This window comes from Camarhynchus parvulus, chromosome 2, assembly GCF_901933205.1.
Source record: "Camarhynchus parvulus chromosome 2, STF_HiC, whole genome shotgun sequence".
Classification (NCBI taxonomy): Eukaryota; Metazoa; Chordata; class Aves; order Passeriformes; family Thraupidae; genus Camarhynchus; species Camarhynchus parvulus.
Window position 1 is genome coordinate 8,798,761 of NC_044572.1, and position 144,179 is coordinate 8,942,939.

Genomic DNA, 144,179 nt, shown 5'->3' on the forward strand with positions numbered 1-144,179 from the left:
CTCCATTGTACTGGAGCTAGATATATTTCCATTTAAATCCCATATCCATATCACCAATGCTGCACACAAGGAGCAGAAATTTGGCGTCACCAGTTCCCTTGCCAGGACCCAACATGCTCAAGAGTGAGAGCCCTTTAACAAAAATGGAGCCATGCTACCAGGAGTTTGGAACTAAATATAAAAAGATAATGATCTAAATAATGAAACTACAAGGGAGTTTTAGGAAGGCAGATTGTAATTAGCCAACTGGAATTTAGCCAGGACACCACAGCTAACACCTCTGTGACCTTCAATCAACACTCTTTTAATATGCATGAAGTTGAGTTTCTTTATCATTAATAAACTGAATGAAAATCCAATTGGAGCAAATACTCTGTTGGTTGATTTTCATCATTACAGAGCTGCTGGGATGATGAAATTCTTGGGGGGAATATTGGTAAATAGTCAGTTTTAAATGCATAGCAAGCAAGCATTCTGTCCCCTCTCCAATACTTCTGGTGCTTGACAGCTGTTGGATGTGCACAGAAAATATTTTCACACCCATATCTGGGGTGTATAAGCAGCATACTTCAGATGTCTTCCTGGCAGAAACCCAACCACCCAAATTCCCACTGAAGTCAGTGGGATGGAAGAAGAATCTGTAGCAGGATACCTTGAATTCCCTTTCACACTCCTGTGAGGCCACCTTAGCCCTTGGTATATTTTCTGCACCCTCTTTATTAAGGCAAAAAAGTGCCAGGTCAGAACAGCACAAAACCTTCCCATTTTGTTGTTCCCACACAGATCAACACCCCCAGCATTAAAGAAAAGCTAATCACAGAAAAGCCACGATTCACAGGCAGACATTTCAAATGAAGGAATCCCACCCCACACAAAGCAGCACTATGGAATAAAAACTTTGAACCAGCTACCCTGTTTAAGAGTGTTGATAGCAAGATTAATTATACTTCTGTTGAGAGGCAGAAGCTGCCACAATGATGTGTCACCAGCACTTACTCAGCAAGGATGTATTCATCACAAGTGACAAGACTGCAGAGAAGTGAAATTCTTGTTTAATATGTGTCTGTATGCTAATGCAGTTTGAAAACAAAGTTCTCAAAAGCTGGATGAGAAGAAAAAAAGAGAAGAAAAAGGAAAAGGAAGAAAAAAAGTGCTTTAGCCAAAGTAAATGACAGGAAGAAGTAAAGCAATTTAATTTTTTTACTCGTTTTACAGACCTTTAGAGATTTAATCTGCACAGCCATTAGGGATTTAAAGAGGACTGATGTTTAACTTGTTTGCCCATTTGACTTAAGACAAATCCATCTGACAACAACAAAGCACTTTCTTTGTCTTCACCATCGCTTAATTTAAAGGGGACATGTTTACTAACAGCTTAATCTGTTTAATACAAACAGTCTTTTACATTCTTTAATCTTGTCCAAAAAAAAAAAGGAAAAAACCAAAACAAACCCTCAGAAACCATTTGGTCCCTTCCAAAGCCCAAAGCCGGACATTGTGGAACGTGATATCAATAAAATATCTTAGCTGTGCAAACACACTGAACAATTTAAATCTTCTTTATAAAAGCAGGAAAAATATGTTATTTTAAAAGTGTCTGTTGAACACTATAAGGTTTTTTTTTTGTTAAAAAATGCTTTTGATCTGCAGGAATTCTATGGCAAATGCACATGTTTATTTCACAGAGCTGCATGCACAAAACTTGAGTTAGCATTCATGAGGATTAATGTCAAAGAGCATAATCACCACAATATCTCTCAATGTCACACTATTTCTAAAAACTACTCAGGACTGAGTTCAATGCTCTTTTTTCAATGCACATATAGCCTTGAACTGCATATGGAATGCCTCTTTTTCTAGCACATTCTCTTCCATCACCACTGGTGTCACTTGGTTGTTTAATGCTAATAAAGATGGAAAATATCTTATTCTGTAAAAGTGTTAACCACCTGCTGGTCAGGTTTATTCTTTTCTGATTGCATTTTCTCATCTTTGCTGTTGATGTTAATCACAATCCAGTGGGGGAAAAAAAAAAGAGTAATGAGAATCTACAGATTCCAATAGTCTCAATTCTGGAACTGCCTGCTGTACCAGCTCAAATAAACAATTCAGCCCCAAGCCAGCATAACATGTGGGCATATATTTAAGAAAAATCATTCATCATAAAGATGCACTTGATTGTCTCATTGCTTTGAAGCCTTGCCTTTCCTCTGCATTTCAATTTCTCCATCTGCAAAATGCACTAAGAACAATTCCAGCAAAAAGGAATTGCAAATACAAAGTAATATTCTTGTCATTTTGCCTGAGAACTTTGTTCAGGCAATGTCAAACTATCCTGTAAGGTGCCAAAGATTAAATTTTGTAGTTTGGATTTAAAATTATTAGACCACAGGGTTCAGAGCCTTGCAGAACACTGTAGATGTACCATGTTACCACCAGCTCTCTTTGTATTTCAAAATTTCTAGCAGCTTCCATCTTTCCTCTTCTATAAATATGAAGGAAAAATATATATTTGTAAAATGCATTCAGGGCTTAGCATTTTTTTAAAAGGCAGTATAAAAATTGTGTACTGTTTTACTTAATACATCAGTGCTGCTTCAGGAATCAGACAGTTATTAAAATAAAGCCTTTTATCTGCAGATTCAAAAAGGAATGTAACATAAAGACACCTCTGTCAAAATACTCATGGTGACTACACTCATGAGTAAATGCAGGCACACAAAAGCTAAGTGATTATTAGCCCTGGTTAAACAAGGAGCTCATGGAAGAAATGGGAACAAGCCAATAGTAAGCATTTACATAGGCCTTTTCACACAAGAATTTAAAACATTTTCAAAAGAAAACAACAACAAAAAAAAGCAGCACTTGATTCCTGAATCTCAGTCTTCTGCTGTATCTACCACACATCAATCTTCTCCAGAAAATGTTGGGCTTAACATTTGCTTTGTTACACTTTGAATTTTCACTCTGCCTCTGTATCAGGTTGCTGAGTAAACTGCAATTTTATACCAACATGCATGCTTTTGAAATCAGACAAATATTTGAATTTCACTGTGGAGGCTTCTATAAAACCCAATTACACCCTGTTCTGTAAAAACAATCTCTGATAGCAATGATAAAAACCATATGAAAATAATGGTATTTTCATGTTAATGGCAAAACAAAGAGCTGCTAGAAGGTATCTTTATCAGCCTAACAATTATGCTATATTTAAAAAAGACCATGGCCATAAAATTGGTTAGATTTTCAGAGGTTTACCTGAAAATTTCCCCTTAAATTATTATTTAAGATTTTACGTGGTTTTGGAGGAAGGTTGACTTTTTATTTCATGTTCTTATAGCACTGTATCCTATCTGTCAAAATCCTAGAAATAATGAAAAAAATAATTCTGGCAATATTTTCATTAATATTGCGCTCATTGATTGATGGACAACCCTAGCTTAGTCTCAGAAGTCTTACCATTTTAATCAGAGGCACAACATCTTTAAAAAACAAACCAAAACCTGCTGCCTCAAGGCATTTGTGAGAGCAGGACTGAGGGATCCTCTTGGCTGTAGGTGTAAAATGTGCATCGCAGCTTTGCAGACCTCTTTTGAAAGCCTCACTGGGCTGTTTTTGAAAGCATGAAGACACTAACAGAGAGGTTGTCTTTCTCTTTAGCTGCAAAAGTATACACAGGGGGCAATTAAATTGCAATTAACTTCTAATCACCTTGTCTCTCAACAAAGTGATTCTCTCCTGTGGGAAAGGAGAAAGTAAACGGGATTTGGAGGTGTGGTGTACTTCCCTCCCTGCTTTCCCAGTGCTGATGAATGCCTACTCCAGCTGGAAAAATAGAAACAGCTCCAGTGAATCACAGCAGTTTGGACATCTTGCTTGTTACTTGATGCCAGATATCTGATAATGCAGACACTCACTAATCCCCCAGGTACGTGGCATTTTTGGAGTAAGGCAGAGTATGAATAGTCTGTTGGTGAGGACAGGGACTTTAATTAACCTTACTTTGTGGGGATTTACAGTTTTAGACTCTGCAAGTGGTGGCATTTAAATTTTCTGCCTTATCTCTCTTCACACTTTCTTGCATATAAACAGTAAGAAAAGCCCTGGGTGTCCTCCTTTTTTCAGAAGAAGGCCAAAAAAAGTTCCTTGGATGCAAACTCAGTTAAGGAAAACAGACATAATAAAGAAAAAAAAAATGAGGCTAAACATGAAGAATTCTACAGTATGGAACTATCCCAAAGGCACAGGAGCAACCGGGCATTTTCCAAACATGACCTCTCCCAAAGCCGGGGAAATACTGGATGTCACACTGAGAAATGGGACATGTTTTATTGGGTTTCAATTAAGAATAATCACTTCAGCTGTGCAGGCAAAAGAATATGCCAGAAGCAAGTGAAGGTGAAAGAAAACATGTTTTTGCTACAAATTTTTAGTGCAAGAATCTTCTATGCCTGCACTCTCACTGTAATGTCTCACCATTACCCAAAATCAGTTGAAATTGGACAGGTTTCTGCATGGCAGGAATAAGGATGGAATAATGGATGAGGTATAAGAAGGAAGAAATAATGTCATCATAAAGAAACCCCCCTTACAGCCAGGGGCCCCAAATCTGTGATGCATTTTGCTGTGTGCTCCATCAGTTTCATTTGAAACTGATAGAACCTCCAAGACAACCAGTAAATCCATTGTGAGAATGAAAAATTCTGCTTCATTGAGAACACCCCATCTTCTTCAACCTTTTTATTGGTGGAAGTTTTATGGATGCATTTTTTGTTGCCTTTGGACTTTATATTATTTCTTTATTTAGCATTGAGAGTGAATATGGACAATTTAAGGATCAAAGACTCTCAATTTCTCTGTAATGTGTCCATGTAAAAAAAAATTAACCAACCCAACCCTGTGACATGTAAAAAGGATTAGGCATTTGGTGGAATTGCCTGGGTTGGAATTTGAAAATTTCCACTTTCAGTGCATACCTTTTTGTGTCTAAATCCATTTCACATTCAAAATACCCTTACAAAATGTGCCTCACACATTCTTCTTATTTTTAAGAAGCTTTTCATTATTTTCAAAATCATTGTCAGTGTAGTCAGAAATTATCAGCATCAAGAGTTAGGATAAAGATTATTCATTTATTCATGTCCTTTGCATCAAGAACCAGGTATCCCCTATGAGACAAATGCTGTATGCTTCATTTACAGCATGGCCTGAGCACCACAGTAGAACCAGGCAATGTAAGAACAAAGTTTTTTTCACTGAAAAACAAAGGAAAGTCAAAAATGCAGCTTGTTATTACAGCAAATAAAAGACAAATTGCTTAAGACATTTTCTTGTACACTTCTCTTTTTGCTAAAGGAGTCTGTCAGGACATAGGACAGTATTTACAAGTGCACTGAACAAAGACCATAAAATGGATGCCAAAGAAAATAAACTTGGCTCACAGTCAGACATTCACAGTGAACCTGGGTGTACAAGCCCAAAACAGTCCCAAGGATACTGAAACCTTTCAGCTCCTGATTCTGTCTCTGAGGGAATGGTTGGTTGAAAGTGTTGTGTGCAGGAGAACATTTTAGTTAGTTGTGCTCACTGTAACTATCTGTTGTTGCCAGAGAGAACTCCACTTTCACAAGCCTATCAAAGAATGTGATGCCAAGGCATCCAGAATAAGGTATGGAATCCCTTTACAATTTTATAAGTGATTAAACATTGATTTATGGTAAGTTTTGTTCAATTGCAGTAAGAGCTGAGAAGGTTTTGCAGAAAAGGGAAATTATTCACGTGAGTTCCAGGTTTTATTATAAAAATGCAGAAGAGGACCTGTAGAATGTAGACATGCAGAATTTTATTTCATTATCTCATGATCTTTTATTCATGTGAGGAGCTAATCTTATTTTGATGCAACTCTGTAAATCTGGCACAGGAAAAAATCCATTCAGCTGTTTTGGTTGCCATTTGTACCCTTCCTACTCTGCTTCACAGCTCAGTTTTTCCAACCAGCCTTCACCTCTCATGATGCACCAGCATGGTTACATCTTACCTCACCCTGGACCATTCAGGGCTCAGGGAAGATTAACTGGGGAGTTTTTCTCATGGAGGAAACTGGGAGGAAGAAATGCAAAGATTGCAATCACTAAAGCCTGCATAAGCGTCTATTTACTTTTTAAAATCACAGTTCCTTTTAGCAGAGGAGATAATTTTAATAGGTTATATTAGTGACAAAATATGAGTATTTGATAAAATGCTAAAGTGAAATGCAAACACCTATAATCCAAAGGGCATTTCTTTTATCAAATGTGTACAGGATAACAACTGTCAGCAGATAACATTAGTAGCTAATGTTCAATTAATGTCTGATTAAGCCAGGTCATGGCACTCAAATTTTAAGGTCAAATAATGTTATAAATTATCAGAGGTGATGAAGACATAGATACAGAGTAAAAGACAAAAATGGTAGGATGTGAGGTACAAGAAGAATGCTGAAAAGAGGCACAGATATTAGGAATATGAAAATACACCGCTGGCCTGATTCTCATTTGTATTATGGAGTGTTTCTGCCTCTCTGTTTGTTTAATGTGGCTTTGAATGAAAGAAAATTAAAAATCTATAACCTCACTGGACTTACTAGCATGACTTCATCTGCTTAGTGCTGATAAGAATTTAAATCTTATTCTTCAATAAAATTAAATTATTTAACACTAAAACGGGTTAAATACAGAAAATGAAAAAAAAAGTAATATTCATATTCCAAAATCTATTCAGACTAACTAGATATCTAATTTTTTGTTCTTCATTCATGCATGTTTACCTGAACTCATTCTCAGTTGCACGAATAGAGAATCTTTCAAAGAGTCATTCTTGATGTGAACACCCTGGGATGTGCATCAGCAATTCAATGTAGTCTATTCAGAGAGCAAAACCATCGTCAGGTAACCAATCCCAAAGTACCAATATATGCTACAAGTATAACCAGCTCCTTGTTGGACAAGTTCAGGTCAGGTTTTAGTTTGAGCTGCTTCAAATTGGAGTGATTTCAAATTTCTCACAGAGAATTGCACTGGTTCTGCCACAGGAATGGGTGTGTTTCAAAACAGCTTTTAAAAACCTAAACCCAAGTGAAAGAATAACCCAATCACTTAATTGGAAATATCAGGTGCAGACAAACCAGACTCATATCTTGCAGCAATAAATCTGAATACCAGATGTGTTAATATCCAAGTCAGAGAGCAGAAATTCCTTACACACACTACCCTCACCAAACCTCTCTCAGAAAGGAGGGAAATGGAAAACTGTTTTCATCCCAGCTTCCTCATATGAATCTCACTGTCAGCAGAGTATCAACTGCTCATGAAAGGTTCCTTCAGACTGCCTTGTACTTTACTCTGAATCAAAGTATCCTGGCTGCTTTCACCTGCTGCTGCCAGGACAATCATCTGAAAGTTGATCAAACATATCTGAGCCTGCACAAGAGCAGTAGGGGATGCAGACGGATGCTGTCAGGTAGGAAGGTGTCTTCACGGGCTGTTTGCTCAGCACTTGTCACCTGTGGATCACAGAACCTCTGTGTGCACCTTTCTTTTTTATTATGACAACACTGCAGTCCAGCAGCTTTCATTCCTGAAAGCTTGATGAAAATACGTGATGATTTTTTGAAATATGAGAAGAAGCTGCCTATCTTTGGAAAGATGTTTTCTTTGATGCTGGTGTAAAAATGCATGGAATGCATCTAAATTCAATTAAGGAATATTTGTAGTATCACTTAACCTCTTGCAAATGCTTCCTGGCCAATTGTAAAGAGAGCTGACATTTTCTTTGAACAGAAGAAAAAAAGGATCAGGGAGCTACATATTAAAACTTACTTCTTGTGGGAATATGGTCTGGGAAGTTTCTTCCCAGAACAGAAAATTTTAGGGCTGCCAATAAAATGTTATATTATGTAATATCATGTCATTGCTTAAAGGTTGGATATAGAAAATATTCATTACCCAAAAAAAAATCCATCTAAAAGGTGCTAGGCAGGTTGCAAAGACATCAATTTTTTATTGGTTTTTTTTTTGTGTTTCATTAAAGAATGTAATTACCATGAAACACTCTACCCTAGTTCTTCTACTGCACAGGTTTTTACCACTTCCTAGTGACAACATAAAAAAGCATTTTCCCACCCACGGAGTCTTAGATTTGGATACTTAAGAAAAACTGGTATGTTATTCAGAGGTGGCTTCCAGTTCATTCAATTCACTTAGGAGTTTCATTACAGCAGATAAACAGGAGCATAGTGGCAACGTCTGCTCTTTCTCAGATCTTTGCCAATGTGTTAGTAGGATATACCTGTAACATCCCCAAGTCTGAAGAAATACAGAGCTTTTCTTATAAGGGAAAGTGAGCATAAAAACACTCCAAACTTTTGAACATCAAATCTCAGCTGTGTTCTTTCACTTACATGGATGATACCACCATGACATCAATGATACCACCATGATATTCTTTTTAAATAATTATATTGGGAAAAAAAATGGGAAATAAGAAAATTCTTTAACTGCTCCAAAAATGCTTCCTAAGGGAGGGTGTGTATTTGTATTTATTCTGCCAGCAGTAGAATAAGGCTGAAGGTGACAGATGAGGAATTAAGCAGCAACCTGATAACATCAGCATTATGAAATTCTATTCACAGAGACAAGGTGTCAGCTGTCCTTGGTTGCCATTCAAGAACTGTGATGGAATTGCTAATGGAAATTCCATCTTTCCATGGAAAATCTTCTCCACCACAGTTCTGCACACTAGAGAAACACGGTCAGTAAACAAAATGAGTGGAGTTTATGCTGGCAAACTGATGGAGTTTGCTGCTCAAAATAATGTGCATTGCCACAGTCACTGCCATGCACAAAGCCATCCACAACCTGTCCTGAATGAAGTTTGCTCAGATACTCTTCATGCCAAATACCCAAGTATTATCCAGACTTCTTGGAAGGGATTTACAGCCCATACTCCCAGGACAATTTCATCAGTACTGGCCGTTATCTGCTTTTTGCACAAAGGGTACAAGCTGTTGACCAAAGGCTGTTGTACCATGAGATAAATGACTTCCTGGAATTCCCTGGGTAAAGGCACTGAGAGATAATGCAACACAGAATGACCTCAGGTGGTCTTTAGGCCAGGACTAAGCTCCCATAAGCAGGAGGAACTGGAATTTCCTATACTGTATACTGAATGGGGCATATTTTAGTAGTTCCCAATCAGTCTGTCTTTAGCATCAAAGAAACAGCAGATCAGTGAAATCTGGAATTTTAAGTCCTGGGGCTTTATTGCTAATAAGGACCAATCTCACTTGCATATGTCGCCTGGGTCCTCCTGACTGAACATGGCAAGGTAACCAATGAGCACACTAAACCACATGAAAAACACAAGTTTTTCCAATTTGTTTTCTCCACAATATTTTTCCAATTTGTTTTGTTTCATTTGCAAAATGTTTCTTCGTGAAGATTTATGAGAAGGGGAACGCTCACTTTTGTACTGTTCCAATTCACCCTGTAGGTGCTCTGCCCTCTGAACACCCAAGGCTTTTGAGTTCCTTGTGCTATCTAAGTGACTCAGACTGGGAAGATTTGCCCTCCTTCAGGTTTTGGATCATCGTGAACAAAATATTCTAGGTCTCTTTGGTGATTAAGCCTGAATCCAAATGCGTTGATACCTGATAAATAAATACTTCACAGGCATACTTCAGATATTGTACCCTTCCCTGGAAAAAGGATATTACATTGCATTTATATGGTCCTTTATACTATGTGATGAAGGACCAAATGCTCACATGGAGCTCTTACTTCTAGTTATAAATCATATTTCTATGGGAGATCAATCGAATTCTCTGCTTTCTCTTTTCTTCTTTCATTCTTCAGGTTCCTTCTCCCATGTAAGTCTTTCCTTCTGTAATGTCCCCTTTTTCATCCTTCTTGGAAAGAGTGCTCAAATGCTTTCAACACAAGAATAACATAAAAATAATGAAAATTCTTGAAAATAGGGAAGCTTCTTTACTGGTGGGTTGAAGAAGAAACAAAAGCAGTGGGATGCAATCAGAAATAATTGAGACAGAGAATGGGAAAAAAGTGTGGATTTGATAAACATCTATACTAAACATACTTGCATGTAATTTGCCTGAGATTTAAAGCCTTTTGATAGCCTTATCTAAAAGTTAAGCATCCCAGGAACCGGGAAGAGCTGTTGATTGAGGATATCAAAGAAAGGAGGCCCTTGTATATGGAGAAGTATAGGAAAAGTGAAGTGATTGGAAGATCACCACAAGAATCAATACAAGGACAGTTTCACTCAAACTGGATGTAACATAAAATAAGAGCACACAGCATGGCAGAACAGCTCAGCAGTAGTTACAATAAAGAAAAATTGGAGCCATATTAAGCTTGGCACCAATAATTTTACAAGTGATCTGAACAAACTAGGAAAGCATTTAGCTTCCTTATTGTAATCAGCATAAAAGCAGGTTAAAGAGAGTTTTACAACAGTAAAAACTAATAAAACAAAACACATTATGTGCTGGAAAACTTGGCAAGAAAGCTCCTCCTGATGAAGAAGCACATTTCATCTGTTTAGTCTCTCCTGGCTGCTTAGGTCTCAGTGCTCAGCAGCATTCTCTTTAAGAGAGTCAGAGCAGTAGAAAAAACACATACACATCCTAATCTTCCTAATATTTACATGCAAAGAAAAATCTCCAGCTACACTTAACCTTTTCAGTGGACATAAGAAAAACTTTTTCTAAATCTGTTTTGTTCTAGTACGGACCACTACTTAAAATATTCTTTCAATGACAGAATTAAATTAACAGCAAGTCTAATATTTTCCTCTAGCACTAGGTTTAAGAAGAGGCTTATATCACTTCTTAAATAGCCACCTAAATACAAGAATTTTTCATTTTTTTTACTTAAGGGACATGCCACAGTAAAAATATCCTTAACAATAACATACTTATTCCTTAGCAGTTAGAGAGCAAGACCACCTTCTAGAGGTCAGTAAGGAGGAATAACATCAATTTTACCTGCAAGAAAATTCTACCACTGGAAGACCTAAGAGCACAAATGTGAATATGAGCAATAAGCAAAATTTGGAAGTGAAGCATCCTGGTTAGTTACAGTGTCAAACAAACAAAAGAAAAATGGGCAGTCATCAATTTAGGAATTCAACCTTTGTTTCTATTATTACAATCATTTTCAGAGAACTCATCATCTTACACCTGTTCTAGCTACAGCCTCAAACAATACAGGTATCACCTTTGGATTTCAAATCACTGTTTAAAACCAAAAAACAAACATAAAAATTATTTTGACTATGCCAGAGGAAACAGAATTAATCTGTGCAAGGATTGGCGTTAACCAAAATAGGTGTTTCTAAGGTGGTTAGGAGGCACTACAAAAACAATGAACAAAACTTCCTCACCAGCAGAAGACCATGGTTTATGGCAGAGGAGATGCTGTCTACAGTGGGCAGTTCTCTCAGACAGGGCTGTCTCAGACTTCCCACTAAAATACCATCTTTACAGGAGTTCACATCTTCCCCAAACTGGAATGATTTGGGCTGAGACACTTGAAAACTGCTAAGGCTGAAATTTTTGGGAAGTGTTGACCTAGAAGTATTCTGCCCTTTCTCAGGGCTGGGAGGATGAATACATTTCTTTCCCTGTTCCCTCCTCCCCCCACCTTTTACATTTTAAGTAAAAAATACCTTTTAAAGCTGCTTGGTGGAGATGCTACTGCTCCCTCCATGACTCAGATCAGGATTTGGAAACATGGCACAGCAGTTGCCATAGCATCAATATTCTGTTGTTCTTGTGAAAATGTCCACAAATTCAGCCAAGTGATGAGTTTCTGCGCATCTGCCCACACAGACTGAGTGGAAAATTTGACTGTAGAGAAAATAAGAAGCACAGCTGGACCCACTGAAACCTGTTGGGGCAGAGTGTGTGTGTGTGTGTGTGTGTGTGTGTGAAGGACCTCGTCCTTCTGAATCACAGGTCCATCCCCTTGCAGGGCTTGGTGAGCCTTTCTGTCTGTGTGCACCCACCTGGCCCACCAGCAATGAAAGCTGAACATTTTCTCCTTCTTTTCTCTTTTACTGCCTCTGTCCTATCCCCCCTCTCCTTGGTCATGGTTAGAAAGGAACGTTGCAAATTTTCACAGTAGAATGAGCATCAGGTAGAAATGTTTAAGCATGATTGGATAAAGAAGTTCAATTACAAAGTTCAGGGTGGAAACTGGACCACATAATGAAAAGCAATGAATGGCAGCAGATTGTCCAGTGCATCCAAGGATTTTGTCTTTGCCAGTGTCTCAAGCAATCAACATGTGCAGATTTACAATCACCTTCCCAACCAATTTGAAGTCTCACTTCCTTCCACAGAATGGCATTCTGAAAAATAAGGCTGAAAAAAACCCAGCACTCTGGAATCCTTCCATGACTTCGGTCCAGCACCTCGGTAGTTTTGGGCCTTCAATCTACATTAAGCCATTTCATTCTGTGTGCCAAGAGCCCAACAGGCTGGGGGCCCATCACAGCTGGAAATAAGAATGCCATCTTTAAGACCCACTCTCACTTACAGCAGGAGTTGAAAGATGAGCAGTGCATGAGGAAAGTTAAAAATGAGGTGATTAAATAAAAGAGTATAATCCTCAATATTGCAGTCAGGTCAGTTTTGGCCACAACCAATATGACACCAAAAAGATCGCCCCAACCTTTGCACTGCTGAACTCTGGCCTAACTTTCTGAAAATCCAGATTGTCTGAAATCACAGGTCTGACTTATGAAAGAGCTGGGAATCCAGAACTGCAGAAGTTGGCCACAGACCTGTTTTCCCTACAATAAGTGTATTCTGAAATGTCAGAGGTTTAAGGCATCTCAAATTCATAAAATTGATCACTTTTACCACATATTTCACCATTCTTTCTGTCCCCATGCATTAAATAGCAAAAAGCCATTTAATCAGTGATTAACCAAAGGATTAATAAACTAGCCTCCTATGGTAGCACTATATAGAAAGATACTTGAGGAAGTTGATAATCATGCATTCAATGCTGGACAGAATGGTGTGCAGCAAATAACTCAGTGGCATACACTGAGCAATTCAGATAAGAAGAAACATTTCATAAAGCTCCTATTCAGCCATGTCTTTTGTATATGTTAAAGGCACAGACATCTCATAGAAAAAAGTAACTATGCAATCATGTAATTTAATATCCCTGTCAGGATGATGGTGAATGATTGAAAAAATAACCAGAATAAAGATTGTCTAAGTATTTTCTGTTTTCTCTACACTTGACTTTACAACCTTAACACTCTTGTAACAAAGCATATGATAAACTGACTTAGCAAAAACCATTTTCCCACTTTTGGGCACTTCCATATCAGGGATATGTAAACACTGTTTTTTTGTATTCAAGTCCTACTAACATTTAGAAAAATCAAGAACTTTAAAAAGTCACAAAATCTTCTATTCAAAAATATTAGTTTATTATACATGTCTAGTAATTTGAAATACTGAACCTGCCTTTCAAAAACACATGCAAATGCTATCATTTATCAAGCAAAGGTGTAAGACCATGTTCAGTGACCCATTTAGGAGGATATGGGGGTAGAGGCCAGGAATCTGAAAATATCCACTTTAAAATGTCTCCCTTCTTTAACTTGGATCAATTAGGGAAATGGTTTGCCATTAAACTATGGCTCTCCCACACACCATTTAAATACACACTTGACTCCCATTGAAATGGTCAGTTCAACTTAAATTAGATTGAACTGTGCATAAACAAAAGGCTACTGGAGAGCACAAAACTCCCATAGCACCCTCTGCTGATAAAGAGGGAATGGGATTAACATTCATACAGAGCAATTCCACAGAACAGGCAAAGTAACAGAGGAAAGTGAAAATGGGTTTTCATTGCAGTTCAGAATTTAAGCTGCTGTTTTATAAAGGGACCCTTTCAAGACATTACACTCAAAGGTCCAATCCTGCAGTCCTTGCTCTGGCAAAATTCCAGCTGAAGTCAATGGGAATATTGCCTGTGTAAGGACTATTCAAAATTAGTCAAACTGTCTGAATATCATTCAATCAGCTCTAATCACTGCATTGAGAATAAAGGCCGTAATTTTAGCAGTTTTTGTCACTTTAAATTCTTCAACAAATACTTGCATTATTCTCTGTAAATCATCTTGCCAAGCAGTATTTGTCAAATAATTGGACAATTTTTTTCCATCAACCATTGAATAAATTATGACTAACAAGCACTGATTTAACCATGTGACTCCCATCAGTCAATTCTTAAGTTTCCTGTGAAGGGCTTAACTGGAGGTTTTATTGGTGGCTTAAACATTAGAGAAAATCTCATTCAACAAGAACTACTCAGCAACCTTTCCATCAGTATTGACAACACTAAACCTGAATGGCAATTTACTTTTTTAATTGTATGGACTGCCATAAAACTTAGCATATTTTTGACAGAATGTCTGATTTTATTTATTCTTCCAAATCCAAAGTATAATTTTAGAAAAAAATATGCAAAGCTCTATTTAGGAGAGATGATGTATGTAAAAAGATTTAATAATATTTGTCAAATTAACAGATATACTTGGAATAAATATTTATTTTCTCTCCTGCACATAAGCCTCACACAGGCACAATAGCTACATCACATTTGCAACAGCATTTGTGTCTCCTATTCAACAAATATTAAGCTGGTTCTTTCACCTCTGAGATGAATTCTAATTAGAAATATGAGGGTTATTAGGAAATTTTACTCTCTGTTAATGAAAAATTAAACTAGAAAATACATACACATTTAAACAGGCATTTAAAATAAAAAAATAGGAAGACAAATTAATTTAAAATGAAAAATACTGGGGCATCAACATGCATAAGTAGCCCAGTGAACAGTATCTAAAATATTGAGTGACTTCTGGTTTAGAAGAAGAAATAGTCCCTTTAAAGATCTGTGGTTGTGCAATCCAGTGTTAGGAGAAAACCTTGGGTTTATGAAGTTGGATGGAATTGTAGTCACTATGACTTGGAACAAATAATTTTGGATATTAATGTTGTCATCTGAAATTGGTTTTTTTAACACCTATCCCAAAATTCTAGAAGGTATTACTGTTCCATGCAGTGGCTTGCCCTACAGAACCAACAGGGATTGGTTCTCTCTCTCCCCCATGTGGATGGAACTTTTTGCATGGGGTTTTTGCCTCATTAACTCTCATTAGCTTTGTGTTTCCCTCTCATTAATTCACCTTTTATTTCTGGTAGTATCAGGAAGTGCAATTAGCTGCATCAAGCACATCTTCACTACACAAATTATTTAGCTGGTAACTGTGTTTATAGTTAAGTGGTTTAACACCACTTTATTACATATTTTCGGTTGCTCACAACCTTGCCAAACTTGAGTTGTTTTCCATGCCAGGTTTCTGTCTCGGGAAGAAACTTTTCTGGAAAATTTCTGTGAAAACCTTCCATGTGAGTGGAAAAACTGTTTTGTCTACATTCAAGACAGTTACTCCTTTCTCAGATATTGCTGGTGTGGTAATTGCAGAAAAAGAGATAAAACTGGGGCATGTCCTTCTACATGTGCTCAAGGGAGTCTTGGTGGAGTTGGCAGATTTAAGGCCTCTGTCTTTGGCTAATATGTTCCATCTTCCCAGAGCTCTGAAAGTGGAACCACTCTGACCATATTTTACCGACAGAAGTTGACCAGCCTCTATCCTAGTAGTCTATACAGAATATTTTCCGCACCAGTGTAGGAAAAAATAAGAAACTAGGTCAGAAAAGCTGTGGCTTTTACACAGCCTGAGATCTGTGCATCCACAGCTTGGTGGCACAACCTGGGCTGTTTATCCACATCACCAAACCTGCCTTGAGCTCAGTGTGGGCCACCCACAGAAGTGTTAACTTGGTTTTCCAGAAAGATTTTCCAGCTCCCACTACATCTGTGTGATGCAGAGTTAGAGGCAGAAGGCAATTCCCCCACCTTGAAGGTAATTTGGGCAGATGGCAGAGGAGCAGAAACTCCCTGACAGCTGGATGGACTTTTGAACTGCCTACTGCACTCTCAGTTCTCGCTTTTGCTCTGTGGTGCCTACAGAGCAGAGTTAAAAAAGCCTCCCTGATGCCAGAACTGGAACTGGGAAAAGGCAGGAGAAAGGACAAGGCTGGAGCAGACTGGGATATGACAGAAGAAATCTGCATCCTACAGCAAAAATTAGAAAGCAACTTTGCATTGACTGCAAAAACTGATCCTTACCAGCACTCAAAAAACCCCACACCTCTAAATACACACTCTGTAGCCTTTACATAGCCTTCCTTTCATAATTATGTCAGTCTTTTGCTCTAGGTCTCTGCTATAATCACCCTGGTTTTCATATTAAAAACATATTGGTGTAGGTTCTCTGCTGGTGTAAACTGGCAACGTGCCCTGATTCTCGTGGAACTGTGCCAATTTTCATCAGCTGCAAATCTGGACCATTCTTGTTAATTTACTTGTAAAGAAGCTCCCCACATGCCTCTAATCATTTCCATTTTCCCCCTTGACCCTTCCTGTGTTTGAGGTTGGGTTTTTATCCTAGAAACATGGTGAGAAAATGCTTTATTTTGTTTCATCAGCAAACTGGGATCTCGTTAGTCACCACTTCTAGCCTCTCCTCCAGAACCAGATTCACAATAGGGTGCAGCACAGAAAGGTCTGTGACACCTCCATGGTTTGGGAAGGTGCAGGAATGGACACACACAGTGCAGCTCAGGAGTTAGACCTGCTGTGTCAGAAAAAGAGAAGGCACTTTGTCCCTGTGGCAGTTTAAACACATCCACAATGATCCTCGGATATCCCACTGATGTATTTTTCTAAGGAAATCTTTTGTTTTCTATCATCAACCTAGTTTTCTCCCTCATTGGCTTTATTTGTCTCCCCTTAACTATTAAGTTTTTATTTTTATGCTGAGCTGTGCTGCTAGCTTCTCTAGAAAAACTGTCTGGTATTTTTTGTGGAACTCATCTTTTTGATAAAGCTATATATGTACTTGTAAACTTCTCCATTAAATTGTTCATTTTTGAAGTTTACTATAAGGCTGGAGCAGCAAGATACACTGTTGCAACAATCAGGGTTATTTTTCCTTAGAATTATACTCCATCCAGGCTCTTTGTAGATTTGGGTCTTTTATCTTTAATGGCTTTATCAATTAAGTTTCCTGACACCAAAAAAGTTCACCATTGTAATTCCTGGAAGCATTCTCAGAACCACTTATCCCAACAGGGTTTTGTATGAAGCTGGCTACCTCCAGTGTTCCCCTATTGTATCACATTTTCCTGATTAATTACCTAAGTTTTAATAGGAATTCAGTTAGCAATTCTTTAGCTCCTTCAGATTCCTTGGACGAATGCCACAAGTTCTGACTTTCACTGTCATTTAATTCCATAGGTTGTTGCAAACCCTGTGTATACATCACTGCTTTTGGCAACACTTGCTCTTTGTAAATAGCAAATTCTAAGGCAAGTGGTTCCTTATGATCTGCTCTGCTGAAGTTCTAAGCCACCAAAACATTTTGTTTTTGCATAAACTCTGTCTTTTCAGTTTGTTCCCTCTGTGCCTTGGTGACTCCTCGTGTATTTTCAGCACGTTATCACTGCAAACATTCTTCAAATTTCCTCTAAAGCATTTGAGTTTAATTACACTTGTATTACAAGCAAATGGCTCTGAAATAATAATAAACCCCTACTTTTTAACAATGCACACCAATGTTTTTATCTATCTTTACTCATATTTGCCTTAAAAACCCGCCAGAGAAGAAAAGAGTTTTTGCTTTGTGCTCTTTACTGTCACTCATAACCTATTCAAGGTAGGATTTAGCCCATGTATTTTCTCCTGGTCCTATTAACTCTTCACTTTTCTTGTCTGAAGAAAACCTATGGGATTTATAGAGCAGCCTCCCACCTCCACATCCCAATCTCTTTCCTACCCAGTATGGAGAAATGAATTATTGCACCTCATTGATTTTTTAACTTAGCACCATATTTCACAAGTGATAAATTATACCTACATTATCCTGATGCCAGACATTAAGCCCTACTCAGAGTTTCCTTTAAGGTGCTTATATCAGTATTTGCAAGTTTTATTATTTTACTGAAATGTTCCTCTTTAGAGGTGTTTTTTCCCCCTTGCTGCACCACAGATGCAGTTGTTTATGTTGTCTTCTGTTTTTGGGTGTATTTTGCAAAGATGAGAGGTCTGAGAAGCCTTTAAGAAATGGAACATTTTAATTGCCAAATACAAGAGAAGAAAAGCAAAATTATAGGAAAATACCCTTTCTTGTAAAGTTTGATTTTTTCTGCATACACTTTTGCTCTATGAGGAAACGTGTAACACTAATCAAGAAAAAGGAATATTTTTCCTTTGTACAGATTGATGAAACAAAGAGCAGAATACTATGTTTTTCAAGTATCTTAATTTTTTTAAGTTGAAAATTTGTGTAATGCACAGGGTGCAAAAAAGGCAGGAAAATATTCTGGGCCTAGGCAAATGTCTCGAGTGGTCTGACAAACCCAATCTATTCAGATTAACAACAGAAATTGAGGGATGACTTGATGACATCGTTAATGTATCTTTTCAAGGAGAAAATAATACCAGTTAATAAAGAGCTCTTCAGCCTAGATGAGAGAGGCATAAAAAGAGCAAATGGTGAGAAGCTGATGCCAGACAAATTCAAATGAGATATAATAAAGAGTAACAGTCATGATGATTAATCACTTGAACAAACAACCTCCTCCACATTATGAAATTTTTAGATGAAAAGTGGATGTCTTTCTGAAATACATGATTTAAACAAACGGTTTAAGTTCTAAACAACTGCATAAAATTCCTTGCACAATCTTAGAAGGCCAAAGTGTATGATCAAACAGTGCCTTGAACCTGAAAGTTTTAATATGTGGCAGTTTCCAGAACCACACAACCATTCATAACTACTGCTGGCTTTTTATCATTTTCTCTTTTTTGTATTTTCTTAGAATGCTAAGTTTGTGAAACAGTTTTCTAGCCTTCAGTCTTGTTACACAAAAGGTTAATTTCCCTTCAGACATATCAAGTAAAAAGTAGGTGAAAGTTATATTTAAAAAAACACCCCTGTTTCAAATAGCATTTAACATAAAGAGAGAGAGGGGGAAGAGGGAGAAAAAGACACAAGCAGCAGCTCTGGAAGTATTAAAAGCATGCTCTGAAAACCTCTGTGATGACAGTTTGAAGAAAGCAGCTTTTATGTGCTACTGAGCCCATCTCCACAATGTCTTTTAAATGCAACTGTTTACCTAGAAAATATCAGCAAGGGCCAGAATCTGGACTAGATGAGGCACCTTTTGATTGCAGACACTGAACTGAATCCTTAACTAATAAATTGTTCCACACCTTTGAAACAAGAAAAGCAAAGGTCTTCATTTTCTCACAAGAATGCACAAGCCCCCTCAAAAGCAGTATGGTTTTCTACATCTAAGTCTCAGTATTTGTTGACTTAAAGAGTTTGTATGAATGACAATGCACATCACTGGTTTGTTACTTCTGTCATCTGTGCTACTGAGTGTACCTTGGCTCAGATCAAAGTTGAAAGCTTCTTAAAAGATACACAAACCACAATGTGACAAATAGCATGCTTTGTTTGACACAGCAAACAAGAAATTACTTTCATCAATCCAGGGAAAGAATCCTGTGTTTTCAGTGCTAATTCTGAAGGCTGCAGTGATGGAACCAGAGCTTTACTTCATCCCCAAGGAATGAGGACCTCTCCAAAGACAAACAGAAAGGAAGAAACAATTTCAGTGCATTAAATGCTGACAATGGTATGAATTTGAGGCTTGCACTCTATGGGACACATTTGCAGAAAATTCCCCCTTTATACAATTAAACAGATATCCCACAAAGTGAAAAAAGTCTCCATTAAGCAAATATTAATGTGACTGGAAATTAGAGATTAGAACATTCTCAGCACTTCATAAACAGGTCCAAAACTAAACATTCCTACATCTATCACATTACACAGCCTCCTACCACACATGGTTAATGCACAGGCATCAGAAATACTGCAAACAAGATGTTTTGTTCTTTTAATAGCAACATTACCTAAGCAACTGCCAATGCATTCTTATCAAATATTTTAACGTTTTCAAAAATATAAAGGACATGAGACCTACAAATACTTATTAAATGTGCACTATTGGTGTAAAAAATATTTTCAATAAGGCATATGCTCAATAAAAATAAATGGTCATATGTGAAATCACATTTTGGTTGGAATCTAATTAGATCAAATAATGTATATGTACAAATTTACCCTTAAATTAAACTTTTTCTCCCTGAGGAGGAAGTAATATTTACTTAACAGAGCAGATTTTTAATTCAGCCACGAACAAGCGACAACATTTTCACTGGCTTGTAAGGGCTTTAAATGAAACCTAATAACATCTCCACTACCCTTACAAACTAAAATTGCTCAGCTTTCCTACTGAGTTGGAAGCACATTCCTGAAGGTTAATAGAAATTCACAGAAAATGCAAACACTAAGAAAATAACAATGACAAATATAGAGTATGCCCGTGTGCAAACAAATATGTATTTAAAATATGTGAACAAAGAGCAAATGAAATAAAACATTTTCTAACTCCTGAGAAGAAAGGGCAGACACTGCATTTTGGTAATTAAGGATGTCTGACTCAGATCTCTTAAAACAACCTTTAACAGGGCAACTACAAAGGTCTGTGACACAGTGTTCCTTGCTGAGTCAAAGGCAGGGCTCACATGTGCAGATTTGCCAAAACCTGCCCTCCTCAGCCGGCAGAAGTATTTCAAGCTGGAATTCCTCTTTAATGCGTTCAGCCTCCGCTCTCATTGTTTATGGCAGCAGTGCACTTGGTTCTCAGAAGAAATCCTGGCTTGTAGGCTTCCAGGAACATAAATGTCCTGATTTCCAGTGGGAGGAAAAATCTGTGTGTTCACACAGGCAAAGGTTTACCCATCCTACGCAATATTTACACCCTGGGGCCTGGTTGGGAGGGAGGGACTCAGCCCAGCATCCCTGGGACCATCCCTGGGACCATCCTGCCTAACAAAACCTTTAAGGGATAAGCCCAGGGCAGGTAGAGCCCTCACCATGCTCACTGCTCTCCACACAGGCTTTATTTATTGTGTCAATACACCCTTTTGTAGCACATCCTTTTAGAAGGCACCATTCAGTTTGAACCAACCTGCACAATACTACTGCTTTCCTTTCACTTACATTCATATTTTTATCACACTTTTCTAACACAACAAAGTGTAAAAACACATTACAGGCAGCAAGTTTCATGATGTAAAGACACAATATCAGTGAAGCCTGTTACAGAGGCTACACTAAAAAGTTTGCTTCAGACCTTTGCCCCAGCATTGCTGTTTCTGTATCAGATTTATTCAGCCCACACAATTTAATAGCTCTTCCTGAAAAGTTGCTCTGCTGCCATTGATGACAGCAGGCCACCTGCCTCTGCTAATTAGCAGTACCATGCCCAGTTGCAGCTCTACAAGAAGAAAATAGATTGCCTCTTTGGCTGATGCATTTCATTCTAGAAGACCAGAAGCTGTTGAATCTGTGTCTTACTCCTCCAAAAAGGTTTGAAAATTTACTGCAATGTACAGTACCTCAGCTGAATGCAGCTAACCTGTGGCTAAAAATCCTCATTTTTCCTAAGTCTCCTTAAAAAGAGTTCTGTAAAAGTCAGTCATTCGAGACAGATCTGAGATTTCAGCACTATTTAAACATACAATTAACATTTAAAAATTATACAGATGGATAAAACCAGGTATCATTAGTCACTTATTAGTCACCTTCAAAACAGGCAGCGTGTTCATTATGTTAATGTCCTTGGAGTGTTTCAAGCAACCTTTTGCATTTGAAGTGGAGGCTCTTGGTAAAAGGTGGCACTTAATAAGAAATGGCAATTACTAAGGCATGTTGCTCTCCAGAAGACTGCAGTATGAATTTTAATTTCTTCCTGGCCACGTATCAGCTGAGGCTAACACAGGCATTTTAGTCTAGAAGCAGTAGGAAGTACAGTAAAAGTGAAAACCAAAATGAGAGAGGACACTAATCTTCTCTGAGTTTCAATTAAGGCCCAGCACCTCTGGATTAAAGGCTTATTTTAATGAAAAGCTTTAATTAAGCATACATGTGTATAGGATCACCTTAATGAGGTATGACAGAAATAGAAGAGATGGCAAGCATTATTTGAAAAGAAGCTTATTAGCAACTTTAGGAAAGTCAGTCATAGATTCTAAAAAAAATTGAATGCAATACTGAAAAGACACAAGAATGTTGAATCATGTTCAAGCATAAAACTGAAACTGAAATAGGCACCAGAGAGGTAATTGTCAGTATCTTTATATCCATAATGATACATGCCAGTGATTTTTCTACACATCAGTGTGTTGAGTTTTGAAAATATTTCAGCATTTACCCTTTCATTTAAATTTTAGACAGCAGAAAATTGAGTTTTCTACTTTATTCCCTAATTAAAATTTATTACTGAAAATCTTTAAAAGTTTATACTGTGAAATATCCCTTCATCATATTTGGTGTCAGGATAATGTGCAAGTTTCCTTTAAAAACTGCTATTTTATCATTTAATTCCTGCCTTTGGAAACAATCAGTGATTTAATGTCATTTTAAAGATAGCCACTTCAGCTGCTTTTTCCAGCTTCCCCTACCGTACAGAGAGGTATTCTCATTTGCAGATTTGACTTTAAAGTAATTACTTGTAATTACAGAGAAGTGCATCCAGTGGATTAATCACTCCATTTATATGCTGCTCAAAGGATTACTCTCAGGACAGCCTAACTGCTTTTGCTCAGAAAATGTCACTTCCACAGGAAAACAAATCTCTCAAGTCAGCAGCAGCTGAGAAGGACTCTGACAAGTATTTAAACCCAAAAAATCAAAGAAATTGCACACCTGGATTTGAGGCACCATCTGTGCCTGTCCTCCTGGTGAAAAATAAAGGGCCAGCAAGTGAGAATAACAAGGAAAATGGCCAGAGGAAGCCCACACTCCTTCTAGAAGGACTTCCACACAATTCTGCATCTGAAAGAAACACATCAGTGCTAACCAAAGACATGGGCAGTGCTTTGGCTCAGAAAGCCACACTTTAAAATGGGAAGGACCTGAAGGAGCTGATGCTGTACTAAACATATTCTTGCCATGTCTCTGAGCCGTTTTCTTTCTTGCCTTGCACAAAAATAGGATACTAGAGGACAAAGGTCTTTGTTTGATCCATATGGATACTGTTCATCTGTCCTCTTCATACAGATTTCTTCTTTTTTTTAGTGGTGATTCTACAATAGAGTTGCCAAAGACACAGGTCACCCAAAATGGCAGTGAGGAAGCTGCTGAAGGCTCTGGAGCACCAGTCCTGTGAGGAGCAGCTGAGAGAGCTGGGGCTGGAGAGCCTGGAGAAGGCACAGGGGGGACCTTGCTGCTCTCCACAAGTACCTGAGAGGAGGCTGTAGCCAGGTGAGGGTCAGTCCCCTCCTCCAGGTAACAAGCAGTATGGATGAGAGAAAACGGCCCCAAGTTGGGTCAAGGGAGGTTTAGATTGGAAATTAAGAGAAATGTCTTCACTGGAAGGGTTGTCTAGCACTGGACCAGGCTGCCCAGGGAAGTGGTGGAATCACCATCCCTGGAAGTGTTTTAAAAGATGTGTAGACGTGGCAGCTAGAGGCACAGCTCAGTGGTGGATTGGCAGTGCTGGGTTACTGGCTGGACTTTTCAGGTTGTTTCAAACCTAAACCATTCTATAAATCTGTGATAATCACAGGGCCTGCCTTCCATCTTACTACCTGCCAGCTTAAAAATGCACATTAAAAATTTAAAAGTAGAGCAAAAATACCTTCAAATCCAAATGCACAAGGAGGGACACAACTAATGCTCACTAACCCCCACATTACCCCACATACATAGAGCTAAAGGGGAAAACACTGCCTAGGGACAGTGGGATACAGTGAGTGGTAGGGAAAACCAGAAAGGATCATTCCCAGGGACTTCCCTATGGACAGTGACTGGTATCAAGCCAGAAGAGGCTCCACTCCTCCCTCTGAGCTGAAGGGAGCAACACCTCCCACTGCCACCCTTCCCTCAGAGCCTGTGTGGGGCTGTGGGGCTGGGGGAAAAGGGACAAGAGGTTAAAAAGAATCATCATGGCTGGAAAAGACCTCTAAGACCAATGAGTCCAACCAGTAACCCACCAACCACTGCTGGGTCCACCACAAAACCATGTCCGCAAGTGCCACACCCACAGCTTCTCTGCAGCACAGACAGAGACCCTCTGGTCATCCCATCCTGAGCTGTGAGTGGAGAAGAGCAGGGCTGGCTGTGGAACAACCTCACACTGAAACATCCACATCTGGGCTCCCAAGTGTAGGAGGGACGTGGACCTGGAGGAGGGAGTCCAGAGGATGCCACAGAGATGGTCAGGAGGCTGGAGCAGCTCTGCTATGGAGACAGGCTGGGAGCTGGAGCTGTTCAGCCTAGGAGAACTTAGAGCAGCTTCAAGTGCCTTAAAAGGGAAAGCAGGAGAGGGAACAGAGTGATAGGACAAGGAGGAATTTAGGCTTTAAAAGGGTAGATTTAGCTTAGATATTAGGAAGAAATGCTTCCCTGGGAAGGTGGTGAGGCTCTGGCACAGGTTGCCCAGAGAAGCTGTGGATGCCCCATCCCTGGCAGTGCTCAAGGCCAGGTTGGATGGGGCTCTGAGCACCCGGGGATAGTGGAAAGTGTCCCCAGCCATGGCAGGGGGGGTAGAACAAGGTGACCTTTAAGGCCCTTTCCAAACTAAACCTTGCTGTGGGTGTGAACCAGCCCTGTAGGCAGTGGCTCCTGTTTGTCACAGCTGAGGGGTCCCACTCATCCCTGCAGCCTCCACCCTGGCCACATCCCCCTGCTGTCCCAGGGGGGATTTGGGACCTCAGAGGAGCAGCTCCAGCCCAGAGGGGCTGCCAACATCCTCCCTGCCCTGTGTATCACAGGCTTCCCTCTCTACAACAAGCCAATCTTGCAGAACAGCTCTGGGGTTTATTTCTGCAGCCACATTTTTGTCAGCTGGGCCTGAAATTTGTGATTGCTGCCATTTGTTCTGAGTGCATTCCCCGTACACTGCAGGCAGCCCACTGAGGGTGAAATGAGGCTGACAGGAGGGAAACAGGCTCGGTGATTTATGGATCCAAAGTTAACTTCTGTGCCTGGAACAGATGTTAAGCTCTTTCCCATGGGACCCTGAGGAGAAAACAACAGAAATTGTAGCTTTCTTATCTGCTATTGAGGAGGCTGCTTCTCCTGAGAAATATTATTGAAGTCCTTGTACATGTCTGCATGTAAAGGAACACTATTCTTGTCAAACCAGCTAAAGATTACCAATAAAACATCATGATTTTACAGGGTTCTAGTCTACATCTCCTAAAATAAAGCATAAGCATGGGGAGAAATGGAGGAACAGGTAGATAAGCCCATTCCCTGTATAAAAATAATACATTCTTGTTTATATTCAGGGCTCTGGAAGGCAAAATTAGCCTTTGGGATTGTTTTTAATTATATGAAATTAAAATGTGTTTGGGCATGCCAAACTTTTATAGTTCGTAATGAGTTTATTGAATATAATAATTATGAGCTCAGTAATTAAAACTTTAAAATTACTGTTATTTTATTTAATATAAATGATAAATCAAAGATTTCATTTGACTTTTTATAAGTTAGAACTAGGATGTGTCAGAAACATCAATCTTAAATTTCATATTACAGTAATTGCATGTTAGGCTTCAACTACTGGAGTTGTATGTGTATAAAAGCTTTTAACAATTCAAAAATATTGGCTAAGTGCAGAGTTTCATTTAATTTACTATAATATGTATGGTTTTAAATAATTTATAACAATAATTATTCAAGATTGGTTGGGGTTTTTTGCTTTTTAGGGCTGCTCCTTCAAACAAGAGACAAGAGCAGTTTCTGCAGTTGCTCTGCAGGATGATATAATACAAAATCATCAGCTGCAGGATCTTTTAACTGATTCTTCTAAGTCAAGAACAAGGAATACCAAGAACTTTTACAAATCCCATGAATAAAAGAAATAGTCAGAGTAATAGTAGATACTGGACTAAGAAAAAAGAGCACAAAAGCAAGGAAGATGCAAAAAAGGAAAATCTTCTTGACCCCAGTGCTCCACAGCTGACATTAGGTAAACCATTCTGATTTGTAATTCTTGTTTTTATTTAAATTAAACTAAAATGTGGAGGCTAAGCTTTCTGTTCAGAAGATAATTTAATGCTAAACAGCATGGTATCTTGGTTTAAAATTTATCAAAATTCAGCTGTTTAAGCCATTAGGTTAAAAATGGGATTGCCATCAGTGCCTTAAATGTGTCTTTTCATATCTGAAATGCATTTAAAACATTATTTTTGTGACAATGAATGTAAAAAGGTGAAACTAGGGCATCTTGATGAAGACATATTCTTCATTAGAAGCAATAAGTACTTTTAATGTCTATTGAATGTCATAACTTTCTTTATATTTTATTTTTAAGAAAGCATCCGTGATTTTCTTACTGTATTTAGCTGGGGACAGGTTCTAGCATTAAGCTTTTTTTAAAGTCTATTTGAAATGGTCTGGTTTACTCCTTATTCTGTAAAAAGACATTTAATAAAGCTGCATGAAATGTATTCTTTGTTAATATATACCCAGCTTTGCTCAAAGTTAAAAAGGTTTGTTTATACAATGGTCCTGGGGCTAAACCAGGGAAGAATTAACACCTGTAGCTAAATACCTTTTTCAAATTTAGAAGCAAACATGCAGCAAGATAAAAGTCACAGATGTGAGGGTTTGGAATGATGCCTGGTGAGAAAATTCACTTTTAAATCGTGTTATAATAATACAGTTGTGCGGCAGCGACAGATGATATTGCTTAGAAAAACAAAGCCAGGGAGCATCTTAAGAGACCAGGAGATCAAATGTGCTTCTTGCCTCTCTGTATTTCCCTTTTCTAAAGATTTCAACACTATTTTTGCCATGAACATCTTCTTGTGTCCATCCTTTCTGTTGCCTTGATTAGGCACTACGCAAAGAACCTTCTGGCTCCAAAATTTGCAGTTTTGAGTACAATAAACTTTCATCATCATTAATTAATGTTTTATTTATTCTTTTTCATGCAAACACCCTTTGGCCTCCCTGAAGATCAGGTTGGCTTTGCCACTGGAACTGTCACAGTAGTCCAGGCTCCAGAGGGAACCCATTAAACCAGGGATGCTCCATCCAAGCACATCTGCCTTTGGAATCAGCTGAAAATTCAGAGGGAGACTTCAGGTAGTGCACAACAAGGGAGTGTAACCAGTGACAGGACAAAGGTAATACGATGAGCTAATTAGCACTATATTTACATGGTTATAGTTCTAAAGGGGGCAGGGTTCTTTTCTTTGGTTCATTCTGAAGAGAAGATGGCAGAGGAAAAACCAGAGAAGAGGTATTGGGGTTAAAATAAACATCAGTAATGAGTGATTATGGAAGCTAAAGGCTGAGGTGAAAAAATGCAGCCCAGGTGTGAGCATGTTTTCTGCTGTTATTAGAAAGACTAAGTGTTTTCTCTTTAAATCGCAGCACTGATTGAATTTTCCCAGAGAAATATTGGTGAAAGGGATTCAAAAGACTGTGATGAAATACTTTTTGAAATTTCAGTTGTTCCTGAGTTTTGTTTTGTAGCATTTTCACCAATATTCTCATATTATTTCACCAATATTCTCATATAACATCTCATATTATTATAATAATAATATAGTAATATTATTATTATATTATTATCTCAAAATGCATATGTCAAACTTTCTCTTCCTTAATAAGGATTGTGCGGTTTAAACATTAAAACTGCAAAACAACTTTGAAAATGTAATTTAATGGAACATTTTCTTCGTGAGTTTATGGGTAATAAAACAAAGTTTCAGAGGTCTGTGTCATTCATTTTTTTCAATAGGGGTTTGATTCCTAAAATCCAGCAGTAATAGTTTAAAGGTTAATCAATGTAAACACTTCTATAAGGTTTATTTTAGGATAAATAATTTGGTTGTAAATGGGTGTGTCAGTAAATGGGTTGGGCTTTTAAACTTGGTGCATAAGGATGAAAATTCTTGGATGTCCTGAGCTGTAATAAATGTAAGTTTTCATTGCTTGCATTTTTTCAAAGTGCTGCTTTGAGAATATCTCCACAGAGCCTTTTGCTTTGACCACACGTCCCTCCTTGTGTGTCCTGCTGCCAGTTTTCCCTCAGAAACTCTGCTGTATAAAATTTTCCTTCTAAACACCTGTACAAGCTGTCTCTCCCAAGTGTCCCATCTGGTTTGTTTTATTTAGAAGTTCAGCTTTGCTGGCAACCTCTTCTTGTTTGGCAGTTTAAATAATCCATTTGTGAAGGCTTTAAATGAGAGCTTTCTCTTACCCTGGGGGTATACAGAAGGCTTTCCACAAAGCCATCTCATCTTCTTCCTTAAAACAGTCTCTGACCACAGTGCTTGGAAAGAAATCAAGATCAGGCATTTCTTAGGTTGTGATAGTGTCTTTCATGCTGTCACTGCTTTGCTTTCTTGTTCACTCCCCCTGTATCCAGATTTTCTCATCACAGAGGCCATCACTCCATAGATTGGGCCACCAAAATGGGATAACAAAAGTAACCAGGCAGGGTCTAGATGAACCAAACCACATGCAGGGAAATCTCCCCTCACATTGTTCCAAAAGCATAAACTGACCCAGCTGAAACCTCAAAGCTGTTGCTCTAAAACACAGATTCAAATTGATTTATGTTTGAAGGATGTCATGACCTCACAAGGAAGTGGGTTAGGCAGATAGTTCAACTAAAGGGAAGGCAGTATTCCTGATAGATCCTTTAGTGCCTCTCAAAAGTTCTTTTAAAAGATCAAAGGCAGTTTGTGCAAATTTCAGATGATTAACGATATACATCTGTAGATGGATGAGCTCAGAAGGAGAATTTTAGCCTCAAAAATTAGCAAATCCTGCCCTAGAATAATGAGACACTTGAGCAAGGGGATCACCAAAACCCCATGATTTGCTAGGATTCCTTTTTTCTTCATGAGAAATGGGTTTGGATGCACAAGCTGCCTGATGGGGGTTTTGAAAGCTTACACAGAACAAATATGAGCTGCATAGTACTGTCAGATTTATGCAAAGATTCTGGTATGAATGAAAGTTTACTCTCTCCTTCCTATCTAGGACTGAGCTCTCATCTAGGTGTCATCAGCCTGCATTGTAATTATTGCAATTATTGTATGTCACTCTTCCTTTCTCGTTTTGTCAAACACCATCAAGACAAAGGACTCCATGGACTCAAGTTACTGGCTTGTTACACAAACCATGGACATTTCTCCATGGATTCTGGTCAACCAACACAAGCAGCTTCTGGTCTTCAAAGATGATAAATTTCTATATTGTCCTAGCACGTGGTTTTTATTGATGAGGTACCGACACTGGACTTTATCTGGCACTTGTAGGGGCAGGAAGGAATATTGTAAATATTTCACATGTAAGGAATCTCACTGATTCCTTCTTTAAGAAAGCAGAGATTTCACATCTACATGCAGCAGGCACTTCACATTCGTTGCTGGAGATGGAAAGCAATCCATCTGTAACAGTGACAGTATCACTGGCCTCTTGTGACCATCTCTTTGTCTCTTCATGCTCTTTATTTCTCTTTCTTATGCCACAGCCTCATTAAACTTCACAGTTTTTCAGCAGCAGCCACAGTTCTTTATTATACTACTTGATTAATTTTTATTTTTAAGAATGCCTAAATGCAATGCTGAGGAAAACCTCACAATTCTGAGATTTTATTATTACTGATTATTTGAAATTACGTTGTTGTTACATTCCTTAGGTAATCCATTTTAAAAGCTCTGAAAAGTATCAATACAAATTCAAATTACTCAGCAAATAAAAATGTACGTTTAAAAAATCCTGTATAAATCCTGCATGTAAAAGAGGTTCTGATAATTACTGAGTAGCTAATCCATTAATGATTGCGTTTGGAAGGGGCCTTAAAGATCATCCAGTTCCAACTCCCTGAAAAAGACAGGGACACCTTCCACTAGGAAGCCCAGAGCCCCATCCAGCCTGGCTTTAAACACTTCCAGGGATGGGGCAGCCACAGCTTCTCTGGGCAACCTGTGCCAGGGCCTCACCACCCTCCCAGGGAAGAATTTCTTCCAATATCTAATCCAAACCAACCCTCTTAGAGTCTGAAGCCATTTCCCCCTTATCCTATCTCTCCATGCCCCTGTCAGAATTCTTACTTAATAGTAAGACATGTGTTGCCTGATGGTGCTTTGTCTGATGACAGATTTATATGAAGTATCTGTATAAAGTATTTCTAAGCAAATGCAGTATGAATGAATTTCATGTGAAGAAAATCCATTGCCTGTAAAGGCCAATGGGGTTTATTCAGTGATTTGTTGCTATTGTTGCTCAGAAATCAGTTGTTGAGCACCCTTCCTTGTTATTTCCTGCTGAAGAATGGGTAAAAAGAAAGAGATCCACACAGCATGGAAAATCCATACAGTGCTGTCCAAAATTCAGGAAAGAATTTGCAATTCAATCCAGGGTATAAATATAACTGAATAATTGTGTGGACTCACAGTTGTATTTATTTATTTTATTTACTGAGGTACTGCTGAAAGTCATCAGCTGGAGGAAGAAATGAAGGAAAGATTCTACTTTTAATTTTTTATAATATTTTATAATACTTTAATTTTAATTCTACTTTTAATAAGTGGAGACCGACTCAGTGGCCAACTCTGACATTATTTTGAACATGACGTGGTAGAGGAGGTATTTGTGCACTTCTGATGTTATGACAGTGGAGAAACCTGTTTATCTGTTCTTGCAAAGCAGGTATAGGCTATTTTCTGCTTCACACAAACTCCTCTTAGATATGATTCTGGTCTTCATTCATCAGGGAAATATTTGCTGTTCGTACAATTCAAGATATTTTTGCCTTCTCAAAAGCATTGTTAATTTCAGATGAGTACAACAGTTATTTCTACTTGGGAAACAAAGCAGGTGTACACCCAATGCCAGACAGTCACTTCCTCAAGTTATTTGATGAAATGCCTGCATTTGACCTTGATGGCCTGCTCAGTGCCCGTGTGCAGCATGGGCATAATCACATCCTGCTTTATTACATTCTCTAATCCATCATCTTGAAAATATTAAGCAAAAGAGACAAGTGACTGATGGAACAGAGAGCTGCTTCAGAGAGGTGATGATGGTAATTAGAAGAATTATCCCAATTGCTTAAAAATTCCTTTCCACAGTGCATCTTAGGGTAGTTTTTCTGCCTGTTCCCCTTTTAAATTTTTTTAGACGTGTGTGTTGTGAATCAAGTCTTTGAATGACCTTTGATACAGGCCTGTTGCTTCTTTTTACATCAACATTAGCTGGAGGTGAACAACTGTCCACAGACAGGTGGGAGAGGACTGGAAAGATCTGCCAAATTTGGCTACCCTGAAAGTCTGAAACTTCACAAGAAGGAGCAAAAGACAGCATTCATTAAAAAGGTTACTTTAGATTTGGCACAAAAAGGCAAATGCCTCTGGAAGTGTTTTTGTCCTTGGTGTTTCCTTGGCTTTCCTCCCTCAAGGGAAAAGCCGCTCTATGTGGAAGCTCTGAGAGCTCTCCCTCCAGCTGGTGCTGGCCATTAATCCTCTGCTGCTTCTGGGCTTCACTCCTTCCCCAGTTTCCCCTTTCTCTAAGAGCCAACTGCTTTTTTTGTCCAACTCTGTATCTTTTGTCAGGACAGAGATCATCAGCATGGTGGGAATGTAGGTCAGATAAAGGTGAAGTTTTCTTGTAGCCTGTCAACTTTCTTTCTCTTTTGTTTTGTTGTATGTGAGAAACGCTGCATTTGATGTGCATCACCTCTTGAAATGTAATGTCTCTGTTGGGAAAGGGGAGGAAAATTAATCAAATTTCATTTTAAATGTTTGGTTTATAATTTTTTCCTCCAGCCAGCAGCAGTTGCCATTTCTTGCTTTCTGCCACTCCATGTGCTGTTAACACAAAATTCACAATTTCACAAACTAATTTTGTTTTCACTCGAAAGAGTGCAGTAATCACAGAAGCAAACTGATGACCTTTCAGAATTTTTCTTGTCAGCATTTTTTTCCTTTTCAGCTGTTAGAATGCTTTAAAGTCAGGTTTGGTTCTGGGGTTGTTTTCTTTCCTTTGAAAAAACAGGTGCTGCATTCATGTTCCCATGTAGTCCATTAAGGGAGTACATTTTTATATAACTATTCAAGCACATAATACATGAGTCTTTTAATTAAACTACCTAAGTGAATATCTTAATGAATTAAATGTAATCATCTTGAAAAGGAATTTTGATTCCAGATTTTTATGGTAAGAAATATAATTTAAAGCTATTTTATGATGAAGCACTTTATTATTTTTTATAACCTTTTTTAAAAGCATATGGGAAAACTTACTTTGTAACTGAGCTATAGAGGAATATACTAACCTGGAATAATTTAATCCATGAAATTTCATGTGAGTATCTGGAGACTTACAAAATTCTCTTAACACTTTAATTTTAAAAACATGCATGTTGTAGAGTGTTCATGGATTGATTAATTAACTGTTTTTACATTCTGTAATCTAGTCTGTTTCATCTGTACCAACAAGATGAAATATACAGTAAGTAATTGTAATTATAATGATTTTTTCAGTGATGCCTGAAAACCTTTGAAAAATTTACAGGTAAAAAGTTGTCCTGTGTGTAGAAAAGAGCAGTATCAGACCAGAGTAATACATGATGGGGCATGCTTAGTTAAATTGAACTAATTAGGTAAGCCTTACTTCTGCTACAGGTGTGTCGCTAGACAATATTTATTTCTTAATAATGTTCCAAATGCATTATATTTTTAGTAAGAAACTAGACAGAATGCATGCACTAGAAAAGTTAAAGTTCAAAAAACAATGTAATAAATCATTGTTTCATATAAGTAATTAAATTATAAAAATTCTAGTTTCTTCTTTTTGAGCAGAATTGTCTTAGAGAATTTAAGCTTCCTGGAGGGGATATACTGTTAGAAAAGAGTCTAAAGACTTTAGGGAAGCAGTGCCTCCTAAGGATACAAAATTAAGAAAGCAACTATTTGAAAAAATGTTTTGCTGTATTTGCTTCCTTGGTCTTTTTCCTTGGGGCAATTCAGCTTCCTTAAACCAGAACTCCTGAATATCAGGAGTTCCCTCCCTCCCTTTTCACTCATTCCTTCTCATTCACACTGAACAGGCAGCACTGGAGCCACCCAGTTGTTCTGTCAGTCTGTTCATTCCATCCTCTTTAGAACCAATGCAAAATCCTTCCCTGGAGCAGAGAAAAAGAATATGAAGGTGACTGTAGAACGCTGATGTTCCACTCAAAAGTGCTCAAGCCCTTAAATTTGGAATAAATTAACCTGCCGGTGGATTGTGACTGTCCTCAAAAAGCATGACTGGAACAGACAACAGCAACCCCTGGATTTTCCTGCTGTTTGAAAGTCTGGAGAAGCAAACAGGCATTTTTCCCAAGAAGGCTGCCAGTTTCCCATGGGTCCAAGACACCCCAGAAAGCCATGAAACAAGGTCTCAGCAACAGGAGGTTGGAGAAGGCTCCTAAATGTGCTGAAAGCTGCAGCTGAGTGTCATTGGTCACAATTTCTCTCATTGGACTTCAGATGGTTACAGCAGCAACCCTCCAAGCCACCTGCCCTGGGCTTTAGGGTCCCTGCCTTTGGCACCTGGCTGCCCACATTTCAAAATGCCACAGGCAGATCTTCATCCAACAGGGAACAAAATGGGGACTGCTTTTCTACCTTCTATTAAGAACAAATTTATAAAGTCTTCTCATAATGATTAGGTTTGAATAAATTCAGTGCAAGTAATGATTAAAGGATCTGCACTTATTTTTCTTAGTGGTTTTCAAGTGGGAACTGCAGATGAGTTTTCCTGCTGTTCACTCTTATACTTTAAAATGTTGGTTAATTAAAACATTAAAGAAAGTTTTCACAAGGAGCTATCCATTTCCAGGCACTAAAAAGCTCTTCTAAAATAGAATTTGCTTCTCAAAATCGAACTGTGCTTTTAAAATGTCACTCCCTAAACATTAGCATAATCAAATGGCATCACAATAGCAAAAAAAAAAAAAAGTTTTTTTAATAACCCTGCTGCCTTTGGAAGGATCACAAAGGTTAAATGTCAAGTTTCATATGCTTAAATAAATATCACAAAATAAAAAACAAGGTCTGACGTATTAGTACCAGGAAGGACACATATTGCTTGTTTCAGGGTTCTACAGTAGCCCTTATTACACCTGGCATTAAAATTTTTAATAATCTAGATCAAAGGAGATAAGAAAGGTCACTGAAACCAAAGTAGGCTACTTTTTAGCACTCCCATACACAGAGAGCAGGGTGTTGCTTCAGCATGTTAGGTAGTGAATTTCTTTGATCCTCCCTATAAATGTCACTCTGTATGTCATTTAATTGTGGTATAGCCTTTTATTGGTGCAATTAAATCTTTTCTAATGCATTACATTATCTCCAGCTCCGCTAAAAATCCTGCCATTGTTTAGGAAGCAGGAGGTAAGCCATTGGGAAATGATGCAGTTGACTTTAGTTTCTTCCTCCCCCCTCCACATGATTTCTCCCAACGATTTTAATTTAAATCTCACCAAACAGTATAATGGTCCTGGAATTTGTTTAGTCATTTGACTTCCTTTATCACACAGAGATGGTAAACATTCTGTTGCTAACCTGAAGTGGCTCCAAGCAGCAAAACTAGGAGGATATTAAACCAGTAAAAGCTTATCAACTGATTCATTGATATGCTGTAAATTCCAGCCTTTTCATTTTACTTTTGAGGATTGCCATAAGTCAACACATTAGTAAGCAATTTGCTGACATTGGATCACTTAAAAAGGCTTCCCCATGGACAAAGTTCACCTCAGTGCTTTGTTTCATGGTTTCATTTTATCATAGTCCTGGGCTGCTGTACAGATGACTGATGCAGCTCTGCATACCGATGGGGGATTGCACAGTCACTCTCTGCCACTCTGTCCAAGCTTTAGGGAGTCTCAGACATAAAATGGACAGGGTATGGTGTTTTCAGAAATAAATTCAATTGCTCTGTTTCAGTTATTCTAGGATAAAAAAAAAGTTATTCGAATTATGCATTAAAATTTCATTTTTACATCCTAGAACATGACAATAACAAATTATTCAAGATGCTGGGTTCCTTTCCATTCACATTGATAGTTCACACTGATTTATCAGTTAGCCAAAATCCTGGGTTAAATTTCAGTTACACTTCTTTTTCTTCCCAACTTTAGACTTTATTTACTGATTGATGGATGTGAGCTGGGTCATATCATACTACAGAAAATCCAGGAGTAGCACAAAGAAAGTATCTTGGCAGCAGAGGAACTTCATAGATCCCTGTCTCATGCAGGAAAAGAGTTTTCTTTTGTTTTTTACAGTTCCAGCTCAAGGATGCTCACTTGCTTACACCACCCGGTCAGGTCTGGTCAAGTCTGATACCACTGTAAATGAAGACCAAGCATAACTCAGGGCCAGAAGTGTTTTAAAGTGATCAACCTTTACTTGATGAGGAACAGAAACCCCAATTATGTAAGAGTTGGGTGTAATCTTCCCTTGTTTTCCCTGAAGCCAGATTTTAATATGAAATCAGTAAGAGCAGTTAAAATTGCAATGCAGAGATTCAGTTTTAGAACCCAGCTAACAACAGTCAGGTACAACTTACCAGGGCTGTTATTGATTAAATACATAGTGACATTAAAATATTAAAGATATAAGCAGTGTTTCATGAGTCATTCAGAGAGCACATGGTGTCACCAGTCGGAATTGTTTGGAGACCACAAAGTGTAAATATTGGAGGAGGCCTGTGGTGGGACTGTTGTTTGTTTGTTTGTTTGTTTGTTTTACACATACCACTGAAGGTCTGTGTGAATGAGAGCCTGGGATGTTTCTTTCTTGACACTGAGCAGTCCTGAGGGGAAGCACCAGGTTCCCCACCTGCTCTCTGCTACACAGAGTTCTCTCAGTACAGGAGAGGCTGCTGCTTTTCCCATCATTTTGGGATTTGAATACATCCACAATACAAAGGAACCTCTTTCTTTTATGGTACATTGCTAAATCAGCATTTACTAACAAGGAAACGAATCCTATTTCCACTGGCAAATGGATACATCCTTTCAATATCCTGTTCTGTTAGGGATCATTTGGGAACACATTGTCATAACAGTTCTCAGCAGTGAATCAGCACATAGAATAAAAAGAATATGAGATCATGTTAGCAGAAATTTAGGGAACTCAAAGTTTATATAAATTCTTAGTGAGCTTTCCACATTTCTGAGGGGGTTTTGTGAGATTTGGGCTCTTGATTTCTTTAGGTCTAGAAAAGCTCATTTTAAATACTCTGATATATGCTATGGAGGGTCACTTTCACAGCTGGAAGGGAGCAGGTTTGCTGGAAGAGAAAAGCTACCAAAAGAAAAAGAAGTGAAATGAAACAATAGGAAAGTGTTCAGGTGCCATGAGATTGTCTGACCTTGAGCTCAACCCTTCTGCCACCTCATCTCCCACTTCCCAACCAACACTCCCTGAAAAAACAGCTCCTTCTTTTCCTAGCAGGTTTTCTGTCACGGGGAATGCATGGAGAGAAAGGCTCACATTGCCTGGTCATGATACAGATGTCAAAATGTCCCCTAAAACTGCTGCACACATTTATGGGCAGCAGAACTCACACACAGACTTGTGTGAATCCCTGCAGAGCTTTCAGACACAGGGGTACATTAGGAGGAAGTGGCCACAGTGAGCTGGGATTGCACTCAAGATAATTAAATTCAAGAAAAGCAATCCTTTTATGTATTTATTTTGTTGAGTCCCTGGGGGAGCATCTTCAGATATGAAGATGAGATTGCCCAGTCCAATATGCAATATGCAGAAACATACTGAAGGCAGTAAAAAGGCATAAAAGTCTATACTGAGGACAACACCTGAGATGCCTCTTCTCCCACTGTCTGTCAAAAAAACCAAACCAACCAAGCCAAAAAAAAAAAAAAAAAAAAAAAGAAAGAAGTACTGAAGATATGAAGTAGTGCCAGAGCTCAAGCTTGGAGGTTTCTGTGTCCACTTGAGTTCTGTGTTTCCAAAAATACATAAGCATCCCCACAGACAGCAAAAAGGATGATAAGAGGCCTCCATAAAACTGTTAAGAGAATTGAGGTCACTTCTCATATAGAAAATGAAGGGAAATGTAACCTTTCAGGTGTGGAAAATAAAGAGAAATGTAACCTTTCAGGTGTGGAAAAAGCTAGTGCAAGCAGAAAGACTTCTTTTACTAGGGATGTTTGAGAACAAAATTAAAGCTTAAAGCATGGCAAGGGCCCTTCACATTTGACATTTATGAAATCTTGGACAATTAAACACGGGAATATACTGCCTAGAGACAGCACAGCAATCCCATCACATGTAGCCCCTGCCAGGCTGGTTAAATACCAGGAATAATGCAGCTATGTTTGATCCTGTGCAGCTGGATGGATCAAACATCTCCAGGTCCCTTCCAGCCACATGCTCCTTGAACTTTAAAAACAGCCTAAACTCTCCTGTGAAATGGAATTTAAAATCTGAAGCTGTTTAAGTTACAGACAGTTTAGGAAGCATGGTGGTCAGGGGTTTAACATGTAAAAATTGCCCTTCAGTCAAACTATTAGGGAATTGCAAATTACTTACAAATTACATAATGAGCATACTTTGCTATAAACAATCCCCACTGGCCTAAAGCAGAGAGTTCCAATTAATTGCACACCTGTCTTAAAACACAGGGCTGTGATGCCTCTGAATGTAGAGGAATCTCCATCACATTCCCTACCTCAGCTATTTTAGAAATGCAACCACTTGAGAATCTCAAAAGCAGGTTAAATTGGGAGAAGGAAGAAGAGAGAAGAACACAACTATTCCTACCAATTACAGACAGGATAACTTAGAATGACACAGATTCTTTTTTCATTGCTTATAATAAAAAAAAAAAAAGGACAAAACTCTGCTATAAATCACACTTTACCTTTATTGAAAACACAGTAAAAAAAAATTTCCTACAAAACATTCAGTGTAACATTTCAAAGGAAAAAAAAACATATTACCACTGTTTTCCACAAAACAAAACAAAAATATCAGCCTAGCTAAGGCAGCAGATTTTTTTTTTTTTTGTAACACAACAAAATATCCACAATAGAGAACATTATAAATCATAATTCTGGATGACTTAAAATGAACCAGGAAGGGTTTGATGGGGAGAAGGTATCTACACCAAAAACTATTGGGATTAAAGGAACACTCAAAGCACAATTTTTCAGCTGTGTTATACCTTGGTCAGATATAATGATGTGAAAGAAAATTCAGCTGCTCAAGACTGTGGAGTTTACAAAACCTGAAGCACAAATCAGACCAAGAGGGGACCACCAGCTCCATTCAGCACCTCCCAGCCTCATGCAGTTCAGAGATTGTGCGTAATTTAGAATTGTTTTTGTAAACTGTGATATTAACCAGGAACACTGCAGTGAAACCCTGAATGTGCACAGTGAAGGTACCTGCTGCCATCATCACAGCCCAGCCAGAAGCATCAACAGCAATGGACAGGCCAGCTCAGAATTGTGGTTTTAAGGTCACGCCACCTAAGCACACCTGAAGCCAATTCCATGTGACAGGGATCAGGGTGCCAGCAGCACCCTGAGAACATCTTCAGTCTCCTCACTGGGAATTTTAAATACAAAATTTAGTGGAGACAAGAGCAACACATGATCTCTATTTAGGTAATGTGGGGTTGGGTCCCAAACCCCACAGGAAAGGAAATACACCATTTTTTAGGCACGTGTGTTTCATACACACACACACACCAAGGTTTCAAATCCCATGACCTAAATGTATCTTCTTTTTCTATCCACTTCTCCTTAAAGCAACAGAAATCACACCAAATGAGGCAAAAATACTTGGAAGGCAACTTTTAAGAAAGTAAAAGTGACTGAAATTTTTTGTTATATAAAGCCAAGGAGGAGAAAGTACTCAGAGAGATATTGTGACTCTTAAGAATTTTGGTCCAGACTGGAAAAACTCACGGTTAGGGGCAAACAGGAAATCATGCACCAGCCAATTTTCTTCTTAAACATTTAAACACACCCACTGAATCCACTGCACAGTTATCACCATCATGCCACTTCTCTGAATGATCAATTCACATGGGGAGAGAAGGCCCAAAACATGCTCGTACACATGAAATACAAAAATCAGAGAAAAGCCAAGAGCCTGACTTCAGCACCTCTCACTGCCTGACCCTGCTGAGAGCTGACACAAGGTGTGTCCACCTCCCACTGAGGAAGGTCTCTCTGCACATCCCACAGCAGATGAGCTGCAGAGCAGGAACACAGCAGGAGCCACCCTGCAGTGACACCACCCCAGGGGCTCCCAATGGCCAAACCAGCTCATTCCACTCACTGAGAAGTGGGGCTGTACCCTCATAGCCCTGGAAGCTAAAAACACAAATATATGCCATGACTAAACCCTCTCAACTCATGATCCAAACTGACTTGAGCTCTTGGTAATTTGTTAGAGGACCCTCTAGTGACAAGATTGCTTAAATGGAATCTAGTGGTAAAAAACAAATAAATGTGAACATTTTTGTAGTGGAAGAACAGCTCTAACTAAGGAATATCTCTCTATGTGGGAAAAGAAATAGATGAAAAATCAAAGCAGGTGCCCCAATACTTCAATAGCTGGTATCTATGGAAGTAGGGAATAGAGGAAGAATGCAAAATAAAGCCCTGTTCAGGAAAGGAGCTTCATCCAGTGATGCTGACTATAAAACTTAATGTTACGGGGGTAGGGAGAAAAGCAACAGCAGTGCTTGGGGTTAGTGATCAACAAACATCTAGAAGCAGCATTCCAAAGTGCTCAAGTAGGTACATATCAACATTCAGATACCTAATAGCCTTTAAGAATTAGGATTTCCCAATTTCAATTTGATGTAAGGTCTTCATACAGATACAGTTTCTAAATGGCTTGGAATTCAGTATGTCAAGAATATCAGCATTTACAGGATATTTCTCACACTATCTCTTTGACTGTTTGGAGTCACCTTTTGTATTTGTTATAACATTTAATGCTATGTATATTAAAAAAAATCATGAGCAATAAATGAAGCTAAAAAGTTACTGTTTAAATATGGTAGTTAACACAAAACTAGCAAGCATCCTAAGGTTTCTGTTGCCAAGACAAGAGATACCTTCAGAAGTTCACAGGCTTCTGTAAAAGTCCAAGAAGACTGTGAATCCAATACTGTTTCACTGTGAATCCAAAAGATTTTAAGAAGTGGTGAATTTTTTTCCAGGGTCAGTGAATTACTGGCTTATTTAGAGAACATACAATTGACATTTATATACTAATGATACACATTTCTCTTTCTTTGACAGAAGAGTTCTAGGTGCTTCAATTGTGAAATATTTCAAAAGCTTTCCATTAAAGTTGCCTTCTGGTGTGGTTTTTTACACTGCATAAATCAAATCTATGTGGATTCTTCTGCTGTTTCATGTTTTGTCTGTCTCAATGGGGCAAAGTAGTAAAGGAGGCAGAAGTTGTATCACTGTGTGGCTGGTGGCTGTGGCCTTAGTTTGCTCTTGCTGAATGGGATAAATTCAAAAGTAGCATTTTTGTAAAGTTCAAATCTGATAATGTGACTGAAATAATCTGCCAGCTTACCAATAGCAAATTCAGTGTTCATGGGTTGGGGAGGGAAGTCAGTGTAGGCAATATTGTCTCAACTCAGACTAAAATAACAACAAAAATCCTAATACTAGGAGGTAGGGAATCTTATTTCACTAAAGCAATTAAAACTTCACAGTTCACATCAACACTTTTTAAAACCAAAAACTAAGCATATTTCTTTTTGAAGAGGTTATTTATGTGGCCTTTATGTCCTGTCTCTGTTTAGATTATTTCACCCTGGCTTTAAAAAAATGCTGTTTTCAAGATCAGAGAATATGTTAAACAGGATTTACCTGTTTACCTGTATTTGTTTACCTGCATTTTACCTTTGTTTTCCTGTATTTGTTATTTCAAAATTTTAGATGCCAGTCCACTAAGGGTAAGGCTCATTTGTTGTACATACACCACCACCCCACTTCTGGGAGAGGAAGAAGAGATGGGAAATAACCTAGAGCATGCTTCAAGAACTCAAGGAAAACCACATGCAGGAAGAGGCCAACTGCTTTGTGTTTCTACCTTATTCCTTTCTAATTTAGACTGTAAATTCTTAAAGAAAACAGCCATCATGTCTTCACTACACAGCACTGGGCACATGTGAGCACCTCAAGTAGCATCAGCTGCTGCACAGCCTCAGGGGTGAGTGGCAGAGACACGGTGGGATGGACAGGGCACCCCTCACTCCTGGTGACACAGGGGAGGACATGTCCCCAGGATCTGCTCCCATGTCCCTCCTGCCAAGCACCTGCTGGTAGAAGCTCCTCCCTGCCTGTATGGGGAGCCCAGCCTTCCCTCCACTGGTGCTTCAGGTGGTACTTGGGAACCAGACAAGGAAAACCACTGCTCAAATCTTTTAAGTTCTATGACACTAAAACAGTCAACAGGGTCAAAGGGATCAGAGGAATAGGGCTAAAGATAAACAGCACATTACAGAGAGTAAACAAAGCTCCCTATGAATGCAAAACTGTTACTTGTACAGTAACCAATACTACTATTTTTCAGCTTAAAGTGATAAGCATGTGTGCTTTATGCTTAGAAATCCCACAAATATTACAGTTCTGCAATTGCATTTAATATTGTGCTACCAACACAGAAAAAAGCCAAAAAACAGCTAACTTAAAACACTCCGTTTACACCTATTTTTTGGTCTTGTGTGGTATCTAGTTGAAGATGGAAGCATTGATGTGCTTTTTGCCTCATAAGAAGTGAGGCAGATGTTAATGTTACTAAGATCAGCTGTATATACCTTGAAGGTATAGACCACCTGACTCTACATGAGTCAAATACTAGGAATGTATTGTCAATATCCATTAATGAATTACCAGTTGCTTGTACTTAAGTGACCATATGATTCCGTGAGAAGTATACAGTGACCTGTATCATGCATGCAGTGACAAAGCCTTGCATAAGCACGTCATTTTCAAGGCCAAAGGCATATTTTAACATAGACAGTGTCACAATATCAGCAGTTGATTTTAAAACACAACACTGTCAGTAGTTGCACAGGGTAGTTCTGAATTTCTCACCCATCTTGGAAACCACACTGCACCTCAACCACCCCACAGAGTCCAGTGTAAAGTCTTCCCTAACACAGCCTTAACCCACACATCTGCCTGCAGAATCCAGCAGAAAGGGTGGGCACAGTCAAGGCCCTAACATTTGTTTTGAAAAAGAGTTTTGAAGCTTGGGTGCTTCTTGGCAGGAATTGCCCCTGCTCAGTTGAAGTAATTGCCCAACTCACTTGCAGAAGCCACACACACATTATAATCCAGCTTTTTCTGTGTTCTTGGGTCACTGATGCCACGACAAGCATCTCTCCAAAGGCACAAAGAGCAAGAACTATGCTGGTTCATACTCCTAGGCTTATTCCTAATATTAATTTCTTCAGAGTGTATTAACTGTCTTAGCATTGTAACAGAAATATCTGTTATCTAAAAGCCAACTGGCCTCACACACCACAGTTCACCACCCCATTAAGACATGAGGACAATTTTGGTCACACAATGACTTGCATGGAAAAGTGGACATATTTCACTGGGTTTTAACTATGATGCCAATAAAATAAGGCTATAAGCTCTAAGAATACCTGACTGATGCCCCTAATAATATATCTCCCAATATTTTAAATACAAACTGGTTTAGAACAACTTTTAATTATAGCTCTCTGTTATTGGTTGCAGAACTTTGACTCAGATAAAGATTTCTCAGTGAAGTGTCAGCCCTAAACAAGAGAAAAGATGCTTGTAAATCTTAGTGAAATCAAGTAATTTTACTTTTTCTTCCAAGACTTGATACAACACATCAATAGTTCAATAAACCTTGAATTTATACTGATCACACACACACACAAAAGTAATTCTCTAGCATCATATTAACTACAGAAATATTTACATTATGCCCCAGTTCAAGTCAGAAAAGGCAGCTGAAAAAAAGATAAATCCTCATGTGTACTGGAGCATGATTTTTGAAGCACTTTAGGGAAAAAAAAACAAGCAGACATTCACACACACAGCAATAAGGTCTACAGCCCAGAGCAGTCATCTCAAGAGAACAGCCAGAGTTTCTGACACAAGGTTTACCTTATTTTGGAACCACACCAGAAACCAAGTTGTCACCAATTAATATAAGACCTCAAACTACATACAGGCAGACTTGTTTCACAGAAATAGGAAATGAACAGGAGAATTTTCTGGCTCCCTACATGAAGGGGCACTCACTGAAGGTGTCCCCATTCCAGTCTGTTTGGAGATTACTTGTGGCTGAGCAGGACAAAAGTGCAACCAGATTTTGAATACTTACTTGGTATTTTTCTTTACTATCAACTGCTTAAAGGATTCCTAAGGCTGCAAGGAAATGCTACAAGAAAGGACATTATCACCCACTGATGCCATCTTGAATCTAAGGCCTCTGAGCAGTTAAACACATCAGAAATTCAAACTACCAAGACTGCACACACGTGTTTTACTTACCAAACCACCTACTGTCATCTCTATAACCTTAGAATTTCATTTATGATATCTACACATATAGGCCTATATACATGAACATGTGTACATTAAAAAACAGGCTAGTGACAGATAACTGGGTTATGCCACTGAACAGAAATCCTGGTAACTGAAGTATAAATTCAGAGAAATTTACTTCAAATTAAAGATTGTAGAAAACTGCAACTACAGCCTCCTAGGCCTGTGCTCCTTGCATTGATTCCAGGTACTGCTTACACACAGTAGTTCATCAAGAATTTCACAGGGGGTCTTGGGTAGGGGAAGGGACCTCCAGGGCACAACAGCTCACAGAACTCAGAGCTGTGACAGAGGGTCTACACAGCTTTTTACAAAGCATACTAGGCTCAGATTTAACACTGAAGTTAATCTTCATCTTGGACTTCTGTAAGACATTGTCTGACCACCAGTAAAGCAAGCTGGCATTTGGAGCTAAGGACAGAGAGCTGAAAACACTGGCCTGCTGAGAAGGCACCATGACACAGCCTACTGCATCCAGCACTGGGATCTCTCCTGTCCTTTTTAACTCACTCTCAGTAGAGCTCTTTATCTCCTGTCATGGGTACCTACTCCAGCTACTTTACATTTCCAGTAAGGGTCATACTGGCCTTCAAGTGTATGATTTCTTCTTTTTCTTTTTTTTTTTTTTTAAATCAAGTCCCAAAGGTATTCTTTATAGCTGTGTTTGTATAACACAGGAGGTACTGTGCATTCAAATGATAGCAAGTCTAAAAATAAAGATGTGAGACTTTCAACAAATAAAAAGGAATGCATTTTTCTCTTCAGCTTCCAGTCTTCAAGGCACCTCCTGCATTAACTTCCTGGGAAATAAACAAGCAGACCAGAAGTTCACTGGAAAGAGAAGAATCTGACACACCTAACTTCCTCAGAAGCACACAGCATCAAAATGAGACAAGGCTCGACCCAAACTAACAACTAAAAGCAATATAAAAACGCTGACGAGATGACAGGAATGCCATGAGGTTGATGTTTTCAGCTCTGCTGACTGCAGGTGATTGTTATCACAGTGTTTTCTGATGGCCATTTGCAGAAGGCTTTGTCTCCGAGTCTCTTGGATTGTTTGATAGGTGAAGTTTATCTAATCCTGCAAAACATTAGAGAATAAGGAAAAACTTAGACTCCCCCTTGTTTCATGCACACAGGCATTCAAAACAACACAAATAACCCAAAATCCTACTGTGTGATTGCAGACTTCACATTTGCTGAAAACCAGAACTGATGTTCTACCTCCTGTAAGAATTGCTTCTGGGAAATTCCCTCAATGTTGTTTAAGTGAGAAAATTCATTACAGTGGACAAGCATGGAAGACAGAGAACCTTAACTTTCCATTGCTTAAATCACAGACTCAGATGTTAAGAACTAAGAAAGACTTGCAATAATTTACACTGTTGCCTAAAAATACTTAAATAATTACCTAAAATTAATTATTTTATTGATTTTTATTACTAAATATTTTATTAACAATTCTTATTTATTAATAATTAATTATTAATTTTTTTTTTTTAAACTCTAACATCTTTTTGTAAATCGCCCACTGCTGATCTTAATGTCACTGGTGATGACCAGATCACATCTCTAAACTATTTATATATCTAATTACATTTTTAATACTACACCATTACTGATTTATCTCTGTTTCCAGCCATTTGTTCTTATTGCACAATTCTCTGTTGTGAGTGCTAATTCAAGTCTCATATCCTGCCCCAGGCAAGCAGTTAAATTACTCTTTTTGAGGGGGAGGGAGATGAGGAAAGGTGGCAATTTTAGCCATATTTTATTCAAAAGAGGCATGATGTCAGTCCTTCCTTGCTTGCTACAGTTTCTCTCTGAAATCTCCTATCAAGTCTCTAAAGTTAAGGATCAAACCTGGGAAGAGTTTCTTATTCATTTTGTGTAGACTACACTGAAGTGCCATGATGTACAAAGTTAAATTTCTTATATTATTAGAATTGCAATTCCAAAATTGACTGCACTACTAAAAAATCATAATCTCCTAGATATTGTCTTATTTGTAGTCCAAATATGTGGGTTTTTTGGTCATAAGCCAATTTTGGTTCTCATTCTCTGGATTCCATGGGACAGTTTTTAACAGACACAGTTTGTGATGTACAGCACTGAAAACAAACCCAGTTTGTGCCAGGAACCTGCACATTTCAGGGTTTGTGACTCCCTACTTGTGCCAAACCCAGTGACCATTACCTACTATGCCTGCATTTTTATGTTTCTTAATCTGCCTTCAACACCTGTCATTTTTCTTAAAACATTTTATTCCTAATTATTTTACAACAATTTTAAACTAATCTTCCACCAGCACTCTGAGAAGTGCTTGGATTTTGTTTCAGCACCACAACTCAAAGCAGTGAAAAGTAACATGAGTAACTTCTAGATGATGCAAACTGAATCCTCAGCTACAAAGAAACACTAAAGTTTCACCTTAATCCTCTCAATTTAAGCAAATACTACTCTAGGGATCTAAAGAGAGAGGAGCTTTGTTAATTAGTAAAGATAAGATAAGGCAACAACAATAGAATAAAAAAATAGAATAAAAATAATTTTAGCTTCTTAGTATCAAATGTGTTTCAATCCTTTCATCTATGGTCAAGAAATATCAATGCAAAATGTGATCATATTTTTGATTATATCAGGTACAGGTTTTACTCAGCCAGTTACTAAGGTTCTGTACATTGTGTACAATGATTTTCTGAATGGATGTTCAAAAAATTAGTATGACAAAAAAGTTGAGATCTCTGCTAACTATTTATACCGAACTAATAAGTTGCTTTAGACAAAAAAAAAAAAAGACAACCCATACACAAGATGAAGTTTTAATGAGCAATGAGAATGCTTCTGTGCCCTCTAAAGACTGAAAATCCAACTGGAGACCGATAAGTACCACAGGCATATCATTAAAATCAACTTTGTACCTTAGCTCCGGACTCTTCAAAAAACAACACGTTATTCTCCTCACACTTTAACTTAGAGAAATTTCCACCAAAAAAAAGTATTCTGTGAGCTGTGGCAGAACTTTACCAGTAGCACATCAAGGTGGAGAAAGGGATGGTGAAGCACAGAGTGAATTTTCAGGGCTATGTTTACCTAATGCCTTCAGGAGCTCCTCTCGCACAGCAGACGTGAACTTTCTAACCAGACACAACGTTGTCATGATAGCAAAGAGCAAGTTGTAAGATAACACAATGTAGAAGTTCCCCAGCCAGTTGAACCTTCCAAAGTCTCCAAGGAGATCAAATCTGGTGATTCCTGTTAAATTGCATACAAGATTTAGATCAAAATATTAATAACATTTTTTTTTAGGAAACGCAAACATTTCCTTCTATTACATTTACATTTGGATGAAAAATTCTTACAGGTAACACTTGAAGACACATGGTTAAACACACAAGGTATCTTATAGTTTTTTAGTCACTAAAAAACTATAAGATACCTTTATCAAAATGTTTTTTAAATTTCATATTAAAATGCTTGAATAATGGGAGTTGCAATGAATTTTCTGTTCTAGGTAAGAACTCTTTTTATAATATCAGTAAATGTAACTAGGAAAAAATTAACTTTAGTATGAAAACTGCTTGAAACCTCAGTTTTGATAAAATTCTTAATGATTCCAGAAAAGAATGAAATGCACCTTGAGCTTTTTAAAAAAAAAATACAGGTAGCAAACAGCCTTTCTATGAGAGCCACAACATCTTATGGTAAACGCTAAGCCTCTAAAGTGTTCTTCCAGAGCACTGCTTTTGAAACCACAGTTTAAAGACATCTTTCCAACTGCAGTTTTTCTCCTGGATCCACCCACCACTACAGCCATGGAGCATTTGCACAGAAGGAAAAGAGGCTGAAAGATGGTGCAGACAGGTCTCCTTCACAGGGCACCTCCAACCCTGACACTTGGGCTTTGTGTTGATCAAAGGCCTGTCAATCTCTAATTAAGTGAACAACATTTTTCTGAAACATGGAAACATCCACAAGGTGTAGGGCCCACGGCAGAAGACAGAAGAGGAAGAACCACAGGCTGTTCCTTTATCAGGTGTCATGGAATATTGCACTGAACACATGGCAGAACATTGAGATGACAGCCACATGATCACTGCCTAGGATTCAAAAGCTGCTGTATTCCCAAAAAACCTCTGGCAGAGACGAGGTCAGAGGGAAGTGTGCCCTCACAACAGTGCAAAAGTAGGAAGCTGACCCTGCCCCAGAACTAAAATGGCAGCAGCAAATGAGGCAATCACAAAGTAGCCCTGGCTCTGAAATTCCTGAAAGCTCCTGATTTTCTATCATCTTATTTTGAAAGTGGTTTGGGGCTTTTAAAAACTGACTTCAAAAGTGATAATAAATGAAGAAATAGAATTAAGGGTCAGCTGCACTTCTTCCAAGGGCAAACCTGACACTTAAAAACCTCACAGTATCTGCATACCCAAGACTTGCAAGCCAGTCATCACAATGTTAAAAGATATACACACTTCTTATACTCAGTATCAGTCATTTAAATTAGAACATGGGAATTGAATTGGTATCTAATGAAAAAATACTGAAATGAAAAGGAGTTGTTTCAAAGGATGAAACAAAACAATCACTGATCTAAACAGCAAAAGAGGCAGGGAGAAATACTAAAAAAGCACAGAAGGTCTTAGCACAGAAAGAAAAAAACAACTGAATTAACTGATAAAGAGATGAAGGACAACAAACACAGAGCTGCTTTCCCACTTGAAGGCAAACAGTGTCCCTAGCATTTCCAAAGCAGGAGTGTTGTAGCCAGATTGTGAAGCCACATGAAAATTAAGAAAGTCAGGTTTGAATGTACAGGCTCCCAAAACTTTAAAGGAAAAGAAACACAACAGGCAGAGCACTGGAGTTCTCTGGAAAAGGAAAAACATTCCTTGACACACAGAAGTCCAGAAGAACAGTGAGCCACGGAGCAGTGTTACCAGGACAAACAGAAATGAACCCTGACACTTCTGTTAGAGTAGGTGGGAAAATTATTGTCCATAAATTACATTCAATTTCTTCTTACAAACAGAAAAAGTCACTGATCATCAGAAAAGTGACACAGTAACAGTCTGTAAACTCATGGGAGAAAAAGGTTAAAAAGATTTTGATGTCTTTCTTACAGAAGCAGTATCTACTCAGCCTACAGAGAAAAAACCAAGACTTTGAATAAGTAATTGAACAAAAACTTGCATATCTAGTGGCACAAATATATACACACAAAAGCTGGTGAAATTTTACCAAATAAACTATTAAACAAAAAACAAATAGTAGGTTTTAGACAGCACACACAAATAAATTTTAAATCCCCATTTACTTGTACATAATACTCAAGTGTAGAATTCTAGGAAAACTTCCATACACCAGAAAGTTCCATTTTCTCTGGAATTCTTTGCTTTTTGTATTCTTGACTTTAAGTGCCTTGTTCCTAATTTGTTTCTCTGTGATTAGCAATATGGGGTTGGTGGGAAACATTTCTAAAGGGCTACTAAAAGGCTGAAAAGTTCTGGGAAAATATGAGTTAACTTATTTTAGTTTAAAACTTTCCTGGAGTTCTAGAAGAATGACAGATTAGACATATCCACCACCTACATATCTAATTAGAATGCCATGAAACATGTAAGAAGAAACTATTTCCATTTTTAAAAGTTGAAAAAGGTCAGTGCATGTATTAGATAACTTTTGCTTTTTCACCTTTCCCATAAGGATAAAGTCTAGTCTTTTCTGTATAGCCTAGAATCTCGCTTTTTTAATAAAGTGAAAAGACTATGAATCTGCTTAACATATTTATTTCTTTTCATCTATTCAGTGCCACAGGGAGGTGGCATGTAGTGCAACACACATTGATATTTCTGCAAAAGCACCACATGACTCACTGTACTCTAACACACTCTATTAATCCTGTTTGGACAGCTGTGACTGTGCATTTGTTAGCTGTGTGTTAATTGTTCCATCTTTTTTCTTCTTTTATTTATCTCTATGGCAAACTATTCAGGAATTTCACTTGTTAGTCTGGTTTTTAAGTGAGTTTTACCATTAATCTGTTTCCTATGAGACAACAATGGACCCAGCGTGTACACTTACTCCCACAGAATCTGGTTATTATCAACTGGTAATCTCACGGATCATTAACAATTAATTTTATTTTCTTTTAAACAAGTCTTGAATGCAGTAATTTAGTGGACACAAACTTATGTTACAATTCTATTCTAAAACAGTGATTTTTCTATGTAACATCTGGCTCCACATGCTAGAACCATCTCACTTCTTAGACCTTTATTATAGTGGTTATATTTTAAAACTGCACTGCTTTAAGTACTTGAATTACCCTTTTGCATTTTTGTGGAGTTTTACTACAGATTTTTTTAAAGTAAGTTCTAGAATCTTATTTTAAGATTCAACACTCCAAAATGCATTGCAGAAGGTTTTTCATTTGCTATAAAAATGATTTATAACTTATTAGAATGTCCCCTCTGTAGATACACATGGCATGAGAATATCCAGTATAATACTGGAAAACCATGAACTACTCTTGATTCAAGAGTATTCTCCCCGAAAGGAAGAGCAGCTAGAGAACTACTGAGCACACACTGCTGGTCTGTGGGCCTGAGCTCAAACTTCTAAGCTTGTACTTAAGACTTGTACAGCCTGAGGTGAAGATTTTTGTTTTGTTCTATTTAATGTTCCAAATGAAATTCACATTAGTTACAAGGATTCTGCACTACTTAAAACATGTAATAGCCTTGCAATTTAACTTCAAGAATTCAAGCTGAAGATTACCTAATTAAAGTGAAGATACAACATGTTTTTCCAACTGGTTAAAACAGCTTAACTACTTCAAATGCTACTCCCAATCCTTAGCAATAAAATCAGGAGTTCTTCAGTTCTGCTATGGTAGACTCCAAATTGTTAAATTTGAAAAATGAAGTTAACAAAAAATACAAGCATATTATTGTAGGGGAAATGAACGTAGCCTGGTATCACTGCTGATTAAAAACTTAATAAATGAAGAGTCATTAACTCTTTTTTAAAAGTCATTTGCACTCAGTGTTACCTCGAATTTCAGACACCAAATCCGAAACGTATTTCTTGACAGGAACTAAGCACTAATTTCACAGTGAACATGAAACTATTTCAGACTTCTCTGGACAATCAGTTTTCCTATCTTTTCATCTCACAATCTCCTGTTTTAAGAAGTCTCAAATCTGACCTTCTTAAAGTAATATATTCTCTAAAAAATGCTTAGCATCTTTTTCTTTTTAGAAAGTATGTTCTGCAGTTCATGTACACAGATATACATTCAACAGTCCATGTTTGTGTAGAAGTGTAGAAATGAAGGCCACAGATACATGCTTTTTCATCTGAAAGTGATGGCAAATTACACACCTACTATGAAAAATACAGGTACAGGTTCTTCTTTTTTCTTGTATTTATTTTAATTAAACATCCTTTATTATGATGTTACTTCCATTTCACTTACCCAGTGTCCTTGACATCACTGGTAAAGCAGAGCTTAGCACCAAGATTGAGACACAGTTTCCAATTATCTGTTTGAAAATGACAAACAGTATTTAAATGATAAATGAGATTGCTGAAGGGAACACAAAGAAAAACAGCGGTCAAGATGAAAAAGAATCATTCTTAAAAGGCACATTCTTCAAATTGAACCTAAAGCAATTTACAGTAACATATTGTTAGTCTTGCTGACTTCTGTCACTCCTCTCCACATGGTGCTCCACAAGCCAAAGATGATCCAAGAAAAAAAATCAAATATGTATTCATGTGCTTTTAATCAAAGTGTTACGTATGCTCAGATCCAAAATTATTCAAAACAACTATGTTGCAAAGCATCAACTGTTTACTTACTTCCTGTGAATGTTCTATAAAAGAACAATTCCATGGGCTTAGAATGGATGACTGATACATCAGCTTAAGCCTTGGATGTAACTGCTTGCAGGATTAGCACTATTTAAAAATTACAACAAAGAGCTTCCTTTCAATTCAATGCCTGTTGTCTACTTTAAATAATACAAAAAAATTCACAGCTGTTAGATTTCTTCTTATTCTTGTAAAGCCTTTAAAAAGAGTAATTGAAACTTTCTTTCACAAGGGATCATTTTCTTCAGGTCTAGTTCTATCAGAAGCCAAAAGGAAAAAAAAAGTAAACTTGAAAGTATGTAGACATTTGTACATTCACTATTTATTTCCACACTATTCCTGGTGTACTGTAAACAATCAATAGGAAATATTAAGAACATTCCAACTCTCTACTACTTATTCCTCTAGTCATTCTGTGTGCATACCCACTTTCTCACTTCCAACAATTTGTAGTAAAAGTATCTTAATCCATTACTTAAATTAAAAAAAATATAGAAACAATGAAACATATTGAAAAAATAATTAAATTCAAAATCTGTTCCTTGGTTACTGATCACTTCCCCATGTCAGCTGGGGGAGTATTTTGCCAAAAACCTAGGCATGTTCCTCCCAATTAGGTAACAGCATTGGTTATGCTAAAGCCAGTGCTAAAATGTAGAAAGTCAAATTAGCTTCAGATTGCAAAATGTTGCTGAATAGCTGTCCTCAGTCTTCGTTTCATTATTCAAATTTGAATTACTTTGTCTGTATTACTTCTAGCAACCACGTTGTTCAGATCTCAAACAAGCTCCCTGAAGTACAGTTAACACAATCAAAGTTACTCATTAGCAGTAAGTTCCCTTTGAAGGAAGTTCTTTCACTTGCTTTTCTATAGCCAGTTAACAAGCTCTGCCATTCCTGGCTTTTTACAAGTGAATGGATGCCATCCAAACTAAACAGAGCACATCCTTTTTCCCACTCATTCAGCATTTTGACAATATTCCAGTTTGTGTTTACGCAGCTTACAAACAAATACTGATCACTGCAAATGAGCCATTCAGGGCAATCACTAAGAGAGTCAGTTTGTCTTGGGTGGCAAGAAAGACGGGAGGGGGCCATGCCCATCCCAGATTGTACCTTACCTTTGTCATAGTTGTGTCATCCTTCCTGGGAGTGAAATTCTCAAAAAAACGAAGACTGTAGAAGCCGACGACAGAAGATACCATAAGATAACTGTGAGAATCAAGGAAAAAAGGAACCTCCAAGGAATGCAAGCTTCACTCAAATTCTCAGCAGTCTCCTAAAAGTCTTAAGAACTAAAGAAAAAAGAAACAAAAACAAGTGCTTGAGAAGGACTGACCTATCTTTCTTCCTTCCAGGCTAGTGTCTTAGTGTATTATCAGTGTCCCAGAAAACTAGACAGAATACTTGTTAACAGACAGAATTCTTTCAGAAAGGATACAAAATCAAAATGATTTCAAGTGCTGCTCCCACGAAGCCAAAGGTGGATAAGGAGGCATTTCCTATTCCAGGTCCCTACAAAGAAAAAGATACTTTGCATAATTAAACAAAATACATTCAACAGTTCATAAAGTAAACTTCTACCAAGAACACAACATGTAACATCCTATATGCAATACGGCCTTTTCTTAATTCAGTGTTTCAGGGGGGTTCTGATGTCCCACATTCCAAGTCCCCCCACCCCATGTAATGGCACCAGCAGCTTTCAAACTGCAGTGAAATGCATTGCAAAGACAGAACTGCAAACTCCAGATTACTGATCTGCTTTAGTACATCACTGTATCTACATAAAGCTTTTGCACTATTTTAGTAAGAACTCACTACATGACATGTAATAAATGTTTGTGCGGACACAGGAATGAAACCTAGAAGCAAAGTCAAGGTCAAGGCTCATTGGTTTCCATGTTATTAAAGCAAAAGCTCTCACTTGCACTTCTGCAAGGCCTCCAAAGCTTTACTAAAATTATAAAAATTGTAAGAGAAGATTACTTTACCCCTGATCCCTTCGGCATTGCAGTCTCATCAACCAACAGGTAAAGAATGTTGAGAGCAACTAAAAGAACTGAAAAGGACTATAAAAAAGAGGAAACAGTCTTGTTATTGAAAAGTATTCCACATTTTTAAAGTCTTCACATTTATCCTCCTCACCAGACTCCATAATGTCAAGTTTTTGTTAAATGGTCAAGAAAAGAATATCAAGACTGTTGCTTAAACAATCTTCACTCAAAAAAATTAAAATTATTTTCTCAAATAACCAAAGAACACTTTATACGTTTTGCTGGGAAAAAAAAAAAAAGAAAATTCTTACTGTCTCAGTCAGGAGCAGTATCATGACAGCTGGATAAACTAAATTCCTTTCCCAAGCAGAAGCTTTTTTCCTCCGCTCTGTTCAGAAGAGAAAAAACATAAGCCTAATACCATAGATCACCTCAGCATAAAACAAGTAAGAATCATTCAGCTACCCATAAGCTCAGTATAAATATAAGTAACAACAGTATCCTGATCTGGAACAAACAACCAGTTCATAAGAACATCCACCAGGTACAGATCTAAAAAGCAGTGGCAAAAATATGAAACCTCTCTAGAGAAAGGCTGGGGAGACAGAGACAAGCAGATTTTTCTTACAGGCATGTTTCCCCTTAACCTTTTTCTTCCCCTAGTACACAGCAGTTCCACGAAGTTTAAAATCTGCTGAATTTACAAATACACTATCTACATGTATATTTTAGCATGACCTAAAGGTCAGAATTTCAGATATTTAAATAGTATTTTCCTCTTGTAAGGCAGGAAAGACAGAACTAACTTCACTGGACATCATTAGCATGTGCAAGAAAAGAAAAGAAAACACTGTTTGAATTTTACAGAAATAACTCAAACACAAAAAGCAAAGTAATGTCATTGATTAGCCCAAATATTCATAAGTACATTATACATGAAAAGTTCCATGCAAAGAAGTGATACAATTTCTCTAAAATGTTACAAATAAGATCCAAATCAGACTACTTACTTAATTTTTTTTTTTTTTGTTGGAGGGGTGCAATGTTTTCATCTAACATATTTGCAAATGCACAAATTTAGTTAAGAAAAAACTGGAATCAATCAAGCAACTGCTCCAAACTAAACACAGCACCTTAAGGTCATTTAGTAAACTACAATCTACATGAAACACTAGAAAGTTCATTACCCAGATTTGTTTTCTTGCTTCTCACTTTTTCAAGCTCACGTTCCAACTCTACCGTCTGGTATTCCACTGTGGAAGATACACCTTTTAAAACAAAAGACATGATTTTCTTTTGGATGTGACTGCAAGGCACACAGTGACAATCTGGATTTAGGAAGCATCACATTACTTGTGACTTTAAACTGCACGTGTTTCTCTGAGACTCTTCAAATACTTCAAAAACAGCAGAGTCTGCCCAGAAGAGTGCAGCACAGAGGTTTCAGCATCATCTCCTGTGATCACAGCCTGTTTGCTGATGCTGAACTTTCACACAAGTCCAATAACCATAGTGTGTCAGACAGGATGTCTCAAATGCCTCTTTCTTTAATCCCTGTAGGATTCTGGTACCAAGATAAAAAGAATCCCCGGATGCCCTTCAGGAGCATTATTATTTAGCGCAAGTGGAACTTTGCCTTTAAAGTGGTCAGAGCTCCAGATCCAGCTTCTGACCCTCCTTCCCTCCCTTCTCTCCCTTCTTCAGTAAGTTCCACACTCCTCAGTAAGTTTCCACACTGCTAACCTGGTTGCTGATGGATCTTCTGCTCATACCAGCTTGCCTGCTCTGTCCCTCCATGCTTTCCAATTCACAACATACATGTGTCATTGTTGTGCAACTCCTCATACTTTCTCCTGTATATCAGCTTAGCCCTGACAACCATAATATTAATTCCTTTCCTCCTACTAATTTTCTGCCTAAAAGTTGTACATCAACTTTTCTTCCTATCCTTATGCAGCTTTGGGGAAACCCAGCCCATCTTCTCTCTCCATCCCTTTCCTCTTCAATCTTCCATTCTCTTCCAACCACTCCTCTTTTCCAGCGCAAGCACACTGGGGTTTCCTTCCTTGATGCCAGTTCCTCTACAAACCCTGCACTGTGTTCAGGCACTGACAGCTCTGCAATGCTGACTAGAGATCTGCTGTTTCAGTTCCCATCCCATTATTTCTGCTTTAGCTTTCACTCTCTGCAATCACAACCTGGAAATATTCTGCCTGGGATAAGTTAGAAACACTCTCCATTCACCTTTGTTCAGAAGTAAAAGGGATGAAAGTGGGGCAATCTCACCTGAAAATAAGTTAAGGGCTCATAGTTTCCCTGTCTATTCCAGGCCAATTTCACTCTGCAATAACACGCCATGGCAGTGATAGTTCAAGGTCTTAAACCCAAAGTCCTCTCTGTTGTTGTTTTGCTGATTTACATTCACACCTTTCACCTGCTGGCCATTCCCTACCCTCAGCCCCACCTTTGGCCCTGGGCTAACCTGTAAGAGCACCATGCTCCATGGACTTTTTTTAAACAGTCTCTAATAAATTTATATAAGATCAATATTCTTGTCCAGGCTTTTATCTGATATCTCGATCACTTGCCTACAAAATCCAAACAGCACTCAGGCTGCTGGCACAGCAACACTACTTTGTAGTCCAGTCTCATTATTTCCTTATTTTCTGTTGTCTCCCCACCCATCCAGCAACCTCATACAAGAAAAAAGGTGACTCTTCTTATTGCAGACTATGAAACTCTGATCTGTTCAATGCAGTCAAATCACTAATGAAACATCCAAGTGTTTAAAATTTTAAACGTTTAATTGAATTAACTGAATGTTTCTTTCATACACATTTTTGCATATAACAAGTAACTTCTGTGCTTTGTCTAAACATTTATCTTGGATATCAGTGACATAATGAGTATGGGATAATATTTATAGGGCTTCACATATTTAAATATCTCTAATCTCAGGACCATTCAGTAAGACCTACAGACACTGTTCCATTACAACATCTTATCAGTTGAAGTGCCTGAAATACAAATGTCAGTTCCATCCCTCAGTGTTTTTTTAAAAATTAATCATAATACACAGGTTTCTGAAAAAAGTCTTTAAAAAACCCAAGCTAATCATCACTATAAAAATAAGCTTTTGTAATGATGCATTTCCCCCAGAAAAGTCTAAAACATCTGTTTTATGGAATGACTAATTACCATTAGGTGGGAAAAAGGATTGCAATAGAGCTCAGTGGGAAAAGCACTTTCATGGAAGTGGCTGAACAAGAAGGAAAACTCAAGTCAGCATCTGATGTTTTCTTCTTTTCTGTAACTGATTTAGGACTCTCTGAGGAAAAGCTCAGTTCAATATATATCTATGCTTTTGTTCTCCCCTCCACATAAAAATCCAGAGCTCAAAACACTGATTTCATAGGAGTCTATCCAACAAATCAGCATCATCACAGAAGGTCCCTAAGACACAGGTCAGTAGAAATTCTGAATCATATCTATCTAAGTGCTGTTGTAGTTCCTCCTTAAAAACAGTTGCAAACAACAGGTTGCTATACAAAAGGATATTTTATGAGAGAGGCAAGGTTTCAGATCAGTCAAAAGAGTATTTGGAAAGGATGCAGCTAAATTCTTAAAAGCTCTCTAACATTAGCTTTATTTCAAACACGCACAAAGTTCAATGTCAGCGCTGTCTAGCCAATAAATCAAATTGGTAGACGAGACTTGTTTGGACTAGCAATGAAAAGTTAGAAGGGATTCTCCAAGAAAGCCACAAAGCAGCTCATTTAAGGTCAATTTAACGGTATTATTCTGTTTTTCTTCCAGCCCCGACATAAGATTTCAGTACCTCAAAGGAAATTGTAAGAGTATCTATTTGCATTCCCCCAAGGTGATTGGCAGTTCACCACCAATTAGTTCAAAATTACACTGTTACTAGTGTGCAATAAAAACAACACCTTTCATCTTTCTTACATAGGTAAGGATACCTTCAGAGCCAATAACTTTGATCAAGTAAGTATTTTTGATCCTACCCCACCCGTCTCTTTGGATTCAGGAAAACTAATAGCTGAAGGCAACTTTTTTCTTTTAATATAAAAAAGTCCCAGCTTTATTTTTCAACTGTAGGAGTGATGTGGGTACTGAAATATAATACACTGGAAACAAACATTTTCCCAAAGCCCAGTATCTCTTCAACAGATAAAAATACTAGGGTAGATAACACAATCAAACTTTCCCCTCCCTCCTCCTCCGATTTTCAGTTAGACACTGCAGACACCTGAGGAGGAAGAAAATTAGTTCCCACAAAGAAGATCTACAGTTTCACAGATAGATTTATTTTCAAATATGAAAAGCTTTACAATCATCAGGTATCACTTAAGCCTCTGCTCTGGTCCTCTTCATTTTAATCAAAATTCAACTCTTTAGTTATACATATAAATAAAGTATATAATTTCAGAACACTTTACTGGAAACCTGCCCAGCAGGGTTACCTAAGCACCATGGATTCCACCATGAACACGGTGGAAGAGCTGCAACAGCCATGGCAGAGCAAGTGTGTAGCTGAATATATCCACTATGATAGAGCAACAAAGGGACAATCTGTGCTAAAACACAGATTATGGCCTCTAATGTCACACAGCACGACTTTTACTCATGTAATTAGCACCACCCCCGTTTATACACACTTTTTAAAATGCAATAAAAATGCTAAACATGACTCTTCATAGTTCAGGCAATAATAATGTCAATGCTTCCAGCATAGTTTGTATGTACTAGAAAAACTTCTGGAAGAGAAGACAAAGGTTTCCATGTTCACCATAATGAGAACTGTGCTTAAATTTACTAAAGTAACTACTACAAAAATCCTGCAAAGTATCTTCCTGCACATATAACATCTTGTCCCAACTACATGCTATATGCAAGTTTTGATTTTCATTTACTTTTCAGCTTAAGTCCATTAATTTTCTCTGTACACCAACCTAGGGATTTTCAAGCACTCCTTTTGGGGGTCTCAATGCCATTCCCTCAGCACTGAAACAGAGGGAATCCAGTTCCTCTCCTCTCTCATTTAAGCCCCATGTCTTTCACTGCTCAAGAGCAGGCTGGTGAGTGCTCCATGGAATATGGGTGGGCAGCAGCTCCACTTTTCACTGAATACCAAGGCATGTGCTGAAAGCAAATCCAGTCTCTTGGTTGGTGTTATGGGGAGCTCCCAGCACACATCCTAAATCCATACCCACTTAGTGGGCACCTACAAACACTTGTCCACTCCACAAGTGATATCAATCTGCATTATAAGCAAATCTTGAGAGACTTCTGCAAGAAAAAGAGCAGCCAAGCATCACCTAAATTATCACACTCCCCATTTGAACACTACTTCCAATAGATTCCTGAATAACTACTGGGTCATTGCTCTGTGTTGTACACAAGCAGAATCACCATGACAACATAAAATATTCAGTAACAAATATTTTACAGTTCCCAGCTAACATCAAACACACAGAATGATTATCATCACCCCATCACAGCTTCAAAGACACTCACTGCCTGCACCTTTTTGTGTGCCTGTGTGTAAATGCACACATAGTGTGTCACTATAAACACCTGAAAACGTGGATGTTACTTTTAAACTGAAGTTATGACTGATTTCAGCACAAAGAAGTCACTACTCCTCAAAAAATTGCAGGCCCTGGAATAGAGATGACCACCATGATCTCTGCTATCAAAGGTATTTCCCCTGATCAGGCAACTTTGGAAGGAGACTTAATGAGACCTCAGAGAAGGAAAGCTTAAGATACATGACAGAAGACTAAAAAGCAGGAGAGAAAAAATAGGAAATTTTACAAATTAGGGCTAAAATAAGTCATCGTGACACATACATTGTTGTGCTGTCTTACACGAAAATTCCCTGGTTTTCAAAACTGCAGTAATTGCATAAATTATGGATGGATGGCTTATCCATGCAGTTAAAAGCAAGTCAGAAGATTTGGACAACATGATTTCCAGGTTTATAGAACCAATAAGTTTTCCATAAGTGGTGCCTACCTGTTGCAACACTCCTTTCTATTCTAAGTCAAAACTTCATACTTTACTTCATGTTTTTTAAATACTTCATAAGAAAAACACCTTATCAAGAAATGCAAAATGTTAAGACTAAATACAGTAAGTCTAAAAACATTCTTGTAATTATTAATTTTCATTACTTATTAATAGAGTGTTTTTATTTATTAAATTCACCCAATAACTCCTAGAATATAATGGAGTGCTCTGATTTTTAATGGATTACTAACTAAGATTTTAAATAACAATCAAGTAAAAGACAAAAAATCCTCCAAATTAAAAACAAAAACTCATATTGCAGGAAGTCAAGCCTCTTGCTAATGTAAGTTCATTGTCCTTCAAACAAGGCTGAAATAGAGTCATTTACCAATCCAAGCTATTTTGTAGCAAGGGTGGTGGGTCTGGACAACAACTCAATTGCTCTCTCAGACTCAGAATATTCCCACATTAGAGAGCTGATGAACAATTCAAAAACAAAACCAAAGCAAACCACACATACACAAGAGCCAATCTTGGAAAACCTGGTGAGGAAATGTACACCTGTAACATTTGTTACAGGCTAAGATGTTGAAATTTTCTGTTTTGAGAGAAGAGGCCGACCAACAGCGAGACTCCTGACCAGAACCACTCTAAGTACTGTATCTGAAGCAGTACCACTACAGGTATAGCATACATACCATTAAGCTTCCTCTGAATTGCTTCTTCCTCTAAAGTGATGATATACATCTGCTCATCTAGGTCTTCCAGGATCTGTATTTGCAAATAGAAACATGAACTGAGTATCAGAGACACTTGTTTTCCTGACTGAACTTACATGATCAGATTCACTTTGCTCCTGTAACCTGTACTTTAAATATACAGCCTACAACTCTACAATAATGTCACAAATAAGAACTTCACAGATTATTCCATTCTGTTACACAATTGTATCTATACTGTAAGCAAAGTTGAAGTTTTTATTTCGAGTTACAGCTTTTATGTTCAGTTCCAATCTAAAGAGACAGAACAGTACGTCTGACTCACATTCAAATCATACCAAACTACACACCCAATTTAAATAACTAAAGATTTTGAAAAATTGTATTAAAAAGCAACTTTCCACATAAGCCAGTATTTCATGAAAATATAAATTGCTATTGGAAGCTAAAACCAAATAAATGAAGTCAGTCTATCTCAGCTACCAGGTGCTTTGAGACTAAAGATAAAAATAGTAGGTATTTTCTTTGTATTTCCAGGGTTGAACGAACTAATGAAAAGGAAAACAAGATCTAAGTGCACCCAAATTTTAGTAACTACAAACCAGGACATGTGACACCGAAGTCACTAGAGCACTTGTATGTGGTACAAACTTCTCCCTTCCCTCACAGCATTCAGAACATGAACCAAAGAGCATCTGTGTGTAACAAGCTCTTAAAGATGACACCTATCCACATTTCACCCATCTGTGGGTATCCCAGGTACCCTTCTTGTTATCCAGACTTTGTTTGCTCTTGTATTCTTTGCTACTGAACTCAGAATATGCCCACATTTTTCAGGCACTGGTAAAACACAACAGGAAATACTGGTAATAAATAATAATAGTAGCATTGACATAAATTGAAAAATCAGAGGAAGTCTGTATTATTTTAAGAAATACTTTGGGAAAAACCAGGCTTTTGTGCTATATGAGAAATGTGAAATGAGTACATAAATAGTGGTTCTAGAAACTGATGAACTGAAGAGTTCTGTAGAAGTGTGAGCATTCTAGAAGAAAGTACCAAAATACCATTCCACCTTCTCACAGGTAGCACGGGAGGACAGACTTGGGGAGCACAGGAGAACAGAACTGTGCAGCACAGGAGGACAGACTTGGGGAGCACTGCAAGACAGAACTGGGGAGCACTGCAAGACAGAACTGGGGAGCACTTACTGTCGGCTTCACGAGCAACTGACCCATTACTGTAAACATCCTCGAGAGCCCCACTGGTGTGCACACTGCAGGGGAAGGAAGAGCATTGCAAAACATCATTTGTAAGTCAAAGAGCAGGTGTTTTTATTTGGATGCTAAGTGTGCTGTTCCACATATCACCATTGTTCAGTTTTGAAAAGAACTGCAATAGCTTAAAGCTCCAACATGAACGTCCAAGCACATTGCACGCACACGAATTTTGATCAAGACAAGCATCTCTCCCTTCCAAGAGCTTAACTGTGACTTTTTTTTGTCAACAAGGAACACCACATGATCAGAGATCTTAAACTTGCTCAACTAATTAATTATTTATTCAAAGCATGTGGCACGAGATGCTATGTCTTCACTAGCAAATTCAGCAGTGCCAGGATGCATTCCTGGGCTTTAAGATTGGACTGCCTACACCAGTAAGTTGTTAGAACTATTCCTGGCATGACTTGTCCTGAGCCAGTTAACACTTTCCCAAATGATTCTCAGTGCAGTTCTGGAGTTCAGGCAGCCCAGGAACCTTTTTCACGAGCCAAAGCTGCACAGACACCTGCCAGCTGCAATATCCTGGATGGAATGACACTGGCTGGCCACAGCACTGGAGAACATCTCAGGCATGTTTCATCTTTTAGCACAGGTGTAGCTGCAAGGCCAAGAGATCCTGAAGCTCCTTTGCTCTCCTGAAAGTTATCCTTCAACTTCCATTGAGAGTAGGCTCAGCTACCAGATTTTAGACTATTTTCTGTGAAATAACAACGGGCCCTTTCTGATCCTAGCCTGTGATGGTTTTCAGGAATGATGCATGTCTGCTTCTTAGGAGAAAGGCTTAATCATGATAATAGAAAATTATAACAGTTTAGGGAAAACTGCCTTCAAATACTGAAATATGTCAGAGAGGAAAGAATTTATAACAATATGGATGAGCATGTACATACATCTATAGTTTCCATTATAATAAAATATTGTTGCCAAAAAAAGTAGACAAGATTTTATTGTGGGAATTGCATTTATTTTTATCAATACAGTGTTTCACTGTAGCTATTGCATATTAAAAAAAAATACAAGAGTATTCCAAAATCTAACTTAAGCTTGTCTGTCTTTACTGCAGAAGAATCCTCAGGAAAAGGACAAAAGACAAATGAAGTGATGCTCAAATCACTACTGCAATAGGCTTTACTCAAACACTGTTTCAGCAATTAAACCAGCTGAAGCTCTACCCCAGCAGCTGCCCCACTGCTGTATACTGCCTTTTCAGCTACACAGATCTAACAGCTTGGAGGGCAATCACCTCAGTGATTTGCTTAAGTTACACACTTCCAAAACCTGGCATTTAGTCACAAAAATTTCAGTGAACTGGTTTACAACAGCCCCAGAACTCAGCAGGCTGAGTTTTCAGCTCTGCTGAAGCAAATTGCAGGGCAGATTTGAAGTTTTGTAAACCAACTTCCCATTAAAGTGTTCAGCACCTCTGTGAATGCCACTCTGGAACAGCCTACACAAGATGTTGAGAATCCCACTGTTTAGAGAATCTAAGGAGACTCACTGAGGTGAGTCTCTTTAATAGATCTGTTTAAAGGATATCACAAATTATGATTCCCCGCCCTTTCTCCACAGTGACAGCCCCATGTAAGCTTTGCATCTGTCAAGCTTGGAGAAGAGATGAAGTCATAGTAATCTAAAAAGGGAGATCTTCTGTTCCTCTCAGCAATTTTCTAGAAATTATTGAAGGAGGGGGCTGAGATTATAAATGGGATTTGGAGCCTTCCATCATGTTTCTTATTCTCCTGAACATGGATAACTGAACTCTGGTTAGGAGCACTGAGTGTAAGGTTGGGTTTTTACTGCATTTGTTTCAGATGCAATTGTGTAACTGACCTGCAGACTGGCCAGAGCTCAGTGGTGTGATTATGAAAGCTGGCTGCAGTCTTCCAACTCCTGCCTATACAGCAACATTTTCAATTACAAAAGGAAGAATGGTAGTTTACTGAATATAGGACAAAATGTTCCAAAATCATTTTCTCACCATACTACTGGCCTCCTGCAGACATTTCATTTAAAAATTGTGCTTTTCTTTGCAGAATAGAGTCCCTATTTTTCAACTACCTGCTTTAACAAGTTATTAGTCAAAATTGGGTGAGTTGGAAAGTTTCTCAAAATTGAAAATCTAAGGTACCATTTATTTGAACTTCAGAACCCAAACCTAACAAATTCACACCTAAATTTAAATTTAATCAGAAAAAGAAAATCCCACTCAACTTTCGCAATCAAAAAGTTTCATTTAACCATTAAAAAAATTGACCACAATAGACAAAAAATCCTCCACCATAACACCATTCATCTTTAGGAACAATGAGGAAAACACTTACACAGAAGTAACAAGCATCCCATCAGCGATATACAGGAATATAAATATGGGAGGTAGAATTCCCAGAGGTCTGTAAAGAAAACATTGAGCACAGCTTTAGCTAATTAGCAAGAGGCTACTTATGTCACAGAATTTAACATCAAAATGGTGCTGACTGAATTAAGACACCTCCTTCACAACCTGTGCAATACTCACATAGCATGTACTAGAAATACATTTAACTGTAAACCTGCATTTCTGTATTTACAATGAAAGTGAGTGAGGGTTCTTTTGCATTCCATACCATATAAAGACTCCATACTGGCAGCATCATTGTCTATGAGTGCTGAAGCCACCCATACGATTCCAAGGATAAGCAGTGCAAGAAGAATGAGCATTACAAGGGTTTCCAAAATCCGTGCTCTGATGCCCTATGGGCAGAAGAGGGGAGAGGGAGGAAAAAAACACAGCCAAGAAGTTTGAATCAGGTATTTTCAAACCTTATTAAATTACAAGTAAATAGCAGATTCTTCTTCCTAAATACATACTCACATTTTATCATGTATACAAAAGCATAACATGTAATGCACATTTAAAAGGTAGTGCATAAAAAAGGAAGTACTTATGGCTTTATAGTGCCCAGATTGCATTTTTCCCTTAAACCCATAGAAAAACGTTTTAAATTGCATATGCCTTACAGTTCTCATTAATCTCATTATTCCACAAAGTACTCTTTATACCATATGATTTTGTTCGAGCATTTTTACAAGATGGATTACTTTTCTAATACTTTCAGCAAAGAAAGTGGATTAGCAAATTTTTATCTATGATTCCAATCAAGGGAATGGAAAGCCAATTATGGCAAATAGCCAAATGGCCCGGCAAGCATTAAACCCTGCGCAGGTACAATGCAGCAATTCCCCTGAAACCGCTGGGCAGCCGTCAGTCTGCGGAGCCCTCCAGCGCTCGGCTGCGGAACTGCCGCTCCCGCACGGCTCCCGCCCTGCCCCGGCCCCGCCGGGCGCACGCAGGGCTCACCTCTGAAAAACGGAACAACGCTCCCACAGCTGATGCTACATTCGCTAATATATATAGTGTTATATATATTATATTATATATAACATACCAAATAACCAAAAAATAACACCAAATAACACCAAAAAATCAGATTTACTTTTTATTGGTATCACTAATTTCACTAATTTGGAGTAATAGAGTGATTGGGATGCCTTTTCATGCATCCACGCCATTAAGGAACCATCAGACTGATATTTAAGTAACAATTTTACTTTTTTTTTTCTTTGTTTGCCAGTATACATCTCCACGAGTAAATCCAACCTGTTTTTCATATAGGTTCACCCCAGCTTGGGAATACTTCATTGCAAAGAAAGACTACTTGATAGTTAAAAGCAGAACATTTGTTTTATTTTATTGTTTTTTCTATTTTTATTACATCTTCCCTCGCTGCTTAACTAGGGGGTTACTTGAGGGTAATCTTTATATGATATTCACCCTAAAAATTATGCTCTCTACATAATCACTGCATCCAACCATGAATGAGGACCCCAGGCATCCTAACCATGAGCACTGATCTCTTGTAGCACACCAGTTCCTCTCCTCCACCAGTCCTCTGCATAACAGGAAGATTACCACTGACAACTCTCTCCATTCTGCTCAGGGCACAAGAATTTTTATATTGCACAGCACACACAGATTAGGATTCACATTCATTTGAATATAGTGAAATCATAATACTTTAAAGAACTTTGGTGAAGTGATAAATAGAAATATTCTGCCACAGACACTAATGAATACTTGGTAATGGTCCAGGATAAAAAAGAAATTAAGACACTTAAAGGACATAGGTAAATACTTAATCTCAATTAGGCACCCATAAGGCTGTGCCCTATGAAAACATTATTGTTCCAGGCACATTAGTTCATACTTACATACATTAGACTACCTGCCAAATAGCTGCTATTTGAAAGGAATGAAAGGTACAGAATTTTCCCCCTGTGCACATGGAGAAAACCTCTGGAGAACCACAGAATGACTGAGGTTGGCAAGGACCTTCAGAGGTCACCTGGTCCACCCCCAGCTCAAGCAGACACCTAAAGCTGGTTCCCCAGGAATCTTTTGAGTACCTCCAAGCTTGGAGACTCCAAAACCTCTCTGGACAACCTTGGCTTCATTTTCAGTAAGACAAGCTGCCCCCCTGGAGTACTTCTATTTTAAGGCAGTCAAATTTTCATTTGACATTTACTTTTCATTGGCCAAATAATGCTGGGATCCTGATTAAGTTAGAGGAGTTAAAAAAGAGAAGTCACAAAATACACAAAATGTAATTAAGCTCGACAATATAAAATTAAGTGGACAATGGAAATGCATCTTAAGGTGGTTGGCTTCCATACACCCCCTGCTGTACACTAAGAATACTGCTATGGCTTCAGGTTACATTTCTGTGCATGAGGGGAAAGGGTGGGAAAGAAATAAGAGAAGTAATAAGAGAAGTAATAAGGGAAGAAATAAGGGAAGTAAGAAGACCTGGAAAAATAGATTCCTTTTAAAAAAATCTTGTCTAAACAAAGTCTACTATTAGAAAGACTATTCACCACTCTAAGATCAGAAAATTTGAATCTGTAACCAGGACACATTTTCATGAATGGAAACAGATGAAGTAATATAAAACCTGGTTGGTTCTTCAAACACTCCCTGAAGGTATCAGAGGGAGAAAAAAACAAATAAAAAATGAAGAGTGACATGAACAGAGAGAAGAGGCTCAGAAAGCACCCTCACTTTTGTACACACTGGGGTTATTCCTACTCTCCAGGGACATGCAGAGAAGAGTGAAGGCTGTGTACACAAAGAGGGAGAAAGAGATGACATGGACCACAAAGAACAAAATGATAAAACTAATGCATGCTAAAAAGAAAGGTAGAAGTGTTGAAAAGAGTCTGATCTTTGGTCTTTAGTTCATACATCAGCTTCTCTGCATGTCAGTAAAGGAGAGGGACACGTTCCCAAAATGGACTCCGGATCAGAGTTTAGGAAGCATGAACACCTGCCAGTTTGAAGGAAGGTAGTGTTTCTCTCACTCAACAGTGATTTTGGTTTTAGTAGCTCTCCACTTTAATGTCTTTTTCCATGAATGTATCTAGAATAAAACATCAACTATCTGTTGTGGTGTGAAGCAATACAATAACTATCATTGCACTACAAGGCCGTAACAACATCTCTGGTAACAGCTGAACAGGAAAACAAAACACACTCAACACCTTACAAATTCTTCCAGCTGAGTTTCAGATTATCCACAAAGCAAAAGCCACTCCTGAAAGTCAATGCCCTGTGTGGTTCCCTACTGTCCCTAAGCAGAAGTCTGGCACCCTACAGGCTGACTGACACATTAAAGGAGTCTCTTGTGGAAGATGAAAAAAATATGATAAACAAAAACTTTTGGAAGCAAATTACTATAATCCAAGAGAAACTGTAATTTAGCTATTTATCAAGAAAATTGGGGAAAAGAATTGGCATATTATACCATCAACCCCCCAATTTCTTCTATTTTTTAAACTTCAAAGTTTCACAGCTTATCAGTCCACAGCTCACCTACACTTTCACTCACAGCATATTTTCAAAATCCACCTAGTTCTTTAACATGAGCACTTAACCAAGTGAAGTATTTTATTAAAGGAAAGATATTTAACACATCAATCCCAGCAGACTGCAACTTGCCAGGACTCAGTAATATCTGTCATCTTCTCTCTGCACTAATGGGGGGAGTGGAAAAGAAAGAGCATTTGAAGCTCTCAAGGCCTGCCTACAAATAAAAGCTGTCCTACAAACACATCCTTGTACAGCCTTAGAGATACCTGACTCTCAGGCTTCTAATTCTTTAAAATTCAATTGTCAAGACAATCAGAAGTTTTTATAGCTTAATCCCGAGCTACTTATGCTGCCCGGAGCACCAGGCCTAAGGGTTCATGTTTCCAGAAAAGCCTAATTTTAGCAGGAAAGGTTTTAATTATTTTAGAAGTGTCCTGACAAATTTTTAATTGCTACTCTGTATCATCAAAATCTTACCATGTTTCTTTTCTATTATGATTAACACAGATAACTCATCCCAGATGACAAATAGCCAAAAGACATTAAAAACAGCACATGGCCAAAAAAGGTAATTCATCTGAAAAACCCAATGAAGTACAAATGGCAACAACAGTCCTGAAGGAGTAACAGATGTATTACAAGCAACTCAGCATAATTACCAAGGAAACCACCTCTCCCTGCAGTACATTTGTGTTGAGGGATGACTATTATGCCACTTACAAAACATTAAGACTTCCTGCTATATGTGTCAACACATAACACCTAGAGACTGGTTTTACTTTACAAGATAACATGTGTGGTGATAGGTCCTTACAGCTTTTCAATAAGGAAAAGGACAATTTCTTGATAATGGAGGCAAAAGTGGTGGGTTTGGTTTTTTTCCTCCATTTAAAATTCTGTAACTACTTTGAATTATACAAATGTAACAACACAAAATGCTTTGCCATTAATCAGGCACCAGTAACAAGTGAAGACTTTGCCCTGCACACTGGCTGTGCACCAGGTTCAGGCCTCTCACACAACCAGCAGGGCACAGGGATCTCTCCTGACTCACAAGGACAAGGCAAGGAACCTCCTGCCTGCTCCTCTCTCCATTAAGAGCCACATGAAAACTCTAGAAAGTTTAAAAGGAAATATCTGACAACTGCCATTCTAGCAATGCTAAGCAAAGACATGCACCATATTCCAGGAGAGACACTGTGGAAGGCAATGTGGCACAACCTGGGCCAGAAAATCACAAGATGTTATTTTTCCTTAAAGAATTATTAAATAAATAAAAGCAATTGAGCCATTTGTTGCTGATTTTTTGCACTGCCAGTTGTGAGCAGAAACACAATTATTATCCTTCAGAAATTTAAGCATAGTTTTTAATGTTGTCTAATGCTATATGGATTTTAACACATACATTGATATATTTACCAGGAGTTCTTTCATTTTAACGTTGATGAATGATTAGAAAATCTTTCAGTATGTATCATCTCTTTTTGCAAGAGGCAAAATTCCTGGTAAAGTGAAAGAACTACAGCTCCATCCTTACTTTAAGAAAAAGCGTTTCTTTGTTGGAACATTACCTGACTATAGAGATTTTGATGAACATATCAGCTCCTTTAAAATGGACATTTTTGGATCTACATTGATAATGCAGGCCATAGAATGGCTTTTATTAATTCCACATTTTAACCTAGTTGCAAACTGCAGGAAAAAAAAAAACACCCTATCATCAATGAAATAAAAATTACACGTTACACACAAAACCAGAGAGTGCTAACTAAGTTTCTATGGTGCTGAATATGTGAACACAGTTCTGCTTGGACATCTTGACCTCTTGCAAGGTAGGTAAACATCACTTTTTACACCATGCCCTGACCCATGGGGAAAGCCTGGGAAACATTTCTGCAATCATGGCACATTTAGAGTACACACGACGCCCATTGTTCTCACGTGACAGAAAGGAGCCTTAGTAACCTCAAGATTTGTTCAGTGAGGGGCTGATGGCAACAAACACACATGATAGCATCTGCAGGAGAAGTGGAGGCACTAAAAAAGGGAGGATTACACTGGGTATGAGGTTGGGGATGTTATGTATTAACCCCAATTACAGTTTTAGCATGTGACACCCCCTCTTTCTCAATTTGTAAGCATTAGTGAAGAGATGAGTGTCAAGCATTTCACCCCTTTCTATGGTTTGACACCAGATCTGCTTGGAGCAATCCTTGCTGTGACCTATTCAAGGCAGTCCACAAACAGCTTTTTAATAAGTAAAGGAGAACAATTTTGCATCAGGCAACATGAAACAGCCTACACTTAGCACACTGGTATTTAGTGAAGGGGTCACTACCTCCTGAGCCTACACGAATTACTAAGTCAAAAACAGATGCTGTAGTTTTAGGAAAACTCAGTTAATTTTAAAAATGTAGCTGCTAATGACTCAGAACCTTCATGAAGCAGCTAAGAAATTTTAATCAAGTAGTAATATATTCAGGTATCAGATTCAAGTAGGGGAAAAAGAAAACCAACATTTCCTTGCCCATACAAGAATCAAATACTTCAGACTATAACTAGCACCAACTGCATCTTCCCCCACATCACCTCTTCCCTCACAGAACCTTCACAGTCTACAGGGATTTTAAGATTAAATGAGCACTTTTCATCACAAGTCTATTTTAAAGCTTGTATTTATTTTCTACACAATACAAACATGAAAATTCAGTCATAAAACATTCCCAGCAACTTTCAGCTGATTTTTCTGTTAGTATCCTTTCTCAAATGATTTCACAGTTGTTACCATGTTGTCAATGGAACAAGAGAAGGCAGCCAAAATACTGAACTGTGTCAAATTTAACAGCCACACAGGATAAGTAAAAAAATTCAGAAAATTCTGAAAATCCAGAAAAATTAAAGTTTCGTAGGAAATAAGACCCAAAATTATTTCTTTGGGTACTGGCTAAAGACATGTAACAATAAGCATTAGTTATGCCTGCCAAGTTGGAAGTGAAGGACCAAAAATCCCTCAAGTAGAGCTCAAGAAAAAGATATCTTTACTTAATAGCCTGGGGAGGAGGCCACCTATTCAGGATCCAGTACACTCTCTGCAGTGACTCCTCTGCCAAAGAAAACTGATGCTCCCTTCTTCGGTGTCCCAGAGAAGCATCCAAACCACAATGTTATAGCATAGTTTGGGGTCCATACCCATCAAATGTTCCTGTTGACACCACTGCACACAAATAACTCAGTGGAATAACCTAAGAACCAAGGACTCCTTGCAGACTTGAGTCCTCAGGACCAGAATAAAAAGGAGTTCTTTCTCACTTTTTTCCCCAGGATCTATTTAATTATCCAGTGCAAGATGGACTCCAGTGAGAATGATAAGGTGGGATTCATTTATTGCCTAGCAGTTAAGGCACTGTTTCAAATACATGGGTTGAAACAACACAAGCCAAGATGCTCTTCCACATTAGGCATCACTCTTGTAAATTTAACAGAGAAATAGTACATTTGAAGTATTATTGCTTACAAATTTTGTATCAGAATACATACTAGAGTACAGAATACATACCAATTTCTTAAAATGGGGAAAAGCTAGACAGAATAGCAGCCAAAATGCAAGCAGACACTAACTGGAATAAAATAATCACAACCTACAGCTGTCAGATACACACGACTACCCTGCTGCAGCTCGCCATAAAAGGGATGGATGCCGATCTGTGAACATCCAACCCAAACCTTCTGGAGAGAAGGGAAATGAGAAATGAAAGGATAATCACAGTAAAATGGTCACTGTCCCAGTGTTACCCCTTTCCCCCACAAGTTTGCTCTGTTGTTCCATTCACTAGCCCAGCTCTCACTAATTAGCTCTGAGATGATCCACTCCCTCCACCTACCAAGTTTCCCAGACTTTCCAGTGCCACCTGCAACAACACCATGGGAGCTGTGGGATTTCTGACACTGTGAGTCTCCCTCTAATCATTTACTTTTGGATCAGAAAGAATCTTTCCTGCTAGACTGGCCTGATAGGAAGATAAATAGATGCTTTCCAACTTCTTTGTAGCTTGGCAGAGCACTAAGATAAGTAACATTAAGACTTGGAATTTGTGATTGTGTTTTGGCAGAATGAAACCCTGAAGACAGTTACCAAAAGCAAATGACATGTACAAGCACAAAGGTCACTTTTAATGTTCTAAAATAAATAAAGAAAACAAAAGTAAATCCCCTGAAGTCATGTCTATTACTAATGCCCTGAGAGGGTGAATAAGCCCAAGAAGAAAGGAACTTCTAGGAACTGGCCAAAGCACCAGAATGCTGGAAGTTCCTATAAACAAGCTGGGAAACTCTTGAAAAAGGTACCAAAAAAAAAAGAAAAATGGACAGAGATGGGAGAAAGTCTTTGGTTCTCCCTCCTCCCCTCCTTTGTAAATAAAATTGTTTTGTTGTCTGCCTCACAAATTTTCACTACATATGTGTAAGCTCCTTCCTTGTCAGTGCAGAATAAGCAATTCCTAATATAGAGCAATCCATAATGTGAAGTAATTTTAGTAATACTAAATAAGTAATACAGACTACAGGTCTAAATATCAGGATAATATGGTTATCAGGATCAAAAACCCACTGCTTTCAGAGAAGGAATGAAAAGTGGTGTCTGCCTAGTAAAGTTTCATTTAATAAATGAAAACCCATTAGAAAAATATTTATTGCCTTTCAATGATTAAGACAATTATATTAAACCTTTCAACTATTAATATAAAATTCCCTGGAACTTTTTTGTGAATTAAAATTACAATTATAATAAATCTGTAGAGTATTTTTAAATTTTATAATAAAGCAACAAAAGTACATAAAGAGACTTAAAGTAGAGACAAAGTTTTGCTTGTTCTGAACAGTCACTATTTGATGTCAATGGAGACTCAAGTGGAGACCCTGACTAATGTGGAAATATTTAAATATTCAAATCTTAATAAGACAGTCCTCATGCATAAACCAGCCACTTTTATAAAACAAATTATATCCTCCAACTAAAACTAACAGCAAATCAATTGAATGTTTCTAACCATTTATTGAAATAAATCCAAACACTCTGAGATGGGAAGATGCTCACATTGCCTCTTGAAAGCAGTGTGCCTCTCAGATATGCCAAATTCTTTGCCTATTTCCATTGACTAAGAAAGGGGTCTGAATCACAGCTATTTCAGAGATCTTGCATGTGTGAATAATTCCTTCCCAAAGGATGGCAAATTTTCCATGAAACATTTCAGTTTTAAATTAAATTGTTACATGAACTATATTATAAACTGACAAGTAAAATAAAAAAAAAATTAAAATACATCTCTGGATTACAGCTATCATCAACCACAAACAGAAGGGTCTACAGAGGGTATTAAGAATGCACCAGTCAAACAAAATTTAAAACCTACTTATCTCTGCTCAAAAATAAGTGTCTTAGGAAGAATATTTTAGAAGCCAGTGCTTCAGTTTACATCAGTGATAAGAGATTCAAGCTTAGCATTGGTAGCTGTACCACTTTACAAGTAGTAGAAGTATTTAACATGTTTTAACATTTTGCTCGTGCAGAACTCTGTAAGCTATCCTAAAAACAAATAAAAACTGTAAAAAAAACCCTCAATTTATCCACTAAGAGAGCAACAAAGGAAAATATTCTCCTCTTATTCCACTTGCAGGCTTCCAGCTACGTGTTAAGGCTGTTAGCAGAAACTGTGGAAATTCTACAAAGCATAAACTTGCTACATACAGCACAAACGTGCAAGTTCAGGGCAATGTAGGCGTGGGGAAAGCACAAAAGTTCAGCAATGCAGCCCATTCCTGCCTGAGGTGAGGTGGAACAACTAATGCTCCAGTGCTAGCTTCCAAAACTGAGGCGTTCTACAGATGCCTCTACCTACTCATAATGTGTCACCTAATGCAGTTTTCACAGCATGCTAGAGAAGTCAGTCAGAAAATCACTTTTCAAGATAACACCATTTTCTTTGTGCAGTATTTTTGCCCCAATATTACTAACAACACTCAGTTCATCTTGTTGTTAGCAATACTGGGGTAAAAATACATCATCAGTTCAACTGTGAATTTCCATAGCTCAAACACATTAAAACACTGCCAGAACACAAACTAACCTGACACATTTTGATTTTCTATTGACATTACAGAATTGGTCACAAAAAGTAATTACAATCTCAACTCAATTCACAGAAAGGCTGAACCCCTGCCCAGATAACGAAGTGCCAGTGAGGCAGCCAGTGCAGAAAAGCTGTACCAAAAAAATTTTACCATCAGCTTATCTCTTGGTAGCCTACTTTTTGTACCTTCCACTGAGGCCTCTTTAAACGAAGTACCATCTAATTTATGGAAGCAACCAAGTGACATTTAACTACTTCAATGAAACTGAGCACAGATCACATCTCATCACATCTTGATCCAATGTGTGCAACGACCAACATTCGCTTATTTCCCCCTCAGCTGTCCCCAGATACAGAACTGTTACCTATATTCAACAAACCACAGATCTCCTACGCTAATATAAAAAAGGCAGATTTTTGCATATAATGTCCCAAACTGACTGAAGCAAGAAATCTTATAAAAACCTGACAACATATTTTATATATCTACAAAACCAAATTCACATTAAGCCATTATTCCTCATCTAGCAAGTTTCTCTCTCCTAGCCACTGATTCTTGAATTTCTTTTCATCTCACTCTCAGTGAAACATGGTATGGCCTTAAGCTGACAAATACATGGATGTTATTTACCTGTCCTGCCCAGCCTTTGATCCTAAATGTCTAAATACAGACATTTAGGCAAAAAAAAATTATGTTTTGAAGTCAAGATTTTGAAATACAAAAAATTAATAACACAACCAGGATTCCCAACCTCTTCTGACTTACCTGTAGTAATTTTCATGCTCTAACAGCCATTGTGAAAGGACAGCAGACATCACTGCAGACATCACTTTTACAAAGGTATTTTCATTTTCACACTAATCTACAGTAGAGTTACAGATCCCAGTCACAGATTCACAAAAGCAGGCCAAACACTAACCAAACTCTAACTTGCTAATATATAACTGTAAGGTAAGAATATTTTTTTCCCTCTGCAGAAGTGCAAGTGAAGGACTTGGTAAAGCTGTAATTTTACCATGTTTTCAGAGTTTAGTGTAACATTTGTCAATGTTACATACTAACAAGTTATACTAAACCTTCTCATTTTCCTTTCCCAGCTGCTCTGTAAGCTCTTCTCATAGTTAGTATTAGATGGGGTTACCCTCTACATGACAAATTACAAATATATTCTACATTTAGCCATGCACAAGCTGTTTCTGAGACTTTGGTGGAAGCAGCAACCACACAAAGGGTCAGGATAGGCACCATCCATAATGCAAGATTTACAGTTAAATACAGTCCTTAACTCTGCACCTTACATCCTACAGATTATGTTATGGGTTTGTACAACTGTCAGCTAAGTATACTTTTATTTTAATTAGAAGAAGGAAAAACTATGATCAAGCTACTTGGCAAATCAGAATTCCAGAATCATCAGGATCTGCTTCTAAACAACAACAAACTCTAATAAATTTTAGGTGGTGTCATTTTAAAGGACTCCAGTTTAAAAACTGGACTTCATATCTGAACTTAACATGTTAACTTATGTCAAAAATACAATCCTAAACAGCTGCCTTTGATGTGACTGATTAAACAACTTTTGTCTCTGGCATTACTAATGGAATGAGTAAATGGGTTGTAATATAATGTACAATAATTCAGTTGCATACCAGTAAACATTTCATAGAGATCAGAGCACTAAAGTCTCAGTTCATGCTAAATGATTTTATAGACAAATAAATATGAGCTTAAATGCCAAATAAACATCCACTGTCAAGACTATTTGGTGAGCCATACACACAGTGGCCTGTGGGTACTGCAGTCAGGGGGAGAAGTAAGCATAAAGCACAGTCAAATGCTGTTTGCAAGCAATGTTCAAGATTCTTAAACTCTCCAAATCCATTTTACAGAAAAATCAAGGCAAATTTTAAAAACTAATCTTGATTAGAGATAATTTCATATTGGAAAAAACTTCCAAGCCACTTATTTCCCAGTGTTTTGCAATATAGGAACAATTTCTTTCCACGGAAATCTGCTTGAGAAGTGAAAAATCTTCTAAATGTAAATACTTCAAAACTAACTTTGAACATACTTCCTACATTGCATTCACACACTGTAAAATGTCTTTTACAGTAGTCTACACCTATAATTGTACCAAAGTTCTACTGGTACAAACAGCAAAGCTGGCAGTACAGATTTTCTGTAAGGAAAAAAAAAAATTAGAATTGGCATACCCACCAAGAAACAAAAAAGCAGCATGTTCACTTTTCACTGTATTTATTACTGTGTTTATACTGTATTACTGTGTATAAACTGTGTTTAGTTACTTGTAATTTGCACATACAATGCACTGCAACACAATACATCAGAAACTTAAGCTTAGTTCAGTCCTATTTCATAGTGCAATGACTAGGAAAAGTAATTGCTATTAATAAAGTGGATCAAATAAAATACTGGGGCGATGGAAGACATATACACTATGGTTGTTCAGCAAGCCAACAACAGAGTACAGCAGAAAAAGCAGTTTGAAAATTGTTAATAATAGTATTTTTGCAAAGCTTCAACTGTCACCCTCTCTGCAAGCAAGTAATTTTACTTAAAGAACATATTTTTAGAAGAGATGAAGGGAAGGAATCTGCCTTTAAAAGCAGAAACCCCTGCATCTCACTATTTTGTGAGGAACCTGCACTCCCATGTTTTACTTGCTCAGGTTAAGCTGCAGCTGCTGACACAGGCAGCCACAACAGCCAAATCTTTATACAGTAGCAAGCACAACACAATAAATGTTCTGAGCACTGGTCCAGCTCACCTGCCTTCAGTATATCAACAAACTGCTACATTTTAAAGTGGTGTTTTTATTAAAATAAACTGAGAATTTGGGAAGAGTCATCAAGGAAAAGGCAAGCAAATGGAGAGGCTAGCTGACACATAACAATAGCTGGTGAAATATTACTCTTATTTTCTGTAATAAACACCAAGATCAAAACATTACGCAAGTTAAATTTCCTTGAAAGGTTCCCAGCAGGAGTTTTCCTTTTTGTTTGGGCAGTACACGATTTCCTCTCACCCACAAAAAACATACCAAGAATGTGCATGTGCCACTAACACTAAGCAGCACTTCCTTAATCACTCATTTCCAACAATTTATGGATGATCAGTGGCAAAAACGAGCAAAAATAATGAAAGCATGCAATGAAAGCTCATTGAGACAAACCGGCTTGGACTTCCTACTCATTTCTGTGTCTCTTTAAGATGGGGGTCTGATACAAATTAGCCACTGGGAAAAAAGTCATCTGGTCATAAAATACAGTACAGGGTCACTTTTATGTAAGTTTGCCAAAAGGGACATAAACCAGGACAATTTCAAACTGTGACACAGGATAGAAGTATATTAAAAAAATCTTTGTTCCTCCTCCATTGTGCTGTCATGTTGCTCAGCTTTATAGACGTTCCGAGCACCAGCTCTGGCCTCTTCGCTTCCACCTGGTCTACCTAATTAATTAAGCAAGGAAGTTACCTCAAATTTTTGTACTATTTGTTTTTATTATCATGCACTTCTTTTGATGTTCCAGGAGTTAACCTCTTAATCCACAGACTCTGTGTGTTGTGTTCTGAACATTTTGGGATGTCTGGATAATTTGGATAATTGGTCAGGATGTTGCTGTCGCTCATGTTAAACTTTATGCTATGACTACAAGTTCAAAGATCAGTATTAAGGTAATATACTTCATAAAGCCTTTTTAAAACTACACTTGTGATTATGCAATACCTAGTTTTTCCAGTTTCTCACAGTAGTAAATTGCACTATTTGTATTTTCTTAAAAGGAAATTACTCAAAACATCCTTCTCTTTGTCAACTTCAAATAAATACAAATTTCCATTGAAGTTACATCAAGAGAAAGGTCATATTTTAAAGGTCAAGAAAAGGTATGGCAATTATCTCCTCAAAAATGTTTGCCTCCTTCACACAGCAGCACACATGTAATTTTCTGTGCAGTCTGTTACCACACATGGAAACATCAGCACTGTGACCTACTCAACTGCAAATAGCACAATTTTTCTTTTTTGGAGGGAATGATAAAGAATGAGGTTAAATTCTGACATTAAGAAACACTGTTGACAACTTTGTTTCTTTCACAACTACAATCTGAGCACATCAGTGACAAAAAACTAAAAAATTATCTAAACAAGAAACATAATTTTATGCACAGTCTCTACAAAAGAAGACAAGAACAGAGAAAGATGTAAAACAGTTTTTAATACTGATGCAAGAGATTAAAGTGATATCAGGTACACTAACAGCTCAGTTAACAGCACTGGCTAAGCTGCAATGTATTATGATTCAAAGTCTTGAAAAATCCAATCCACACACAAAAATGTGTGTGCATACATACACACATGGCAGATACACAGAGACATACATATCTATACACATGTACATTATACACCTCCAGTACTGGCTGTATCATTATTATTATTATTATTGTTATTATTATTATTGTCCTGGCATCAGAATTGTTCAAGTGCCATTCAATGGAAAGGAACATGAGTAAAGAGCAGCATTTAAGCTCTTTGGAAGGGCATGGTCAGCCCCCTCAGGCCCAAAATGTCCCTTCTGAATTCACACACTGGATTTCATGAACAACTAGCAGAGAATCAGTCTGAACTCCAGTGCAGCACTGCATCCATCCACGGCCACTGACTCATTTCCCAATTTCTCTCTTCTGCACAATCTGCAAGCCTTTGGTTGTTTTAAACTGCTGCCCTGGGGAAGCCAAGTGAGCCTCTAAAAGGGGCCATGTGCCATCTAGCAAGTACACCAGCAGCCAGGGAAAATGGCCATGGGAAATTGGAAGATGGTTAATCAATCCCATTCTGATTCAGAACAGTTAAGGGAGCAATGCTACCACTCAGGAATGGAATGAAAAGTTATACAAAACTCACAACAGTAATTCATAAGATATCTGAAATATCAGAGCTTGCAAAAAAAAATCAGAGTACAGTCAATACACAAAATCAACTTTCATAGCACAGTCTGTGATAAACAGATGGCTAAAACCTTCAGGAGTCAGACCACATGTGATAATGACTAAAATTACTGTTGCTATTTAATCTGAACAAAGACAACCATTAAAAATTAAAAAATCATTTCAATTTCAGGAATGAACCTCTTAATTATGCACTTTCAAAACTTTTATGGAAATCCAACAAGCAATTGACATATTAAGACCTTCAAATAGACATCTTCAGTGCACACACCTATATCCCAAGTGACCTATTTAATCATTATGATGAAGGCAATTCAATGACAAAATGACCTGCATAAAAGCTTCCACTGGAACAGTCTTTTTATCCAAACTTTTATCTGAGCTGAGTATCTAGAACCAACTGCTTTCCCAACTCCCAGCTGAAAGATTAAATATCCATGCCAAACCTCTTTACTGAATGTCTTCACATTTACAGTAGATCATTCTTCTCTTAAATGCTCTAAGTTTTGCCAAATGTATGAAATGTTCTTTTAAACTGAGACCACTAAAATCTGATTTTTCCAGTGAACAGTAATAGCATTTGAACAATGTTTTATCTCTCTGGTCCATTACTTTGATGTGATGAATGACAAAATATGACTTTTTTAAAAAATGTACACAAAATAATTTGTTCAAATACCAAAATTCTACAAAGTAATCATGGTCTCAAAATCTTCTTGGAAAAGAGGTAACAAACATGACCAAAATCTACTGAAAGTAAAACTTGATGGGAAATACCCTTCCTTCACAGATGCTAGAACTGAAAACCTTACATGTAATCATGAGTCTGATTAATCATGAATTTTCCCAGATTCTAATCACCCAATTATGTGATGTAATTCTTTAAAACTACCTAGCAATTATTACAAATAGAATCCTTTATCTACATCAGCATCTGAAAAGAACAGCACATTTAATTTTAACTAATCACCTTAGTCCAGAAGTGCCATCTGCCACTTACTTTCCAAGAAAAGCAATCAAAGACAAGGTATGTTCATTGGTATATTACAACATCCAACAATGCCTGAATCTTGACCAGCAGCTTCAAGGCTCACTCCAAACCAGCAAAACAATTTCATCCATTTTGGATAACTTTAAACAGAGCAGTGAGATAGAACAAACATTGCATAAAGGCCTGGAATATTTGTACCAGGAATCACACTTGGCTTCTGGGATGTTCCAAAAACATCCAGAACTCAAAGTAAAAAAAAAAATTTCAAAATGGAACTTCCTCCCCTCCAATAGATGGGTTTTGATTCTAAAATCTGATCTCATCTACCCCTATGAAGAAGCAAACTTCAAAGCACCAAAAATCATCTTTGCCCTGGCATCTGCAGAAGATTATGGTTCTATCTTACCCATCTTATCTCACAAATGCTCTCAAGCATAAATGTGCAGTGGTGAGCTGACTGATCTTGAATGGGGTTTATTGACAGCCACTACCACAAGAAAGTAACACATTAACTATTAAAAGATTCATGTAAAGTGCAAGTTTCATGTAGCTGGGATACACAAAGCATCTGTTGGAGCCAAAAGAACTCTATCAGCAGAAGGACCTTACCCAGTATGCTAATGGAGAGAATCCTTGGTTTTGTTGGATGGCAGGAAACACAAACCCCACTGGAATCAGTTAACATATTTAACATAATTTTAAGAAGAAAAGATAAATATTAGCTGTGGCTAGATACTTAAGTGTCAAAAGGAAAATGGAGTGGCCTCCACATGAAAACTGGAAGGACAGAGCCAGAGCTGCTAAAACCTCTCAGCCCTGCAGATACCTGAAGTGAATGAAGAACAGAAAGTGTTTTCCAGCCAAGATGGATGAGTTAAACACAGTAGCCCACCACCAAACTCCTTGGAAGCTGAATGCATTAGTTTTGGTCACCCAAACTCATAAGTGAAGTGACCTGGCTACTTCTGCAGTTTGGTCAATGCACAGCAATGCTGCAGCAGCATCAGCTCAGCCCAGGTGACACCAGACAACATTTACACACCACCTGGGCCAGGCCCTGCAGGTGTTTTCTGACATAGCTACATTGCTGTAATCCACCAGTACCTTCTGCTGTGGAATAAAGTCTCTGTTTCTCCACATTATTCTCTCTGAGTTAAAATATTCCTTCACATAGTAGTTCATAAGTTGTTTTTTGTTTGTTTTGCTGTCCTCTGTTTTTTCTCAAGTGAACCCAAAAATCCCAACTTGAAAGCAGCACTTCAGTTGAGTTTTCCCTAATCCCACCAAGAACCAAAATGGTAACTTCACTGCCTTCATGCCAGTTCCTGTCACTGCAACCAGGAGTGATGTTTTCCTTCCAAACACAATTATCCCCTTGTGGCTTTACATGCCATGCTTCAGTGACTCAGTCTTTTGCATCCATCTTTAATTCATTTTATTCTCCAGATTTCAAGACCACTTTCCAAGATCCTTTGCTTTGTGACAATTGTCATCCAAAGGGAGCAGAATTTCCTCAAGTGTAGTATCATTAAAAACAAAAGTGTAATCATGTGGATGATAAAGATTAATGGAAAAGTGCTACAACTGGTCCCCAGACAATCATTCCAGTTTAATCTATTTGATATTTATGATTTGAAATTAATTTTGATGTGCCTCCCACTATAGCAATTTTTCCCTGTATTTCTTTAGTTCACGTATTACTACAATCATTATCATCTTATTGTTCAAAAATGGCTTTGCCAAGTTCCCTGCTTCACTGAAATACTCAGCACTATCAACCTGAATATATTCAACTAAGCCAAATATTTTAATATATTATTGTTAATATTGACCATATTTGAACCTTTTTTGGGATGTCTCTAACCTTTAAAATTCACAAATGAAGCTTGTATTCTCAGGGTCATCTGTTATTTAACCACCCTTCCCATTAGCAAGAAACATGTCCTCCTTTTCCTTATTATTTTATTTCTAGTGCATTTCTTGAACCTTCTCTCCTTTTAACATCCCAATAGAATCATCTTTCAAAAAATAAAACCTTGATTGAATCATTTAATTTAAAAAAAGAAAAAAAGTAATTTTCTTTATTTCAGTACACATGGCTTTTAAGGAGTCCTTTTTCCCCCTATGTACCTGGCCTGTGCCAAAATGTGCAGTTGTATTTAACCTTCACATAAGCACACACATGCCAGCACCACATCCTTCCCAATCTGTAATTTCAGTTTCATCAGAAACAAGGGCTGACAATTAAATGTACACTGCAATTACTCTGTATTTAATAGTGTTTTCCTACCTTTTTTAAGCCAGCAAATCCTTCTGATTCCAGGAAGAAAAATGCAAAGGGCATCAACACAAATAAACACAGATTTGAAAAAAGAGAGGCAAGATTCCACAAACCTGCAACAAACAAGAAGTTTACATTGTAAGTTTCACAGTTAAATATATAACACTTTCCTCCCTCACATATAACAATGTAATATAAGTACAAGTGCCAGGGGGTTATGGATATAATTATTTACAGGTCACTGCTGAAAAATATCCATTTCTCTGCATAATGATCTTCAAACAAAACCTGGGTACAACTTACCTTTCAATAGCAAAAAACCTTGGGTGACAGACTGCAAGCTCAGGTGAACCACTTCCACAATCTCACTGAAGGTTCTTTAGAGAACCACTGCAGAAGTTCTCAGGACAAAAGTATTTTACTACTCTCAGTGACTCTCACAAAATCCAGCTCTGTATACTCCCTTTCTCCCATATTTTGCCAAGCAAACCATGGATTTCAGCATGAGCAGTACACAAATGCCATCACCACCTCCAAATCAGAAGAAGGCATCATGGTAAGAGCAGCCTTCCACAATGGGATGACTGGCTCAGCAGGCAAAAGAAAAGCAGCAGATATTTTTATCTTAATTTTATAAGGCTTTCAACATCATCTCCCATGAACTCCTTCATAGCTTAATTAATGAGGTATGGGCAAGGTAAGTGGACTCTGAGGTGGACTGAACAATGGCTGAGCTTCTGGGCTCCCAGGGTTGTGTCAGAGTGGATGGACACCCTAGGGGGCTGCTGGTGGGTCAAATACCTTCATCAGAGACCTGGGTGATGGCACATCCCCAGCAAACCTGCTCAAGAGACAAAATGGGGAGCAGCAGTGTCCTGCAGCTCTGATGAACCTCAACCAGTGGGACAAATGGACAGGGAGCAGAGAAGAGAGGACTTAGGGAGATTTTATCCATGTACATAAATATCTGATGAAGGAGGAAGAAAGGAAAGCAGAGTCAGATCTTCACAGCGGTATCCACTGAACTGAGGAGAGGCAATCAGCATGAATTGAAAAACTGGCAAATCTACTTACTCATAAAAGGAAAGGAAAAAACCAACAAACTAAAAATCCCAAATATTCTCCACTACCACTGTAATCAAGCAGTGCAATAGGTTGCTCACAGGTTTTGTAATCTCCATCCTTCAACACATTCAAACCTAAAAGTGGTGGCCCTTGAGCAGCCTCTCTGACTGACCCTGCCTGGAGCAGGTAATTTCCAGAGGTCTTCCCAACCTCAACCATTCTGTGATCTATGTGAAAAATCAACAACTGACTACAACAAGGACATCTGTAACACACATGTGACATCTGCAGGAAGAGAAAGAGTTTAGAAAACAAGCTGAAGTGATAACTAATCTCTGTTAGGCTATCTGCTCCATTAAGACTTTCTAAGCTGAACACTTTCTGAACAGCCGGTTTCTGGTGCCTAAACAGGAATCCATCATCAACCATCCTATCAGAAGTTGTGCAGGATGCAGGGTTTCTTCTTTATAAAAGCAGAAGCTTATCTGCAATTTAGTAGCTAACAGGTCTAACTACTGTCACATGTTCTGCATCCTAAAAAAAAAAGTCAGTAGAGAAAAACAGGTTTTCTTCCCCAAACCACACACAGTTCCATAATTCTGCAGCACTGTGTTGTATAACATGAATATCACTAAAAAAAGAATATTCCCCCATGATAAAATTGAACTAACAGCCTTCTTTGTTTACTTCTTCCCATGTACAGGCATGTTCCTTTTCCTCTTTGAAACTGGCCATTTTGTAAAGACTAGAGAAGGAAAAAGGCATTTACTGGATGTCCAGGGTATCCATTATCAAGAGAAATTTCTTAATTAGATCCAAGTGTAAAAAACTTAGCAGTGACTTTTGCCTATACTCTCTCAAAAATGCTTCTACCATATACTTCATTTTTTCTTAAATGACAGCATTCAAATTTGAAGGAGAAATAAAAGATGGAGGGGAACAGGGGGCCAAGTGAACTTCAGCAATTGACAGCAGCAGGACACCAGCAACCAAACTCAGCCAAACAGGCTACAGAAAACAAAACAAGAAAATTCCAAAAGATGCGTGAAATATAACACTCATTTGCTAAAGAAAACAGAGCGCCTAAAGGTGGCTAAACTCCAGTTAACAAAGAGGGGGATTTTTCCTTTTCAATTTGCTTTGCCAGGAAGCTCCTGTTACCATTCAAGAAACATTCAGGCATAGCAACATCAGCAGGAATGTCATTAACAGCCCTTACAAGGGGACATTAACTCCAGCAGTCTGCACTTTTTTTTCTTTCCCCTCTAAAAAAGACACCAGAGGAAGAGCAGAAATACAACTTGATGGGGGTAGGAGTCTTATTTCAGCAGTTTTCTCTCACTGAAGACAGAGTGCATTCAGTTACCTAATGCAAAGCTGAATACCTGCTTGTCCTAATTTCAGCAGCTCTATTACATGAGTACCTTACAACAGAAAACAGTGCTTGGGAGCTGCAGAGAACACTGAGCATTTTAAGGGAGGGGAGGCTGGTGCACATCCAGGGTGATTTTAAAAAGTTAAAATTCAGAAATTTACACATTAGTAGTATATAGGAAACACATTTACAGAATATTAAACTGCAGAGTTACAATATGCACATAAAGTTAGGAAAGACAAGAGCAGTGCTGTTCTACTGCTGACAGACACATGCACTTTACTCAAAGTAAGGATCTTCACTATTTCTTACTGTAATTTGATAGGTCGGAAATCAAATTAAAATAGACAAAAATAATTATTTTCTACTATACTGACTGCATCATAAAATGTCATAAGACACTTGACATCAACATATTATAGAAAAGCTTTAAGCAATCAATTAGAATATTTTTCATTTGCATTTGTAGTGACCTAAGACTGTCCCCCATAAAACAAGTTCATAAAACATAAAAATTAAAAATTTCTCAGTCTTTGGCAAACAGATTAGACCCTAAGTAACTTCCCATTTTTCTTATTCATGGTAGTTTCATTACGTTTTACCCCCACCTGGTGGTTGTACTCAAAAGCAGCACAAGGGAACACCGCTGTCAGAACTAGTCCTGGATTAGTTCAGCATGTATTAATTAGCTAAATGTGTTTATACTGGATCCAGGTTTGGCCTTTCTGCCTAGCTTCACAAGTTTCAGGCATATATTTTCTGCTGGTTTATTTGCCAGATGTAATGTAACAATCTAGGGAATCAAATTCTTGGTGTCAGCTTCAAGTACATCAGATGATAGCTGTAAATCACAAATCTAGAAAAAATAAAATGTTTTAAAGCAACAAGTGCTCCGATTTGACAACATTTTCAAGGCAGTACACAAACCATAGGTGAAGGCTGTGTAAGCAGAGTTTGAGAGGGTTGTGAGCGTTTCTGAGCTCGGGTACCGGTGCTGGGAGCTCTCAGAGCCGCGCAGGTTTCTCACGGGCGGGGCGCGGGAATCCCGAGCGCGGCGATCCCGGCGAGGGCCACGCGGGGGAGCCCGAGCGCAGGGAACGGCCCCGGCCAACGGCCCCGACCAAAACCCATCCAAAGCTCATTGACCGCCACCGCACCTCGCCCTCCGCAACGCACACCTGAAACGCCAAAATCCTGAACTTCCCTCCTTGATTGCTAACAAGTGATAGAATTTCTATTTGGTAGAATTTCTATTTTACCAAATAGAATTATACTGTGTGTCCATAAAGCAGTATTTTCAAACATCATTGCACTAAAAGATGGTCGCTGGCAAATTCAAAGGCTTCCTATTTAACAACAACTATTCCAGATTTCTTACAAACCCTAATTTTCTGAAGTAACAAGTGACAGTAAAGATTTCTGAAATGGTTATTATATAATTTTCAGTCTCTGATGGATTTTTTTTTTGCCCTTTCTCCAAAGATGATTCAGACACAGAAGGAAAGATTATCTTCCAATAATTTTTTTCTCATGTTTGGGAATAAAGAATATATATGTCTGAGCAGGTAAATCCATGTAAAAACATTTATTTAGCTTGGGTTTTTTTCTCCCATGTAAGAGACATATGAAATTAGCAATTCTCTATGCCATGTCACAAAACACATCACAACTCAACTAGAAAGAGCCTGTAAAGTCACCTAGTCTGGCCTGCCCTTAAAGAGCCAGCTGCAGGTGCCATCAGGCTGCTCAGGGCTTTGGCCACCTGAGTTTTGGAAAACTTACAGGATCTTCCAGTGCCTTTTTCACTCTTCAACCATCCCTGCTGTGAAGAATTATTCCATTATGTCTTATAATCACTTCTCACCTCTCACTTCACAAAAAAAAAACAAACAAAACAAAAACCCAAGCTAAAAAAGAAAAAATCCTTGCAAATCAGGGATCCAGAAATTCATGAATTTGCTATGTGTGAATATTATTAGAGATTTAGCAAAAAGTATGCACTTTTCAGAGAAAAAGCCTCCAAAGCCAAATTGCTCTCTCTTCACACGACTAAAGAGAACACCACAGTTAACCTGTGAATTATTTGTACCAGATTAAATAGTTTTATATAGTGAACATACTTTCTGCAGACATAGAAAAGAATGTCCTGTTTTCACCAGTTATTTCATTGCACATCTTTATCACAATACTTATATTACACAATTTTCCCTGTTTGCACACAAATCACCAACAGCTGAATTTAACTACCTAGTCTGAGCTGCCTACAGCTAGAAAGTTTCTTAAAACATGTTTTTATTTTGAGAATAAAGTTATAGGTATCACCATAAAGAGAAAGGCATCTGAATCTTGTATTAACATAAAGAAGTAGTGTGAACAGCATGTTTCAAGTTAGCTTCTAGTAGCTCTTATTTACATTAATATTCAAAGCAGTGAATGTGGTTTAATTCCATCAAGCCTGCATAATTCTTTAAAAAAGGAACAGAACAGTTAGGACAGACTTTTGTGATATATCATACAGCAGCAAAACAAACTAGCCAACAGCACATTAACAATTAGCATATTAAATGAAAATGAGTTATCAGTTTGAAAATAGGGACATATCTGTGCACGTATAATGAAAACATTCATTTTAATTAAATTATGCTGAGTACTAACCATGAATTAGTGAGCCATTTAACCACTGAATATAGTAGTTTTGTGGAAAAGAAAGCAGGATCTCATTGCTGATTATTGAGAAAGGTAGAAGCAGGACTGCACCAGCTGAAACTGCTAGAGTGAAGGTGCTCAAGAACAGCCTGAAATTTAAAGAAATGTACCACTGTTACCACCAACAAGCTCTGAACAGCAGGGAAAAAAATAATTAAACTACCTGGCAATCAGTGTCTAAAGGCAATACATTCTTATATTGTAAATGGGCAGGAGAAACTGGGGTTTCCAAAACATCTGACTTTCAAAAAGCAAATTTAAAATAGTTTACAGAACCCAATGTAAATAATTTGTTTTTACCAACCACCGTGATAACTCTCTTGGCACATGCATGCATTCAATTCCATTGTAATACAAAGGTTTAAACTACTGGAGTTCATTAAATATCTTTTCACAAGTCTCCTCTGTCAGTTTTAACTTCCCGCATAGCACATAAACAATAAAAGAATATTCCGTTTCTACACTCTTAGCACAATTTTTAAAAGCAGAGCAACGTTCTAACAACTAAAGCGTGAGTACAATCATACATAAATATTTGAACACCCAACTAAAGAAAAAAGTTGGATTTTTTTCACAAAGGAGTTATTGAAGTTCTCATCTCAGATGTAAAGTCAATATATAGAAATTGTCAAAAATGTTTCAAATATTTAAGCTTAATCTTTTTAGATCCCAAATACAACTTACACCAAATGCCATCTTGTGGCATTAAAAAGAACTGTGTCCTTAAAAAAATAAGATCAACAAAACTTTCTTACAGAACTAATCTAATGCTATAATAAAACTAGAAATAATTCTCAATGCAAAATTGCATGACAAATAAATAGAACATTCCTACAATAGCAGCATCTGTAAGCTGCTTGCAGAAATCTTACTTTTCCTTAATAGTCTACAAATCCATTTTTCATTCATACAATACTTAGAAAAAAAAGTATGAGGAAGTAATTTTAACTTTTAAAATATTCTGTTGTTGGTGGTGGCTTCTGAGATTTTTTTCTTTTATTTAAGGATGTTAAAGCATTCTAAGCCAGAACTGGGAAACCTAACAAACTACAGCCCTTTGCCTTTGTTTTCTTATCCCTCGACACCTCAAGTCCTGACAATTATGCCACGTGAAGAAAAATCTATTTACATATATTTGAGAGTTATTGCTTTTAGGAAAATAACATGCACATTTAAAGAAGCTTAGGCTGAATGAAAAAAGAACATTTTTTATTTACAACAACACTTTTCTCCAAGCTCTCCTTCCAAGGGGATGCCAGCAGCACCAGGGAAGCTAAGAACACTGGAACACAGAAGGAGCCAATTCACACGGCTCAGCCAATTGAGAGGGCAGCAACAGCCAGAGCAGCTCTGCACATCGTGAGGCACACTCAAATAGGAGATATTCATATCTAACTCCACACAGCAAGAGGATAAGGAGAGAGCTGCTGGCAGACCAGTAGGTCTGGCAAGTGCTTGTCTTCCACTTGTAACCTTTCTGCAGCTTTTTTACACTGATCAAAGGTATCTTCTTCAGAGAGAGCTAACTTTCCTCACAGGATCCACTGCCTCCTTTCCATCGACTGCTGTGGCCACTTACAACACCTCCCATCCAAACACCCACATTTGGAGACCTAAATGCAGGTCTGGCACTCAATTCCACCTCTTGCACCAGGTCCTCATGTTCTGGCCAACTTCATGCCTACCAGCAGAACTACAGGTGAAAAAAGTCCTAGAACCAAACTTTCACAACACTTTTCATAACACAAGGTACCACTATGCCAAATATTTTTCCCTGACCCTCTAGCAATCTATTTAAGATACATTTAAATATTTCAAATAGATTCTTATTTATTTGAAGGCACAGAAGATTCCTATCATAACAATAGATTCAGGAAAAGCAGTTCTGCCAAGAAGAGCTGTACATACGATATTCTGTTAACGATGGCATCTTCGTCCTCTTGCTCATCTGAAAATTAAATGACATCAGGTTATATTCAATACTCACTTGTCTTTCTTCAGGCTAAAACGTATATAGATAGGAATAATTTTAATTTACAATTCAAATTCAGATGTACTGATACAATTCATGAGCATCAATATTTTAAGAAGGTTCCTTCCAAAAATGAATACTCTCACCCTGTTTTTTCATTAGTCAAACTCTTTTCAATCAATGTAGCAAAGTTATTTCACTTTACTTAAATATGCAGATCAAAATCTCTTTGAGACCTCTTCCAGAGGGCTCTATGGCAAACATGCTTTCAGACTACTACAGCCACAGCTTCTGCTAGAACTGCCCCTTTGGGCATCTCTGGAACCACAGAGAGCAGGCAGGCTGCAGGAAAGTCTAAGAGTCCATACTAACTACTGCTAGAAATCATTTGCAGCATAAATGTCTTTTAAAAACAAGAAAGCATACCCAGCACAATAGTGATGACAACTCAGTTGCTTCCCTTTACTTACCCCTCTTCCCTGCTCCTGGGGATTTGGGGATAGGGAGGAAGGAGAGGTAGTTATATTTTTGTTATTTGTTTTGGATTTAAGATACCACGACTTCCTTCTGATACTTCACATTTTAGACCATTGTTATTCACTTACTCCTCACATAATACTTCACTAAAACAATCTTTTTCAAACAATATCAACATTTAACTCAGATGAATCACTAAGACATTATTTATTCTTTACACCCTTCTCTAAGCACATCAGTACGCAAATGTAAGCATTTCTAAATTTGAAATAATGCAGGCATTTTGAAATAAAAATTTCTGATTTTGGAATAATTTTACACTCAGCATTCCAAAGTTCTTCCTATTTTGCATAGGAGATAGAACACCTGCCGTTATTTATTCTTAAATTTTAAAATAAATTTAAGTTCTCAAGAGTCATGCACACAGTTGAAATAAACACATAGCCAATAACCTCATGCTATTTTGAAATTCTTCTGTGAAAGAACCTGGAGGTGTTGGTTTTTTGATGGATACCTCATGGTGTTTTGAAAGACTAAGTAAAGGTCTCTTATGAATCATTTTGGCTAAAAAGCTTTTTGGAAAAGCAGCGAACAATTTGTCCTGAAAGAGCTGCAGCTGAGTTAACTCTTCAAACATTTTTCATCAGGAAGATCATAGCAGGCTACAAAGTGTGCCTAAGTACATGCTCACAAAGCTTTCATAAAGTCAGGGCAGCTGCAGAGCAGTTCCTCTTCCCAGCTGAGGAGATAACTGCCAACAAAAGGTAATAAAAATGTCTTTGTATCCAACAGTGTTTGCCAAACCAGTTTCCCCTTCCTGTTCTTTCCATCTCCAAATGGCAGCAGCTTTGTAATGTCCAAAATATATATCAGGATCAGAAGATAGTACCTGTCTTCCTGTGTTTACAGAGATGTACCTTTTTCCAAGGAATTAAATTTCATTAAAAGTTTACTTTTAAAAACATGAATGCATCCATGACAGCAGCTCAGTCATAACACAGGCCATTCAACAAACAGTTTCCAATGAAGTTCAAAGCACCAAGATCATCATACACAATGTTTCTAAAGCCTGACTATTATCAAGCACCAAGGTCCCAGATAAGCTGTCAAAAGTCAAAGATTCTGTGATTTTATACCAATTTTTATGCTATTTGTCTTTAGAACAAATATCAAAGAAAATGACAGGGCTTCCTACGGACTAGTTTTAGAATGGAAACTAGACAGTGCTCCCAAAGGGAAAAAAACCAGAGCACTATCTCAAGGTATTTTCTGAACTTCAGTGGTGAAGTCACACAGGTTAAGACAGCTGAAATAACAACTGTACCTGATCAGAGCAGGGCTTTTTGAAGAAATAATGCTACTTCCCTTATGTAACACTGGCAACCTTTCACTTTACTAGCAAAAGCTCAGAACCTGATTTTGCTGTTAAAAAACAGCTGAAGATACTTATCTGGAAAAGCTGATGTGAAAGGAGAACAACAGGATCTCAAGGCAAGGGGGGCAGTAGCATCTACTTTGACATTAACCCCTTTTCATTATCATGTAGGCTGCCATACACAACCAGGTCAATCCAGGCTCCCACAGACCAGGAGCCTAACAAACAGTTCTGTTTTTCCACTTTCCTTGTGGAGATGGAAGGAAAAAATCATCTATGTATTTGAAAAACAAAATTTTTTCTGACATGAAAAATTCTATGCTTACCTGCTTTCCTTTTGTATCTTGTGATAATAAAGTAGGAAACTATGTAGAGAACAGCAAACAGGAGAAAACAGATCTGGAAAAAAAATTGCATTTATTAGGTCATGAAGAAAGGCCTGGATTATAATAAGCAGTAAATCTAGTTTAAACAATTTTAAATGGAATTCAGATCAACATCAGCATATTTTATGTAAATTTCAAGACTGTTTTATCTTAGTAATAGAAAGTTAAACCCATTAAAATAGCTTGATTAGAGTAACAGGTATTGCATCAATTATATGGTCAGCAAGTTTTACTCTAAAATTAAGAGAAAAGACTTATTCACAGTGTGATTTTTTGTTTGAGGGAGGGTGAGTGGAGTGGGATGGGCTGATTTTTGAAGTTTGAATCCACATGGTTTGTAAAAGTTATCAGGCTTTGTATCCCCTTCAAAAGTACCCTAAGGGTAGTTGTATTTTATATAATGGGCTCTTGAGGATCTATTTTGGGCTATGCTGTCAGCACATGTGGAAAGAAACAAACATGTTTACTATTTGCATCCTGTCTTGAATCAAGCAAATTCCAGGTGACAACACAAACAGAAAACTCATGCCTACAGTGGATGTCCAAGCATGAGTTCATCAAACTGTGTTTCCTTCACAGTCAGAAGCCAAGGGCACAACTTCCCTTCTCAGAGGTTGGTGGTTTATTTAGGTCAGATGCACCTTCAGCCCACAGTGCCTTGGACCAAGCTGTTTATAAGATTTAGCACTACAATAACAATAAGACAAGACCAAAACACCTAAAAAAATGCTGGAAATACTATAGGAAGGGAATTGAACAGCAGCAGTGGCTCAACATTGCTGCCTTAATCCTGGATGCCAATGCCTATTAAACACATGAGTCAGTCAGAAATGCAACAAGAAGCAAGCATGCCATTCTGTTTTGGAAATGTACTCCACTGGACAATAGCTGACCTATTCCTTTAAGCTATCATTTGTAGATTTGTTGCCTTTAAGACTCACTGACTTAAAAAAATCAAGAGCAGAAAGGCTACCCTAAGAGAAAGGGAAAAGTGAATGTGAAGGTAGTGATCACAGCCCTGATAAATCTGCATCTAAATAACAATACTGCATCCAAAACAGTAAATCACAGTGGAGAATGATGTATTATTCATAAAAGACAGACCTTCTAAGAAATACTGATAAATATAAACAGAAAGGGTTATTTTTCTGGTGTAGTCAGACATTTCAGATTTTAAAAAACCAAGTATAGCCAAGTATCTGAGAATGGCATTGGGTGACTTCCAGGTCCCTCCCTGGGACAACAGTGCTGTAAGTCTGGAAGTGGCAACCCAGCTCATTCTCTGTGCAGGAAACACAGCAGCAACACCCAAAATACAGGCACTGAAAATGAGATTTCATAACTAGATCTCTGAATTCCAATCTTTAATCTGAATAGAGCTTACCACTCCAACTTTCTTAAGGATGGCTCAAAGAAGAAATGGTTTTGATAAAGAATTCAGTCCTTTAAATAAGTAATTCTAAAGAATGTTATTAAGATTTAATTTTTTAAAAGTTGGCATATTTTTGAAACAGGAAGAAAAAACAAGCTGAGAACAGCCTTGGTTTTTCAGAGTCCTCTGACACAGCTTGTCGTGTCAGTATTGGAAAATGCATTGCCAGTGCTGAAAGAGAATCCTTCTCTAAGCTTCCAGTTCCTCTGAAAACTAGACCAAGGCTACAGCTAGAGACATCTAATTTTAGGCATCCAATTTTGAAAATCAGGTATCACATATACAGGGTAAGTGAATTCTTTAAAAATCTGTCAGATGCAAATAACATGGTGTAACCTGCGTAAACCAAAAATATAGTTAAGCTCAATTTATTTTATTCAAAACAAGAATAAAAATTACTGCAATCTTGTTTACACCTTCAAATAGAGCAGTTGACCTTTATCCTATCTGTGATAGCAAGGTTCCAATGAAAATGTGGGTCTGTACTTACAAGGAACCACTGAGATAACTGAGGTATTTTGAGGGCAGAGCAGACAAAAGCTGCCCAGTACCACAAACTGCCAAATGCTGCATTTCTGGTTTCAGGTAACAGCTACTCTGCAACCCAGCAATAAGGGGTAACTCTACAGCCTGGTGTAATTCTCCCTTTACTTCTGTCAGATTTGAGAACAACTTTGTAAAACTTTGTTTGATAAAACTGTTTATTACTGAAAATTCACAAAATTTTGAAATTGTTGGCAAGAAAATAAATAAATTCTATTAAGTGAAAGCTTTATTATCTTAAAAAAGAACTCAGATTAAAGGTCCTTCATACTGACCAAAACAAGTTAAACAGCAAATTCAGAAACATCACTGCAGTCTCAATTTACACTCAGTGAAACCTCTGATCCTGAACTGTTTCTAACCATGCATTCTGAATAGCTTTCTAAAGGAAACAGCTCAAGTCAGCATCCCAACTATTTTTAGAGTAGAACTCAGTTAAGCTGGGGAAAAGGAATGTGTTGCCTATGATAGCTGAAGAATAGGCTCCACTGTCCTGTCAGCACTGCAACCCTGGGCTCCTATTCCTCATACTGCTGCTTGTTTCAGGATATTTTTGTATTAGGAAAAGAAACCATCCAGCCTTGTTTGTATTTGCTGTAGTTTCAGTTCATGTTTCTCAATTATGAGTGGCTGAGCTTGTATGCAGCACTCCAGGTAAGATTTTACAGCTGTAGGTAACAGCACTAAGTCCTTCTTGCTGCACTGAAAATGCTTCCCCACACTCACACTGATACCTCAGGTTTTAGCTTTTTATTTTTCTTTTTTTCTGATTTTGTGCTGTTTTGGTGTGTGGGTCTGGGTTTCATATTAGGGGATAGTAAGGTCTGGGTTTCATATTAGGGGACAGTAGGGTGGGGGTCTGGGTTTCACATTAGGGGATGGGAAGCTCTCTTCACAGAGTAGGCAGACACAACAAATCCTTCTCCAGCTGGGGACTCAAGGACAGCCAATCTAGATCTCAGGCCCAAGAGTATAAACAATGTGGACTGAGGAGAGAAAAACAAGAAGGATGGGACTTCATGGGCTGGGGCTGTAACTGGACAATTAGTCCAATATGCTAATGGACCAAAACTTATAAAAATGTGAGATCTTGTGACCAAGTCCTCTTTTGCTTCCAACTTGGAGCCATCCAGGCAGAGCCACAGCTGTGGCTCTGGTACTGCCAGGGTGTGGCCTTTGAAGGCTCTTCAGTAAATATCCTCTTTATTTCCCTTAACTCTGCCTAGCCTCTGTTCCAGCTGCTTAAGGCATCAACCTGAGAGCCTCACTGGTAACTCAGCATTAACCTCCTGCCACTGGATCCACCACCACTGTCCTCCCCAACTGCTTACAGCAGAGTAGCTCTCAAGTTTCAGCAGAAATTTGGTTTTAGGATTCAAGTTTGTCACCGTGTCTTTTTTTTTAAAACCATACCTTAATGTCACACTACATACAATCATCTATCAATTCCATTTCTAATCTCTTACTAAAAAGCACAGGTAGTCATACTGAAATAAGGCACTGGTCACAAAAGAACACCATACACAAAACTACACTGATATCCTCAGTAAAAACAAAAATTTAAAAGAGCCTATATTCTGTTAATTCCATCTTTCCTTCAGAAACTACCATATGTGTCAGTATTGGAGGCAACACTGGAATTCAATATTAAACCCAAACTATATTGCAAGTTGTTTCCGATCAGAAAGCAGTGATTAATGCCATCACCCATCTCTACAATAACAGCTGACAAAAGGAGGCTGCAAATACAGCAAATCTAGGACAAGCTGTATTCCCCAGATCCCCAAGTTCTCTGCAAGTTTTTCACTGGAGCTCACATGAAGCTTTTCCAGGTTTTACTTGGGGAGACAGTCAAGACACTGTGCAGAGAAAGTACCCAACTGTGAAGAATAAGGATTTCTGACATCCCCACTTCACAAAAAACAATACCATTCAGTCTTAAAGTTTATTTCCTTAAATTCATTCCACAGTTGAGGGACAAAGTAGTTGTGGATCTGTTGCCATAATTAGACTGGGAAGCTACTTTAAACACAACTAGGGTACATTCTGACCTTACAAGGGAAAGACACTGTCCATGTTTGAGCAGGTGGATCAAAATATAAAAGAAATTACAATGAGCCCAAGACTTGTCCATGGTTATAGTCAAACAGTCATCCAAAGCAATTCTTAATAATTTGTAATGTCTTTGTGTGCATGGCCCCTCCACAGCACTCAGTAACTGAAAACAAGACACATGGACTCTGTGCCACATCCCAGGGCTCCTTTTTAACAGATGCCACGTTAAGAAATCTTCAAACATCAAGTAAATAATTCATTTACATCTCTTCCCACAGACTAAACACAATTTCTGGTAGGACAAGCAAAAAGCAACCTGTCTTCCCCTGAAGCCCTTAATCTTTATTCAGGAAAGGAAGTGCCTTCTGCTCCTGCTTAGATTACACACCAGGAGAGGCTGCCTCTGGAGACTGCACTACATTCTTATGTCCCTTGTAATCAACTCTTCCACAGTGTCATACCCTTGGATCTCTCATCCAAAGGCATCCAAGTATGATCCATACCATACTTTTGGATCTGTACCACACATCTCCCAGCTCCTGCGAGAATTACCTGCATACCAGGCGCCTCTAAGGGGCCAGCACTGAAGGTTACACGAGCAGTAACAGTCTGAACCAGGTCAGATCACCTTGTAGTTATCCCAGTGGCAATTACTGAAGATCAGCTGACACTCATTTGTCTGTGTGGATGATCTTTAAAACTCCAGCACTGAAATTCATGCCTCAGATTGGGAAAGCATAATCTTCTGTTGCAAGTGTAAGAGCTACATTTTCATACTAAGAAAGACTATGCTCAAAATGTGTAAGGTTCTCTTTTTTCCCCCCTCTTACAAACAAGATTCAACCATCTTTTACAACTGCAATTTGTGTGTGTGCACATTAAAAGCTGCATTTCTATGTACAGGATTCCATTATATGTAATGGATCTATAATATCCATTATATAGTGTAGAATTATTCCCAACTGTTGTGAGGGAGCTGTATTTTACATCAGAAAAAAAGCATACAGGTGCCTTGTCCAGTAACTGTTCATCACCTCTCAGTCAGTGTGCCCTGGTAGCACACACCTTAAAGAGCATCCCTGGCTGTATTACCTGAAGTAAAGTAATTCTCTCTCTCCAAGCAGCATTCACCCTGTCTAGTTTTGGGCCCCCAGTACAGGAGTTGGCAATTACAGAAAGGATGATCACCAGTAGTCCAGTGGAGGCTGGAACACTGGCCTGGTGCAGACAGACTGAAGGACCTCAGCACGTTCAGCCTGAGGACAACAAGGCTTCAGGAGGACCTGACAGCAGCTTGCCAGTACCTATGAGGAGGTCAGTAAAAACACAGAGCTGAGCTCTTGACTGTGGTGATGAGACTGGAGGTAAGAAGAAATCCCCTCCATGAGCAGAGGCAAGCAGTGGAACAAGTTGCCCAGCAAGGCTTCAAATCTCCATTCCTGGAGGTTTTCAAGCCACAGGTAGCCTGATACCATAGCTGACCCACCCCTGAGCAGGAGCCTGGAGCCCATTCAGCCTTATTTTCTACTTTCCTGACTCAACAAGCATCATTATAAACTTAGTCACTTCATAATTTATACCCTTCTCCAGGTCATTTATGAATGTGTTTATTAAGTGTAAGCACGGGCCCCTGTAGGGCTGTGTCAGGGATGTCCTCCCACTGTGAAAGAGCCAGACATCCTGCAGAGCAACTTTTAGCAGCAAGAAATCACCACAGAACTCCTTCACAGAGAGCTATCCCACACTTAGTAATGTTCTTTAACCTAATAACACTTCCAAGCACAAAACACAGCTTCAACACAGGTTCATTTCCACTTGAAAAGCATCAAAGCCAATAAGTGAGTGTTTCCTCCAACTTGATTGCATACTAGCATGTAGAACAGGGAAACTCTGGAGGAGCAAAAGACAGGCAGCAAACAACATATTACTATGCCATGTATGAAATGAAGGATCAAGAAGCTCCAAAAAGTAGCTCCAAAATGTAAGGGAAGAAAGGAAATAACTTTAAAATGAAGTGGCTGTGTCAGTATTAAAATAAAGTCACTGCTATTACATCCACAAGCATTTCTATGCAAATGATACACAAAACAAGGCTACAGACATGACAACATCTCCACTTCTAGCTGTTACTTTACAGAATGTGTCCTTATCTCTAAACAGAATAAACAGCACAGAGAAAAGAGAAGGGAGAGATCACTCTGGGTAATATTACCATGTAGAATATGTCTATTTACATGTTTAAGTGTTGAAAATGAAACAGTATTTTGCCTGTGATTATTATCTACAGAAAATAATAGTGTTGCCCTTCTGAGTTTTAATTTCTGTAATAGAAAACAACAAACACACCATTATACATCCATCTCTTAATGCTGGTGAAGTATTTTAATGTGCATTACAATACCACAAGGCAACTAAAAAGCATCCTCCTACTGTCCTACTTGGCAACTGCTTTTATTTACTTATAGAAAAGATGGCAGGAATAAACAGCAAGAAAACACAGGTGGAGACAAGCAGCTCTGTTTGGTCTATTTCTAATAACTCGATTATCCCACTGACACCCAAAAAGCAAACAAGGCATTCCACCTGTTTTGGATGTATCAACAGTAAGTGACAAACCAACAAAACACACTAAAGAAAACTGAAATCTTTGTCTATGGTCTCAGTTTGACCTTGGCATTCATTGTATCATCTGCTCTGGAAATCTCATTTTTCTCAAATGAGACATTAACTCTGCTGTGGTTAGATTAAGTTCACTCTAAACCAGCCAGCCTTATACATTTGGCATGACACTAAATTTAATCTTTGGAGAAAATATTAAATATGTTCTATGATTGTCTATGGTCACAGATTAATTTTGCTCATTAACACTGCCCTCCATACCTATGATTCCCCTCCACGTATGGCCTCTTCTCAGGACTCCTCCCTGGCTTAAAACATTTGCAAGAGGTTGACCCACTTTTTTTGATTCCTAAGTCATGAAGAAATTATAAATGGTTCAGAGGCAGGTGCCTAGACTTGTTCATCTAAAATAAACACCCAGGGTCCAATAGAAAGTAAGAAATACTCAAAAATATATTCTATTTTATAAATATATATAAATATATTACAAACATAAATTATAAATATATTATAAATATACTTCTGTGTACTAGAAATTCTGCTGAAGATAACCAGCTTCTACAGCCCTTCAGTCAAAAATGTTTTTCAGCACAGGTGCAAGATTTAAAAACACTCTCTAGAATTAACACAATAGCACCAATCTAGATCATTCTAACATTCTGTCCCTGAATGAGGCATTATTCAACACTGGAAAGTCAGGCTGTAATAATCAGTTATATTAAAACTCCAGATTCCTACCATTAAAAATTCATTTCTGTAAAAATAACCCCAAAAGCTTCATTAATACAGACTTGGTAAACAATTTATTTAAGACAGCTTCTTTGATAATGTTAATTTTCAGGGCAAGATGCAGAAGGATGTTAGAAGACAGAGCTAATAAACTTTCTCATCCTAACACATAAAAATACTCTTCCTTGTCTTCTCACACATATGTCCTGGAGCATTTTCAAGTGCCCTCCCACACTGCCAAAACAGAAACATACTCAAACAGCAGTAGCTGTAGGTTTTCATAATTCTCACCAATTATGCAGACTCTTCACAAGCTACCACAGTCTGAAACTTAGCAAATATTTGAGACAAGTTCCTATTGTCAAATTCAACTACAACTCATCAGCACCAATTTTTCCCATAAACACATTAAAAACAGAAATGACAGTTAGACAACGGAAAATATTGGATAATCAAAGCCTAAACAGGCACTTAAAATCAACAGTAGAACTGAAGCACCATGCTTTGATGACAATTGTGAAGCCTATGCTGGAAACCACACAAGAAGGTAAAGGTGGGAAAATAACACACAATACACTGCTTCTATCCTCTGTCCTTTAATCCAGCCATGTGCAAACTTCAGTGCCATCAATACACACTACCTGCTGCAGGGCACACATGATTTGGAAATGGAGAAACTGAAACATAGTTCTGTATTTTCCAGTTAATCAAAATTTTCAAAATATATTCAAGTGTTCAAATATTAGAACAGTACAAAGGCCAGGGCTCTCTCTTGAAATCATGCTGATGGTAGTTAGAAACAACTTTTATATCCTGCTGATCAAAAAACTAGAAATCTCTGTATGGGGAGCAACACATACATGAATTTTCAACACACAGCTGATAAAACAGCAACGTGAGTTTTGAAACCATCTTTCTGAGAGTCAGTTGGGTCCCAAAGAGCACAGGTCAAAGCTGCTGAAAGCATGAAGCAATCTCACCTGTCACACCTAATCAGGGGGTTAGAGCAGCAGCTCCTTCCAGGTCACCTCTACCTGGCTGTCACCCTCCAGAGTGACACAACAACCAAGGCTGTTGTCACTGGAGGCATAAAAACAAACTCCAGTCATGACTTTCAAAGACTCTCCTCTTCGTGTGTTAGATGTTGTTTAAATTCTTGAGCAAGATTGTTCTTCAGAAGGCAGGGCCCCAAGTCATTTGACAGCACACATGAAAGAGTCAGTGGTTTTCAAGGGAAGGGGGAGAGTGTGGGAGTAGAGAGTGATGCAGAAGTTAAGACTTTCTCAACAAAAGTTATCACTGCCCTCCCTACATGAGGATAAATACCAAATTAAATAGGAAAGGCTGAAAGACAGGAAAGGAGAAAACACTTCAGTTCAGAAGAAAGAAAAGAAAACCACTTGCATAATTTTCAAATACAACCAGTAAACTTACACTGAATGGAATGTTTTCTTTAGTGTTCCTCAACCCAATATTCCATCTATGTCTACAGAACTGAGCCCTTAATTTATCATAATGTCACTGGCAAGGTGCTTCAGATTCTCTCTCCACTCTGACTCTACCACCACCTCCTCTGCTACTCTGGTCACCTGTTCACCCATCTCTCAACTCTCTTTAACCTCTCTGAAAACACTTATTTCCAGAGGGTCTTGTGCTAATAAACTCGGGAACACTCAGCAACCTCCTCACAGCAAAGACTGAGCTGTTATTACAGCCCTCCCATCTTACCCAGTCCCTCTACTCTGTGCCCAGCCACTCAAAACCCAAGATGGATATGCTTGGTTTAGGTCACATTATAAAAAGCTGGTTTTGTTTGCTGTCAGTTCTTCCTCTTTTCATTAGAGTTTCTCAAGTCTAACTACACCTTTAATACAAAATTTTCTTAAACATCTGCCTGTACTCTCCACGGAGTGTGTTGCCTTTTTGGTCAACTGCTCCTCCAAAGAAACACACCAGTAACTCAAAAGGAATTATTTTGAACCGTAACTATTTGCAAATTTTTACACTTCAGCTTTTCATGCTTATTTTACGTAAACAGAAATAGTGGAACTCTCCAAAAGCTGTTTCTGTTTTGGGAATAAGTATCTCTCTACACTTGTCTGTGCCAAGTATTTTGAGATGCCTATTGATTCCAGATGGATCCACAGTGCTGATCCCCAGGACCAACAGCCAGAAGAGGATTCATCACTTCTTAAAGTTCAGTACAGCACCCTTGTTTACAAGTAAAGGTAAACTTTTAAGACGACAAAATTATGCCAACATTTTATATATTTAATTATGTTAAATGTGCACCAATCTTTCAGCTTTAGGTCTCACATCACTGCTACAAATACTTCATTCGGTCACAAATCTTTCTCAAAATATTTAAGGGGAACAAAAAAGAAGCAATACTGAGAAATCTAGGCAAAGTTATTTTCTGAAATACAAGAAGCCATTTAAGATATAAAGTAGTCCTCAAGTTTTCACTGTACAGGTGAAAAAAATTACAAGGCATTTTTTTTAATAAAAGATAAACTTGCATATGCATTCAAACAAAAACATTTCATTATTTAATAAATTTGGTCTTACAAATCACCCATGCTTCTAATCAGAATATCATCACTGCTGGCCGAAAAAAAGTTTGTGAAAATCTCAGTTTGTTAAGGATGCACAACTGGTCACAGACAAGAGCCCACTACCAACAGAAGTGCTCAAAAGACAGATGCCAGCAGTAGCCACAATGAATTAAGAGAAGAAAGAAAGAACCTAAGTTTCTCAGATTATTTAGCATCTGAAGCCTGCACCCCTGAAAACATTTAGTCCTACAAATGGAAGCATATCACATTTAACATAAAACTCCATATTACACCAGTTTCAATATTTGCCTGAACTTGCATGGAACACTTAAAAGTTATAACAGCACTTTTGTATTTGAATTTATTCTACCAGGACTGATTTTTTTTAATTATATATTTAATATAATAAACTTATTTCCAAATATACTAGGTTTATTTCTAACTAACAGTTTTATGGTGCTAATAATAGAACCTAGTAGTTCTGTTATGCTCTTCCAGAGTTTTCCCCACATTAAAAATGCAAGCACAGTGTATTTATTTTGCCAAAGAATCCTCATAACCAGGTGTATGTGTATATTTTTACATACTCAAAATCCTACATTTTAAAGCTGAAAAAGAACAAAAAAATTAGCTTGTATTTTTAAAAATACGAGCTAATACTGCAGAATAGAAGACTCAAACTGGAAAAAAAGGAAGTTAATATTCAAAAAAGTAAACCCAGGGGACCACAGAGAGGCTCAAGCGTTGCACTTGTTCCATTTCCATTTGAATAAACAGTTCACAACAATACCAGCTGAACATGGAACACTTTATAAACAGGCATAATAACAGGACCCAAGGGAAAAGCAGTTCCCTCAAAGTTCAAATATTTTCCATGGATTTGCAAGATCTCAGCAAATTATAAATGAATCTAAAGGACCAAGAAGGTTAAACTAACAGAACAGTGTCTGGCCTTTTCAACCCTTTCATATAAATACTGACCAAGTGCAGAACACAAACCCTTTTCTGCACTCTGCAATCAGCTAAAGCTGCTCTTCAGAAAGATGCTCCCTTTAGCCAGAACTGAGGGTGACTCTGGCTTTGTTGAAGTCAAGGATCTCACTGACTCCAAGAAAACTCCTGGCTGTGCCACATCTCTTACACTGGGTCACCAGCACACAGCCTCCACATTCACCTCATTGCATCTGAATTTTAAAGGTCAGACTCAGACCAAGTCTGAGTCTTGGTGTTTTCAACAACTGTTCAAAACAACAGATCTTCTACAGAGCAGATTTGTGTTTGAAGAGCCATGCCTGACTAGGGAGTTAACCACTTTCTAGTAGCACAGATCATCCTCATGAAGCAACAAAATCCAAGGCAGATGATTTTGTTGCAAACAGGCACCCTCTTGAAAAACAGGTGCCATACAGACACTCCAAATGAGGTCAAGAGCAAACAGGCCTGAGTTAAATTAAGCATTAAACGACTGACTCACCTCAAAAGCAGATTAAGGATGTATTTTTTAAAAAATAATCTTTTACTACCCTTGCTCAATCTATAAACATCTGTCAGAAATATTTGGTTTTTGAAGGTGGAATTAGCAGAAGTTGGCACCTACAGAAAGAGACAGGCACCACCAGCAAAAGCATAACAAGTCTTGAATTTTTTTTATGTTACACAACTTTATGGAAAACTTTGCAGCTTGCCAGTTCAGAGAATACATGAAACAGAAATAAAGCATTACATTGGAGCTAAACTCAGTGTGCCCTCAGGACTCTGATTCCATCAGAGAGCACAATATAGAAATTCTGTATGTATTCAAAGAAAATTTGTAAGAGAAAAGTGAAAAGGATTTTCTTTTCAAGTACATCAGCTTACTTTGATTTCTCTTCTCTCATGAATGTATCATTTTAGCTTCCAGTAAAGGCTGTGCCACACAACTAGCTCTTCAAAGGTACTTCTAACAGACAACATAAATTTCTTTTGCTTCTGACAGGCATAGAGAGGTCTCTCTGCTGTAATATTCTAAAACAGGAATGGAATGGTTTGGGTCAGAAGGGACCTTAAATAACATCGGTTTCCAACCCCCAGCCACGGACAGGGACACCTTCCCCTAGAGCAGGCACCTCAGAGCCCCATTCACACTGGCCTGGAACACTGCCAGGGATGGGGCACCCACAACTTCTCTGGGCAACCTGTGCCAGGGCCTCACCACCCTCACAGCAGAGAATTTCTTCCTAATATCTAATCTAAACCTACCCTATCCCAATTTAAAGCCACTACATCTTTTAATATCAAATGCTTCTTTGAACTGCTCTGCTGCCCCCAGCCCACCTGCAGCTAAAATCAGGGTTTAATGCAGGTGTCAGAGTGGAACATGTTCCCTGCTCCAGCTGAGGGCTGATGATTACACCCACTGCCCACACAACAACCATGCATTTGCATATTTTAAGAAATTCTATTCACCATATAGCTCCATGAGCAGCAGGACTGGTAAGGAGAGGATGTTAACATAATTGCACATGTAATCAACATGCTCTGTGTGCTCCAGCATGCTCAGACTAACCACAAATGCACCCATACCTGCAATATTCTCCTGCAGCCACGTGAGAGCCACAGGAGGCTGCACACTCAGGTGGGGGTGGCAGCACTCCATGCACTCATAAAACCCTGTGGTGCTCCAACATAAATTAAAGATCACAACTGCACCAAGGTATGATTTAGAAGGCAACATTGTTATTATTATTCCTACTGATTAAACAATAACAAAGGTGGCCTGTGATCAATATTAACATCAAAGTGAAGTTTCAAGAGCAAGAATATTGAGTCCACTGCCCAAAGAAAACAACACTGCACCTCTAAAATATGAGTCACTGATGTCCTGTGTGATTTCTCACATGACTTCACCAGTCGGAAGATCTACCATTTGCTCTAGAGGGGCTGAAAAAGTCCCTCTAACTTTGGAGAAGTAGCTGCAGTACAGATGAACTAGTTCTTTAATAATTTAATAGACTTCATTATTTGTAATGGTACCCAGAGAGGCTGCACACAGCCATTCCTTCAGACTGAAAAAATCTGTTTCCTACTGAATGAAACCACAATATGTAGCATCCAATTTATCAGAACAAGACTCTGGTGAATGTAACTAGGAGATAATTAGCACACAATGGAATACAAATGGAAAAACAGACATGAGGGAAAAGAAAGATTTGTACATACATTCATGTTTTCATACCACAAAGGTGATTAAGATAATACTTAGAGCCTTCTTTACAAAGAAGTATTTTATTTTTAGTGCCCCTCCACTAGTCAGGACTTCCCAGACATACACTACATCCACGCCCAAAGAAGAGAATCCCAAAAAATCTCATAGAGTAGCTGTTCTCCTCATACAGGCTTGTTTTGCATTCTTCAGAAAAAAACATCTCAGAAATAGAATATTTCAGAAAAAAGGTCTTAACATGGATTTGTATACCATAGAAGAGTAATTAACACATTCCAAGCAAGTCTGCTAGCAAGTGACCTAAACATAGTGCTACATAAACCAGTTAATCATGGTATTTTAGAGTCTCCCAACAAGGCTGAAAAACACTTAATATGTATTTCTTGAATTAAAATAAGATTTCACAATTTAGCTTTTTCTCCCAGACAACAGGGATGGCAAGGAAAACGTGATTCCCTTGCTGAGCCAGGACAGCACATTCACAGGACACTGTGCTGCATGTCTCCCTTGTGCAGCATGGGTTTCCTTCCTGGAATTGAAGCAGGAGAGACACGAGCCCCATCAAAACACCTCTATCAGATTTGAATAGTCCTGAGAACAATTACAAGGCTGTCAGAGAGGAAACTGTAACTGCTCTGTCTGCACGCAGGGTGTAGTGCTGAGCCTGCCTGTGGAGGGCTGAGATGGGACAGCACAGGCACTGCCATGTGCTCCAGTGGGAGAGCACAGGGCATGAGGGGTCAGAGAAACACCAGAGTTACACACAGCACTGCAAACAGCCCAGCAAGGCAGGAGAATCCCAGTATGACAAATGACACCATGAAATCCCATGCACACCTGATGGGAACAAGGCTGCACCTGAGGACTGAGATGTTCACAGAATCCCAGAATGGGTCACAGTTGGAAAGGACAACAGTGGGTCATCTGATCCAACCTCCCTGATCAAACAGGGTCATCCCAAAGCACAGGGCACAGGATTGCATCCAGACGTTCTTGAATACCTCCAGGAAGGGAGACTCCACAGCTTCTCTGGGCAATCAGTTCCAGTGCACGGTCACCTGCACAGTAAAGAAATTCTTCCTCATGTTCAGGTGGAGCTTCCTGTGCATCAGTTTCTTCCCACTGCCTCATCTCCTGGTGGCTGGCACCACCGAGAAGAGCCTGGTCCACCCTCTGGGCACCTCACCTTTAGATACTTGGGCACATGAATGATGTCTGCTCGCAGTCGTCCCTCATCGAAGCTGAGCACTGCTCACGAGGTTGCTGCACCGCTACCTGTTCCGAGAGCCTTCCTATGGAACACACCGGTGCCCTGCCTCATACACTGCATCTCCATCTTTTGCAGAGGGCACTCTGAGAGGAAAACCCTCCAGGGGGTCAGCGCTGGGATGCTCCAGCTCCCGTGGCCCCTCAGCGAAGGTGCACTCACCGCTCTGCCCACCCGAGACAGGCCCCCGAGTCCCGCCGGACCCTGGGCGAGGGGCAGGCAAGGACAGCGGGGGAGAGCGGGACAAGCCGCCCGCGCCCGGGGACAGGGCTGGGGCACAGCGCAGTGACAGCTCAGGGACGGTCCGCGGCGGCACCTACCGTGTACTCCCGCACTTGGCTGTGGAAGTTCTGCTCCCGGATCGTCACCTCGTCCGCTTCCATCCTTCATAGTACCGCGGCCCCCGCGAGCAATGGCGGCCGCCGCCCCCGCGCCTGCTCCTGCCCCGCCGGCGACGAGCGGGCCACCATGGCCGGACGCAGCCCGGCTGCTCCCCCGGACCCCGGGAGAAGCTGAGGAGCCCCGGCTCCGCTGCTCTGTCCCCGTCCGGCGGGCGCGGAGGAGGAGGAGGAGGAGGAGGAAGGCGGGAAGCGCCGCCTCAGCTCCTCCTGCTGCGTCACCGCGCAGCGACCCCGGCGGGGGCGGGCAAAGGGGAGGGCGGGGTCAGACTGGGGGCGTGGCTTAGTGTTAAGTGAAGGGCGGTCGAAGTCACGCCCAGGGGCGGGGCTAAAGGAAGAGGTGAGGCGGGGCCGTGGTGGGCGGGGGCGGGGCGCGAAAGGGGCGGGGCTGGCGGCCGGGGGCGGGGCCTGGGGCGGGGCTGGTTTTACCGGCAGGACGGGGACACAAAATCACGGGATTGTTCCGGCGGGAAAGACCCGCGGGATCATCGAGTCCAGCCTATGTCCCAACAGCACCGTGTCAAGGAGACCGTGGCACTAAGTACCACGGCGTCTTTCCTTAAACACTCCCAGGAACGGTGACTCCCCCAGCTCCCTGGGCAGCCCATTCCAATGGGTAATCTCATTATTCCCTGTTCCCTCTGCATGCACGGGCAATATTCTTTTCGTCTGAGTTTGCAAGTAGATCAATTGTCTAAATACACACAGAAGACTAGGACACACTATAAATTATAGATTGTGGTTTAGCAAATCAAACTTTTATTTCAATACAAGTATGTATCATTAGTCTAAAGAAGCTTCAAAAAAACGATCATAATTTTCTGCTTATTTACAGCTCTTGATACATTACACATGTTGTCAATGCCAATTATAATTCTAAATATATGAATTCCCCAGTCTCTAGCCCATTTTCTTGGTTAAAAGCAGATGGTAAAGTATTTATGAAATGTTAGATTTAGAAAAATTAATCTTTGACTGATGTTTTCCTTATAGTCCTGGATGGATGCAGAAGGTCCTGCAGCTTCAGTATGGCCACAGTCCCACCTTTGTTCTTTTGATATGTGAAGACACGGACAAGGTATTTGCAGGCACAATCATACCCTGGTGTGACAGGCCAGAAGTGTTCCTGTGCTCTCTCCTCTTGAAGCCCATTGCTCAAGGAGGGAGACCTTAGGTGTTCACTGAGGCTGTAGGAACAGAATACCATTAAAAAGAGTTGAAGGAGCAGGGAGCAGTCTCTGAGCTGCTTCTTGGGAGAAGCTGTCCTACTTAGAGCTGTTTTCTGCACAGCACTCGATTCTGTCTGGTATTATTGCTTGTCTGGGGTTTTCTTCTTTGCCTATTCCCATTTATCTTCAATCTCCTTTTCTTCTTCACATGCTGAAAGTGATGAAAGCATCCCTAGTTTCCAATATGAATTTGACAAAGAATTAGGCTTTTAGATGAAGCCTAGTTCTAATTTTGACTAGAATTAGGTTAGTGCTGTTCTCTGCTCAGGAGGTGGTCCAGACTGAACAGTGTTACCAAGGGCAAGGTTATAGGTAGACAAAATCTCTTTTATTATAACAAACACAGCTGGCAAGAACAGACAACTGTCTGGCATGTGTAAACCTGACCCCAGGGAAACCAAATTTTCTTAGAGCTGCCTATAGAAGTATTGGAATAGAACAGACAGGATCCCAGCTCTCATCACCTTATATAAAAACCCACACAATAAATGACAATGGTATTGGAGCCAGGCTGTTAGGAACTGAGTGTTGGTCCTTCACTGGATTTGTGATGGAGAGAGAAATGCTGACACCAGAGCAAAGGCACTCTAAGAGCTTGGGAGACCAGATGGCCCAGCCAAAGAGGAAGAACCGGAACAACCAGAGATTCAGCCAGCAGTCCAAGCCTGAGGTGAGGGTTAGTTCCTGAGCTACCTGGGAAATGACTCAGCCACTGCCAAGAAACAGCAATTCAAGCATTTTTAACTTTATCTGCAGGCATATTAAACACTGGAAGACTGTAAGGAAAATTAATTGTATTTTTGTAGCTTATAGAAATTGAGATATAGAAGACCTGAAGCTTCCACTCCCACGTGGGCAATATGTGTTCTTTTTAATTTACTGAATTTGAAGTAAACCTAAGGAGGAGATATAGCAGATAATTTGTTTCATACTGTGGACTGTCAAGTTCTTTCTTCCAGTTCTAGCAAATGAATCATCAGAAACAACATACACATTTATATTTACTGAAAAGGCAGGGGAGGGGGGAAATAGCTTCAATCCTTTCTTGGGCAGAAGTTACTGCTCAGTTCTGAGGTATCTACATCACAAAGGAAGGTCAGAGTAGCCACCACAGCAAAATCTATTTATACCACGGGAAATTCAGTCTAAAGTAGGCAGCCCTTGCAAACGGATGCATGTATTGATCTGATGGGAGTAGAAAAGTAGTAATTTGAAGCGTACTAGATGTAAAAGTACCAAAGCAAGTCTGTGGTACTTTACACCAGGGAGAGGTTAAAAGACCTCTAGGTGTTTCTCATCCATATCCCAGATAATGAGACAGTGCTGGAGTGGCTGTCCTCAGCCTCCTCAGTAACCCTACCTCAATAACCCTAAGGGACCTGGTGTAAGTGTAAATAGAAAACTTTCTCACACTGTTAATGTACAGATACACACACACAAAAGCAGCAATAAAACCCAGACTCCTTTTAAACTTATATTTGGTGGTCCTTAATCCCTCAGCATAAAAATTGAGAGGATTTATGAGATCTTGCTCAGTTTATTGCTTTTCAGCATAGTTTTAACACCATTTTTCAGCTCCAGGATGACCCAGTAAGTAACTGGAAGCCTGAATGCCCAAGGAGGGTTTTATGTGCACAGGGTTACCTCTGAGATTTTCCACAAAAAAATGTTGGGATATTCAAGCTAATAAAATTCATTAAAATTGTCAAAAATGGAAGTTTCTGAAGTTGGAACTATTTCTCTGGGAAGGTTCCCTCAGAATTTGCCAATGGATTTTAAAGCACTCTTTAACTGTAAATCCAAAATTTGCACCATGCCTTTCAATCTAAATTTATCTCACAGCATTTGAGTAGGTGATACCTTCTTTTCAAATCATTCTTCAGCCAAATGAAGCTTGGACTAAGCAGAAAATAGGAAGTTATTCTTCCAGTTAGTATGACTACTTACATCTTTATATTCAAAATATTACCAAAGAATTGGTCAGATTGAAGCCCAAAGCCCACTTTAATATGGTTCCAAGAATGGCCTCTGACTTTTCAGAGAACTTTGGGTGCACACATGCCACAGTTTAGATCCAGCACTTTATACTCAAAAGCCAATTACGGAAGACAAAAAGAAAGATTCAAAAGTTAAAATATCTTGATCATGGTATAAAAGAAACAAAATGCTATCATAATTATGTACATTAAGTTTATTTATTAGGTGATTTTTTCAGTGTCTTATATGTGGTATGATAAAGCATAGCAAGAATTGCATTATAACTTTAGAAATCCAATTCAATCAGTCTTGGATTTGGATTCAGCTTAAAATATTGCTGACTGACATTTAATTTCTATTCATAACTTATACTTTTTATTTCTTTGCTTTTTTTAAGAACAAAAAAGAATAGCTTTTTTGGTTCCAAATATTTCCAGCCCATATTTTCATTGAGTCAACCCAGTAACAATAACTCCCCAGATAAATGCTATATTATAGCCCAATATATATTTTTTAACTTTTTGAAACAGCCAAGGGAAAGAAATTTAAATTAAGAATTACAATATCAGCATGAAAAAGAGGATATAAACTAGTTTAGTATAGACTCACATAGGTATGTGCTGGATTTTATATATATATAGTCATAAATGTATTGATGAATGTATATTCCCACAAAAAGAAGAAAAAAGCACAATGAAAGTATTACCATTTTGAACAAGCTTTTCAAATTAACATTTTAGTAAAAATATACACTATTTCTAACTTAAAGTTGGTTCACTTGTGAAAAATTAAGTGAGATTGCTTTCAATAACAAGGAACTGGATTTAGGAATGAAATCCCTAAATTTCCTTCACTGATAGGAGCCTAGAGTCAGAAAACCTGCAGAGTTTATTATGGTCAGAGTTCAATGCTGTCAGGTAAAGGAAGCATAAGTCACATCATTAAGCTAAAACAGTTTCTCTTCCATATCTAGGCAGCATGAAGTGATTGAAAGCTCATTTTGCTTCCATTCACCCTTAATGGGTTTTTCACGTCCTCAAATCAAAACGAAGCAAAACTCACACCACATTGCAGCTTCAACTTGATTAGGAATAAAATGAAAGGTAATATTCAAGGATATTCAGCTGCATCTGCAAGCCAAAGTTTACCTGCTGTGTAGATATGAATGAGGCCAGGGTCATCTGTTCCATGCTGTGTACCCATGGCTGTTGGGGCTGATTCTTCAAATAGGTATTTCTTGGTAAAATTCTGGAACTGTTGTCTGGGTCAATGTTGTTACAGAAGAACCAAAGAACTAAATCAAATTTAAAAAAAAAATAATTGTCCCTTTCACCAGTCTATGTCTGGATTTAGCTCAGAAATTAGTGTTAGATTCAATCAGCCTCTGAAAAGCATTCAGCTAGAGCAGATGGATGAAAAGAGTGAAAATTCATTACTTCTCCTTATGGTGTGCTCAATATTTAATTCCTGCTAATCACAATTCTCCTCAAAATCTCCTTTTCAGTCAGTTAAAAAGATTTACTCTAAGTAAATTTACCCTTTGAAGATTTTTCTTAACCGTGAACTCTTCTTTTTCCTTTCATTCCTGAATTGTCTTCAAACTTTTAACCTTCTCATTAAAATGCAGACACAAGAACTGAAAGCAGTATTCTAGGCTCAGTTTCAGCAATTCTATGAAAAGATGTAAAATCACCTTATTTTATGCCTTTGTTACAGACCATTTAATCATTACAGAGGAAAACAGCACATAGATTCAGAGGTGAAAAACATAATTGCTTCCCAGAAGTAAATGGAATGTGCAGTTGAAGACACTTGTATCTACTCCTGTCTTCCTGCTGTCAGAGGCCTGGCTGTAGGTAAAAGGCTGCCTTGTGCATTTGATTGCCATGTCCACTTACTTCCTTACAGAGAGTAAAGCCAATTTTAGGGACATTTCAATCCGAATGCTATAGCAATCATTCCCTTGACATAGAAATTAGTGGTTACCTCTGAACTTCACTCATACCAGCAACAATCTGTAATTTCTATTCTGAATCACTGCCCTGCAGAAACGGCCCTGGTTCTGTAGAAGGTACCTCAGCCCCTTGTTCCTGGTGCATTCGTGGGCTTTTGACTGAATTCAAGCCTCTTCTGTTTTCTGCTTCCAAAATAATTCAGATTGCTCTGTATGATGAGCTCATCTTTGTAATTTACCACTCCTATTTCCAGTATTTGCCAGCATTTGCCAGCATTTATGTGTTATCTGCCAGTAGCTTAGCAGTGATTTGTCAACCGGAATAAATACATCCTTTAAAAAAATGTCATTATCATCTCTGTGGGGTTTTTTAAAGTGTTTCTTACTTTTTTTTCTCATCTTTGGAAAGTTCCTGATGTACTAAGTACATAAAATAATTATTGTACTGGTTGCAAGTGTTATGTTTGCCCATATGTAATAGGAGTTTGCCAAGATCATGGGTCGGTTCCATGGCAACACCATAAGGGGATTAAAAGAATTATCTGAGAGTGAAGTCAATATTATTTGTGTTAGCAAATAATCATTAGAAGCTTTAATGCTGTTTTACCACTGGCTGAATTGCAGCACCAAATGTGGCTCTGAAACCCAAGTGTCACAAACAATTCTTCTGTTTTTCCAGAGGAGATGTTCTTTTCACTCTGTGCTTTCTTTTCAATTTAATTCCCACCCTTGAAGTGCCCATGTGGCCCCACTTTAGATGACCCCAGGCCCTGCTGCCCTTTGGTTTGTTGTGTACACGGCACCACGTTCCAGCTACACAGAGCTGCAGACTCTGCCCATGGGCTTTCTGCACCAGCTTTGCTGATCACTCACCTTGTTACTTACAGCATTTCTGTGTCCTTTCAGAATATTCTCCTTTGATTTGTGGGCCAGTCAACAGCTTGCAGTAGATATCTGACTCTGCCAATCTGCTATTGATTCTAAAAGATGTGATCATGCATTAGCTGTATTATAAATGACGAAATTGCAAATATCCACCCATATGATCAGTTCCTGACTACTTAACATGGCTGTAATCATCGTCCTTTAAAAAAAATTATATCATTAATCTGCTGGGCCATCTGTGCTTACTCTGAACTATCCTCAAGCTATTTTTTTGTTAGTTACATAGTTTTGAGAAATGGAATTTTGCCATTTTTGGAAAGAGAGGTTGCACTGTGAAATCCTTAAACAATAATAAAAAAAAACCATTTGGTATTAGTTAATTTTTTTTCTCTAAATTCAGCATCTGACTCATCATGACTAAGATGCTTGCACTGTTAAATACCACATGGAAGGCATTTCAAAAATCTATCCAGTATTAACTACAACAGTTTTTCAGTCTGGGTGACAAAAATCACATAGTATAAATTTAGTCTTTGAAAGTAAGCCATGCACCTTTTATGAAGGACTTTTATCCAAAATGCTAGAAATTTTAAGGGAAATTAATCATCTTAATTTCTTAAATTAATAGGTGCAAGATTTATTCTTAAATCATGGATACTCCTTTCTAATTAAATTCAAATGTGTTTAATGCATCTCAGGAGTGTTAAGATAATAAGTAGTCCTTTTCTGGAACTTAACATCCTCGATCCCTGTCAATAATTATATTGGGTGACTAATAAAATATGATGCCAGGCATTTTTTAAATCTTTATCTTCCTCCTCTGTCTCATTAGCAAAATGAATAGGTTTGCTCCACAGGCACCACCTAATCTGGGGAATTCAATGTTGTTCAAGGACACAGCAAATAAATTTCAGCAGGTATTCCTTCCTGCAGCAGTCATAAATAAAATGCACTTTTACAGCATCTGCCAGTTGCTGTATAAGATTATTGCCATTGTAAAAGCCACCAAAGGCTGGAAAACCAAAAAGGTCTGTCAGGTGTGATCTCCTGACTAGGAGAATTTTATGCAGTTATCCCATCAAAGACTACACTCCTCATAGAGCTCCCGTGTCCAGTAATTGATCCACAGAAAACATGGCACTCATCCATTCCACCAGTGGTCTATCAGAAAATGCTGACACCAAGAGAGCAGGTTATTTTATAACATAAGACAATACTTATTTTCAGAAACTGGACTCAGCTCTAGCAGGCCTTTTAACAAAAATCATGCCATTAATGTGAAATTAGCTAATTTGTTCTTGAGAGTTTAATTTCCTTTCTCAAGTAGATATTACATTACAGTAATTACACCTGCAAGAAAGAAAAAAAAATGGCAGGATCCTCAGTCCCTGGGATGATAGATAGCTCTCTGGCCCTCATATAAAAGCAAAATCCATCTCTAGTCACTTGGGTATATCTAAGTATTTGAATGGAGGACTCCAGAGATTTCATTCCACTTGACAGTAAGAGGATGAACAAGGAATAGGTTGTGATTCATCCAACTCCTTGAAATATTTTCATCTTTCTAATTTTAGGTCCTGTACACCATACATTGAACTCAGATGATACCCACCCTGCCAGTGATTGCAACTGCAGAGGTGCTGCATGCTGATATTCCATCTCTGTCTGTGCTACAAGGCACTTATGTGATATTTGACCACATTTTACATGCAGTGTGTCACCCAGAATCCCAGAATCTTCTGAGGTGAAAGGCACCCATAAGGATTGTCAAGCCCAAATCCCTGCTCCTTGCAGGACCACCTGGAACTAAACCATGAGACGAAGAACAATGTCCAGATGTTCTCTGAACTCTGACAAGCTTAGTGCCATGACCAATTCTCTGGGAAGCCTGTTCCAGTGACCAACCACTCTGTCAGTGCAGAACCTTTTCCTAACTGAAGTCCAGCCTGAACTTCCTCTGACACAGCCTCATTCCATTCAATAAGGCACACCTTTGAAAATCACTACTACACTCTGTGCCCCTTGATTTTTCCCCCTTTTATTGAGTTGTAGCCCTTGGCCTGGGCAAGAAGAAAGGTCAATTTACACAACATACATAAAAGCATGTGGCTGTTCTACAAAATCACTGAATCCAAGGTTTGTCTAAAGACTACTGTCCACATACTTCATCTTACTCTGTGAGTAATTACCTCACTTAAATTGCAGAGGTAGTACAAAGTCAACAAAGTTTCATAGGATATATTCATACTGTTTTACATCATATGTACTGATACCTCAAAACTTACTTGCTTCTACAGAAACAATATTTTTGGCATGGTTTTTAATTTGCCAATAGCTAAACATAAAAGAGTACATTAGAAGTCACTATAAAGCACATGGGAAAACCAAAATACTAAAGGGTCACTTTAGCCTGAATATCAAAACCAACAAACCATGGGAAATAACTCTGCAGTTTGTAGTCTCTGGTGAAGCATTGCAGAGGAAGTAGTTTTCATTGCAGTACCATTAGTGCTGCATAGCATAGGACAGCTCTGCTATTTATGCAGTCATGTCTGTTTCTGTAGTCTGACAGCCCATCTCCCTACCCCACACTCTGTCCTGTCTTCACTGGGGGTATCCAAGTGCCAGTTCCCTGGGCATATGCCAGCCTGACATCATCCCCACCTTTAAATCCTAGCCTGCAGCACCCTTTGGTCCATTTATAGACACATACCCCAAAATTGGCATAATTAGAATATACTTTCAGACCCATTTGCTGTCTTATTGTGTATTAACACCTGAAAATAATCAACAAAGTGAGAAAACAACTCATCTCTCTCAGACAGATCTTCTCCCTATTCCAACTCTGTTACCAAAGTGTTATTTAGTCTGGGATGGATTCAGGCTGCTAGCAAACCTGTTAGGGAATTAATTATTGAACATTACTCTTGTCCTAAATAACACTATAGGCTATGACATACATTTGGATTTTTTTGTTGCAGTGACAGAGATGGCACCCCAGTGAACTCATCATCTTTCCAGATTCACCCCACAGGCCACAGTAAAACACCAGCAGCACCCTGTTAAGATGAAATTCCAGCCCTGCTCCTTGCCTTCCTCTGTCTTGCAGCCCCACCATGAGTGCCATATTTAACACCCTCACCACGCAGCAGGACCTGCTGATGCATCCCTTCATATTTTCTCAATGGATCTTGAGTCATGCCAGGCTTGAGGGAACCTTAGCTTTCCACAGCTCTGCAGGAAGTCTCAGATTCCTCCTCTGTGGCTTAGAGCACCTTCTAGAAATTCTGACTCAAAAACTATTTTTTCTATTCAAGTTCTAAAATTTTCACATTATTTGGCACTTGTGAATGAATCCTGCAGCAGACACTGTACAACTCCAAGTTCCCTACATCTAATTGATTTTTATATTACTGCAGACTAATAATCTCCATAGAGCCTGTGAAAAACCCAAGTGAGGATTTCATTTGAGCATTTTTTAAAAGTACTCAAGCAAGCACTTGTTGGGCAGTAGTGCTGACCCTGTCCAGCTCTGTTCTTGTTCAATTTATTCCCTCTACCCCTCAGCAGCACTGGCACAGCCATACATGGCTGATCAGACCTGGGGAAAATAACTGAGCAAAAGTAAAAAATTTAATCAGAATGAATTCTCTGAGCCAGTTCATTCTGCATTCACACAACAGAAGGAGTGACATAAACTGAGCACAGAGAGCTACTCCAGCCATCACTGTTGCAGAGAGAAATGCTCATGAGCTTCAGTGTACATGTAAAACAATCACAAATATGTTTTTCTGTTTGGCCAATGTCATTTGTAGTACTGAGAGTAATAGAAAATGTGAGAAACTATATTGTCCTTTTGCTCTGTAATCCCAATCCTCATAAAGGATTTATGAGTCCAGATATAACTACAGACCAAAAATTTTCAGACAGTTCTTCCTGCCCTGGGCTAAGGAATAAGAAATACGTATGCAGAATGCCAGCAAGACAAATTTATTGCATTTTTTCAAAGTTTTTTCAAAGATTCACTAATGCAGTGGATTTTAAAGTGTACATTTTCACATAATTGAATTAATTTATATATTGAATGCATACTTACACATAGTGTGGATCTGTGTATTTATGTCTCTATGTGTGGTGTGTGTGCTTATTTTTATTTAAAATTCCCCAAAATATAGTTACTCTGCTATAGTACTAAAATAAGCTTGTACAGAAGAGATCATTGGGTAGTGTTCTGTAGAGAATTTCTTTACAAGAGCCAAATTACATAATTTGTATGCTGAGTTAAGAAAGGTATGGGTATCAAGTAAGGTATGGGTATGAACTTTTTGGTGTCTTTACAAAATCATGGTGTAGTGACTTTTCTGAAAATTGTATTTTTGCCTTTACAATGAAGCAACAGCTCATATTATTCTTCCATGTGAGTTTGTATGAGTATTTATATGAAAGAAAAATATAGGTTAATTACTGTTGGAGGACCTCTTTAGCTTATCATTTTGTTATGTAGTGACTCTTCAGCTTATCATTTTGTTATGCAGTGCCTTTTCAGCTTCTCCCTTTATTCTCCAGTTTATATTTTATTTCCTTAAGAAGAGCATTGAAGTTTGTGCCCCAAATAAATTCTTTATTTTAAAATGGACAAAATATTTAAATGGCTGCTTAATATACTACAAGAACTAACAAGCTAAAGTGTTATAAACTGAAAAAAATATTATAGACAAATCTGAAATATACACAAACTAAAGCATTATCTTTGTTATCTTCCCCTGTTAGATGCATCACTGCATGCACAAAGTCATGTAGCTCAAATCAATGTCTTCACTTAAACTATGCTCTGGAAAAAAATGGGAGTTTTGACTATATAGAAATATAATAATAATTCCACAATGTGACCTATAGTTTTACTGAAATAAATTAATGGATGGCATGCAGATGCCAAGATTAAACAGAGTAATAACAAAACATTAGTAAGCACTTTTAGTGTAATTAAATTTTTGATGTATTACAATTTTTAGTACGTAATTATTTTTGAAGGAACTGGAGAGTAATCCTGGATCGCACCCTTATTCAATCTAGTGACTAAAGAATAAAGTGTGGTGATACTTTGAAATTCTATTGCAGAATAATGGTGTATTGTCCATCACAGATAATGATGGCAAGGTTTTTCTCATCTGATAATCACTCATAGTGATTACCTAATAAAAGGACAATCCTTGGTACTGCAAGAACCCCTGGTCAGTGTAGAATGTAAGCAAGCATTAAGATGTGCTATATAAAGCATCTCAGCTTGCAAGTGACCTTGAATCTGCTTCCTTATTGCTAGAGGTTGGGATTGTTCCATGGCTGGGTTCCCAGTCTGCATCAAGAGGCTGCTGATAACATCAATCTTATACACGAGTCTCTAAAACTATTTTTGATGTTGGCCTTGAACAAGTCTAATAATTTCACTTAATCACCTCTGTTTCTACACAAAAACTGGAATCTAGGCTGACTTCTAATTTTTCATTCTTGTGAAATCCAGCCACAGGTTTTCTGTCTGCCATCAAATATCTGGAATCATAATTAGCTAAAATATGTCAGATGCCCTGTGACTCCCAGCCATCTTTATTGTATGGAAGTTCACTCTCAGCTAAGAGTAGAATAAATTCTGTTTGTCTGAGAGGTCAGTCCTTGGGAAGAAAAATGGGAAGTGTGTTCATTCGCATATTCAAACATGCAAATTGAATGCATCCAATTTGCCTTATTTGTCTCCTAATGAGAATGACCTTTCCTGCTGATGGGAAAAAGCAATTGAAATTAGGCATGTGAAAGGTATGGAAAATACAAAATTCCAATCTTTAACAGGTCAACTCCTTGATCCTGTGAGTTAAAAAATAGTCAATGTCATATTGAACCCCAACTCGTGGCGCTTTCTCATCTCTAGATTCAGTATCTGAATTTTGCTACTCAGATGTATCTCTCATAACACTTCTTGCCTAGCACAACTTCCTCTTCACCATCCTGTATGAAGAATATCTGAACAGTTCTCCCACCACTAACGCAGCTCAGGTTAATACCACAACATCTTTATCATTAATTTGCATAACAAAATATGAAGCTGTAAAATTCAAAGATCAAGTGACCTGCCCAAGGTTACAAAGAGGATGTTACTACATCAGGACTGAAACTCAGTTACATCTGGTCTTTGGACCTCTGTAGATCAAGTTTCTTTCAATACCCAAATTGAAACAGAAAGAAGCCATGATCAATTTACCAAGAAAAGGAACATTAAGATCACATAGCTGGTGTTGTCTCCTTCTGTGAATGCCAGAGGAGAAAACAAGTCCTGCATATGGGCAGCTCATCCATAGACAGATATCCCTCATCACTACTAGTGCCTTGCATTAATATGCATTAACTATCTCCTCTTCTAGGAAAAGAAAAAGAAAAAAATATATATGGCCAAATTGCCATGTATATAATACGCTTCTCTTCCTTTCAAGCTTCCTCTTTCATCTGCAGAGCTCAAAACCGGGCAGAAGTGTCACCACAAAGGTAACAAATCTTAGAACTGGAACCGCTCAAGTGCAGGATTCAGGACTAATGGAAGAGCTCAGAATTCAAACCAATGCCTTGACATGCCTTAAAAGCAAAAGCACAGTTATTTATTCTTGTTTTTGTTGTTTCTTCTTCATTACGGGGTAGCAGGAATCCCACATCAGGGATGTGGGCCCCACGTTGTAAGGATTTATTTAAACACTTAATGAAAATATCACACCTGCAGTTAAGAATTTACAACTGCAATTATAAGATGAAGAATAAAACTGTCTCTTCAGTTGATTTCTGTAATCATAAAATTCTAAATGAAACTAACATGTGCCTCAATTTAAATGTGTGTTTCCCCATGATTACTTAGAGGAATAGGATGCAGTAAGTTTAACACTGCCGTTCTGAAAGTGCATCCAGACAAATGTGGGTTGTCCTAAAAATAGATTTCTTACATTTGCCACCAGTAAACAAGGAGGAAATTTCTACTGAGGAAACAAAAATTCAAGCTGTACAGACTCAGCCATCTCCCTAGGCACATACATACAGTTGTGGAGGCTTCATTCTTAACATTAACTTACTTTTAGTGTGCTTTGCTTTTTAGAAAATTATTAAGAAAAGCAAAGAAGACAAACCCTTTCATGACAATGTAATTACACAAAAAAGGGTTTTGTAATTGTTCCTGTTTTCACCTCTGTTTCAAAACCTGTTTGAGACTGGCCAACAGAAGGGCCAGCTGTAGCTGTTGAATAATGAATTCTCCCTTAAAGCAGCATGGGAAATAACTCTGACACAGTAATTTCTGTAAGTGTTCTTTCATAACTGATTATGAGTGATCTTGCTCTGTGCTGCTATGGAAGAAGTTCTCTTCCCTTTCCCACAGCTAGCTACCTCTCTGTGTAACTGAATAAAAAAATTAAGCCAGTCCAATTTAAAAACTTCTTAGTTTCATTCTGATCAAATCTTGAATTTGGTGCATTATGCTGTGACTCCTGGTGTTAACATGGGGAAAAGCACTACCTGCACAAATTCGTGGCAGATTGAGGTTGACCTAAAGTAGCTGCAAAACTGCACGTTTGAAAGATGGCAATCACTTAAAAGGGAAGTCGCCAAGTGAAGGAGAAGATCAGGATGGTATCTAGTTTTACATCCTGCCAGACACAAACTGTGTAAACACGAGGTGACTTAAGGTCATGTGAGTACAGTTTTGTTTTGCTGCCACGACCTTTGCATGAGACACCTCACGAGGGGTCTGCAAGGCCATTGCCTGCAGCTAAGCCAGTCAGGGAAGGCAGCCTTTTCACCCTGGGCTAAGGGAGTCTGAGGCACTGATCCTCTTGTCCTGATGCAGAAGCCTAAGATGAATCAGATGAGGATTTTTTTTTCTCTAAAAATCATTATTTCTCTAAAAAACAGAGAGCAAGGAGACTGGCTCAGCTGCAGGTGTCTGTCTAAACTCAGGGAGGTCTCTGTCAGGCTTAGATCAGTGTGGCTATTTCAAAGTACTTTGAGAGAACGGTCTGTAACCAGAGATATGGCAGGCACAGTCCACTGCTGCACTCTGGTCATGTAAGTAGAGCTCCTGATCAGGAGCTGTACCTTAAATCAATACTATATTATACATAATAACATCATGCTTTATAACAACTGGGATTAAAATATAGAATGGCAGCCAAAATGCATGAATTGTTATCATTGTTTCAGTACACCCTAGAGAGACCTCCAAATGCTTCATTTTATTTGGCTCAGACACACATCATATTTTTCATGTTTTGTAAAGCCTCAGGAAAAATGCAGTAAGACTTTTGTTAATAGCTAGGAGCACCTCACTGAGCTGAAAAAGCTGCTGCAGATTGTCTGGAAATGATCACCTTACACCACGTACCAGAGACAGGGGATGAACAGGAGCACTGCACACTGCTACTGCTGCCACTGGCGCAGCAGTACTCTTGGCACTGTCTTCACTCTTATAAGTAAATAAACAAACAAACAGGTAAAAGGTGACTTTAACAAAGTGACAGTACCTGTTAAATTTAGGGAATTTGTTTGTTGAATTCAAGCCTTCCCGGGTATTTTTTCTGGAGTGTCACTCTAAGTGTTCTTTTTCTGAAGTTGCCTTGTCAGAATTAAAGAAATAGCTAATAAAGACTGATCTTCGGGGAACAGAATTCCAGCTGGGATGTTAAAGCTAAGTAATTAACAACAAAGGAGAAAGAACAGAGGGAAAAGGATCCCTTGGTATGCATGTACAGGTTTTTGATGAAAACTGCCTTCTAAATGACAATACAAGTGTTCATTAGATAAGGTTGGTGTTTAGCACTAAGTCTCCCACAGAGACAATTCTTGGCACAGAAGCTTTGATTATATAAATGTTGTGTGAAAAATGCAAAGTGCCATAATGTGGGACTTTGATCAATGGTGCTAGTCTGATTTACAATTGTTTATTTTTAAACTGTGATGGGCACAAAACAATAATTTATAAGATCATTTTAGTTGAAATTTACCTCTTCCTTTTAATAGCAAGAAAGTAATCTCATTGCATTTTTTCAGTCATCCTTGTGCAACATATTAGATAATCTCCTTATAGTTTAAAACTAAAAATGCTAATGGATTGGGGAAATGGGTTTCTGCTTTCACTCAGCATATCTGTCTTTTTTATGCTTGTCTTTTGGATCATTTATCTAAATAATAACCTTTAGTATCCATTCCTTCCTTCCAATGAACTAAAATATATTAATGACTAAAATCAGTGAATATGTATTTTCTCCCTACTTAAGTTTTGCCAGCTGAGGTTTCCACTTTCATCTTCTGCTTTTTTGGAGGGGAGGGGGAAAGCTCCAGACATCCTCATGTGAAATACTCATGGTTACTTTCTAATTCATCTCAATCAAACAGCCTAAATGAGGCAGATCTGTTTTAAGGAGCATCACCAGCGAGCGCTGACTCAAATGACATTGATTTCAGGGACTAAAAGAGAGAAATTACATTAAAAACTCAACAAATCTTTCAGTCTGTTGGGGCAGGCCCAGAGAAGAGGCAGGAATTACACCTCAAGGGGAGGTGCTGTGGGTGGAACTTCCTCAGCAGACAAACCTGGAGATACAGAAGGATCCACTTGTGTAGCTTTGGTCTCACAAGGATGGAAGGAAGCTCATTTTGTACAAAGGCAGCAGAGGGAAGACAAATGACCAGCCCAAGGTCAGGTACAAAGATGATGGAAATGTGGGAGAAAGTGCCAGAACAGATATTTTTCTAGACTTTGTGTAGTCAGTCTTCAGCACGCCTGGCTAAGCTGTCTACAGACTAAGACTGCAGGAATTGCTTAGCACACACACCCTGGGAAAAAAGAAAAACAAACCAAACCAAAAACCAACAAAAAAACCCCAGAAACAAACAAACAAACAAACCCCCAACAAACCAACAACCAAAAAAAAAACCCCACCAAGATTCTGAGCAACAGGGATGTATCTTTAAAACACTACAGAAACCACTTTCTTCACCTACCAATACCTTCTGCAATAGATGGGACTGAAACACATCTGAAGAACCAGCAACTTTGTACTGCCTTGAGACTCTGGGAAATGCTTTCCAGAAGAAAAGTGTCCTTCCACAGACCAAATTTCAGTTCTGCTGATCCCAGTGGTGACAGTATGGCACGGGGAGAGGCTGTAAATGGATGCTGTGCTGGGTACTCATAGCAGAGTCACTTGCACGGCTTGGAGGCTCTCTCTGCTCAGAATAAATTCATTCTGGCCAGAAGTTTTTATTCTGTAGTGCTTGGAATAAATTCATTCTGGCCAGAAGTTTCTATTCTGTAGAGTCAAAAAAGGCTTTGTGTTTAAAGCCATGTTCTTACCTTAATCAGGTTGTTTTCTCCATTGATGAGAACAAAGAGCCACCCTTATGAGCTCAGTCTAAAAGTCTTTCTGGTGCTGCTTTGATATTTCCTGTGGTGATAAATATTCTCAATAGCTGCAAATTACAAAAGAGCCAGAATCTACCTATGTGCATTATGTAGTCACTAAGGCACATTTTCATGGCATGTGGGAGGGGATCAGGAGACAATAGCAGACAGGCAGCTAAAGGAATTGTATTCTGCTCATTCTGCTGAGGGCTGGGAAATAATAACCCATTAATATAAAGTGATAGGAAAGGAAACCTGCTAACAAAGATTATCTCAGCAGGAAGCAACAATTCTATATGAACTTTCATTTCCAGTGAATCATGCCATTATGCTCAATTTCATTGCAAATGTGAAGCCTGCCCTCGTGGCTTGTTCTCTGATATGGGATCACTGTCAAAACAAAGAACAATTACAAAATGTTCCCTCAGCTCCAAATTCCTGTTTGGTAAGTGATGCTCACATGATGCAGGGATCTAAAAGTGAAATATGTGAAATGGAAACTGGATTTCCTCACTTTTCTGGTATTTAGACAACACAGGAACGTTGAAAGAATCCTTGGCAGGAGTTTCTAATTTATTCACATTTTAGACCTTAAGAAGACTGTATTTACCAGTTACTCAAAGCCAAATTGATAAATGCAAAATAATAAACCACAGTATTCTGGGATAGGATCTGAAATATTTGTTGTAATGTATTTCTTTTGATAAGGCATCCCTAGATTTGAATGCTGGCTTAGTCTATTAAGCAGATTGGTATTTCTTTAAATATTACATTTTCTTGACTATGATATTTGTACTTTGTCTGAAATATTGTTTTAATTCTTTGAAAGTATTTTTACTTCAAAAACAGGTAATAATAATTCTATTCATACATTTTGCAAAAGTAACATGCCTATTTTGATCCAAATTTGGGATTATGGGGTTTAGCAAAATACATGCTCTTCACATTTTGCTTTGTGACATGAATTATTGAAGAAGGAAAATAATGGCATTTTCTCTATTTGAAGATACATGAAATTTCCCATTATTGGAAAGCTTTCTTTCCCTGACTAACAAATTACATTATTAGACACAAGGAAGATGCAAATCTTAGGGTTCTAAAAGCACCTAATATTTTCTCAAATTATATTCAGCTGTATTTATCTTGCATTCTGGCATGCTGCTGGATTACTGTTATCAATAAATCTATAAATAGGATGCAAAATGCATGTGAGCTGTCTGTGTATGAATAAAGAGTGGCCTGGCAATAAATTACAACATAATATATAGTTTAAAATGTAGCAAAAGGAATGCCTTGACAAATCAATGCAACATATTTTGTCAGTGAGGATGAAAGATTCATTATGCATCAGCCTTGAGAAAGCTGAATTTCTGAGGCATGGGTCACCTAGGACATATGATGTAATCAGAGAATATGGAAACATGCATAGAAAGACAAAAATAATCTTCTGAGTAATAAAGCCATACTAAATTGTCAGGCAAAATGTAAGTCCTGTGCAGTAGTTCATTGTCCAGAATAAGCCAGGAGTACCATGACAAACAAAATGGAACCTGATTTCCTCTGGATTTGGCCCCCACAGCAGGTTCAAGACCAACTATTTTCTGAAACTGGCTCATGTGTGCTGGCTCTCATTTGTGTTTTTCTCATGTCTGCTAATATCTAGGCTCATCTTGAGGCTATTTGTACAGCCAAGAAATTCTTTCCTCTTCCCAGTTTTCAATGAAACTTGGGAAAATTCTGTGTTTTGGGGAACTCCAGTCATCGGCCAGACATGACTGGCACACACCCAGCAGGCTCCATAAGCCTGGAGCACAGCAGAGACTAAAAATAAGACTGACCAATTGGTTTTCCTGCTGACAGCAGCAAACTGCCATGGGACATTTAATTTCCTCTGATCACATGGATGACAGACAAGCTGTCACCAGCTGTGCAGAGCCAGGAAGATGCATGCCTGTGGCAGGGACACAAACCCCAGCAGTGGCATCACCTCGTCCTGAACAGTGGTGAGGGTGGAAATGCCCCAGGAGAAGTTGGCACCAGTCACAGAATGCCAGAATGGGTCACAGTGGGTCATCTGGGCCAACCTCCCTGCTCAAGAAGGGTCATCCCCAAGCACACAGCGCAGGAATGCATCCAGATGCTTCTGGAATTCCTGCAGTAAGGGAGACTCCACATCCTCTCTGGGCAATCTGTTCCAGGGCATGGTCACCCACACAACAGTTCTTCATATTTAGGTGGAACTTCTGTGCATCAGTTCCTGCCCATTGCCTCTTGTGCTATTGCTTGGTACCACACCGAAGAGCCTGGTCCGTCCTCTTGGCACCCTCCCATAGACATTTATGTGCATTAATGAGGTCCCCTCTCAGTCATCTCTTTTAGAGGCCCTGCTCCCTCAGCCTTTTCTCATAAGAGAGATGCTCCAGTCCCTTAATCTGCTTTGTACCCTCCACTGGACTTGCTCCGTGTCCTGAGGAGCCCAGAACTGCACACAGCACTCCAGATGTGCCTCACAAGAGCTGAGCAGAGAGGCAGCATCACCTCCCTGACCTGCTGACAATGGCCTTCCCTTGGCCACAAGGAAATGCTGGTGACTCATGAACAGCTTGTCATCCATCAGCACCCCCAAGTTCCTCTACAGAAGACCGTGGACATGGATATTGGCTCTGGCACCCTCAGGAACAGACACCTGAGCTTGGCAGTGTTGGAAGGGGCTTAAAATGTGGGTCTTGGCAGGTGGAGGGGTGGCCAGGGGCTGGTGTTCCTCAGCTCCTCAAGAGGCATCAGCGAGAGCCTCGTGCCCCATGGGAACCCGTTGCCCTGATTTTTGAAGATTTTCTAAGCCTTCTGATGTTTACATTCTTGTAGCAAACTTTCTCACACACTTTTTGTAAACAACTTATTGTTTTGCATTCTTTTATGGAGGAGGAGAAATTTGATGGACTGTTGGTTTGTCCAGTGTCATTGGAAAGGTGGCACTTTCACCCTCCAATCCACTGTCACTTTTGGAAAACTATAAATGTTTGAGTCAGAAAATAAACTTCCTTTTTCTTCACCTTGAGAGCAGTGGCATGTGCACTTGTGTTGTTTCATGTCCTATAGTGACAGGAGCCTTGTGATCACAGCCAGGGCTGTGATGGACAAATTGCTCCAATCCTTGGTGTAAGAGGGACCAGCCTTGCACTTTCTTTCTTTCTGAAGCATGGAAGCATATGTTACAGACCCTGGTGAAGGGTCTGTAACATAAATCCTATAAACAGTGGTTGAGGGAGCTGGGTTGTTTAGCCTGGAGAAAAGGAGGTTTCGGAGTGACCTTATCACTCTCTACAACCACCTGTAGCCAGGTGGGGGTCGGGACCTTCTCCCAGGTAACAAGTGATAGGACGAGGGGACACAGCCTCAAACTGCACCAGCAGATGTTCAGGTTGGACATCAGGAGAAATTTCTTCACAGAAAGGGTGACTGGAATGGACTGCCCAGGGACGTGGTGGAGTCCCGGTCCCTGGAGGTGTTTTTTAAGCACTGTACTTAATGCCGCGGTCTAGTTGCCGCGATAGTGTTCGGTCATAGGCTGGACTCGATGATCTCAGAGGTCTTTTCCGACCCAATTTATTCTATTATTCTGTGAATCTTAAATACATGCGCACAAACGAGGCGATCTCTACGGACCGAGCGCCTGTGAAGCGGCACTCCAGGGCCGCGTCCCCTCAGAGCCGCGGCCGCCCGCGCCCAGCAGGGGGCGCTGTGCCCGGCATGGCGGCCGCGCACCGGAAGCGGCAGCCCAGCCCCCCTCCAAGATGGCGGCGCCCAGGCGCGGTGTGGCTGCGGGCAGGATGAAGCGGGGGGCGGCCGCCCGCGCCCGCCGCGGCGGGAAGCTGGACCGGCTGCGGCAGGCCGTGCAGGACTACGTGCAGGCGGCCGGCGGCCAGCCGTCGCTGACCCTGCTCAAAGACTCGGAGAGGTACAATCGCAGGAGCCGCCGGGACGCCAGGAAGGAGAAGCGCAGACTAAAGCGGAGCCGCCGCCGCCGACTACAACGCGGGGAGCTGGTGGAGGCTCCCACCGCCCCGGCCAAGCCCGCTCCAGCCAAGCCCGCTCCGGCCAAGCCGGCCCCAGCCAAACCCGCTTCGGCCAAGCCGGCCCGGGCCAAGCCGGCTCCTGCCGCCCGCCCCGGAGCCCCGGCTTCCCCCGCCGCTGGGAAGCAGCGGCCCAGGCCGGTGTCGGCACCGGCACCGACAGCCCTTGAGGCCCCCTCCGCCGCCGCAGCCACCTCGGCGCGGAAGCGGGCCCTGCTGGAAGCCAACGAGGAGGAGGAGAAGGAGATCCGGCGGCTGGAGCGGCAGCTGGGGCTCGGGAAGCGGCGCAAGAAGCAGGAGGGGCCCGCGGCCGAGCGGCTGCCGCAGAGCTTCGTGCGGGACGGGCTGGGATACGTGCTGGGAGCGCTGGGCACACGGGCCGGGCTCAGCCAGCTCTGCGAGAGCAGCGACGACGAGACCGAGCGGCAGGACACCGAGCCGGGACCGCGGGAGCGCCCGCCGGGGAAGGGGGAAGATGGCGAGGACGAGGAGGATGGCGAGGACGAGGAGGATGGCGAGGACGAGGAGGCTCAGGAAGACGCCTCAGAGCCCTCCGAGGCGGATGACGTGGAAGAACATTGGGAGAGCGAGAGTTCGTCCCCTGAGAACGGCGGTGTGCCAGAGGCCAGCGAGCCCTCGAGCGAGGAGGAGGAGGAGGCAGAGGTAAGATGTTCGCCTCAGCACAAACCTGCTTCCCAAAGCACCTCCTGAGCACAGAGCAGAGTTGCATCGCCGCTGTTAAGCCCAGGTGTTCGCTGTCCACTCGGGCCACGTGGAGCGTTGTCCTGGTTCTAAACAGCCGGGCCCAGCGACGCTGTTGACATTGAGGGGTCTGCCAGGTCCTGGAGACACTTGTCAGACACGGAGGGAGAGTTCGCGAGTTGTGGGGTCCCAGTTGCCGGGGTACCAGTCGTGGGTTTCTCTGAGTCTGGATTGAAGGCGCTTGAGACAGCAGTTCATGTTCAGACTCAAGTGTTTATTATTTCTTATTAGTAAAACAGTCTCATTATTGTGAGTTTGGCAGCTTTTCATCAGAAGGCACAAAATGGTCAACAATCTCTTGTTACAAGGTCTTTTAAGACTAAACTATCCAATTAAGAACTGACACCTAGATTATTTTCCCTTTTAACCCAATAACTGATCCCATAGAGCCAGCAATGTGGACTTTTCTGCCCAATTACAAAATGCCACCCAAACCCATGGAGAAGGAGGAAGAAGAAGAATGAAGAAGAAACCCAGGATGACACCCTGTGCCCTCCATCTTGCTTCCATCCACAATGTACTAAAAATCCCAAAACCTCAATTTCTCACCAAGTGATACACCTACACTACTCTCTATAATCTATTTCACACTTTTGTGGATTCTAGACTATCTTGAAGTCTAGGAAACTTTCTCCATGAATGAGGGTCAAAGTCAGTGCTCCCCTGGGGGTCAGGGTGCCCCAGAGCAGACAGAAAAATATTCCCAGTGCCCTGGGTTTGCACACCAAGTCAGGCTGGTGTCAGAGAATACCCTACAGCACAAGGCATGTGGGAGCTGTGTGACAAATCTGCAAATAAAAGGAGCTGTCCTGGCATTAAAGTGTAGGAATATGATCAACCCTTCTGCAGAGAGAGCTTGTGTTGAACTCACAGAGAGTGGTTACACGCTGAAATGTTACTTTCTGAACAATCTTAGAGGTTCTGCCAGTATTAGGTCTTGTTGAATGGGTGGAGGAGAGGAGGTCATACAGGGCATTTAGCTTTCATGGGCCTAAATAAAACTTGAGTAAAACCAAGTAAGACTTAAGATGCCAGGTTTTAATAACCATAACTTAAAGAAAGTTAGGGAAAAGGGGCTTTGCTGTCATCAAGTTTGTCTTAAAGGGTAACTTTTTTGCCTTTTCTTCATGTTGTTCCTTTGGTGTTGATTATTAGGTGGTAAGATATATCCTTAACTAAAAGTTTGGTACTTTAATCTTAAACAGAAATGTATATTTGTGTTCTAGTGTTTAAGATACTGATCTCATCTGATACCTTGTTTTCTTGTTTTCCTCCTAAGAGTGATAATCACAGTGCTACAAAGTATGTTCCTCCTCAAATAAGGAAAACGCAGGAGACACTAGATGACAAGAAAAGAGAAGAATTGGGAAGACTGAAGAAAATGGTGAATGGCCTCATTAATAGGTAGTGTTATGAGCAAAGTCATTAATCTTTCTGGATCAATGTGACAATGCTCATTATTCAAGCCCAGGTGGCAAGAATGTGACTTTTCTCTTCACAAACTGATTTTAAGTTGGCAATCATGTCTGCTATTGTTAAGAATAATTATCTTTATTGGTATAAATTCTTCAAAGTTAGTCATTATAGATGTTGAAAAATCTAGAAAATAAATTTAAGACTGGGCTGGATTCCACACAGCAGTTCCCTGCAAGTGCTAGGTATAATTCACTGTCAGTTGGAGTATGCTTATTTAAAAAAAAAACTCAGAAGAAAACAGGTTTTGGTTTGTTTTGGGTTTTTTTAATAAATTAAATTTCTCCAACACTACAACTGAAGAGGAGCAAGCCTTCCTAGGTTAAAGTACTGCAGAATAGTAAAAGTAATTAATATTTATTTCAATTTTTAGAGTTTTTTTTAAATCAGAAATCTATTGGCAATTTTCATCTGTTACCTGTAAAACATAGACTAGAGTTTGTTCAGACATTTGAAAGTTGATATACCATATATGTTAAAGTATTCATTATTTTCATACTTAATTTCTTCAAAGACTGTGATGTGCCCCAGTTAAAACTGCTAAAACCACTCTCTTCTTGTAATAAATCTGTTCAGTAAGCAGATTGACAGTGCTTTGTAAATCCTGTTGTTAACACGTTTTTACATGTATTTTTTTTAACTACACTAGAATTAAATGTACTATACTTTTTTAGTTTAGTAAACACAGAAAAATACAAAAGATTCCTTCCAGTCATCTTATCAATCTTCAATCTTTTCTTCTGAAGTCAAACTAGTTTCTCTAAAAAGAATAGCTGTTTGTTGGGTGAACTCAAAATTGTGGAACCATGTAAGGAGCAGAAAGAGTGAACACTGGATTTTGTTTCTCCATAGGCTGAGTGAACCAAATTTGTCCTCCATCAGTGGACAGATGGAAGAGCTGTACATGGCCAACAGCAGAAAGGACATGAATGACACTCTGACAGACATTCTCATGAATGCCTGTGTCACTGCAGTTGCCATGCCTGCGAGACTCCTGATGGAGCATGTCCTTCTGGTCAGCATCCTTCATCATAATGTAGGAATTGAGGTAATTCTTGTGCTGGGGACAAATTGTGTATAATAATACATATTGTAGAGTGTTTTCCTTGACATTTTGTTTGAATTGCATTGTAATTTTTAACTATGTGGCACTGACAAGCATCTTTAGTTGAGTTTCATCAGTATTTTGTGGCTTATTTGCAAGGCTTCCACAAGTGAAAGGGTCTAAGTCCATTGCTTTATCTGATTTTATCTCCTCCTTGAGTTACCAGTAGTCTGCTATAAACCCATCCTTTTTTCATCACAATCTTTCTGCAACCAGTAGAAAAGTTTCTAACCTTCAAAAGTTTCTAACCTTCAGTTTCTCTTCCCTTTAGTTACACTAATCTGTTTCTGTGCTCATGGATACATGAGGATATTGGTTTTGAACTATGTATATCCTGGTAAGAAGAGTGATGCAACTACAGGAATCCTTTTACAATGCTGGATAAACTTATTTTCTAAGCAAATCATGCAAATCATCAGTGGAATTAAGTAGTTATAACATGGAATATTAAAAACTTCAAAAATCATAGCATTTTTTGGAGAGGATTTTGTTTTGTGTTTTTAAACCTGATGAATGAGATAAAATCCCTCTTGCCCAAGCTGATGCTGAAGCTCCTGATGTCAAAGGGAATGTTTTAGCTAATTGCAGTGAAATGTCTGTGAGGAAACAAAGTTGTTTCAGCAGCATATTCCTATTAGATTACTCTTTTTTCTTCCCCCCACATCTCAATGCAAAAGATGTATTAATGCAAGTTTTTCAATTTGTCATACTGTGGACTGAATGCTGGCTCTGAAACCATATTAAATATCAGATGGATGCAATTAAAGCAGCTTTCTCCATGTAGCCTTGGCATTAAACTTTTATTTTGTCTCTCTTTGCTGCTTGAAAGGCAGTTCTGTCTGCAAATACAATGTTTCTGTAAAATAAATGTACAATATCCATTACATGAAAATGTGATAGTACAGCTGCATTGAAGAGTGGGTTGAGCAATGCAGAAGTTGCCCTGTGTTTATAAATTTGTGCACCATTGGATAGTTAACACCCAAGCTGGGTCAGGGCTTGTAATGCAGATCAGTACTGCTACTGGGACTTCTGGTTTTCTTAAGGTCAGCAGATTTTAGAACAATAATAATGGGTGAAGGTCTTACTTAGCAGCAATGTATTCATTACCTCCCTGTGTTTTAGAGCCTGTAGGCTTTCTAATCCCAGCCTTTAGCATCAGTTCTCTCTTCAGAAATAAATATATTCCAAAATTTCTTTTCCCAGCCGTACCACTGACAAACATCTAAGAATTATCCCCACTTCAAAAGCAGCTGCACCTTATGCTCAGCAACTGTGAAAACTTGGTATTTGGGGGATTTTTTTCACAATATTATTTTTTATCCTTCTGTTAAGGATTTTGTTCTGGAATGCCAAACTCAGGAATGTGTTTGCTTTTTGACATGCAGCTTTTCCTGGATGAATGGCTAGCAGTAACAACATGCTAGTCTGACAGCTGGAAAGATGCTAATATGTGTCCATGAATATTATGTAAATAAATGCTGGTGTATGTGTACAGTAGGTTAATAATATTTGTTTTTCTTGCACAGGCTTTAAAAGGCAACTGGATGTCAAATGTGAGGTGTAAATAACATAGACTTCTACAAAAATGTCACACCACTTAAATATTTGTGTATGTAAATGTAGAACATCCCTATTGGTTGAAAGGAGCAACAGTATTCCTTTAAAATTAATAGTGGCAGTGACCCAAAAATGAGTTTTACAGATGTCTGTAAAATCTACTTAGAGTTAACTGCTGGATTTTTTTTCCCCTTAATGGAATTGTTGCCAGGTCGGTGCTCACTTTTTGGAAGCTGTGGTGAAGAAATTTGATGAACTCTGTAAAAGTGATGCTGAAGGGAAGGAATGTGAAAATCTGCTTGCCTTGATTGCTCATCTGTATAACTTCCATGTGGTTCATTGCCTGCTGATTTTTGATATTCTGAAAAAGCTTGTTAGCACTTTCACTGAAAAAGAGATTGAGCTGATTTTGTTTCTTCTGAAAAATGTGGGCTTTTCCTTAAGAAAAGATGATGCATTGGCTTTGAAAGAGCTGATCACTGAAGCCCAGAGGAAAGCAAGCACAGCAGAGAAGAAATTCCAGGATCAGACAAGGGTATGTGTTTGTTCTAAAGATTTCATATTCAAAACAGCCTGTAATAAGTACTTGGATACATAGTTTAATTTACAGAAATGTTTTCTGCTACATTCTGTTCAGGTTCTAAATTACCATTAGTGTGACATTCAGTTATTTGCATTCTTCTTGTCTGTCTTTCTGCATTAGTTCTCAGGACACAGATGCCAAAATGCTCGTGATGGGTGAGACAGGACTGGTTTGTGTCTTATTCAATGGACAGTTTTTCTGTTTCATGATACTTTATACACTTCAATAAATAGGTGTTTAGCAGATGAAGCTTGTACACAAATTACTGTAATAGGGATAAAAGCAAACATGTTGGATTTAAATTTTGGTGTACATTGGCAGCTGAGCTGCTTATTCTCACAGAATAGTAATTTCAAAGTGCACTCTTGTACTTTATTTAATAAACCCAGAGCTTAGAATTGACAGAACTATTTATTTTCCCAACAGGTTCGGTTCATGCTCGAGACCATGCTGGCACTTAGGAACAATGACATGAGGAAGATCCCTGGCTATGATCCTGAGCCAGTTGAAAGACTCCGCAAATTGCAGAGAGCTCTGGTGAGAACTTGCTTGGCTGGTGTAGCCTTGTTATTCTTAATCCAGGAGTAATTATTTGTATTGGATTTCAGTTTTCTTGGGGATTTTTTGTTGGTGTGTTTTTTGGGGTTTTTTTTGACAGAATGGGCACTTTGTCCAGAACAACCCAGTATAAAAGGGATGAAAGTAATTTATCAGTGCAGGATGTGCATATCAGGTTAAGATGCCAGGCAAAAACAAGCTAGGTAACCTAGTTCTGTAGGATTTCCTCTCTTAAAATTTTTGCAGTCCTTCTGATGCACTTCTAGACTCTGTTGTTGAAAATTCTTATTTTGTTCAGAGTTTAAAATTTTTGTTATTTGAGCTGTACAACACATAAGGCAGTTTGTTGTGTCATTATTTGTTGTCACAAGTGTTCAAAAGGGAAATCATGACCAGATTGTAGGATGCTGCAATGTCAGCATCCTCTGAATTCTAATCAGACTTTGTGATTGGAAGATGTCTACTTTTTAGATTAGTATCTCTTTTTTCAAATAAAAAGCCCAAGAACTTCTGCATATAGATTTATGCAACTTCATGCATTTAAAAAATTACATCATATGGGAAACTTGTAAATTCTTTTTAGGTTGCTGATTGAAACAAAGGTTGAGGGAGGAAGATATGAATTTATATATTTAAAGTGTTTGTTTAAAAATAATTTTAAGTAAGTAAAGTACTTGTTTTCTGGAAGAAGAGAGAAAAAAGTTTCAAATAAAAGCTTTTGTGCTGGTTTTTACTTTTGTTTTGTTATTCAAGGTTCACAGCAGTGGTTCAGGAAAAGACACCCAGCTCCGCGTGTCCCTGGAGTCTCTGCTCAGCGCTGACCAGGTCGGTCGCTGGTGGATCGTGGGCTCATCCTGGAGTGGAGCACCAATGATCAGTGATACCAAAAGCCAGGCTCAGCAAAAGCTGCACGTAGGAAAGGTAAATCCAAATTAAAAGTCTAAGTGTTTGTGATCTCTTGAAGATTTGTCAGTAAGTTCGTTTCAGAGCCCACCAAAAAAACCTTCATATGCTCTTGTAAGATCAAGCTTTTGGATTGTAAATTCTGCTCTCAGTTTTTTTAAAACATTGTGTTCATGTGCTTCATAGTAGCTGTTACTACAAATATGGTATAGCTTGTTTTTTCTTACCCTGTGGAATTGCTGAGGTGAAAGAGACTTGATTCAACAGTGGGTTTGCTAGTAGGAATTCTAACAGATTGTGGTGTCTCTCTGTGGCATATATCCCAGCTGATTCCAAAAGTAATGTGATGAGATGATCATGGTGAATTACTTACGTTAAAGAAGCATGTCTTAAAATTTAATTGGCACAATTAAAGTAGATTAAAATATATTTCCATAGTTGAAAAAGCTCCTGATGATGCCTGTGCCTCTGGACAAAAGCTCAGGACCTTTGGATTGGTGGTTCATGGTTTACTGGAGAGCTTCACTGATGGTGTTACTTAAGGCTGTACAGAAATAGCTTTTTTAAGGCAAACAGAAATAAAATAGCATGTAACTTTATTTTCAGGTGAGTTCAAAAATAATGGAGCTTGCTCGTAAGCTGAGAATGAACACTGATATCAGGAGAAGTATTTTTTGTGTCTTGATGACAAGTGAAGACTTCATGGATGCCTTTGAAAAACTTCTGAAGTAAGTACAGAAATCAGCTCAGAACTAAAACCAGGTTGTAAATGCTGAATTTCTGGTTTGGGCTTAAGAACATTCAGATGATAATGCAATTTTAAAAGAAGTGCATAGCTAGGGATCCACATAGGGTAAAAGGGCAGGAGAAGGGACCAGAACCCTGGTGTAAGGATTAATGGATGCAAGCAGAACAGACTGGCAGTCAGAGGAAAGGAATAGCCCCTGTTGTTGTCACTCCTGGCTGTAAGTGTGATTTGCAGCATCTTCTGATGTGAGGAGCCTGTGTATCCCAGCAGAGTGGATGGAAGGCTGCTGCAGGCTTGTTTCCTTACAGAGGCAGACCAGAAGCCCCTGCAGAACATCTCTTGGGTTTTTTGCTGGATTGCTGTGATTTCTGTGCCACTGCCACTTCTTTGACTTCTTGCCACCTTGTTAAGCCATCTCTGCCCATGCTTGCATGAGCTGGTAGTGCTCTAGCACCTCCACTTCTCTCTTGCAAAATTTATTAGCTTTGGGATTGCTTCACATGAAGACCAGTTCCCTTGCCCCTTGACAAGCAGCTCTTCAGAAGATCAGGGAAGAGCTCAAACTAAGCTATTCCTTGTGTTTGTCAGAATATTGTTTTAAGTCTGTAGGAACTGGGAGGGGAGAGATCAGGTCTGAACTTTTCTGTCTCAGCCTTGTAACTCAAGGGTATTGTCTTACCAGCATGGTATGCAATTATTTAATTTGCTTACCAAACCAAAACAGACTTTGTAATAAAGTCAACTAATATTTGATTAAATGCCACTTTTGCAAAACACAGCTTGGATTTGAGACTGTGATGGAGTCATTCCAGTATCTTAATATGGCCTGTTCAATTAAAAGAAATTAGCTGCTGCTGCAGCTCTTGCCAAGACGTGGCAGCTCAATTTGCAAATTGGACTTGACTCTCATCTGTGCTATTTTAGCTAGTACACAAATCTGAATACATACAGGCTTGGCAGAAAATCTCTCTGCAGGCTGCCTGGTGTGTGTTGGTGCTGATGTTTATACAGCAAACTCACAGAGAGGAATTCTTAAATCTACCCACATCTGGCAGAGTATAATGGAAAGTACACATAATTGTCAGTGAAGGAATTAGCTTCAGTGTGAACATGTGCTCCAGAGTGTATGGGAATTTGTATTTGTATGTTTGATGTCTCATGAGGAAGAGCATATAAATAAATACTTGAACTGCTCTTGTTGATTCATCTGCAGCTAGTTCTGTGGCAGAGTTGAGGTGTGGTTAAAGGATAATTTAAACTATTTGAAATCTAGGCTGCTATAGGTTTTCTAGTCCATTTCCTCCTTACTGCAGATGAAAGTATTAGTTTGAAGCCAGAACAGCTCCCTGAAGTGGTTCAGTGGTTGCAGAGGTGTCAGTGGAGAGGGTTGGGGACATCACTGGTTACAATGAGGAGAGAGTGAGACTGGATGCTCTTCATCAGCTGAAAGGCCACACCTTCTTCACAAACCACAGTTTCACTCAGGAGAGAGAATGAATGCTGCTTAAGTTTGATGGAGAGGCAATTTTTGAAGTTATTTTGTAGAAGAATAAAGAATTTGAGAAACTTCACATCTCAGAAAATACTGAGCCACTCATGAAAGGCTCAGCTATCCTATTGGAGTGAGATGTGTCATTCAGGATAACTTTGTGTCAGCAAATTTTTCCTTACAAAATTATTCTCAATTTCTTGCTAAATACTACCAAAGTGAGTGTATCTACTAATATAATTTGAACTGACTTAAAAGGGGATTTAAGAGTTCCTATTTTTGACCTGAAAGCAATGATAGTCTTGGGCTTCAGCTGATGATAACTAACCTACTTGGAGGCAGGCTTCTGCTGGTGACAACCTGCTTCAGAGGCAGTTATCCCATTTACAGCAGGATCAAGATATAGAAGTCCATGGGAATACTGTAACTCATGAATAATTGAATCAGTGAGGTGGTTTCACATTCTTTATCAAAGAATATCAGGCTTATGAAATCTACACAGGTTTAGCTCATCAGTGAAAGACAGTCCAGACTCTTAAATTTTAGGTGTTTAGGAGTTCTAGTTCTGTGAAGAAGTGAAGGTAGGAAGAAAATTGAATATCCAAGTGTTGTCACTTGCTTACAACTCTGGCAACATGAGTATTTCCTAAACAAGCAAGTCATGACAGGAGTAATGAGGAACAAATGAAAGGAGAGTGTGCCAAACTAGGGATTGCAGTGTAACTTCCCAAGTCATCTATTAAATGCAAATCTGATGGCTGAAAACCTGTATATTTGTAGAAAAAACCTTTTGTTGCTCTGAAATCAGATGGAGCTTGGCTGATGGGAGAGCAGGTGGGTTATGACACAGACACAGCACTTCCAGTACTGACCTCTTTTGGAAGAGCAGACTTCTCAATTTTTACTGCTCATCAGCCTAGAAATCATCCTAGATTTTCCCTCTGTAAAATTTAAATTCTAGGGAATTTGGGCTCAACAGCAGAGTTTTCTCTGTTAATCTGGGGTGTCTGTGGTCACATGCAATGCAGATGTCTGGAGGTGTGTACAAAGGAGGGATATTGGCATCAAGTAATGACCAACTACCCTACAGACAGCGAGGCAAGTTCCAGTGGAGTCAAACTTGGTTAGAAAGTATTCTTGAGTTGTACAAATGCCCTGTGAAACTTGAACTTGAAGCAATGAGAAGAATTTTGTTTGATATTTTTCAAATTCTAATTTGATGCATTTTTCATTTTAATTGGTTTTCATGCTGCCAAGCGTTTGGCAGCATTAGGAGGTTAAATCACAGACCAGGTGCATTGTGAGTTAGTCACCATTCCATGCCAGAGTGTCTCAGCTCTCTTTTACACTGGTCAGCTGTTGGAATGGAAAGGCTGCTCAGTCCTTGGCCTTCGTGCTGAAGAAGCCAACATAAGATGGAGAGATAGATAGATAGACAGACAGATAGATACTGTTTTCTCCAGGCTTTTTTTTTTAAGGTTTTTTGTAATCACTGACTGTATCCTCTTAGGTTACTATCAAACAAAAATGAATTTTATGTATCAGGTAGCATGGATTTGACCCAGAGATTAAAAAATTCATGTCACCAAGTAAAAAAGCCATCTAAGAATATTTTCTTATCCCTACTAAGTCAAGGACCCTAGAAATGTTTCTCCAAATAGGCTTGCAATGATCCAGAGGCTGATTTTCCTCCCATGACCATAAGTACAAGCATGAGATTATCACAACAAGAACCCTACAGCTCTTGTTTCACTCTTTAGCCTTTGTTTCACAGTTTAACCCTTGCAGTGGTACCTGTGGGTTCAGTGCTACGTCTGGTACCTCTGTGCCCTCTCTTCTGTTCATGGAGAGCTGCAAATATGGAGTGGGATCCCTTTCCTTCCCTGGGCAATGATAATACTTCTGTCATTCCACTTCTGTTTCTTGAGGTCTTGCTTTTGCATCTCCTCCTTCAACAGCCATAATGCTTCAGCATTTCCACAGAGTTATACCAGGATACTTGTTTAGCCAACAAGTTGGTGTCCATTAGGAGTTTTAAAGACTTGGTACTTTGTAACAAGCAAAATTAAGGTGATGTTTGGACAGGTTTTAAAATATGACTCTCAGATGTTGACTGTAGCTCTTACTTTGTGTCAGCAAGTTTTTCCTTACAAAATGATTCTCAATTTCTTGCTAAATTTCAGGCTTGGACTGAAAGATCAGCAGGAGAGAGAAATAGTTCATGTCATCCTTTACTGCTGCTTACAGGAGAAGACATTCAACCCCTTCTATGCATTTTTGGCTAACAAGTTTTGTGGACATGAAAGACGATTTCAGGTAAAGACAAATCTGTTGCTTCATTGGTTTTGTGTCATGACAGTGGTTAGGAACAGATTTACTGAATACCTGAGAGTGGTGTGTGCCTGTTAGGATCTTGATCCCAAGGAAAAAATCTGCTGGTATGGCTAAGCATTCAGTAAGGCATACTCATGGTCAGATCTGAATAGGAAATGAAATGCTGAATGTTTTATTTCTTCTGGTTTATGCATTTTAAAATAATTGGAACAGTCTGATCAAGCATTTGTTAATTAAAGGAGGGCTTATAAAGAATACTAGGTCAAAAGGTTTGTTGTGTTGTTACTCAATTAAACAGCCACTTGATTTGTAGGATTATTTTTTTACCTTTGACCCCTAGGTGACATTTCAGTTTAGTATTTGGGACAAAATCAGAGACTTGGAAAATCTGTCAGCTGCTGCCATCTCCAACTTGGTTTCACTGCTGGCTCACTTAATAAGGACAAAATCACTGCCACTTTCAGTTCTCAAGGTTGGTGTGTTTTCTTTTCAAATCCTTCTGTGTTTCCCTGCATTTGCTAGTTCTGTGGAAGGCATATTTTCTCTGTTACTTGTCTGGTACTTCAGCTGATTATGCTAAGACAAACTTGTTTTAAAATTACCAAATTGTTCCAATTGATTATGGTAATGCTGTCATTTGGGGAAGGGAACCTGTGGTGATCCAGGCATAGAGAAAGTCTACATTTCTTTATTTAGAGCAGTTGTGAGATTATTTCCTTTAGCATATCCAGGGTTGGAGCTGAGGCCCCTTCATTAGCAGGCTTTGCCAGTAGTTTTTGTGCTATGGTTTTTAGCTGATGTTGTTTTTATTAGACAAGAAAGTGCTGAGTAGATTTCTTGGATTTCAGAATGGGTAGTCCACAGAATTCTATTAGAAGAGTAACTGGAATGTATTAAACAGGCAATTAAATGGATTGTGCCAGGTACTTACAAAGTATTTATCTAATTGAGAAAGGACATCTGGTATTCTGGTACCAGGAGCCTTCTATTCCTTAGAAGGTTCTTTGCTTTCATTATTGATTGGCTTTTGGAGGCAGCCTTCTCAGGTAATTATTCTGTACTAAACTCAAGGCTCAATACATGTAGAGGCCAGTTGGTGTGCTTAAAGTTCTTCATTTAGGAGAGAAGACCAGCTGCTTGAAATACTTGAATTAATCTAATTATCCCTCTCTGTCTGCCAGGTAATTGAATTCAGTGAACTGGACAAACCCAAAGTCCGTTTCTTGCGACAGGTATTAAGCACACTGTTAACCAAAGCAGATGAGGAAGAAATTACTGACATTTTTATGAGGTAAGTGAGAACCCTTGTTGAGTAGTAATTAAGAAGATAAGAAGTTTGCCTATTTTATTTGGAATTGCACTGTGCCTTTTCCACACATCAGCTCTCCATCCCTTAAAATGTGAGCTCTTCCGACTGAGTGGGGCCAGTGTGTCCTGTGTGTTGGTACAGGCTCTGATAGAGATGTAACTGTAATGCAAAGTAAGGCTTCCAGATATTCTCTGGATCATTTTGGTCCTAGGATTTTCATGAGCAGAGCTCTGTAATTCCCTGTTTCCCTTATTGCTGTACCACCTTTGTGCAGTGGGATTCACTGTGCCAGCTGTCATTGTAGGATGTATCTTAAAAAGGAAAAAGAAAGTGATACTAAAGAGGCAAATGTTTGGGGTATTTTTAATGGGTTTTTTATCAATGTTCTCTGAAAAATCTTATTTTTGATACGGGACAGGGTTGCCTGGAGGGGCTGGGAAATTTCCATCCTTAGAGATGCTTGAGTGGATAAGTCTTGCGATATCACATAAAGTTTGAAAAAATCAGGTGGTGATGTTTCAGCTGTCATGTAACAGCACAAGGAGGCTTGAACATGGAGTTTGCCTTGTTCTTTGCTGTAATGTAATTGTTTACATAAAGCAAGCCTTAGGCTGCAATATTCCATTTTATTGTTGAGGCCAGTTATATGTCGAGTGTTTGGGCTGCTTGCCAAACCAAGGTAGACTAGGTAATTTGAAAGCTTCTTCAATAAAACTTCTTTTATAGGCTAGATTTTTTTTCTGCAGCTCTATTTGAAGAGGATGATAAAAGGAAGAAACTTGTGAAATGGGAGAAGACTAAATGATGTTTTTGATCTGTATCTTTACAGGATATCTGACAACCCCAAACTGCAAATGCTGCGGGAAGGCTTGAAACTCTTCCTCACCCACTTCTTACTGAAACATGCCCAAGCCCAAAAGAGTGCTGAAGAAGCTAGCTTGTTAAAAGAGAGAGTGGAACTAGCAACCAAGGCTTTAGAGGCAAAAGAACCCAAATTGAAGCTGTAGTTATGTTTTTTTCTAATAAAACATACAGAAAAACCAAGCTGGGGTCTTTCAGACCTAAATAATTGAGAATGAGGAGAGCTGTTTTACTCTAAAGAATCCATTTTCTTTATGTAAGCAGTTACTTCACTCTATGTGCTAGCTAGAGGCTTCATTGAAGGGGATACAAGGCCTTTTTGAAGAAGATGTCATTTTGTCATGTCCCTTTTTGAGACAAGTGCTTCATGTTGGTAGCTGGTATCTGAGAAGAGGGTGAATTTCTCTTCTGTGGTACTTTGTCAGCAGTGGTGTTCTGCATTGCATATTCCAACCTTTCATTTAAAGTAATAAAAGAAGCAGCCTTAACTAAAGGCTTTTGATAAGGAACCCTGGTACTCACCTGTAGAATGGGGCCACTAGATGGCACAAGCGCTGGTGAGTCGGTTGGGGAAGAAATCGACTTTTTTCTTGAAGTGTTGGAAATTATTTGCTAATTCTGTGAATTGATTCCCTGACTGTAGGTCAGGAAAAGATCTTCAGTTGGATTCAAAGCTGTAGCAAAGGAACTTGAAGATCTGTCTTTGCCCAATTATATTGGGTTTAGAGATCACAGCATACTTTTATGGCTTTTTTAGCCTGTTTTTCACAGCTTTAGAATTGGAGTTGCCAAGTCACTTGCGTTAATCAGATTTTTCTAGACATAAACAGTATCATCAATATGAGTCTTAAGAAGATAATACCTCCCTTAAGAGTTTGCTCACATTTTTCATTTGGATGCTTTAAAAAAATAGGCACATTTCTTTCTGTAACACTCTATAAAATGGTTTGTTTCTTTTGTCACCTTACCACTACACATTAAACTGCCATTTTTCTAAATGCTTTGGTGTTTGTGTTAGCTTTACTCTGGCTGTCCTGCCAGGAAGGGAATGACCTTAAATTGGGTGGAGAAGTATTTTCTTGTCTGGAATGTGCATCTGTGATCTACCTGTGTTGGAGTTGTCAGCCCTGTTTCTGTAGCCAGACTTGCCTCTGATGTCCAGTGGGCCATTTACTTATGATGTCTCCCAATTTGCTTTTGATACCAACTGGTCTTTGCCTGTTGGGAAAATTTATTTTTTAATCAAATAGTTAAATGTAGTAAATTCTGCTTACTCAGGTGTACTGTTTCTAGGTACAGAAATGCTTCCCCCAGCAGCCAGGGAGCTGTTTGGTTTTTTCTCACCTTTCCTCTGAGAGGATAAGGCAAGCTTAAGAGAAAGAAAGTGTTCTGGGAGCAGAGACTTGCTTTCAAAATCCTGGGTCACACTAGCAAAGTAACAGAAGAGATTTTTATCAGAAAAACAAAGCAAGATGCTTTTTTTTCAGCCTGTTTTTTTCAGCCTGGTTCATACCACTGGCAGCTTTTAAGTGTACAAAACTTAAAAATTCATTGTGATAAAATTAATTCCAATATTTTCTAGAACTCATACCAGTTAACAAAGTGTGGGCAGCAGCAGAATTGATGCTATTTTGGTGTTTACAAAAGTCACAACTTTAGTGGGTGTGTGTAAACATCTCCTCTTACAACCAACCATGCCAAACCTTATACTTAAAGTTTGGAGTATGGACTCAGGAGAAAACCTGTGCAAGCCCCTAGAAATAGCTGCTGTGGAACACATAGGACTCTCTGAGTAAAAATTGTTCCCCCTACACTGCAGCAGCCACTTAATTGCCCTTTTTGCAGGAGTTTAGGTAGACCCAGCATGTCAGCATGTTGGTGGTTTAATAACACACAAATGGAAGCACATTGCTCTAGCAGGGAGGTTGAGGCAGCTGTTCTGCTGGAGATAAATTCTGAATCATCCTCCTTAGCCCAAAGGTGCCAGGCTGCCTGTCCCTGCCTGGTGTGAGGGCTTTGCTTGGTGATGGGAGCTGACCTGCTTTGCTGCTGTGGCAGCACTGCCAAGTGTTTAATGGGTGTGAGCATTCACTTGCTGCAGCTGCCTGAGGTGGTGCAATGCAGGTGTTGCTGTGCAATTAGAGGAGATGGTTTTAACCTTACAGTCAAGAATTACAATTGCTTTTTTTTTTTTCCCCACACTGAGACTTGCATGAATTATTATTTTTCCCAAAGAGCTCATATGTTTTGTTCAAAATTAGTGTTATCAGAGCTATTGTTTTGTTTCTGAAGAAAACAGATTTTACCTGCCTGGGATTTTGCATTCAGCAGATTTATGTATAAACATCATTTAAAAAAAAACCAAAACACTTTTCAAGGAAAGCAGCAGAAATTCGCTGCCAGCCCACAGTGCTGTAGTCACATCAGTGATAGGGTTTGTGGGTGATTCTGCACAAGTCCCATCTTTTCACTGTGATTCAGTGAGTCTGACAGAAATCTGACAATTCCAAGGTACATGTGAATTCCTGAGTCTTGGATCTTGTCATATTTAACAACTTCTTCCATGGTCCTACTGGCCAGATTGCCACAGCTTGACAGAAGTGCAGGCCTGCTGTTGCTGTACAGAAGCATCTGCAAGCTGTTGCTTCAGCAGTCATTACATTCCAAGGATATAAAGCACGTGTGAAAAGGAAAGCAGAGAGGATTTTGTACTTATTTATATGGGTATTTATATTAACATATATATGCATTATGTATTTTATAGGTATTCTACATGTATGCTTCCCAGTCTAAACATATATTATACACAATGTATATACGGAATTATACACAATAATTTTTTGCAGGTATCATACTTCTAACCCTGGAGAAAAAACTTGTCCCAGCAGAGGTGGCCCTGCCAGAGTCCCTCCTCCTTCTAGCAGGGCTGTAAGGTCTCTGTAAGAGCAGCAAGACCAAATGCTGGCAGTTGCCTTCCTGCAGGACTGCACATTAAGCACTGCCTGCCAGCAGAGGCTGCTGGGGAAGTTACACCTGGCTGGGACACATTTTGCTTTGTCTGCACAGAATAAGTGTTCAATAACATACACAAATAGAGCCCATTGAGGTTTCTTCCTGTTGAGTATTAGTCTGGCAGCCCACATCAAACCCCTGTGAGAAATGGTCCCTGATGGTTCCAATAATGGAGATGCCACTTAAAATGTCCCAAATTCTTCCATACAGCAGCTTTGGGGGAGTTGCTACTTAATGAGAAGAAAAGGGGTTTGGATTGGTAAAAATACAATATGCTGGAAAGCCAAGCAGCTACAGTTGCAACACTAATCCTCACTCCCAGCAGACCAGTGGAAAACCCGGTGTGATTTGCTTTAGATGCATTTAACAAAAAGCCGGATGTTTGATTTTTTAGCTGTGTAGCAGAAAATTTCAATTCCCCCTTTAAACAGCACGATCCTCTCACAGCTATTATGGCAGCTTCGATTTTTGTTTTCTTTCAAGCTGGACAGCAATGTTTGAAACTTTCTCTGTTTTCTGTATCAAAATTAACAGGGCAGTGAAGTCTGGTTTTTAGCTTTGGCCGGAGTGTTACGCTGATAAATCACACACAAGTCCTTTTGGCAGGGTTTTAACACCACACCTGAACGAGCCAAGTATCTGCAGGGCTTTTTTTCACTTGACATTTTTCCATTGTCCTGCAGGCCGGGGATG

The 144,179-nt window shown here is 38.9% G+C and overlaps 3 protein-coding genes across 3 annotated transcripts; 2 read left to right on the forward strand and 1 right to left on the reverse strand.

The window, feature by feature from the left end:
• The first annotated feature begins 23,414 nt into the window (after positions 1-23,414).
• RNF32 (ring finger protein 32) lies at positions 23,415-33,316 on the forward strand. Its single transcript, XM_030943582.1, is given in 9 exon segments — positions 23,415-23,531; positions 26,007-26,153; positions 26,156-26,201; positions 26,204-26,269; positions 30,561-30,685; positions 31,521-31,665; positions 32,809-32,845; positions 32,847-32,926; positions 33,126-33,316. Coding segments are annotated over 9 exon segments (954 nt in total).
• Positions 33,317-38,348: 5,032 nt separating this feature from the next.
• LMBR1 (limb development membrane protein 1) lies at positions 38,349-106,296 on the reverse strand. The gene is made up of 17 exons (XM_030969655.1): positions 106,168-106,296; positions 91,386-91,458; positions 89,144-89,183; positions 87,185-87,324; positions 82,099-82,202; positions 64,426-64,552; positions 64,144-64,212; positions 61,751-61,815; positions 60,519-60,591; positions 54,978-55,058; positions 54,102-54,178; positions 53,788-53,865; positions 53,235-53,308; positions 52,915-53,005; positions 51,396-51,462; positions 47,012-47,173; positions 38,349-44,999 (listed from the first exon to the last, which is right to left on the reverse strand). Exons 1-17 carry the CDS (start codon positions 106,228-106,230, stop codon positions 44,917-44,919), a joined length of 1,467 nt encoding a protein of 488 aa, XP_030825515.1. The 5' UTR covers positions 106,231-106,296; the 3' UTR covers positions 38,349-44,916.
• Positions 106,297-126,514: 20,218 nt separating this feature from the next.
• NOM1 (nucleolar protein with MIF4G domain 1) lies at positions 126,515-141,482 on the forward strand. The gene is made up of 11 exons (XM_030944112.1): positions 126,515-127,452; positions 128,831-128,955; positions 129,877-130,072; positions 131,901-132,224; positions 132,699-132,809; positions 133,584-133,751; positions 134,340-134,461; positions 138,154-138,286; positions 138,645-138,776; positions 139,486-139,595; positions 140,443-141,482. Exons 1-11 carry the CDS (start codon positions 126,547-126,549, stop codon positions 140,618-140,620), a joined length of 2,505 nt encoding a protein of 834 aa, XP_030799972.1. The 5' UTR covers positions 126,515-126,546; the 3' UTR covers positions 140,621-141,482.
• The last annotated feature ends 2,697 nt before the right edge of the window (positions 141,483-144,179 follow it).

Bases quoted from the DNA above. Each gene is read 5' to 3' on its own strand.
- LMBR1 (XM_030969655.1), bottom strand. From the start codon at position 106,230: ATGGAAGCGGACGAGGTGACGATCCGGGAGCAGAACTTCCACAGCCAA. The intron at 82,203-87,184 runs GTTAGTACTCAG...TGTTTGTTGCAG, and splicing joins AAATGGCTCACTAATTCATG to GTTTGTGGAATCTTGCCTCT. The intron at 64,553-82,098 runs GTAGGAAAACAC...TTCTGCCCATAG, and splicing joins GATTTGCTGGCTTAAAAAAG to GGCATCAGAGCACGGATTTT.
- NOM1 (XM_030944112.1), top strand. From the start codon at position 126,547: ATGAAGCGGGGGGCGGCCGCCCGCGCCCGCCGCGGCGGGAAGCTGGAC. The intron at 132,810-133,583 runs GTGAGAACTTGC...TTGTTATTCAAG, and splicing joins GCAAATTGCAGAGAGCTCTG to GTTCACAGCAGTGGTTCAGG. The intron at 134,462-138,153 runs GTAAGTACAGAA...GCTAAATTTCAG, and splicing joins GCCTTTGAAAAACTTCTGAA to GCTTGGACTGAAAGATCAGC.